The sequence below is a fragment of the Phoca vitulina genome, unplaced genomic scaffold (assembly GCF_004348235.1).
Source record: "Phoca vitulina isolate PV1807 unplaced genomic scaffold, GSC_HSeal_1.0 scaffold111, whole genome shotgun sequence".
Taxonomy (NCBI): domain Eukaryota; kingdom Metazoa; phylum Chordata; class Mammalia; order Carnivora; family Phocidae; genus Phoca; species Phoca vitulina.
Window position 1 is genome coordinate 1,412,322 of NW_022589814.1, and position 142,129 is coordinate 1,554,450.

The 142,129-nt window shown below is 49.9% G+C and overlaps 2 protein-coding genes across 5 annotated transcripts; both read left to right on the forward strand.

Moving 5' to 3' along the window:
* The first annotated feature begins 1,138 nt into the window (after positions 1-1,138).
* IQSEC2 (IQ motif and Sec7 domain ArfGEF 2) lies at positions 1,139-77,525 on the forward strand. Of its 4 annotated transcripts, XM_032398153.1 has the most exons (16): positions 1,139-2,074; positions 25,779-25,808; positions 38,198-38,293; positions 58,344-58,605; positions 59,763-60,164; positions 61,974-62,869; positions 64,295-64,456; positions 64,932-65,054; positions 66,035-66,201; positions 68,644-68,783; positions 69,494-69,619; positions 71,506-71,605; positions 72,175-72,336; positions 73,929-74,102; positions 74,593-74,642; positions 75,228-77,525. In XM_032398153.1, exons 1-16 carry the CDS (start codon positions 1,368-1,370, stop codon positions 76,191-76,193), a joined length of 4,563 nt encoding a protein of 1,520 aa, XP_032254044.1. In that variant the 5' UTR covers positions 1,139-1,367; the 3' UTR covers positions 76,194-77,525. The 4 variants fall into 4 exon arrangements, with proteins under 4 accessions (XP_032254044.1, XP_032254045.1, XP_032254047.1 ...); XM_032398154.1 differs by lacking the exon at positions 38,198-38,293 and having other exon boundaries at positions 1,140-2,074; XM_032398156.1 differs by lacking the exon at positions 74,593-74,642 and having other exon boundaries at positions 1,146-2,074; positions 75,228-75,325.
* Positions 77,526-83,957: 6,432 nt separating this feature from the next.
* KDM5C (lysine demethylase 5C) lies at positions 83,958-114,542 on the forward strand. The gene is given in 27 exon segments (XM_032398150.1): positions 83,958-84,579; positions 88,523-88,600; positions 90,849-90,971; positions 91,280-91,450; positions 91,981-92,115; positions 92,856-92,979; positions 93,090-93,271; positions 94,319-94,477; positions 96,301-96,420; positions 96,552-96,710; positions 97,313-97,494; positions 97,589-97,751; positions 104,038-104,157; positions 104,267-104,461; positions 108,471-108,652; positions 108,741-108,865; positions 108,997-109,144; positions 109,733-109,838; positions 110,504-110,862; positions 111,474-111,612; positions 112,058-112,237; positions 112,385-112,522; positions 112,714-113,313; positions 113,592-113,661; positions 113,798-113,997; positions 114,102-114,311; positions 114,313-114,542. Coding segments are annotated over 27 exon segments (4,674 nt in total). The 5' UTR covers positions 83,958-84,429; the 3' UTR covers positions 114,469-114,542.
* Positions 114,543-142,129: the final 27,587 nt, after the last annotated feature.

Below are 142,129 nucleotides of genomic sequence, written 5' to 3' on the forward strand. Positions count from 1 at the left end.
TGAAGACATGTTTCTGGCTTTAAGGAGCTCAGCCTGGCAGGGGACATAAAACAAAGAACACAAATGAATGTGCTTTAAAGCAGAGTTCCACTTGTCCCACAGTACCCCAGGAGAAGTGTAGAGAAGTGCAATGGGAGGTTGAGAGGAGAGCGAAAGCAAGCGCTTCTGGCCAGGGAAATCGAGGTTGGCTTCGGTAAGGTGACATTTAAGTCTTGAAGGATGGCTACAGTTCCACTGGCTGAAGACGATGGACAGAGTGGAGAAGAACATTTCCAAAGGAGGGCAGAAAGTGAGAGTTGAATGAATGAATGGAGCTTTGATCCTAAGACCGGCTGCCATGGGGAGTCCCAGAACTCATTGGGATGGGATCCTGGGACTGCCTTGGTTGGAGCACCCCGGGACCAGCTAACCTTGGCGATCCTGGGGTTCACTGGGGTAGGGGATTTGGATGCTGCCTTGGATGGAGAGTTTAGGAACTGGCTGGAGTGGGGGGATGACTGTGATGTTGCGTGTGGGGAAAAGGGGGTGATGTTCCGGGGGCTGCCTGGGAAGGGGGAGCTGTGGACTGCCTGGGCTGGAGGGACACGGGGCTGGCTGGAATGGAAGAATGGTCCACGGACTGGCGAGGATGAGAGATCCTGGGACTACCCGGGATGTGGGCGGGAGGGAGGTCGCCTGAGATAGGACGTCCAGGGGTTGGCTGGGATGGGGAATCTGACACTTGGGATTGGCAGACCCAGGGGATGCGGAGTCCGTGGGGGTGCCCGGACCCGGAGGCTGTCGGAGACGGGGGTTCCAGGGATGTCTTAGATGAGGATCTCGGGCTGAGAGGACCCGAGGGACACTGGAACGGACCGGGATGGAGGGCTTCGTTGGGCTGCGTTAGGCGAAGACCCTGGGAGCGGTGGCACGGAGAAATCTCCCGCAGCCTGTGATGCGGCCGGCCCCGGCCTGGCGCGGGTGTCTCGGGGCGGGTCCGCCTTCGGGCGCGGGTGGCGGCGGCAGGTGGGGCGCGCGGGGGCGGGCCGGGCGCGCGGGGTGGGGGCAGGGGCGGGGGGCGGGCCGGCGGCCGGGGCGGTCCCGCGCGGCCGCGCTGCGCAGTGACTCCGCAGCGGGCGGAGCGCCGTGGGCCGCGTCCTCCTGAGCCGTGGCGGTGGCGGCGGCAGCGGTAGCCTCAGCTCCTGCTCCCCGTGCCGCCGGCCCCAGAGCTGTCTCCCGGGCCCCCCCGGGCCCCCGGGCCCTCGAGCCCGGTGCGCGCCCTCGCGTCCCGCCGGCCCCCTCCCCCGGCTGGGCCCGGGGGAGGGTGGCGCCGTGAGCGAGCGGGGACCGGGCTCTCCTGCCCCTTCCCCTGCCCCTGGGCCGCCAGGATGGAGGCGGGGTCGGGGCCCCCGGGCGGTCCGGGATCCGAGAGCCCCAACCGGGCGGTGGAGTACCTGCTGGAGCTGAACAACATCATCGAGAGCCAGCAGCAGCTGCTGGAGACCCAGCGGCGGCGCATTGAGGAGCTGGAGGGCCAGCTGGACCAGCTCACCCAGGAGAACCGCGACCTGAGGGAGGAGAGCCAGCTGCACCGCGGGGAGCTGCACCGGGACCCCCACGGCGCGCGGGATAGCCCCGGCCGCGAGAGCCAGTACCAGAACCTGCGCGAGACCCAGTTCCACCACCGCGAGCTGCGGGAGAGCCAGTTCCACCAGGCGGCTCGGGACGTGGGCTACCCGAACCGGGACGGCGCCTACCAGAACCGGGAGGCAGTGTATCGGGACAAGGAGCGGGACGCCGCCTACCCGCTCCAGGACACTACCGGCTACCCAGCCCGCGAGCGCGACGTGGCCCAGTGCCACCTGCACCACGAGAACCCAGCCCTGGGTCGCGAGCGTGGCGGGCGGGAGACGGGGCCAGCTCACCCGGGCCGCGAGAAGGAAGCCGGCTATTCGGCGGCGGTGGGCGTGGGGCCCCGGCCACCGCGGGAGCGGGGCCAGATGAGCCGTGGCGCATCCAGGAGCTCCAGCCCCGGGGCCGGCGGCGGCCACAGCACCAGTACCAGCACCAGCCCGGCCACAACCCTCCAGAGAAAGTAAGGAACGTGTGTTCGTAAACCACCCCCCGCCCCGACTCCGTTCATCCCAGCTCTTCCCCTCTAGTTCCCTCTCCAACTTGTCCGGCTGATAAAGTAAGAAGCCGGTGCCTGATTCCATGTCCTCCTCTCCCGTCCCAGCCTGTCAGGAGGAGCTGGGTCCTCCTCCAGGAGCCGCCACCCCTTCTCTAGCCACCCCAGCCTGGGTTGGCCAGATGAGTGCAGGTGTCTCTTCTTTCTCAAAACCACGGCCAGTGAGGGCCTACAGCAGTCCTCACCCCTCCACTTCTTCACCCCCTTAGCTGTACCCTTGCCAGCGGATGGCTTTTCATTTATTTATTTATTTTGGATGTGCTGCTTGGGATTTCTATTATCTGATGGTGTCACCTCAGAGCCCCAAGGGAAAGAAAGCCCCCATCCTCCCCCCCGCACTTTGGGTCTCTTCTGCAGGTCCTGAGTGCAGGCCTGATCTTGTCTCTGGCGGCCTCAGCCCCATCCTTTCCCAGAGAGGCAGGTGGGGACCAGAATGGCTGCTGGAGGCTGAGACGTCCCTCTGAGGGGAACTGCAGCACATCCTGGCCAGGGGAGCAAAGATGGGGGAGCAAAGATGGAGGCCAGGCCCTTGGTTAGTTCCTCAAAGACCACCCCCTCTCCACCCTGGAGAAAAACACCCCCCAGTTAAAGAGCTACCAGGGAGGGAAGTCTACAGAGCTTCCCTCTAGTTGGATCAGTGCCAGTTTCTGTGCTGGGGTCTGTGTGTCGGCCTATTTGGGACACCTTGGCAGTATCTCTTGGGTTGGTGGGCCATGGGCTGGGTCCACTTCTTCCCTGCAGACACTACCAGGAGCTGGTCGGGATAAATGTTAGGCTAAGAGAGTCAAGGGCATGCAGGCTCACAGGGCTGCCCTGAAGCCTCCCTGCTTTCCCTTTTGCTGTATTGGAAAGAACACTGAACCGGGAGTTAGCAGACCTGGGTTCCCCTTCCAGCTGTGCTGTAGACTGACTTCGTGACCTTGACTGAGTCCCTTCCTCTCTCAGGCCATCAGGTCCCCCCAAATCTTGTCTGCCTTGAATGCTCTTTAAGGTCCCCCAGCTTAGATTTGAGGGTTCTGTGACTAATCCAGCCACACTACCGAGCAAGTCTGAAGTCCTCTAGCGAATGGACAGCCTTCCCCTTCCTCTCACTGCTCAGCTGGTCCTACCATGTGCCACAACCAGTGGAGTGTCTCTTGGAGGCTGGGCTGGGGGTGGGGAAGCTTTCTGCCTCAGGAAATCTGCCGGGAGACAGCTCTCTGCAACTCCCCCGTGGTGAGGCAGCAGGCTGGGGTGCTGGGTTGAGATGGCTGGGCCCCAGGAGCTGCAGCTGCAGCTCGACGGCTCAGCTGGGCCCCACTGCAGTGCACCCTCAGCTGAGTTTTGGTGTGGACTGCCCCAGAGTAGTCTGGGGCCGAGGGAGATGGGTTCTCCTGTCCAGGCGTGGTTGCTGGGAGCCCATTCCCTGTAGACTGCCTGCGTGGGTCCCACACTGGAGGAAGGGGCCGGACCCACCAAGCGAGGCTGTTTCAGGAGAGGGCCATGGTGGGGGTGGGAGCAGGAGACTGGATGGGCCTGGTGGCCCTTGAGCCTGGCTATGGACGACTTTTCTAGAGTGGTCACGCCTGCGACAGCCTCATTATGTGTGGCTCCAGGGAGCAGAACCAGGAGCAGGGGGAAATTGGGGGGTTAATCAGGGAGAACTTTGCAACCTGGCTGTCGGGTGATGCAGTGGACTGGCTCAAGAGGTAGGGGGTGGGAGCTGGCTGGACGTGTCCGGCAGAGGCCCAGTGGGTGTCGGGAAGAGCTGGAGAAAGCACCGTTCCTGAATCGGGTGTAAAGCCCAGTGAAGTGACCTGGGTCTTCCCCAATTCCAGGATTCCATTACCCTCAGATTCTCCATCCTGCAGACGTGGATCTGAATCTCTTGGCTGGCTGGAAGCCCATTTGCTCTTGAGCTCTGTGCTTCTGCCATCCGCACAGGCCTGTGTCTCGGTCTGTCCCTCTTTTGTGCACCCTCCAGGCTGTTCCTTGGATTTCTTTGCCTCACATTTCCTACTGGATTAATAAGAGGGTTTAGATGGTACTGTGACTCTCTCCTAACCATATATTAAATATTTGCACGTCCATTATTGCCTCTTCGGGGCCTCACAACAGGCCCTGTGCAGTGAGCAGTAGCAACTCCATTTTAGAGATGGGGAAACTGAGGCTCCAAGACGAAAGGGTTTTGCTCAAGGTTACGCTGCTGGCTCCCAGTGGAGCTGGGACTCGAACCCACGTCCACCTGTCTCCGAGGCCTGTCATTTTTCCACCAGGGCTTTCCAACCCACAGGAGTCTCTTGGCTTCGGGACCTGGCCAGGTCACAAGCTGGGAGAGGCCGGGAGAGCCTTAGGTACCTAGAGGACTTGAGCAGGAGGAGCTGACTCTGGGAGGAGTGGGGGCGCCGACGGGGGAGGAAAGAAGGCTGTGTGTCCCTCCTTTCCACTCTCCCTCCCGGCCAGGCATCAAGAGGGGGCCCGTGGATGCAGTAGCCACTCTGCCGCCGCAGCTGCTGAGGAGAGGCCCCTGCCAGGCCCGTCCTGGGTTTGCAAGGAGCGGGTGAGAAGGTTACCGCTGGAAGCCGGGCAGCAGAGGCTGCAGCGCGGGGGGGGGGGGGGGTAGGTAGAGCTGGTACAGGCTACAGGCGGTAGAGGCTCTAGGCGTTTCTGGTCCCCAGGCTCCCTCTGGCGGAGGAAGGGGGGAGAGAGGGGGCTGGGGCCCAGCTGCCGCTTGGTGAGGGTCCCGTGTGCCTGGGCACTTAATTTAGTCCTCCCCGCGACCCTGTGGGGCTGCCACCACGATCCACATTTTCTAGCCGAAGAAACTGAGGGGGCTCAGAGGAGGGAAGCGACACGCCAGAGGTCACACTCGCCCGAAGACGGACTCTCGGTCCTGTGAACTGTCCATCTCCTGCAGCTGATAGCCGCGGTCGTGTCCACCCCCACCCGTGTCATAGCCCCAGGATTCCCACATCCTCCCGCGCTGTCTCCTCTGGACAGGTTCCCGGATGCCAGTCTGCCTTCTGCTGTGCTCTGGGTGTGGCCTTTTTCGTGCAGCAGAGAGCGAGACGAGGCTCAACCTCCTTCTGGCCACTGGTCTTCTGGATGTGAGGGCTTCGCTTGTTTGTTTGCTTGCTTGTTTGTTTGCTAGTCGCTGCTGGTCTCCACCAACGTTCCTTTGGGTCTTTTATCCTTGGCATCGTCACCCGTCTCCAGATGATTGGAGAAGAGCTCTGCGTTCGTTGTTGGTCCTGGCCTGGCCCCCCTCGCAGTTCTGGCGCCTGGAATGATTTACGGGTGTGCTGGGGGCCACAGCTAAGGCGCTCCACACTGAAGAGAGCTGGATTTCCCACGCTCTTTGCATGGGCCCAGCCCCGGCTCTGCTGTAGGCGGTGGTGGGCTGAAGCTGGTGTGGTGGTAACTCTACATCCTCTGCCCCCGCCCGGCCTGCACACAACCACCCCCCCCGCCCACCCTGCAAGCTGGCTCACATTGGGGGACAGCAACCAGAGGGCCTGGCCTGGCGTTCCTGACAGCCAGGGCAATGCGTGGTCTACTGCTTGGCTGCTGGGCTGTGTCAGTGTGTGCTTCCTGCGGGGGCCGAGGACACTGGGAGGGAGTGTGGTGGGGGCGGGGGGAGTGAGCCCGGGGAGGGGGCCCTGGGGAAGTCTGTCTCCTTTGGGGTCTAGGGTGCTTTTCCCGGGGAGGGGGGTTTCTCCTTCTTCCCAGGAGGGTAAGCCATTTATTTTCCCCCCACTGTGTTAGGAGCATTATACTTGTGTGGGAGGAAATGATAATGTCGAGTTGAATGAGAATTAGAGGAATCTTGCTTCTCTGTCTAGATCTGGGGCAAGAATGGGGTTGTTGTCATCCACAAACATTTCTTGGCTGCATGCACAGAGCAGGAGGGGCCACCAGGCTGAGTAAACACCGTGCTCTCTGCGCTTGCAGAGCCCCTTCTTCCTGGCCAGAGATGCAGGGTTCCAGGCTCAGCCCACCATAACAACAGTGCTCAGCACAAAACGAGCAGCAAGGGTGGTGGGGTGTGGAGGTTCTGGGAGGAAGGAAGGATCAGGGCAGGGTAGGCCACTGGCCGAGGACCCGGCTGGAGGGCTTTGAAGAGAGTGGGTGTCTCCTGGTGTCAGATGGGGGCCTAGGCAGGAGGAAGACTGGACCCAGGCTTGCCCTCTGTTACTCTTTCATCTCACAACCCCCCCCCCGCCCCCCTCCTTGCCTACTGGGGCCTCTGAATTTGCTGAGAGCATAGTAAAGGCCTGGAGCATAGAGAAGAGGCCACACACGTGCTGAGTGAGTCTCAGCCTTCTGTGTGCCAGGCACCACCCTCTGTGGCTTTATGTAATAATAGCTAGCACTTTTTTTTTTTTTACTGCATTTACTGCGTGCCAAGCACTATTTGTTCTAAGTGCTTTCCATGTATTAATTCATTCAGTCTTCACGTGAATCCTTTGATGTGGATATTGTTATTAAATCCATTTCACAGATGAGGAAACTGAGGCCCAGAAAGGTTGGTTAACTTACCCAAGGTCACTCACTGAATAAGCAGCAGGACTGAGAAAGAGCTCGAAGGAGCCCAGGTGGCCAGGCTCCAGAGTCCATCTGCAGCATTCTCACCCACCATGCAGTCCGGCCGCTTATCTCACTTGCAGAGTCCCTGCCAGGTGGGGGTTAGTATTATCCTCATTGTTCTGACAGGGAAACGAGGATCAGAGAGGTGCAGTGACCTGCCTGAGGTTACACAACCGCATGGGGCCCAGAAGTGTCTGGCTCAAGTCTGTGCACACCATTGCCTCCCGCAGGCAAGGTGGAAAGACGTTAAAGACACTCCAGGCTCGGCTCCGGCCTCCCCCATCCCCCCGAGCAGAGCTGCTGAGACCACTGCTGGAGTCAGGGTCCGTCTCCTGATGGCCGCCTGGATTTTTGCCACAGTCTTCTCTCACAGATGCCGCCCCTGCTCTTGCTCTGACAAGCCTCTGGTGACACGCAGCCAGGCCAAGCTTTCTGCAGGGCTCCGGGGGTTTCGCTCTGCCTTCGGCCTGTGGGAGAATGTTCCCACTCCTCCACCTGCCACGCGGGGCCCTCTTAGGAGCGGGATCCAACTCGCCGCTCTCCTCTCATCTTCCTCCAGGCCCCTTCCCACAGACCATGCTCCAGCCAGAAGGGCCGGTGTACCCCCCGCGTTAGCCCACTCAGCCTGCTGATGGTCTCGCGGGCTTTACTCATGCTGCCTCCTTCTCCTGGGCTGCAGCTCCATCCACTTCCCAAGGCTGAGCTGCACTGTCCCCTCTCCCATGTTGGTTTGCTGGTTTATCTCCGACCCTTGAAATGAGCACTTCGCCCCTTTTCGATACCTTTCCGGTTCTTTGTTTGCATCTCATGTCCTCCCTACTGGATCGAGGGCCCCTTCAGATTGAGATTTAACTGACATGTATCGAGAGCATGTTGTGCTGGCCCCTGTGGCAGGTGCTCTGGGCATGAGTGCGAGAGCAAGCAGCTTGGAAACACACAGCACAGCACAGCGCATAGTAGCTGCCCAGTAAATGTCGAATAGACAAATGAATGTCAGCTTAAGCCTCGGTGCACTAATGGCCAGAGGGGCCTACGTCTTTCCCCATTCCGGGGCTCCTGCGGCACGAGATGGCTCCACTGCGGGCTCCTCTTGGCTCCTCTGTGGCCTTGTCCTCATGCTCCCAGGAGTGGTTTGGCCTCCGCTCTGGGCGTTTCGCACTCACCCATTTTGCCAGCTGCTAGGATGTCAGGGTAGCAGTCAGATGAACCTTCGGGGACATCGAGGCCAATCTGCTCATCGTTACCTCTCCCTCCCATGCCGTGGCCGTGTCATACCATGGTCTTGACCCTCAGTGCAAGGTGTTCTGCTCTGAAAGGAGCCAAGAGACACGCATGGGACCTGCGTGCAGTCTGCCTAGTCTAGTGGAAAGTGCCTTCTTTTCCATTGAGTCTTTATTGGGCTCAGACCCTGGGCCGGGCGAGGGGTCTTAGCGTCAAAATGAGATGCAGCCCCTTTGGCTCTTTCCCTGCTGCGTTCCCTGGCAGAACGATAAACCCTGGTCATGGGGAAGAATGATGAGTAAATGGCTTGTTTCCACTTTTGATGTAACTCACTTAGGACCAGGTAATTTGCTAGCTACTCCGACTTTCTCCTGGAAGGAGATGCTCTCCAAGCATCCACATTGAAAGCATTTACATGGGGAAGCCTGTTCTCAAGCACTTAAGAGCCAAATCTCTCTAGGGGCCTTAGTAGTCAGGGAAAGTGCAGGGCCGTGGAAGGAGGACTTTTCTGCGACTCTGGGCAAGTCATTTAACTTTGAGAGCCTCGGTTTTCTCAAGTAGCAGATGAGGATAAAACTATGTTTTCTGATAGATAAGATTCATGTTGTGCCTCTCCCCCGCCCCCCAACCCCGCCGCCAAATATATCAGAAAATTGCCTGTCTGCCTAACATACACATCAAGGTTCTGATCAGGATGGAAACCTGAGAGACAAGGATGGAAAATAATCTGTGGGGCTGCCCTGCCCCCTAGAGGTGTAATGTAGCAAACAAAACAATTCCACCAAGATCCTCGCCTCACATCTTCAAAACAAAGGTAACAAGCCAGAGCTCTGCGGGCTCATCAGGATGATTCCTCTAACATTTTGGAAGGAAATTTATCACAATTAGCACCTGATATGTATCATTTCCCTAATATCAGTGCATTTCTTTGTAGCTATGTGATTTTTATGCCCTTTTAAAGGGAGAATATGACCGCATGTCTGGGCCCTGTGATTTCCTACTGGATTCCAGGATGCTGCACTCACCTGAATAAAGCCAATATTCTCCTCTCGGTAGACACTTTAGAATCATTGTCATCATATCCGTGATGAAAACTACCTAAATTGTATTCTCTCCCCCAAATTCCCTTATAAACACTGGGAGGGAGGCAGTTGTCCATCTGATAGGCTGGCCAATTCCTAAATGGTTATAAATCTTCTCATGATCATCGTGCAAATTAAATAAGATGACATAGGTGAAGTGTTTAGCACACAGTGTCTGCTTACTTAGGAATAAGCATTATTTTTATTAATAACTTTGCCAAACTCTGTGCTGCAGAAGAGCCAGAGGGAGAGGCCATGTGGGAGCTCACCGCGTTTCTGAAAGAGAGGTCAGTCCAGTGAGTATTGCGGGCCTCGTACGTGCCACGCCTTGTCCTACTGCAGGCGGGAAGTTCCGTGGTTACTATTATGCAGCTCCCGGCTTCACGGCATTCTCAGTTGGGTAGCGAAGATGAAGGTACTGGGGTTCCCTGTGTGCTGGGCCAGAGGGGAACACAGGGGGCTGTGGGTGCCCAAAGGAGGGACATCTACCTAGACCGTCGGGGAGAGCTTCCTGGAGGAGATGATGCCTGAGCTGAGACTTGGGGGATGAGTAGGAGTGAGTTAGATGAAGAAGGATGGTAGGTGGGTTGGTGGAAATGGAGAGCAAAAGGGAGGCTAAGGCAGAGGGACTGCATGAGTGAATGTGCAGAGACATGGAACCAGCAAGGTGTGTGTGTGGGGGGGGGGGGGAACACTTTTATGAGGTCAGTACAAACTAAAGCACAAACTGCGAGGCGGGAAGAGTCTGGAGGAGGGTCTGAAGAGTCAGCCAGCCCAGATCAGGAGGACACTTGAATAGCAGGATAAGGAGCTTTATTCCGTTGGATATTGGGAGCCAAGATAGGGTTTTAGGTTGAGGAAAGAGGTGCTCATTTTAGAGTACGGGGTGATGTGTCAAGAGCCATGTTTTGGAGAGATCCCACGAGTGGACAGTTTGGAAGACAGATTGGAGGGCATCCAGTGAGGAGGCTAGTGTGACAGTGTAGATGAGAGATGATAAGGCCTGATCTCGGGCAGTGGGGAGTAGAGATAATCTACTGGAGGAGAAAGACGGTGACAACACTTTGGCAAGTGCTGTGGCGAAGGGGTGTGCAGCCGACTGCTGGGCCTCCTTCACAACCAGGCGGATTTCAATAATCCCAGCATAGAAGCCAAGAAACTTGGAGCTAGAAGGACCCTTAAAAATCATCCTGCTCAAGCTGTTCATTTCACAGATGAGAAGGCTGAGGCCCAGAGAGAAAGGACTTGTCCGAGGCCGCTTGATGTGTGAGCAGGAGAGTCACGTCAGTGTTAATGCCAGTGGTCAAAGGACCATTCCTTAAGTGTGCAATTTTATGCCTTGAGATCCTGGGAAGGTTGCAAGGCTCATTGTCTTTGTGTCCTACAGATGAGAAAACCGGGGCTCAAGGAGGTTTGGTGACTTGCTGGGGAGGAAGCCATGAAGAGGAGGCATCACCCAAAGAAAGGGTCTCTTGCTTCCATGGCAGACAGACCCTCCGCTTTGTCTGGCTCAGCCCCTCAGAAACCCGATCTTCTAGATTCACAGTGAGGGAGGGGACACAGATTTTTCCCTTTCTCCACCCAGGCCCACCTTTTTTCCTGCCGCTCTCCTCTGCCTTCGGGGTCCTCATTTAATGTAACAGGCAGCTCAGAAGCAGTTTTCCGCCTGAGAGCCAGGCCTGTCGTCCATCCCTCTTTTTTCTGTCTTCATGGAAGAGGGCGGGCTTGCGTCTGTCATCACTTGTGTGCCCATTGCCTTGGGCAGAGCATCTCCAGCCCGGATGCCTTGGTTTTGAGGCCCCACCGTATGATACACAAAGAATGAGCTTTGGAGACAGACAGACCTAAGTTTGTCTCTGCTTTGTTTTGTTTTGAATGCAGTGGACACACAGTGTTACATTCGTTTTCACGTGTAGGACACGGTGACTCCACAAGTTTATACGCTATGCTGTGCTCACCGCAAGTGTGGCTACCAGCAGACAGACCTGAGTTTGAATCTCCGCTGTGCCCCAACCCACTGGAGGACCTCAGCTATGTCATCAGGATTAACCGAGATCATTTGAATGGCGTTCCCTGATACTTGTAGGTGCTTAATAGTCATTTCCAGGGGAAGACAACCTATGAAATAATCCAAGATTGTGCCAAAGCACATGCTCTTATACCTTAATTTCTTTTTTTTTTTTTTGTATTTTTAAAAAGATTTTATTTATTCATTTGAGAGAGAGAGAGAGAACAAGTTGGTGGGGGGAGGGAGAGGGAGAGGGAGAAGCAGACTCCCCGCTGAGCAGGGAACCCCATGTGGGGCTCGATCCCAGGACCCCAGGATCATGACCGGAGCTGAAGGCAGACGCTTAACCAACTGAGCCACCCAGGTACCCCTCTTATACCTCATTTTTATAATCATGGTGTTACCTGAGATTCTTTAGTTTTTATAGGAGATAACTCATCCAAGAATCTGGATAACACATCATTAAAGTAGGACAAATTAAGTTTAAAAAACAAAACTTTCTTTCTCCTTCATGAAATCTCCCATGGACAGTGAATTGCAAAATTCTGTGCCTGGCAAAGATTTGCATCCCCTGAGAATGGGTGTATTTCCTCCTTCCTAATATGAGGCTATCATGGCTCATTGTATCTCGTTCTTCTTCCGCGGCTACCAGCCAATTTGAAATACAGTTTGAGCATCTTTGTTGATCTCTTTTTCTGAGCTCCTATTTTCTAGTTCATTTTTTTATTCTTTCTTTATCTGTGTTATTGGAGTAAGCCACCTCAAATCCTTTGTGACTCAGGCAGGTATAAATAACTAACGGGTGTAAATAGTCAAATGAATGGAAGGCTGGGGAGGCCGGACGGGTGATGGTGGGGCTGGAAGGGGACCGGAGGGCAGTGCTGGCTGGGGCAGCTGAGAAGGCATCCTCACGGACTACTGAGGTTCCAGAAGGAGTTGAGGTGTTAGTTGGGGGGGCATCAGCCCTTCACTTGCCTGTCTCATTCCTGCTCTAAAAAGAAGCCGGCATTGGAGAACAGGACCTCACATCACGTGGAATCATCACCCTCCCTCTTTTGTCTGTCCCATGCAGGAGACTGAGGTCCAAAGAAAGAGGAGGGACTTGTTTTTAAAAATTAAATTAAAGCGGTACATATACATATTTTAAAAAGGCAAACAATGGGGCGCCAGACTGGCTCAGGCAGTAGAGCATATGATTCCTGATCTCGGGGGTTGTTGGGTTCGAGCCCCACGTTGGGCGGAGAGATTACTTAAAAATAAAATCTTAAAAAAAAAAAAAAGGCAATGAGTACACAAAGACCTGTGTAGTAAAAAGCTGATGTCTCCCTGTCCCCCCCCTTTCTGGCCCCCAGAGGTGACTGCTTTTACCATTTAGGTTTTCTGGTGGCGATTTCATATCTCTAGATAACATGCTTCAATGGTTATTTCTTCATTTATCAACTTTATCTTTTTTAAACATTTTATTTATTTATTAGAGAGAGCGCGTGAGAAAGAGAGGGAGATCACAAGCAGGGGGAGGGTCAGAGGGAGAAGCAGACTCCCTGCTGAGTAGGAAGCCCAGATGCAGTACTCCATCCCAGGACCCCAGGATCATGACCTGAGCCGAAGGCAGACGCTTAACCAGCTGAGCCACCCAGGCACCCTTCATTTATCAACTTTAAACATTATCTACTGACTTCTTTCTACTAGGACAAATGAGGATTTAGCTTATTTACAACACCTGACTCTTTCTCTCCCTCTCAGATTGTGATAGTTACATTACCACTTTGGTTCCTCTGTTAGTTACCTTTGTAACTTTATTAAGTGGTGTTTTAAACTGCGGTTTCCTATTCCATCCATTTTCCACAGTATCTCTTCACCGCTTGGTCTGTTAAGACCTAGTTATTAGGGTCTCATCCTTCCCTCCACCTCTCCTCCACCCTTGCACCTCCCACATTCTGTGCTCCGTACTTTTGCATTCCGCAAGGTTGATTGCATTTGCATCCTATAATCATTAGGTCTTCGGTGCTTTATCAAGACAAATTGGTTTTAAAAGTTGACCACCAATATGCTGTGTTTATGTGCTTATGACTATAATTGCACCTCAGCTTCCATGGTCCACTGTCGCAACCTCTGTACTCCCAGGAAGGTTTCCTAGCGTCAAGAGCAAGTGAGTTTTCCGTTCTTATGCTCTGCGACATGGTTCAAAATCATACCACTGTTTACTTGGTTTTATATTTGGGACCAGGACTTTCTTTCTACCTTGTTTGCTCGCGTGCTCACTTGTGTCGTTACTGTTGTGTGGAGTTCCTTGAAACTGCAGGAGAATCATAGCATATCTTCTGGGGACAATTGGCTTGGCGATTTCTTTTTTTTTTTTTTTTTTTTAAAGATTTTATTTATTTATCTGAGAGAGAGAATGGGAGACAGAGAGCATGAGAGGGGAAGGGTCAGAGGGAGAAGCAGACCCCCCGCTGAGCAGGGAGCCCGATGTGGGACTCGATCCCGGGAGTCCAGAATCATGACCTGAGCTGAAGGCAGTTGCTCAACCAACTGAGCCACCTAGGCGCCCCGGCTTGGCGATTTCTAGAAGAAGGGTTTTTTTTAAAAAAACATCACACTAAAATATATATAATATGCCTACAGAAAAGTGCTCATATCACAAATGAATAGCTTGGTCAATTTTTACAAGCCAAACACACCTATGTAACCAGCTCTGTAACCACCTATGTAACCTATGTAATCAGTTCAAGGTCTGTTTTCCATTCACCCGACCTGGTACTCAGTGAGTCCATTCCATCGGATGCCTTTTATCTTTTCTTACATAATTTCTTTGGTAGTTTCCTCCCCTTCGTTTTCTCTGTTTCCTCTTTCTGGAATGTCCGCTAGTTAGATGTGGAACTACCCGGATTGATCCTCGAGGCTGCCTATCTTTTCTCTCATACTTTCTATTTTATAGTTTCTGAGTGAGTTAGGAGAAAGTCTGATGGAGATGTCTGTATATCCAGGCTGGCTTGTCCACTTGCTGGCTTTATTTTAGGTGAGCCTCCAGGGGGCTGGCTGTTATAATGGGTGCCCCCTAAATTCCCGAATGAAAAGCACTTCATTCTGGGTACACCAGCATGCCCCTGGGTACCCTAATTCATCCCAGATAGTTTAATTCCCTTAGCCAGGAGCTCTCTGATATTTTGCCATACCAGGCAGCTTGGATTCTGGATTTGGGGATTAGAGGAGCAGGGGAGAATTTCATGTACTTACCTTCAGCATATCCCCCCCCCCCTGCCCCCCGTTTTCAGATCCTGATCATTTCTGCCCTTCCTCGTACCTACCATCTCTGAGTCTGGAGTCTCTCTGGGCCTCTGCTGGCCCGACTGGCTCCCACCCTGGCTGCAACCCCCTGAGTGGTGTCCCTGGCTCTCCTTCAACTATGAACACTCTTCTCTTTGTTGTTGTTGTTGTTGTTTTTGTTGTTGTTTTGGCTTCCAGAAATTTGTTGAAGTCTCTCATCCATTGATACTGCTCTCTTCCATCCCCTTCACTGTTATGACTTCATACCTTATTTTATTTTTTACATTCATTTTAGTGGGCTCCTGGGAGCGCAGCCCAGCCTCCTTTGCTTAGGCAGTGGGAGCAGGTAGGCCAGAGATGGGCCCCTAGCGTGCAGGAGGGGGCTTTGAGGCTGAGCTGAGGCTTCTGCAACAGGGAGCTGCTCTAAGCTGCTCCCCCTCCCACCCACTCTCCTCCCCATCATGGCTGAACCTCCATCCCTCTGCCTCTAGCAGAGGGAGGCAGGAAGGGAGGGCTGGAGAGAACCAGTTCCATTTTCCTTTTCTCTCTCTCTCCCCCTTCTTTTTTTTTTTTTTTTTTTTTGGCATAATGCTGAGCTGATCTGGGCTGCAATACCTGTGCCTAACCCCACCTTCCCTTTTTGGTGCTCCCCCTCTGACCTTGAATGATTGTTTCTTCCAGAAGCTCATCCCCCCCACCCCCGAATGCTCACTGGCAGGGGGGCGGGGGGGCGGGCTTGGGCGGCTTGGGCTGCACTGTGTGTAGGGGAGATTGGAGCCAGGTAAGGGAGAGAGGCCAAGCTCACAGGCTGGTATGGGAGATGAAGTGCCACTTGGCTCTGACATGACAGAAGGAAACCACAGCTGTAGCAGTTAAAAGCATTGGTTTTAAAGTCAGACCAACCCAGACTTGAATCTCAGCTCTACTGCTCATTAGCTGTGTAACTCTAGGCAAATCACATCGCTGCCCTGAGCCTGAGTATTCACATCTATACAATGGCAAGAAGAATAACCATCTCGCCCAGCTGTCAAGAACCTAACACAAGCCCCGAACCATCGTAGGTGCTTAATAAATAGTCACTTGATTCTTTTTGGATTACTAGAAGGCAAAATATGCTAAAGACCAAATAAAGCCTGCTTGACAGGAAGGAGCATGAGGTTTGGGGAAGCAGCATTTGACCTTATCAGTCCTAGGGCTGAGCCCCCCAAGTGCTCCCCAGAAATTATAGGACAATACATTGTTGCCTGGTATTCAAGGCTCTTTGTTGTAGTCTCTGCCTGTCTTCTTTTTAAAATAAAAATGTGAAGTGGCACTTGCCTCGTTATTTCCCAAGGAAGAAATTTAAAAAGTGATTGCCAAATATTTCCTCTGAAGTATGCAGCCGTCTTCATCATCATCCTCAGCATCCTTGGCCTCCCAGAACTTGTTCAATGAGTAGTGGTGATCAAGGACCGTGGGAAGAGTAATCACCAGCAAAAGGATAACTGGCCACCGTAATTGCCATGGCCTTCGTTTTGCATCCCTGCCACCATCTCGGCCTTCGACGTCAGGTGGATCCATTGCTGAAAGTGGTTTCATTATCCAACAAGCTTTCTGATTTGTCCAGTGATTCATCTGGTTGTTCTCTCTTATTAACCTTTATGAGATTTTCTTGCATGTCACCATTCTGTCATCCTCCTGACCTCTCTACCTGCCTCTGTGTCGTTTCTAGGTCTGATTCTGGGCTCAGATGGGTCCCCTAGGCAGGAGTCTTCTTCTCCAGCTGAATTATCTTTCAAAAGGTTTTTACAGTCACTTTTCACATTGTCATGATTTAGGTGGCTCTTGAACTTGAAAGGTATCTTTGCCTCTCCCCGAGGGCTTTTCCATTCCCTGGCCATCATCACATGTAAGTCTTTACACCATTTGTGGTCTAGGAAAGCTCTTGTGTGCCCCTTTTGGCCAGGCCATGGCTCCACTCATCTCTCTAGCCACGGTCTTCCCTTTCTGACCAGTACTCAAGTTGGATTGAACTGTCTAGGGTTCCCTAAGCATAGTGGACTTCTTCGTGACCCAATGCCTATATTCTGGCTATTTTATTAGCCAAGAATGCCTTTTTACCCCTAAGTAGCAGATTATCTACTTAACTGTAGAAGAACATCTTCCCTGTTCACCTTGTTCTAGGTACTTGGACACAGTGAACAAAACAGATAAAATCTCTGCCCTGCGGAGCTGATATTCTAGTGTGTGTATGTCAGGGGGCAGGGGCAGAAAAGAAACAAGAAGATACAGAATATGTCCTATAGTTGTCAGGGCTATGGCAAAGAATAAAGCTGGGCTTTGGGGGGGACGGGGGAGTACAGAAGGCCCCGCCAACTCCACCATAACCAATATTTGCACAACGATTATTAAGCAGCCTTTCCTCATTTAAGCATTTTCCAATGTTATTACATATTCTTTACAACCACAATCCTTCCAACAACTCTATTGGATTAATATTATTGTTATCTCCATTATACTGAGGAGCAAACTGAGCCTTACAGATGTAAATCACATAGTTACGAGGGGCAGAGCTGTGATTGAGGCCTAGGCCTGTCTGACCCAAAGCCTGTGCTCATAACCACTAGGCCATTCTGTCCCCAGCAAGCCTCACCACAACCCTCTAAGGTTGGAATTACTATACCTATTTTATAGTTGGGGAAACTGAGGTTCAGAGAAAGGAATGGACTCATTCGTGGTCACACAGCAAATAAGTGGATTTGAACGCAGATCTGTCCACCTCTCAGTGTTAGGCCTTTTTATAAACCCTGAGGCCTAAGGACCTATGGACTTGCCTACCTCTACTTCTGCAGGGCCCAGGCAAGGTACCAGCTGAGGTACCTTGGCCCTACCCCCTTCTCCTCCCACCTGTGGTTCATATAGAACCTTGAGATGTATGTGGACACTCCAGGCCACATCAAAGCCCTGCCTCCCTCCAACTTTCCCTTGGCCACCTGTTGGGCCTAGCAGATGGACCTGGATAAGACCACACAATTCTTGCAAATAAGCTCAAGAGATACAGGCAGGGAATTCTGGGGTTCTGGGTACCTGGAGTGCAGTCTAGAAGACAGAGGACCAAAGATCCTGATGGTCATATTCCCTTGGCCCCACAGACCCTTTACCTCATGGAGAGGGGCATCTGAAGTTTGGGGCCCAGTGTAGGGGCCTCTGTTTCCCAGTATGGCCTATGGTGTTGCGATTTGTAAGAAGCTAGACTCCAAGATCCTCTTCCTTTGGCTTCCTGAGCTAGGTCCTGCTTTTGCAGTGAGAGAGGTTGGTGTTCTGTGGGCCTGAGTCTTCAAGGCCTCTGGATGGTGGAGAACAGAGCCTTCCCAGCAAGCACTGTTGGGCCTGCACACAGACTCTTAGGTACCCCTCACAGTGTTTTCTCCAGAGCATTCTCAGGACATTTACCTTCGTTTCTTAGGAGCCTTTTTAAAAATTAGACCTTTAATGCATTCTTGCATTAGAAAATGTCGAAGAACTCGGAAAAGTAGAGGAGAAAAACATTACCCTTAATTACAGCACACAAAGGCGGCCACTGCGAGCATTTGGTGTATTTCCCTTGTTCTTTTTATTCTTTTCATATAGCTGAAATGATACAGCACATACAAGTTTTTCTTGCTTCCTTTCACTTGAGCGTTTCCCCCATGTAATTGCATATTCTTCACGAGCATTATTTTTAACAGGAACTGATATACCATAATGTACTTAACCATCCTTTGAATGTAGGGCATAGAAGCTGGGCCCGTTTTTCCACGGCTTTAGATCATGCTGCAGTGGGCAAGTGAGCACATATAGCTTTTAGGGAACTTGCGGCTTTTAGGGAACTGGCTTTGGAGAGAAACAATCGTCTTCAGCTTATTTCCCTTTCTGGATGGTCTGATTCATTCTGGTAGTCATTCATTTATTCATTCATTCTATCACTGCATAGTGGCTCTGTACCTCTGTGGGCCAGAACCCGAGATCTTGGGGGGGGCAGGCGTGACTAAGTCACAGCCCCAGACCGCCAGGGGCTCCCAATCTATAGGGAGAGTCGGGCATGGAAATGGACACTTTCAGAACAGTTTGATCGGGGCTGTGATGGAAGCAAGAAAGGGACACTGCGGGAGAACAGAGGAGGGCCTCCTCATCCAGCCTAGAGACATTAAGATAAGCTTTCTGGAGGAGGTCTTGTCTAAATGAGTCACGGAATATGAATAGGAGTTGGCTGCAGTAAGAAGAGGAACTTCCTGTTAAACATAATGAGTTGAATAAACTTATTTATCTCTGCTGCTTCCCCAAATCCAACTGAAATATGAGTAAAGAAATAAAAAAGGTAGAAACACACAGGGTCCGGGATGCTGACCAGAAGTAAATCATTACGCCCAGAGAGCCCCAGAAATGCTTAGGATTCAGAGGTGCTAGGAACCACAGAAGGCTGGGTGAGGTGTGGAATTGAAAACAGGGAGAATATTGAAAGTCTGTGAACAGACCCTCTCGTCCCTGCCCTGGCACCATCTAGTGAGGAACCTCCCCCCACCACCACCAAGCCCCATCTCTGCAGATGGGGGTTGATTCTTTGGAGAAATTGAAGTTAAGAAGCCCTGGGCTTGGGGATACCAGGCGCAATGAAGGGTGGGATGAAACAGGGTTATAAGCAAAGGGATCTCCATCCTAAAACAGTGGGACCCCAACCTCCCACCACTCTCCTACTGCCAGGACACCAAAGTCAGGAGCATACAAGAGAACAAAGTAGTCTTCTCTGAGGAAACTGAAAGGCTCTAGAAAAAGGCCTCCAAATGATGACATGTGGGAATCTTTCAACAAAAGAACAGGCTTCAGCCCAGCAACTGTAGTGAAGCCGACTACTTGGCAAGTTCCGTCTATACACAGAGCTTCCCATCTGCTTGTTAGTGTCATGGGAACCAATTGCCAAGGATCACCAGCCAAGGACCCTTAAGATAGGTATATTTGATTTTATGTACATTAAACCTCAGTACAACTGACATTTAACACACACACACACACACACACACACACACACACACACACCCCACCGGTAAGCCTTAGGTAGCTAGAGATGATCAGATAGTACAAGGGTATTTGAACCTATAAGAGTGACCAAAAAAGCAAGCAAACAAACAGAAAACAAAGGAATTTGGAAGGAACAGAGGTCAGGAGGGAGGAGAAGAAACCTGGGAAATTAAAGATAGTGAGAGTCAAAGATTTCAGCGAGAGGGATTAGAAAATAAAAGGAGACAAAATATCCTAGGAAGCAGAATAACAAGACGAAGAAATAGACAACAGAAGAGAAAAGATGAGAGAATTGGAGGATCAGTTGAGGAACTCCAACATCCAACAACAGGAGTTCCAGAAATAGAGAGTGGAGGAAACAGCAGGAAGGAAGTGATCAAAGCCAAAATACAAGAACATGTCCCAGAACTGAAGGAATGAAAATCACACTGAGTAACCAGCAAAATAGATGATAAAAAGACCCACACCAAGGTATCCCTGTGGAATTCCAGAATACCAGGGATAACGAGAAGATCCTGAAAGGTTCCAGGAAAAAAAAAAAAACAACATTTCATGAACAAAGGGTCAAGAAAGTGAATGGCATTGGATTTCTCAACAGCAACACTGGAAGCTAGGAAACAGTGGAGCAGTGTTCTCAAAATTCTGAGTGAACATAATTTCCAACCTCTAGAAGTCTATACTCAGTTGAATTATCAGTCAAGGCTGAGGGTGTAAGGAAGACATTTTCAGAGAGATGAGGTCTAAAGATTTGGTGTCCCAGGCCTCTTTTCTCAGGGGGAGCGCTGGAGAATGTGCTCCAGCAAAATGTGGACATAAAGTCGGAAAAAAGGCCAAGGGATCTAGAAAACAGGAAATCCAACACAGAAGAGAGGTGGAAGAAATCCCAGAGTGACGGGGCGGGGACAAGATCCTCTGTGCACCCTTATGCAGGTCTAGAGAGCGCCCAGCCTGAATTGCAGTCAGGAAAATGTCTCGAAAGGAAAAAAAAAAAAGAAAAAGAAAATCTGATGGATTATCTGAGGTGTCAAAAACACATTGAGAGGAGAAATGCACTCCTGACAGAGTTTGGGGAGAACTGATCATAGATATGAAGAAAACTAAGCAAGCAAAGTCATCATCACCATCAACACCATCAACACCAGGGAAAAGGAAAAGTTGTATGGGAAGGGAAATGTAGTTACAGCATATGCTATGGCGAGCAGGAGCAGGGGAGGGTAGGGGAGGGAAGGGGAGCGGAGGGGCAGAGGAACCTGATGAGGGACTCGACCCCAGGACCCTGAGATCATGACCTGAGCCAAAGGCAGGCACTTTTAAGGAACTGAGCCACCCAGGTGTCCTGCATGGGTTCTTTAGAAATGAGGAGGCAAATACCTGAACAAGCAGTTTAAAGAGTTGAAGAGGGTTTGTCTCTCAGAGTGGGGGTTGGGTGTAGGAAGGGGGTAGAGTGGGGAATTTGAGCTTTCTGTTATAATTCTCGAAGTCCCTGTAACTTGAAAATCTACATACATGTATTACTTTGGCAAAAAAAAAAATTGTAAAAGGACACACAAGAAAATAAATTTCACAAGAGATTAGCAATATAATATGAACATATACTTTAGAAATCTGAAAGTGAACTCAAAAAAATAATGTTGAAAAGGAGTTTCATTCTGTTGAGATCCTTTTACAATTTGACTTTATTTTTTTAAAGATTTTATTTATTCATCTGACAGAGAGAGACACAGCGGGAGAGGGAACACAAGCAGGGGGAGTGGGAGAGGGAACACAAGCAGGGGGAGTGGGAGAGGGAGAAGCAGGCTTCCCGCGGAGGAGAGAGCCCGATGTGGGGCTCGATCCCAGGACCCTGGGATCATGACCTGAGCCGAAGGCAGACGCTTAACAACTGAGCCACCCAGGTGCCCCTACAATTTGACTTTTAAAACTATTTCACATATCACTTTAATACAATTAAAAGACCTAAAGAGGGGCAGGAGTTTTCCAGGTAGCAAATGCCTGATGTGCTAGAAAAGTCGATGGGAGGGCAGAGTGAGATGGAGAGCTTTGGAGAGTTTGGGCTGGACAGGCAGGAAGTCAGGAGAACCACGTCAGCTGATTTGCCTTTTAGAGATGTTCCTTTAGCAGTGAGAAGGGGGTTCCCCATTGAAGAGACTTGCAGTTAGACAAGGTGATGCCTAGGAGAGAGGGTGCCTGACTGCCCCAGGGCTGGTTCTCAGCTTTTTGAGAGACCTGTGAGATCCCTGGGCCAGGGTACCAACCTCTTTCTCCTCAGGGCACTGCTGGAAGGAGCCCTGTTCACAGTTGTCTTCAAGCCTCCTTTTTTTTTTTTTTAAGATTTTATTTATTTATTTGAGAGAGAGCATGAGCAGGGGGAGGAGCAGACTCTTTGATGAGCAGGGAGCCCGATGCGGGGCTGGATCCCAGGACTCCGGGATCCTGACCTGAGCTGAAGGCAGTCGCTTAACCAATTATGCCACCCAGGCGCCCCTCCTTCAAGCCTCCTTTAAAAAAAAAAAATCTACATCCATGGTAGATTTCTCCTCTCTGTTGGACACCTGAATTTTTAGACATGTTACTCAACTCAAATCCTGACTCAAGGACCTGTCTCTTTCGGGTAACTTTGCATGTGTCATTTCTGATGTATTTTATGTTTATTAGTTTAGCTCTCAGAGGGTGGTCTTGTTTATCTAATTCCAGGTTCTTGGGGTGAGACACCTTATTGTTTCCCCAGATACTGTTTACAGGTGGCTCAGAGGACCAAACTCAGAGGCAGGGAACCAGTCAGGAGGCAAGGGTAGAAACCCCAACATGGCAACTCAAGGGCTTACCTTCTTTTCCATTATTCTGCCCTGTTATCCCCCTAAGTCCCCCAAAGGTTCAGGAACTTTCAATATTTTGCCATTTATTGTCCCATCTGCCAGATTGCTTCTTGTACCTGGAAGCAGCAGGGTCAAAATCTTTGGTCAGGGGCTCCTGGTGGGCTCAGTCAGAAGAGCATGAGACTCTTGATCTCGGGGTCGTGAGTTTGAGCCCCACATTGGGGGTAGAGGTGACTTAAAATCCTAGGTCAGATTACATAGCCAAGTTTTTGGTTCAGAAAATGTGGTCACTGTACTCGCAGGCTTCAATAAGTTACTGTTTATTGAGAACCACTCCTGAGGATAGGAATTGGCCCCGCTAAACCTTTTGAGAACCCTGGGGTCCTAAGTGGCCTTTCATTAGGAGAAGGCTGTGGGAGTAGCAGGAGAGATGGATCTCTTCTCCTGATATGGACTGATAAAGGGAGGCCTGGTACCCTGGGTCTTTGGGTCTCTATGTAGGCAGCTGAACCCAGTTGATACAAAAGAGAAACTGGCATTCTGAAGAAACGAAATATTTTAGGGCCTGAAGATTGCCTGGAACTCAACTCGCATAGCCCCATTGTTTATAGATGAGGAACCAAGGTCCAGACAGCAGTGACTTATCCAAGTCTGTGCTGCCTCCCAAAGAATGGTGGCTCAGCTCCATGGAGTAAGAGGTAGACTGATCATTAGGCAGGGCATTAGCCCCAAAGAGGTAAAGCGCAGCAATAGTGATGATTGTTATCTACACATAATTAATAATATACTAAGTGCATAAGGGGCTGTAAATCTCTGAGGTGGGATGCACCTCTACATTGAGGGTCACATGATGCCATATACTCTCAAACTAGTAAGAATCAGTCCACAGTGAGGAGAACTGGTTAATTCATTCCGCATCATGGCTTGGAGCTCTTTTGCTCCCTTAGCTGCCGTCTTGAGGACCGTAACACATCATATAGAAATGCTTTTGGAGGGGCGCCTGGGTGGCTCAGTCGGTTAAGCGTCTGCCTTCGGCTCAGGTCAGGATCTCAGGGTCCTGGGATGGAGCCCCGAGCCCCGCTCCCCCACCCAAGCCCTGCGTTGGGCTCCCAGCTCAGCAGGGAGTCTGCTTCTCCCTCTCCCTCTTCCCTCGCCCCACCCACTTGTGCTCTCCCTCTCTCAAATAAATATATAAAATCTTAAAAAAAGAGAGAAATGCTTTTGGAGCAGAGGTGCATATGTGATAACCTCTCAGAACAAAGAACCCTAGAGAGGAAGAGTCTGTCTTGACATTAGGGAAGTAGGATAAGGGAACTCACCTTAACCGTGCATATGTGCCCAGCACTGAACCCTGGTACAGTGGAGGGTGGTGGTAAGAGCACAAGATTTGGGCTTCATGCCAAGCTCCCCTACTTGTATGATGCATGGCAAATCATTTCCACCTCTCTGAGTCTCAGTTTCGTCATCTTAAAATTGGATGAGCAGTTCCCACATTGCAGGACCAAAGTAAATAACGTAAGGAAAGAGCCTGACACTGTGCCTGGTGCATAGCAGGGGCTCAGTGATCAGTCACATGATGATGGAGATGATTATATAGGTGGCTGATGCTCTCAAGTAGATTGGGGCAAGGGGGCCAGCCCGTGAGCTCCTGGAAGGTTCGTATTCCCAGGTCTGGGTCTGATTAAGTGTGTGCTGGGGGTTGCGGATGGGGTGGGGGTGTGGCGAGAAGACGAGCCTGCCTGGAGCAGAGGATTAGTGTCAGGGAGAGTGGCTGAGGGGCTTGGCCTCAATTCTGTTGGCAGGTGGGGAGTCGTTGAAGTCAGACCCCTCCCACCTGGCACCTGTGAATAATTGGGCCGAGTCTCAGAAGCAATTTTGCTGCTGCAGAGTGAGATGGAAAGTTTTAATAAATGTGAAAAGGTGCTCTGTGGCCCTGGTCCTCTGTCCCTTTAGGCGGCTGTGAAGGCTAAAGGTTAGTGCCACCGTCCTTGGCTGAACACGCATCATGTGCCACGCGGACACTGTGCTGCGTGGAGCCTCACAGCCACCTGACTCTCCCCCACCCCATTTTCCAAGTGAAAAAGCTGAGGCTGGGCATAGGGGAGTGCCTTCCCCAGGATTATGTGGCTAGTAAGTAGCAGAACTGGGCGCCTGGGTGGCTCAGATGGTTAAGCATCTGCCTTTGGCTCAGGTCATGATCTCCAGGTCTTGGGATCGAGCCCCACGTCCAGCTCCAGGCTTAGTGGGAAGTCCAGGGAGTCTGCTTCTCCTACTCCCTCTGCCTCTCCCCCCTGCTCATGCTCTCTCTCTCTCTCTCTCTATCTCTCTGTCTCAAATGAATAAATGAAATCTTAAAAAAAAAAAAAAAAAGAACTGGGAGGGCTGTACTCACCCAGTTAGAGCTCCAGCACCCTGATGCTTGCCTGCCCCCCTTCACCCGTGAGGGCTCCATTCACTCTTCTAACAAATACTCCCTGCTGAGGTCCACCTCCCCTCCCTGTGCATCCCTCTATCATTTTGCACCCAATGTAGATGATGCTCCTCTCACTGAGGTTGAGTCTTGGTTCCCTCACCTAAGGACAGAGCCCATGACGTGTTATCTCTGTCTTCTCCGCAGGGCAAAGGCAGGCGGGGAGTGGGGAGGGGTGTAAAGGAGGAGGAAGAAGACAAAGGGGATGAGAAAGGCGGCTTCCCACACTTTCCCACTTCTTCCAAGTTCCCTGGTCCTTCTTCCTCCCCTTCCCCACCCCCAAGGCACGGGCTCCACTGTCCCAATCCTCCCCCCCCCAACCCACCATACACACCCGTCTGAAGAGAAGCAACCAGAGGGGTGTGGTTCAGATTTCGCTCATCCCCTCAGTTCCTTCAAAGCTGTCCTCCACTCCATTCTCTTCTCTCGCCCTTCCTTCACCTCTGAGGGGGCCTCACAATGAAGAAGGCAGACCAATGTAGTAGAAAGGAGCCCAGCAGCTGACTCACTTACCCCCTCAGCCTCTTTCTCTTCATCTAGAAAATAAGCAGGTTGAGCCAGGCAATTGGCAAAGCCTTTTCTATGTTGTTAATAATACCTGGCATTTGTCTGCTGGGTTCCGAAGGGCTTAATCATCCCAACAGCCCTGCCAGGATTGGCCTTGGGTTCCAAGTGGGGAGACTGAGGCTCAGGTCCTGAGAAGGGAAGGGGCTTGCTTGGGTCACAGGGCTGGTATGTGGCAGAACCAATTTCCCAGGCTAGGTCTCTCTGTGTTTAAAGCTTCGGCTGTGCCCTGGCCCACAGCTGCAGGCTGCCTCTCAGCCACTTGGGTTTGGGCCTCACTTCTCCCTCCTGAGCCACCAGGCCCCACATGGTTGGTTCCTGGCACCTCTCTGACCTCACCGCCTACCACTCCTCTCCTTGCTCGGTCCACCCCAGCCACACTGTCCCCCTCCCTTTCCCAACAACCCGGCCAGGTCCTTCACCATCTCCCAACCTCCGCGCTGGCTCTTCTCTGCATGAAACACCCTACCCCTCACGTTCGTGACATGTGTTGGGCCGCAAGGCCATTGCATAGGGCACAGGGAGAAGAAGCATGGAGAGCATATGGCTGATTGTTGGGTTTTTTCTTCTGTTTCCCTTTCAGATCTGACGGTGAGAATTCCAGGACAGTCAGGTCAGTACCCCCTTTCTCTAGTAGCAGTTGGGAGACGGGACAGGGACTGGGGTGGGGCCCTCTGGTTTGTTACGTGGGGAATCCACGGGCAGGGGCGGGGGTCAACCCCAGGGGTTTTGTCCCATTGGTATTAGGAGCAGGTATGGAGCCAAGTGGGAGGGCTGGGGTGAGTGTGGCAGGCGTGGGCAGGAGGTTGAAAACTGTTCCTCAGTCTCTCTGACCCTAGCTCCTCTGGGCTGGGCTGAACCTCAAAGGGGCTCATGGTTGCTGCCCTGATGAGAAAGCCAAGCCACAGAGAGGCTCGCTCCGGACCTGGGACCTTCTCCGCCTTCTTTCAGGAGAAGGGGGCATGAGAGAAGCAGGGCTTCCCTGGTCTAGTGTTGGTGCTCCACCCCGAACTGCGCTGGCCCTGAGTAGTGGGATCCGGGTGGACTTTCGATGTGACACATTCTACACATTAGAAACACACATTATGGTGACAAGGGCACATTTTTTATTTATGTGCTTGCTAAAAAGGGCTTACAAGCTTCAGTAAGTTGTCACGGTGTGAGCAATCTGCCACTTGGGGAGGTGGGAGTAAAACTGGGGTAAACACAGGGGCTCTTTGTACCTTTCCCAGGCCTTAGCCCATCAGAGGCCTCGTGAAGACACAAGTATCAAGGACAGGGTCTAAATGGGAATGATGGGGGACTCAGGCTAGGGCCCATTCAGTCTTAGCATCTAGGCCAGGGGCGATGCAGTGGGCCTCTGAGAAGAGAGGGGCCCAGGCAACCGAGGCATGGGATGGGTACACTGTGTCCCAGCCAGGGCTGCCCGGTGCCTAGCTAGCATACACGGTGCCTTTGGGAAGGGTGGAATCCACTGAGCGGATCAGTGGGAGGAATGTGTCCTTCCTACACGGATACTGTGGCCTCTCACCAGGGTTCCCGGCTCAGTGAGCAGAGCACAGGTTGCATGTCAGCCCCCGTTTGTGGCCTCTTGGCTGTGAACCCTTGCGCAGGGCACAACTTACCCAACCGTATGCAGCAGCCCGGGTCCTGCCATTCAGGCAGTGGATGTGGGAAGGGGAGCTGAGGATCCCAGCATATGGCCGGGAGTGTGTAATGGGACACACCGTGTCCTGGCATCCCAGGCAGGGGCCGTGGGATCAGCCTGCTGATGCCTAGGGCCAAGGTAGGGGCTGTGGCCATGCGGGAAAGCAGGGGACTGTGATGGAGGCAGTCAGGCCCAGCGTCCCGGCAAAGAGTATGTGACAAGATGCAATTAGTCCCAGCATGCAGCCAAGGAGTAAGGCATGGGCACAGCCTGTCCTAGCATTTAGGAAGGTACTAGTCTAGCAAAGGACACAGATCCTACTGTCCCACTTCGGGTTTGGAGAAAGGCAACGGGGCATGGCTCTGAGCACAGGCCCACAGGCCTCCCCACTGATAGCCCTGCTACTCGTCAAGGAACCTGATCAAAGGCATCTCCAGCTCCCAGCTCTCCCCAGCAGGGAAGTTCCTGGGACCTAGAGCTTGGGGTATTTACTACTGCTCATAATCGTAAGTCATGATGACATGCCTTGGGCCTTTACAACTTACAGAAGTTGTCAGGGACTTTCTTTTGTTTGATCCTCCCAGTGACCTTGTAGGTGGAACCTGGGCTGGCCTTACCATAGCTGTTTTACAGTTGAAGAAACTGAAGCTTGGGCTGGTTATGGGTTTTGCCCACAGCCACGCAACGAAGAGATAGATGGCTGGGCCAGGATTCAAACCCAGGTCTGCCTGGCACCAAGCCCAGAGCCCTGCCCACACTGCCACTGCGGGGGCTCTTGACAGCCTTGCAGATAATAATAATCCTCCTCATCATCATCCTAATATTAGTAATAATAGCGGCTATCATTTGCTTCTCACATATTAAGAACTCTGAACATGATCTTATTTAATGCTCACAACAGCCCTGTTAGATGGGGATTGGGATCCCTGATTTACAGATGAGGAAAATGAGGTGCCCCAGAGGGTCAGCGCCTTGCCCGACGAAAGAAGAGCAAGAGGTCAGGGTGGCATCACCCTGATGCCACCCTGACTCATACCTTGTGCTGTCTGGTTCCAAAGCCAGCATTTGTTTTACTAAGACATGCTTCCCGACATCTGTCCTGGGCCCACAGTCCAGGAGGCTACGGGGGTCTTGAGGACTCAGCAGTTGAGAAGCAAGGGTCACACCGGGCTGTGGGAGGGTCCTAAAGCATAGCACCTGTGGGGCAAGATCTGCCAAACGTGGTGGGAAGACCCCGGACCTTGGAACCAGGGCTGGGGTGGGGCCGTGTGGGGATGCTCCCAGGACCGCACATAGATTCTTGAGCTTACTTCAGTGAGGGGTCCGGGAGAGCTTCCTGGAGAAGGCAGAATCTGATCCGGGCTGTGGAGGACTGACAGGCTGACTCTGCGTGGTGGCGGCGGTGGGGGGGTTGGGGGGCGGGGTTTGACATCCCTGCAAGTGGGACCAGCGTGCATCAGAAGCAAGGACAGGATCAGAGTGGGCGCAGTGGGTTGGGTTGAAACAGATCTGGGCAGGAAAAGAGCTAATGTTAAAGTTGCGAACACGGACAGGGGCTGGTCAGATACCGTCTGTCATCGGTGGGAGCCAGGGAAGGCTGGAAGAGAGAGACTGGGCTCTGCAGGGTAGCAAGGGCAGTGACTGGATCCGGGCAAAGGGCTCCATTTCTGGCCAGGTCACTTTCTAGTTATGTGACTTTGGACAAATCTGTTCATTCCCTTGGAGCCCCCAGTGTCCTCATCTAGTAAACATTGTGTGTCTGTGTGTGTAAAAGGGAAAGGTCTAGGTGGGGAGAAGACCCGCCAAGGAGAGGGGCTAGGCCTTGGCTATTGTGGCAGCAAAACAGCAAGGAGGGAGCAGGGTCAGTAGATCGAAAACCAGCGGGGCCTGAGGGCTTCTAAGTATGGGGTGCCAGAGGAAGTGTGGAGTCTAATTAGAGCTGAACAGCTGGTGTTGTGCGAGGGCTGTGGGCAGAGGAAGGTGCCCGGACTTCCTGTGGATTTGTGAGAAGTTGTCAAGCCTACAGGCACTTGAAACCGAGGTCCGCAGAGGGCAATGGCTCAAGTTCACAAAGCATGGCTCTCAGCGGAGCCTGCCTCCTAGCTGTGCGCTCTCGGCAAAGTCCCTGAACTTCTCTGATCCTTGGCTTCCTCATTGGTGAAATGGGGACAACAATTCTGACTTCTCTGGGTTAGATGAGAGAAATGAAAGTAAAACAGTGTTCAGCATATAATAGTGCTCAATACAGGGTAGTGCCCTCTGCCCTCCTCTACCCATTGTCTTTCTTTTACTGGTTAGTCAAGCTTGAGGAATGTGGAGATGCCCCCCCAGAGGTAGGAGGGGCCGATACCTCTGCCCCCAGAAGCCAGAAGCCGGGGGATCCTAGGTTTGGAGGCCCTGCCACGGTAGGGAGGGCCAGGCTGAAACTAGGGGGCCTTGGGGACCAGGCTGGGGTTGCCAGGCACGCAAGGATGAGAGCCGAGGAGGTGGCCTGTTGCTAGGGAAGGAGGGAGGAGGTGGGGGGAGCCACTGACACCCGCAGAGCCAGGGATGTCCCCATGGCAACGGCCGCGGGGAGGAGAAGTGGGAGGAGGAGCCCCTGCTGGCTCGGTTCCCAGAGGAGGCCTCCCACTCTGGGCCTCAGTGCCCCCATCTGTCCGGACGAGAGTTTGCATTAGATAATCTCCAAGATTCTTCCTTGCTTTGACCTCCTGGCAATCTGGGGTGGCTGAGACCTCATGGACCTTCCGAGGCTCCCGCGGCCACATGTCTGAGACGCCACCAGTCCCTGGAGGCGAGCCAGCTTGTCTGTCTTCCCTCCCATGCTGCGTCCACCTCCTGTTCGGTGGCGTAACCTGCTTGCCTGCCCTGCCCAGCTCCCTGTTCCCAACACGTCCTGTGCCTGGAACCCTGTCACTTAGTGTCTGCTGAATGCTTTCTGGCTCTGGGGGCCCAACTCCAGTCCTGCTCACTCTGGGAAGCCTTCCCTGGCTGCCCTGGTCCACCCCGCCTGCTTCCTCCCTCCTGGGATGCTCTGGCCCCAAAGGTCTGAGCTCCTCCTTGCTGCCATTTATCTGGCAGCTTCTAAGGGCTGGGCTCCACCCGGGATGCTTGACAGGCTCAAATCTTTACAGTAGCTCTCTGGCGTCACATCACGAGTCCCCTTTTGCCTATGAGGCAGTGCTCCGTGAGCTTATGTGACTTTGTTTGAGGTTCCCCGGGCACTGCGTGGCAGAACCGGGCCTGGAGCCTGGCTCTGTGTCATTGCCGCTCCCCCAGGCCTGAGGTGGGGTGTCAGGAGCAGCAGCACTCAGTGAGTGCTGTTGCTGAAGCTGTCATATGCCGGGCACCCTGCTGGCCACTTTACCTATACTTTCTCATTTAATCTCCATAATAATGCTGGCGGCTGTATATTCTTGTCATTTTACCGGTGAGGAGACTAATGGGAGCTGAAATTATTTACCCTGCAGGAGAACTAGGATAGGCATTCAGACCATCAGAGTTGCCGTCCCCACACTATACTGGAGTCAACCCGACTGTATTCCAGAAGCACATGGACAGGTGTACTAGACCTGTGTTGGGTGGTCTGTCGGGGGTGGGGGTGGCGGGACAAAAGCGGGGTACAGACACCAATGAGCCGGCTCTGGCAAGCCCATATGGGAGCGTGCTGAAGAGGAGAAGCCAGTTGTAAGGACGAGAGTCGGGAGTGGGTAGAGCTGGAACGACAGTGGGATAGAGGAGGATGGGGGGGGGGGATGTTGGGTAATTTTCCCAAAGGAGGTGCCATTCCTGGAAGCTCCTGAGGGACAAGAAGGGGTAAGAGGGTCTTCCCTCCCTTCCTGTTTTGCGTTCCCCTGCCTCCGCCTGGCCCAGCCCCAGGAAGTGGGTGACCCCTGAGCTGGCTGTGTGCCTGGTTGGCACCAAAATAAACTTGCCTTCTCTCTCTTCCCCTCCCCTTGCCTCTGTCCCCTCTGTCCTGGCTTTAATTAGCAGCCCTGGGGATGAGTCATTTGGCAGCTGGGGCGGGAGGCTGCACAGAGCCCAGCCAAGCCTCGCCTCCTGCCCCGAGCCTCGCGGGCCGTGCCACCGTGTTCACGCGTGTCGGCGCGCTCCTGTGTGCCACCCGGTTCCGTGTCCATGCGGGTGTGGAGAGCACAGGGGTGCTGGCATGTGGCCATGTGCGTCTGGGTGTCTGCATCCCGGCATATCCAGCCATCGCTGCCTTTGTTTCCGCGCGCCACTGAATGTCAGCGTGTGTGAGTGCGTGGCTGTAGCGTGTGTCTGGGGTAGCAAGTGTCAGGAAATGAGGGAGCAATGACAAACACTTTATAATTGCATTCCCCCCTCCCTGCATAATGTTCCCTATGCGGTCTGGCTTATGCAAGCCCTGCACTTATATCCCCAATTTTCCCTTATCTTAGTCTGGGTACATTTTGTTGCAGGGAACAGAAACCCACTCAAACTTGCTCCAGAATAAAGAGTGGTGGTGGGGGGGGGACTATTGTGAGACTACCTCTCACAGAATCTGAGAAATGAAGTGTATATATAGCCAGGCCTCACACCAACTGGAAGCAGGACCACGAAGTCAAGGACCAAGATTTCTCTCTCTCGCTCTCTGCACCTCCCAGGCCCATGTCTCGTCTATGTATCTCATGGCTTGCTTGGTCCCTGTCATCTCTTTGTCACTGACTCGTCTCTCTGGACTAGCCTCCTCTGCTTTCCCACGACCTGCTCTGACTGCCAACCCGCAGGCTACGTGACCTTCTAGCCTAAGCGTCCATCCCCTATGACTACAGTGTTTCTGTCCAGCTTGTGGTAACACAAGACAGCAAGGGGCTGTCGGTGGGAGTCCGTTCCCTTAGAAGTGGATGAGGAGAGAGAGGTCAAATACTTTTCATGGTGAGCAGTTTTCTGGGTACGCAAGTGAGGTCAGCGCCTGGGGCGGGGACAGTCTGCTCAGAGCCCATGGTGGTTAAGGTTGCCCATCCATCAAGACTTCTGCTCCTACTCTAATGCAAGTTGACCTTTCCTCACTGTGCTTTCAAGTTCCGTGCTCTTGCCTCAAAACACCCTATTTTATTGAAATAATTCCCCCCTTTAAATGCCAGAACAGCTTTTAAGTGCACAGTGAATATTACCATTGCTACCAGTGTGTGGTGATTTTCATAGCCTCAGAACAACTGGCATAAATGCTACTCATGGTACCAGCTGCTACCAAGTTCTTGGGTGCTTTGGGAATTTTCACATTTTATTAGCGCAGCAACTGAATTTATAGTTATCTGCAGTATATAATTACAAGCACACATTATCAATATTATCAGCTTGACGCTTGAGCTTACTTTTCCATTAATACAAACCCCTGCAGTTTTTACATTAATTACAGAGAGAATTAATGACCTCTTAGACAAGTTTTCACCTATGAGTAAAGAGTTTGGAACCAGCTGTGCCCATTATGACTGCTCTCCAGACGCAGGGGCAATGCCCACGGCTCTGACTTTGGCCTTGGCCTCACATCCTCTGGCTGAGATTTAGAGGCTGCCCACCGCCTCCCCAGGGGCCTCCTGTTTCTGGCCTGGCACACGGAAGGTGCTGTTGTTATTTTTAAATAAGAATGATAGTTTTCTCATGATCGTTAAAGCCATCTTCCACGTGTAAACGGTAAATGTGAGTGGGAGAGATCATCCCAGGTTCAGGGCAGAGTCTCCTTCAATTTCTCCCCTCCCCTCCTTTTTTTTTTTCTTTCTGTTTTTTTACTATTCCAAATATTAATAATTGCTTTGATCCACAAAATGTCTGCTGTGTATTAGGTACTGTTAGGGAGCATTCGGCACACATTCTCTCTAAGCCTCCTGGCCACCCTGCCAAGTAGGGGTGATTGTGTGCACTTCACAGCTGTGGGGAAACTGAAGCCTGTGGAGGTAAAGTGACTTGCCAGAGTCATCCATCCATCCATCCACCCACCCACCTGTCCACCCACCCATCCATCCATTCATCCATCGATCCATTCACTCACTCAAGGATGGTTTGTTGAGTACGTCCAATGTGCCAGGCACTGCGCTAAATTAGATGCAGTTGATACAACGATGAATAATAGAGTCCTGCTCTGAGGAAACTCACTGGCCAGTAGGAAAACAGACGAGAAAACAGACTATAACCGGGGAAGCACAGGGCAGGAGCATCTCATAAGCGTACCCAACCCAGCCTGAGGGTCAGGGAGGCTTCTCTAAGCAGACATCTAAGCTAAGACTTGGAGGGCGAGTAGGAGTTGGCCAGGTGAGGAGTGGGGTGGGGTGAAGTGAAGTGGAGAGTGTCTGGGGCAGAGCAGAAAATGTATGCCACGACTGTGGGAGGCGTGTTTGGCGCCTGCGCTTGTGAAGAACTAAAGCTGTATCTGCAGAGGAAAGGGGCTGTCGTGAGAAATGGTCTGGAACGGGAGCAGAAGGTAATTTGGGAGGCTGTAACGGGGACCCTGGTCAATTAGGCCCAGAGCTGAGGAGCTGCAGGCCCCAGGAGCAGAGTTTCCCTGCCTCCCTGCACACCTGGTCCTGGGACCTGCCTTGGGTCTGCCTGGGCAGCCTCCGGTCAGGATTCCAGTGACCGCAGTGCCCTCTAGTGTCTAGCAGCCCATCTTGCAGCCTCCGCCACAGGGTGGATTGTCTACCCCCAACCACCACTTACTGACCTGTGTGACTGGGTGCCCTGTGCTGGGTGCTGGGGACACAGGGATAAATAAGCCCCAGCCCCTGTCCCCACAGGGCCCCTGGCCCAGAAGGAGCATCAGCATGTGAACAGACGATGCTGAGACAAGCGTGGGGAGGGAAGGAAACAGGGGAGGGGTCAGGGCGAGTTCCCAGAGGGCACACCCTCTAAGCTGACTTGTGAAGAACAAGGGGGAGCTAGCCAGGTGGAGAGGGGGCAGTGGGGGCGGGGTGGGGAATGGCTTTTTGAGCCAAGACAAAGAGAAGGCTTGGACAGCCGTGTGGCTGAGAATGTAAATGCTTCTGTCTGGGTGGAGCACTGATTGAAGATGGGGGGGGCGGCGGGGGAAGGCTGAGACTAGCTGGAGGGTGGGGGGTAGCAGCCAGCTCAGAGAAGGTTCTAGGTTGCCTGCCCCTAGCTTATGGTTGGCGCTAAGTGAACAGAATCATATTAGGAGCTTCCCTGCCCTTTGGGGATCATAAACCCGTCTGCTCTCCCCCCAGACATACTGTTACTCGTTAATATTTTCCATACAACTTCAGGGGCTTCAGAGATACTCCCCCTTCCCCACAGTGGGGGCACCCATGAACCACAGCCTGCCAAACTGCTCTTAGTATCAATATGGAAACTTTATCGTGGCCTCCGAGGCTCTGCATGATTGGACCCCCGCCTACATCTCAAGTCTCGCCTCTCTCCCCTTTGCTTTTTCCACTCAGCTGCATTGGCCTCCTCGCAGTTCCTGGAAATACCGCCTCAGGTCCTTTGTCCAAGTTGTTCCCTCAGCCTGGAACATTCTCCCCTGCTACCTCCACTTTTTGCCCAGCTTCGCTCCATTCATTGGTGAATGTCTGTCTCCTCTCAGATACAGGCTCCATGAGATCAGGCCCAGTGCCTGGTCCACAGGATCTGTTGAATAACTGAGTGAAGGCCCCGTCAGTGCCCTGCGGCTGGGGTCAAGCTCCTCACCCTTAATTCCTCTTCCTTTCGGCCCACTGGGTCATCCCATGAGTCTACCCAACATGCTCAGATATGTCTGAATTCCAAGAGTGGCTCAGAGAGATTTTCCGAGAATTCTCCCCTTCCCTGAGACAAATAGGCTTCCCCGTGGGTCTCCCCTGTCTTCCTGGGAGAGGGGTCAGACTCTTTCAGGCTCAAGCTGACTCTTCATCATATATGCACATTCGTTTCACTGAATTCTCACAAGAACCCATGAGGTAGAAATTGCCACTTGTCTCTTAGAGATAAGGAAACTGAGCCTCAGAGGGGTTATCCAGCTAGAAAGTGGTAGAGCTGGGACTTGGCACTCGCTCTACCAGGCACCCGGGTGTAGGCTCTTTGCCTCACCACAGAGGGGAAGGAGCTTGCCCCGGGTCGCACAACCTCAGCCTTAAGGCCGGGACTAGAATTTCTATCTCTCAGCTCCTACCAGGCCAAGAGGAAGGTCTGGGTCAGGGGTGCGTGGGCACAAGGCACAGCTGGCTGCAGGAGCAAGAAGGGCTGCTGAAGGAGAAAGAAAAAAGCAGGGGTTGAGGCCAGAGCCGAGCCCTGAGGACCAAGGGCTTTAGAGGGTGGGAGGAGGAAGAGGAGGCCACAACCAACCGGCCCACAGATGCCAACTTTGCGGTGGTCTGGAGGGCCTATCTCTCTCAGCGGCTTTGGCTTTCTTGAGAGGAACCAGCTGCCCCGGCAGGGAGGCAGGAAGACAGGAAGGCTGGCCTGTTGCCTGTCAGTTCCTATTCCTTCTAGATCACTGCCCCCCTGGCCCCTCCCAGGGCCGCCTTCTGCTCAGAACAGCCAGGGGCCTGGGCTCTGGGGCCGTGAAATGACAGGAGCGCTCTGAGCTGGAGCTGTGGGACTCTTCAGGAGCACCCCCCCCTCAGTCCTTCACATCGTCCAAATTCTCTCCTTTCTCCAGCCCCACCCATGTGGAGGAGAAAGAAAGAGAGAGAGAGATTACTGTGATAGGTAGATAGGGAGTCAGGGCATCTGGATTCTAGTCTGACTGGCTGTGTGAACATTAGCAAGACTCTGCCCCTCTCTAGGCCTCAGTTTCCCCATCTGTCAAGTCAGGCAGGGCAGTTTCCTTGGGAGAAGAGCCTCTTGATCCAGAACAGCGTTTCTTCTGATTTTTTTTGCTTTTCTCTTCAGAGAACATTTCTCTTAGCCAGTCCAGGAAACAACACAGAAGAGAATGAGAGCTTATTGCGGTGCTCGGGAATATTGGCCAGGGCCTCATCTTGATTTCCCCAAATGGTTGATTTAAATATTACTTGATCTGGAGCATCTGGGCACAACAACAAAACAGAGTCTCTTTGTGCGGAAGATGAGAATGTTTGTTGAAAAGCTGCTGTGGAAAGTTTTCTGTATTCACAAGGCAGCAATATGGCCGAGGGGACAGAATCCCGATCGGGGGAATGGTCAAACCAGGTCTTAATCTTGAGGTTCTGCCGCTTAGTAGCTGTAGAACCTGTGCCCGGTGACTTAACGTCTCTCTCTCCCGCTCAGTTTTCTCCTCAGGAGAATAGGGCTAGTGACACATACTTGAGAGGGTGCTTAGGGAGATTCCAGCAAAGATGCGTGTAGGGAGCCTAGCCTGGGTTTGGCCCGGAGGAGTCACTGTGAGTTCTCAAAACTGCTTCCTCTTACTTGGAGTTCCCAGCCCTCCTGGGGGAGCAGGGGAAGGAGCAGAGTTTCCAGTTGCAGTCTGGCCTACCGCCCGGCTGGCCTGGCCCCGCCTCCTTGGTTCCTCCTTCTAGGGAAGGGCTGGGCAGGAGGGGGTGGTGATACCGTGGAGGCACCGGCTGGCCAGGGGGCCTGCCCTCGGGACAGGTCCAGACCCATGGAGCCCCCCGGGAGGAGTAGCAGGTAGGAACCTAGCGCCCCCTCCCACCCTGCAGCCCGACCCCCTCCTTCCCTGCCCCGGCCTGGACTCGGTCCTTGGGCTGCTGATTCAGCAGCCTCCTGGCTTCCTGGTTCCTGGCTTCCCCTCTTGGACTCTTGGAGGCCTTTGGCTTGGGGAGGGAGTTAGCGAGAGCGGACATCTGGGTGCCCGGCCCTGTGAGGACTCTGGAGCCCTGAGCAGCACAGTCCGTGGCCCATGAGGGGTGTAACTGTGGCTGCCTTGGCATGCTGGCCTGGCTTAGCACTGCAGGTCTCCCCACGGCCGCTAAGATTCTCTGAGGCGAACATTCCAGCAGCCCAAGGGGCTCTACTTCTCAGGTTTAATGAGATAATGAGTCAAGAACTGGGGCTGGTGACGGGCACCTAGATGGCACTTGAGAAACAGTCGTTCTGATGATGACGATTACGTCAGGGTCTCAGATTCTAAGATCTCTATAAGGATCTAAGATTTGGGCATCCTCAAAATCACAAGTGAGATGCTGGGTAGCTGGAATGGCCTGCAGCCACATTTCCTGGTCTTTACTTGGGCTCTGGAATGGCTAGGCCCTGACCCGCAACCTGCCTTCAGGGGCTTGTGGGGGACAGGGGCTGGCTGACCTGGAAGGGCCAGCTCCACTCCCAGCATCCACCCTGCACTGGATAAACCAGGCCCTCAGCCTCACTAACCTCCTGTCCAGCTCCCCCCACCGCCCATTCTCTGGACTTTAATCGTGGGAAGCAGGAGGCACAGGGGCCTTTGGACCCTGCACTAGGGGTGGGGGCAGAGCGCTGCGGGGTGGAGTGTGGGCCCTGCTCTGGGCTGGGGGCACAGCACTGGCCTTGGAAGCCAAGACTCCTGCTGGGAACCACCCTGTCCCCTGGCTCACTGGGCCCCACCCACCCGCTCAGCCCCAGTCCCATCCTGTCACCTAGACCACTGAGACCTTGTCAGCTCTCCTCCGCCCTCGCCTCGCCTCTCCTCTGCTCTGGCGCTCTCTGCCTCTCCCTGTCTTCTCTCTGTGTCTTTTGTCTCGCCCTTTCTCTGTCTTCTTCTTGCTCTGTCTTTCTCCTTTTCTGTCTCACCCTTTCCTTGTCTCTTTCGGTTTCTCTCTGTCCCTTTCCCTCTCCTCCTACAGTGTTTCCTCCACCCACCTGGCCTGGGTTCTTCCCCCTCTTTGGATACAGAGCTCTTCGCTCTCCATCCCTTCCTCCCTTCTTATAAGGGGTCTTCTATAAGGGGGAGCCCCCCCATGCAGCTTTTCCCTTTCTCTTTCATCCCCCCTCCCCTCCCCTCTTCCCTACCCGTGTGGCGTCTGGTGTGAGGAGGGCTCCCTTCCCCCTTCCCTGCTGTGGTGTCCCAGTGTCTCCGTGGCTCAGGTCCCCACGGAGTCACCTGGATCACAGGAGGCCCAGACCGGCTCTTTTGTCTCTGCTGCCCCCTGTTGTCGTTGTGTTCTGTTTGTGGTTCGAGTGCCGTCCTCTCTTTCTTGACTTTGTGGTTTTTTTCTTTTTTTCTTCCTTCCTTCCTTCCTTCCTTCCTTCCTTCCTTCCTTCCTTCCTACCCTCTCTTCCTTCTCTCCCTCCTGCCCTGCCTCCCCACCTCCCAACCCTCCTCTTCCATTCCCAATCCTCTACCACCCATTCCTCCCAGTCTTCCTTCTCCCCTTCCCCACTCGCTCTCTATTCCTTGTCCTTACTCCCCACCCTGCCTCTCCCCTCCCTCCCTGTCTCTCTCTCTGTCTCTCTTTCTCTCTCTGTCTCTTGCTGTCTCTCAGGTCCACAGCGTCTCATACTCTACACCAGTATTGCTGTCCTACTCAGGTCCTTGACTCCATGAAGCTTACCCCCTCAGGCAGGCTGGCAGAGAGCAGGTAAGAGCTAGACCCATCCCTCCCCCCATCCTAAACCCTTCCGGACAAATCTGCCATAGCATTGCCAGACCCCCTCCCCCATCTCCCTCTAGCCCCTGGAATGAATGTGGAATGGATGTCTGAGCATGTGAGGAGAGTGACTGGGAGACCAGGTAGGAGACCAAAGAGGACATTCAGATTCTGTTTGTAGTTTGTCCTTCCTTAAAAATCCTTCCCTAGATACCTGCCCCCAAATGGGAGTGGTTGGTTCTAGAATATGTAATATTTGAGCTGCTTTGAAGGATGAGTAAGAGTTGGCCAGTTGGATAGGATGGGGAAGGGTGTTTAGGCAGAGGGAAAAATTGCCCACAACTTTGAGAACAACATTATTTCCAAGGTAATTGGAAATCACATTTTACATTTTCTAATTATAATGCAATAACATGAACTATTCATAGCAACGGCAAAAAAGGTCAGGCCTACTTGAAAGTTGAAAAAATACTTGGGTGAAAGAGGAAATAAGAATGGAATTTATAGACTATTTAGGGTAAGTATCAATTATAGGCTATTTGGAATAAATGTCAACGGGAATACTATATACCAAAACCTACGGGATGTGACCATGGGGGATTCCCAGAGGAAAATTTATAGTCTTAAATGCTTTTATTAGAGAACAAGACAGTTTAAATTAAATGAACTAATTATTCCACTCAAGAATTTAGAAAAAGAACAACCAAAAGAAAGCAGAATAAAGTAATTATTGTAGATAAAACCAGAAATTAATGAAATAGAAAACAAAGGATTTGATAAACTAAGAGGTGGTTTTTTAAAAGACCAGTAAACTAGACAGACAGTCCTCTGACAGATATGACAGAGAAAAAGGCAAGAAAGACATAAATAAAATAAGGTATGGTGAAGGGGATTTAGCCACAGATTTTGAAGAGATGAAAAAAGTCGTAAAAGATGCTTTGTATAATTTTATACCAATAAATGTGAAACTCTAGATGAAATGGGTGGTTTTCTAGGAAAATATAAATCACCGAAATGACTTAAGGAGTGACAAAAAAGCTGACTAGAATAGAACAATATAGAAGAAGTTAAAAAGATGGTCAAAGTTTTCTCTTCAGAAATGGTACCAGGGCCCAGTTGGTATTATGGAAGTTCTGGTATGATGGAAGTTCTATCAAATCTGGAAAGATCGGATAATAGAAAAAAATGGACAGCTTCCCAGTTCATTCCAGAAAGTTAGTATAACTGGATAGGTTTAGACAAAAAAAATGAAAACTATAGCCTAATCTCATATATTAATACAGTCACAAATATTTTAAATAAAAGAGTATCAAACTGAATCCATCAGTGTATTGAAAGAAGAATGTATCTTGACAAATGAAGGTTTGTCCCAGGAGCACAGGAATTGTTCAACATTAGGAAACCTGTTATTGTAATGGATTACATTAATAGATTAAATAGAACATATAACTATCTCCATAAATGCTGAAAAAATAATCTGATAGAATTACACATCAATTCTTGATTTTAGAACTCTTAGTAAGTGTCCTAGTTATTTCTTGCTGTATTGGGGTAATTTGTTACACAGCAATAGATAACTAGTACAGTAAGCTATCAGTGAAAACATCCTTAAATTGGTAAAGAATTTTTTATCAGAAACCAAAGACAATCATCAAATGTAATAGTGAAATACTAGATAAATTGCCATTAAGTTTGGGAACAAAAGAAGTATGACTGCCATCACTGTCACTAACCAACATTTTTTTTCTAGAAGTTTTAACCAGTGGGGTTAAAAAACAGAAATAAGTTGTATAAATATTAGAAAGAAAGACTCAGAATTAGCATTCTTTGAAGATGATGTAGTTGTCTACTTAGATAATCAAAGAGAATAAAAGGAAAAATTTATTAGAACTAATAAGAAAATTATGTGAGATGGCTAGATACAAGAGAAATATACACCTAAACCATTAGCGTCTCTGAATACCAGCAACAACTAATTAGAAGACAAAACAGAAAAAGATTTCCTTCACAATAATAGCAAAAATGATAAAATTCCTAGGAATTGACAAGAAACATGAAATGCTTCTCTGTAGAAAACTATAAAATTTCATCAAAGGCTGTGGGAAGACTTGAATAGTCAAGCGTCCTATCCTGTTCCTGGATGGGAAGATTGAATATGGTAAAAATGACAATTTTTTCCCCTCAGTTTGGTCAAAAGGTTCAACACATTTCTCATTAAAATTTCAGTGGTATTTTCTTTGGAGGTTGGGCAATTGGATTTTAAAGTTCATTTGGAAGAGTAAATGCCCATGGATTACAAAGAAAATTTTGGAAAAGAAGAACAATGAGGGGGACCTTGTCCTATTAAATACAAAACTTACCATAAAGCTGCAGAAATTACATATATTAACACAGAAATAGAGGATGACATACATGGAACAAAATAGAAATTTTAGAAACAAACCCATATATTCATATGGGAATTTAATTTATGATAAAAAAACACATGTCAAATCAGTAGGGACTCAGTAAGTGGGATAGGACCATCAGCTATCAGTTGGGAAAAAGTGAAGTTAAACCCCTGTCTCATATAAAATCAAATACAAAGGATAGAATTATAAATGTACCAGAAGAAAATACAGAATATTTTTATAATATGAGGGTGGAAGAGCCTTTCTGAGCATGATGGAAGAACCCAGAAGCCATAAAGTAAAGAACAGTAATTTTGGCTACAGTGAAGTTAAGAACTCCTGTGTGGAGAAAGATACTATACACAAAATTAAAACGTAACAGGCTAGGAAAAGGTATTTGCTACATAGATATCAGGCAAAGGTTAATATCTCTGTCTATACATCATCACCTGGAAATCAATAAGAAAAAGATGTATACCACATTTAGAATAGAAAAATAACGTGATCTGGCAATTCAGCAAAGAAATCGACATCCATTAGCTGATGAATGAGAAAGGATACTCGAGCTTGCCAATAGCTAAAGAAATGTAACTAAAACAATAACGAAGTACCAATTTTTTTTTTTAAAGATTTTATTTATTTATTTGACAGAGAGAGACACAGTGAGAGAGGGAACACAAGCAGGGGGAGTGGGAGAGGGAGAAGCAGGCTCCCCGCAGAGCAGGGAGCCCGATGCGGGACTCGATCCCAGGACCCTGGGATCATGACCTGAGCTGAAGGCAGTCGCTTAACCGACTGAGCCACCCAGGCGCCCACGAAGTACCAATTTTAAAGTGCCAAAATTGAGAGGATTGAAAGAGTTGTGAAGAAACAGAACCTCTCGCATTCCTTGACTGGAGTGCAAATTGGTGCGATTTTTTATGGCACCTTTTTGTTAGTTGCCCCCAGAATCTTACATGTGCATATACTTCTAACCTGAGAACCATATCTTAGAGGTAGATTTCTCTAAGGCTTTACTACGAGATGGTCCCCCAACCAGAGGTCTTTTCTAAAACATTCAGTCCCAACCGCAAGCATAAACCATACTGCGCAACTCTTTGTCACATGCCCTTGTAGGATCACATTCTCAGCCAACTCTTAATGAAAAGGTTGCATGATGTATGCTACTCAAAATAAAGACAGGATTATGTGAGTAGGAATAATCTTTTAGCCAGTCTATAAAAATGTTAAAGCAACAGAAATAACTTTTAGCTACATTTTAAACAAAATGTGCATTCCTTTGGCCCAGCAATTCAACTTTTAAGAGCTTATCCTTCAAAACCACTTCCAGACATACACAAAGATATTCACTGCAGCATTGTTTATAATAGCAAAAAATTAAAACAACCTTCATGTCCATCAATAGAGAGCAGCTTTTCCTTCATGATTCACCCCTACTATGGAATACTCTTACAGATCAAAAGAAAAAGGTCTGTCTCTGTATACTGGCATGGAAGGATCTCCAAGACTTATTGTTATATGAAAAAAAGCAAGTTGCAGAACAGGGCTTGTAGTATTATCCCATTGTTGTAAGGAAAAGAAAATCCACATAACAATGATGAAAACATGTTATGCACATCCTGTCATAATTTCAAAATCACTGGCCTTTTTCCTTGGTCCCATTTCCTTGCTTTTACTAACTTATTTCCTTCTTCCTCTGTACCATTTCCCTATGTCCAGTTGTTCAGATCTTGCTTTTCCTTTTAATAACTAGCTCAAATACTACCTTATTCATTCAGCGAGATTTGTCCTGCCTACCCTTGGTTAGGCCTTGTGCTGAACCTTTATGGGATACAGGACTGAATTGTATCTGGTCCTACCATCAGGGAGCTCAAGTCTAGAAGGGAGAGACACATAGACAATGACAGCATAGTGTGGTTTGGTATGGGACAGAAGTAGGTTCAGAGGGTTTCCTGAGGAAGGGCACCTAATCCCATCTGTCCCCTACAGGAGGGGACATGGGTACTGAGTCTTGAAGAGTAATAGCTTTCCTTCATCCCCCAACCCTGCCAGAAGTGGTCTTGCCTACTTTTTGGCTCTTCCAAGCAGGATGACCTAATGGGGGAAAATAGTTGAGTCAGTACCTTTCTTTATTCAAATCTAAGTCTGACCACTTACCAACTCTATGACTGTGGCAGGCCATTTAACCTCTGAGCCTCTGTTTCCTCATCTGTGTAGTGAGGATAATGCCTACTTACCTCTCAGGGCTGATTTAGGATTGGAGATGGTACATGTAAAATTCCTGGGTGACTGTCAACTCTTGAAGGGAAGGGACCACCCGTGTCTTCTGTTCCTCGTAGCCAAGTGTGTAGCATTGGATTGGATTGGATCTGGGGATGGTTCTGGAGCAAAGAATGGGCCTGACCATAGTGGGGCTTTGAGATGAGAAGGCTAAGAGTAGTGCATGGGATGGAGGGGATTGCACTATAAGAAGAGAGAGCCACATCTCTGGTCTTGCCATGAAGGTGACACAGGAGGGAAAAAAATGGGCAGGTGGCCTGGGAAATGGAGCCCAGACAGGGCATTCTAGCCCTGGCTGTTGGCCCTGTTCCTCTATTGCTCCCATCTTCCAGTCTCACAGTCCAGGGCAGGGAAGTATGGTGGACCAGTATTTGCACTGGTGCCAACACATCTCCATTTCATTCCCAGTTCTTTCACTCACTAGCTGGGTGACCATAAACAACTCCCCTCACATCTCTGAGCCTAGTTCCTTATCTGTTGAAAGAAACACAATACCACCAACATCATGGGGTTGATAGATGAGATCAGTTGCTGAGTGCCTGGCACATAATGGGTACTCAAAAAAAGCATAGCTCTTCTTAGTGTTCATTTCAGTAGACACTTACGGAGTTCTGCTGTAGCCAGGGCCTATGCTAGGTAATGGTTCTTGCCTTCCACAAGTCCCCAGTTAGTTGGGGAGACCAAGGATGGCTATGATAGAGGGGCTCATGGTGGGGGGTGGGTGCTGTGGAAGCCCAAAGGAAGGGATCTGGCCTGGTCCAGGACCACTGCAGGTCAACTCAGCCTAAGAGCTGAGTCTTAGAGGATGAGTAAGAGGTAGTCAGGGACAGAGGGTGAAGTGTGGAAGAACATTTCAGGCAGAAGGAGTGGCATATGCAGAAGAACCTAGATGTTATTGGGTAGGGCCAGAGGTTCTGAACCTGGGTGGCATGGGCTTCAGGTGGTCCATGAGTCTCCTGAATTGAGTGCAAAATGTTTTGTGTGTGCACCTATGGGCTTTTTTGTTGTTGTTGTTGGGGAGATGTTCCATGGCTTTCGTTATATGCATAAAGGGTTTGTGTTACTCCAAAAAGATCAAGAACCAATGTTGCTAGTGACAAAGTGTCATGGGAATGGATTCTAAATAGGAGAGAAATTTGGTAAAATTTGTGTTTTAGAAACATCACATTAGCAGTCGGTATGAGAAATGGATTGTATGCATGGGGGCCAGCTGGAGGGCCTAAACTGGGGTATTGGCACAGAAGGGAACGGATTTGAGCAGAACTACCCTGTTGCACTACTCCACTGGGCACTGGTCATATAGAAACGTTTTAATTTCAAATTATGGAATCAAAAGCCTTTGAGAGTTATTAATGAGAGACCCAATAGAAGATGAAGGAAAGGGAGGAGACAAGGATATGTTGGCATTAGCAGAGGGCCACAGGGACATGAATCCAGGGTAATAGTGCAAGAGGAAAAGGGAACCTCTATTAATGCTTACCCAGCACTCAATGTCCTTGGTGGTTACTAACTTCCATCCTACTCGGTTGTTGGAGATCCCAGAGCGACACTGGAGACACTTATCACTCTATGGACTTTGGAGAGGATTTATGTCTGGTTTGTGAGTCAGGTTGTTTCCTGAAGAAAGTGGTGTTTGAGTCAATCATTCAAGGTCCATAAAGATTTGGAGAGCTAGAGATGGGGGAGGATGCTCTGAGAGAGCACACCAAGGCCCAGGGGTGAGGGATGGTGAAACTGAACGAGGGAGGGGGCGGAGCTTAGGCCTGCTTCCTTCTTCACGGTAGGCAGCTGGGGAGCCTTGAGCAGTTCTTGAGGAGGCAAAATGACACTAGTCGAAGAGGCTTTTTAGAGGAAGGGAAACTAGGGAGGAGGCTGCTGTGGTAATCCAAGAGAGAGATAAGCTGGGGTAGTGGCTGTGGGGAGAGAGCAGAGGAGATGCATTTGAGAGGTGACTGGGAGGAGGAGAGAACTGGAGTAGTAGGCTGAATAAATAGTGGGGGTGGGAGGGAGTGGAGATGGCAGAGGTTGGAATTCACAGTGAGTTTCAGTGTTCAGGTCTGGCAGTGGAGTCATTCATTCAACAAATATTTATTGAGCGCCAGACGCTGTGCTGGGCATTGGGAATACAGCACTGAACAGAACAGATGCTGGTCCTGATGGATCTTACGGTGGGTGGATGGATAATAAATAAATAAGCAACCAAATGTATAGAATGTGTCTGGTGCCACGCCTCTCTGGGGGATGATGTTCCAGACAGAAGAACGTGGAGCACAAAGGCCCCGAGGCAAGAGTGTGCGGGTCATGTTCGAGGGACAGCAGGGAGACCAGTGTGATTGGAGAAAGAGCCAACAAGGAGTGAGAGGAGTAGAAGATGAGGAGGTGGAATCGGCAGAATTTGGTGACTGACTTGTTAAGGGAGCAGGAAGAGTCTAGCTTGACTCCCAGGTGTGTTTTGGGCTTGGGTGACTGGGTGGATGGTGGTGCTTTTCACTAAGGTGCAACATGCAGAGGACAGGTTTGCAGTGGTAAGATGCTGAGTTTGAGGTCTCCGTGAGCTCTGAAGGCCCTAAAGGCCATCCTGGTGGAGCTTCCTGCAAGCATTAGGCTTGATGGGTCTGAGACCCAGGAGAGAGATCCATGAGACAGAGATGGGGATGGGGGAGGGGTCCTAAGCCATCCCTGAGGTTAAGCAATGGAGTGAGACTGCTGGCAAAGGGTGTGGAATGAAAGAGAAGAGGACCAGAGCAGAACTGGGGAAGAGGGACCAACACAGAAGAGATGGGGAGAGGAAGAAGAGATGGGGGTGGTCAGAGAAGTAGGAGGAAAACCAGCAGGGAGTGGGCTCACGGAAGCAGAGGAAGGAAAGAGCTGTCCGCGTGCACAGGAGGGGCTTGTTAAGAGTGGCAAATGTTACAGCTGGGGGAAGGAAGATGAGGGTGGGAGAGAGTCTATTGGCTTTAACCACTAGGAGGTCCTCGGCGACCTGGCTAAGAACAGTTTCGGTGGCAGGGTGGGCGCATGAGGCAGATTGCAGTGGGTTGGAGAGCTCGTGGGAGGTACTGAAGTGGAGATGGCCAGTGGAGATGAATTTCTCAAGAAGCTTAGCTGTGAAGAGGAGAGAGGGACAGTGATTGCTAGAGGGAGATGTGGGGGCAGATAGAGGGTTTTTATTCCCAGATGGGAGAGACTTGAGCTTCTATAAATGTTGGTAAGAAGGAGGCAACAGAAAGAGAGAGAGAGAGAGAGGTTGAAACACAGGAGGGAGAGGGGATGATTGTTGTGGAGGAGGTAGCAGGGGTGGGCACCAGAGCCCGAGTGGAGGGGCTGGCCTTAAATAATATGGGGGCCCTCTCTTTCTCACAGAGAGGCAGAGCAGGGGTAGTGGGGGCGAAGACAAGGGCGTTGAGGGGGTTGGTGAAAGAAATGCTTCAGTGGAGTTCGGAGCAACCGCCAAGGCCAGGAATGGGGGAGCTAGGAGGAAGCAAGGGATACTTCTGCTTGAGAGTCAGGGAGGACTTCCTGCAGGAAGCAGCATTTAAGCTGGGCCATAATGTTCAGATGGGATTTCAGTAGCGGAAGATGTGTGCAGAAGGAAGAAACAGAGTCAGCGAAGGCACAGAGGTGTGAAAAGGCCAGCCATCCTGATGGAATAATGAACGAGCTGGTTTGATGAAGGCTGAGCATGAAGTGAGCCACTGATACTGACAGTAATAATAACAGTTACTCTGTATGAAGCACCAAACCTACCCTGTGGCAGGTGCTCGATATACTTGAAACCATTTAATCCCACCACTCCCTGTGGAATGGGCATTTGCTCACTTTGTAGATGAGGAACATAAGTCCTAGAGAAGTAAAGAAGTGGACCCGAGGTCACCCAGCTGGTAGGAGGTGGGGCTGATAGTCATACCCAGGTCTGTCATACTCTAAAGCCCATGCTTTCTCCACCGGACGAGGAAGGCCAAGTGAGGCCATATGGTGGGGGAGGCTTGAATGCCAAGTTGAAGAGTCTGACCTTTTATCCAGGAAGCATCGGGGAGCCAAGGTGGGTGTCTAAGCAGAGACAAGCAAGAGATTCATGCTTGCTGACTTTATTAGGAAGGCTAATGGGTCCAAAAGGGTAGAGAGAAGAAATCGGGAGGTGACCACAGGGCCGGGGTGAGGGGTGGCAGAGGCCTGACCTGGATGCGAGGGGAGGGGGGGGGTGTGGCCTGGAAGATCACTTGTCCTCCGTGACAGCCTTGAGAGGTGTGGCGTTTTCTCCTTTTCTAGATAAGGAATGGGAGACTCAGAAAGGGTGAGCTGCTCGCCCCGGGCTTGAGCTCTGCTTCACGTGGTTCTGCTGACTCAGTGACTCTGTGGAACAATGTGTCAGAGGGAGCTTTGAGTATGAAGAGTGGGGTGTGCATGTGTGCGTGTGTGCGTGTGTGTGTTATGTGCACGTGTGTGGGCTCGTCTGCCTGTCCGATGGACAGCAGTGCCTTCCCTTGCCTGTCCCTGTCCTCTTTCCTTCTCATCTCTTCCCAATCCTCCAGTCGCCTGGCTTCCATACCTCCTGCCTCTCTTGAGCCAAGGGGTCTGGGAGCAGGGCGATACTGTTTCATCAGCTATCTCCAGAGGAGCAGCCTTTCCATTCCCAAGGCAGCTGGACCCCCTGAGCCCTACTGTCCATCCATCCACGCCGCGAAACCGTAGCCCGGCTCCAGGGCCTGCTGCACGCAGACTGGCTCCCGGTAGCCGTCCACAGTACCCCGGGGACAGGAGCTTGCTCCCTCACCATCTCTTCCCTGCCACCGTGGCGCTTCCGTGCGGGTGCCAGTGGCCGCCTTGGGAAACAGATTCAGTTCCCGAGCAGTTAACAAGAACCGCCACCATGTTCCTGTTGCTCTTCTCTGCCAGGCACTTGACGTATGTTCCAGTCCTTGCAACAGTCCCGTGGGGTTGGCATCACGAGCCCCATTTTTACAGATGAGGACCCTGAGGCTTCAAGAGGGGCAATAACATGCCTGGGCACATAGCCTGGAAGCACTTGCAGAGCTGGTGTTGGAACCCAGGTCTGTTTGCTTCCAAAGTTGTGGGCTTTCCACACCCCATTTCCGAGCATCACCAATTTCCCCGACCCTGAGCATTCAGGAGATACAAATCTTTGTCCTTCAAGGGCAGGATAGATTTCTAGAGATAGTGCCAAGTTCACCTAAAGGACCCAGTGGGATGAGCCTGAGACTTGGAGCTCTGAGAACTCCGGGCTGAACTCCCGACTCTACCACCCACCCAGCTATGTGACCTTGGGCAGGTTATCTCAGCCTCTCTGAGCTTCAATTCCCTCATCTCTAAAATGTTGCCGTGTTGTTGCAGGGGTTAAATGAGTGATGTCTGCAAAGAGCCAGCACCGAGCACGCTGCTACTATTTCTTTTCAAATGAAGGTTGGGCCGCCTGTCAGGTCCGGAATGGAATTGGTATTCTCTGGGCATGACCTTAAGCCAGCCCAGCTTGGGTGTGGGGGAGGGCTGTTGCAGGTCCTTGGAGACTGAGTTGGGCGTGGCCCTAGATAATCTGTGACAGTGGACTCCCCATCCAGACCCCCATCCTAGCCCCGCCACCCTGGTTCCAAAGCCGTTCATGTATCTCCCCTGCTCTGCAAACTAATGCCTCTGCCTCTCTCTGTCACCCGCCCGCCTGTGGCCTCTACCCTGCCCTTCCTGGCCCCAGGGAAGAGGAGGAGGAGGAGGAGACTGAGGAAGAGGAAGAGGAAGACGCTCATCAGTTCTGCTGTCCGGCCTCCGAGTGCAGTAGTCCCTCCTCTCGGTAACTGAGAGGACAAGGGTCATTTTCTATGCAGAAGCAAAAGCCTTAACCAGCCCCCCCGGCCCGCGATCCCCCATGGGACCCTGTCCCTGCTTCAGGATGGGCAAGCATCGTGCCCCTTCCTCCCCCACCTCCTTGGAATTCCCACACCCTCCCCCCCCCACTGCTGTCTCCCCTGGACTCCAGCCCCCCAATTATAAAGGCTGGAGCCCTAGGTCTGACTAAAATGTGGGAGCAGCAGAGCTTGGAGCTTGGAACCTGGACCCTCCCGCACCCGCACCCCACTTCCCAGGCACCCTGGAGCCTGCCACTCCTGGAGAGGTCTCCAAATGACATCCCAAGGACCTACCTCTGTCCTCTGTGAGCACAAACAGAGATGCAGGGTGCCTAGGGCTCAGAGGACCAGACGGGGGCGGGACCCGGCCTGCCTAGTTTCCCGTTGCTCGTTCCCTCGCTGTGGCCATTGCTGCCATCCCCTCTGCTGCTTGAAGGCCTCGTCCCATGCCCTCTGCCACTCCCACAGCGCTCTGTAAGTGTGGTCAGGAGGAAAAGGCCTTTCAGAGTGCGTGTGTCGCTGTGTACAAAGGAATTGCCATCAATAAAAGCTGATCTCTTCTCTCTGTCTGATGTATGTTCCACCCTTCCCCCCACTTCCCTCTCCGCATCCCCACCAGGGCTTTCCCTTCTTTCCTATCCAGGGCTGGGGACAGGGCCTGGGAGAGAGAGTAGGGTTCGATTCTTGGTATTGCCAGCACCCAAGAGGCAGGCACTCACTCACTCAATGAATGAGTGCTGTGGCGCTCTCACCACGGGCAAGCCTGCTGCCTTCTCCAGCCCGTCAGCACGCCGCTTGGCCCCTGTGCTACCTAGTTTCTGCCCCCCCTCACCCCTGCCGTGTGTGAAAGGAGGAGGGGGGTTGGATCACAGGATCTCCAAGGGCTCTTCCAGCTCCAACATTCTATCGATCTCAAATGCGACAGTTTTAAGGAAGTATGATTACATGCGTTTAAAATATAATTCAATGACACATTCCATGCAATTCTGTGGTTTCTATTTCCACAACACTGCAATTTGGGGAAGTCTCCAATCCTGTGGATTTCATGATTCTATTATTTTAAAAAGTTTCTGATGGTATGATTTTAATATTCTGTGATGGTAAGAGTCCTTGATTCTGTACTTTCAAGGTTCCGATTCTACAACTTCAGGGGTCTCTGAATCTAAGGGGAAGCCATTTCCTCCAGATGCAATGACCTAAATATTTCCTGCACCTTCCTGGAGCGAGTTCTAAGAATTCCTGGAGGCTGTTGGCAGGAGGGTGGAAGGTATCCTTTTCGGGCTGTAGGACCCACACCTTCCATAATGTGTCTTCGGTGGGAGCAAAGTCAGGAGACCCCCCCCAAGCGGGCTCATACCCCGGCTCTCCCTTTCTAAGCCTTTGGCATTGAACAAATCTGAGTTTACCTTCTGGTTCTCTCACTTACTGCCTGTGTAATCCTGAGCAAGTATTTTCTTCTCCTTGAGCTTCATTTTCCTCCCGAGCGCAGTGAGAATGTATCTACCTCTGTGGGTTATCGTGAAGATTAACAAGGAAACACAAGGAGCCCAGCATAGGGTCTGGTGCACAGTTGGGCAAGTATGCAGTGACGGGTGGCTCCTGCTTTGATTAGAGCCCATGAGAGAGTCCCCCCCCCCCCCCCGCCGTCCTTTCTTTCAGCCCTCCCTTCAGCATCCCCATCACATTGGTCCTGTCCTTTCCCCAGAGGCTCACCTTATTCCCTCACTCTCTGTTTCACTCAGCCTCTCAACTCATGTACTCACTTACTCATTCAAATTCTAATTTATTTCTCATCTCCCTCTGGACTTTCCTCTGTCGCTCCCCCTCTCTCTTCCTCTTCTCCCTCCTTTACTGTTCCAGAAGGCATTGCTTGAGCACCTAACTGTGGGCAAGGCTTTATTTTATTATTTTATTTTTTAAAGATTTTATTTATTTATTTGTCAGAGAGAGGGAGAGCTGCAGGCAGAGGGAGAAGCAGGCTCCCCCCTGAGCAGGGAGCCCAATACGGGACCCGATCCCAGGACCCTGGGATCATGACCTGAGCTGAAGGCAGACGCTTAACCGACTGAGCCACCCAGGCGTCCCCTGACGAGGCTTTAAGCTAAATTCTGTGAGGGCTCCAAAAGAAGACAGTGGCTGTGTTCTCCCTAAGTTCTCCATCACCCAGGGGAGAGGAGAATTCCTTTGGAAAAATAGGCAGGGCCTGAGGGGCGGAAATAATGGAGTAGATACAGCTTCACTGGTGAGCAGCATCTGTTCCTGGCCCAAAGAGGAGGGGGTATGTCAGGGTGGGCTAGGGAGGATGGTGGTGTCAAGGAGGGCTTGCTGGAGGAGGAGGGGCAAGAAGTGGAAGGCTGGGAAGGGTTTGAGAGGCATCACAGGAGACAGGCACAGCCTGGACAAAACTCTGGCAGGGAGCCCCAGGGTTGTGCTGGGGAATGGTGTGTAGATCGCTCTGTCCAACTGGCTCTCCAGGGAGTGGGAGGCTGGATGACCTGTGGCTAGAGAGACCATTCAACCCTTTATCTGACTGGAGATACGAGGAGGTAGGGTGGGGGTGGGAGTTCAACTAAATGGAGGCAGAGGGCAAGCCAAGGTCAGGTGATCACCGTGGGAGCCAATGAGGTATGGACTTCTGTGTAGGCAACTGAATTGGCCGAGGGCCTGTGCTGGGGGACGGGGGAAGGTTTCTGTCAGCTGTGAGGGAAGTGTGTGTGCCTGTGCATACGTGCGCGTGTCCTTACGTGTGGCGGGCAGGTGGAGCAGTACTGAGAGGCCAGGCATTGTTATGTATCTAAGGGGATGTGATTGTGTGCGGCAGGGTGTGAGGAATTCTGAGTGTGTGTGTGAGTTTGACTGTGTGAGGGGCTGGCCTTCTGTGCCTGGCAGGCTCTCTGTGTCGGCCGGGTAGAGATAATCACGAGACCGGGTGTGGGTGGCTTTTGAGCATGTGGGGCTGTGGCTTTTAGGGTGACGGTTGTCAGGCAGGATGGTCACACACACTCAGACACACACGACTGCCACCTGTCTTAGGGGACCAAGGTGGCTGCTGAGCACGTGCCGTGTGCTGGGCCCTGGCCCGGGCATGCGGGGTCCACAGAGGTGTGACGCATACCTGGCCACTGCCGTTGGGAGACAGGAGCAGGGAAGGGGGGGGACACTTCAAGGAGGTATCACAAGTTAGCTGCCGATAAGGACCACCCGTGATGTGAGGGTGCACAAGACGCAGAGGAGGGAGTAGCTGACCCTGTCAGGTTCTGTGGGGGAGTGGGAAGTGAGTCAGAATTGACTTTCCCGAAGGGCTCACCTGCTCAGAGTGCTGCAAGTTGCAGATGAGGTCTGGGGCCAAGGGGGAGAGGGAGGCCGTCCTGGGCAGAAGAAACAAAGGAAGAGTATGAGCACGGGCACTGGGCTCGCTAGCCTGGCAAGGGCAAGTTGCCTGCTTTTGCCCAGCTGTTGTCTGGGAACTTCAAGGCGCAGGGCTTGGGGGGAGCTGGACAGATTCAAGGCGCCGCTCACACTAAAAGCAGGTCTGGAAGGTAGGGTATTTGGGTTCTCATTCTTCGCGACCCTGGGCACGTCACTTTGACTTTGTGGGCCTCAGTTTGGATCTTGGGGATTGGACAGTTCATAAAGCCCATCCCCGTTCTGTGGCTCTTCTCCCCGTGGCCAGTCAAACCCATGACTCACTGTTCTCGAAGTCAGGCACTTCTTCCATCTAACCTCAGTCTTTCCTGCTTCCTCCTGGGTTGCTTCTTCTCACACTCCACAGATATTTACCCAGCATCTGGCCCTCTGCATGTCACTGTGGGAAGGCACAGGGAGCTGGAGAATGCAGACCAGACCTGGGAGGGGCAGTTCAGTGTCGGGGGCGGGCGGCGGGGGGGGGCTGGCGGGTAAGAACAGAAGTGTTGATTTGGCTCCTGGCTCCACCACTGCTGAGCTTTGAGATTTTGGGCAAGTTACTTCATCCCTCTGCACTTCAGTCTCTTCATCTGCTATCTCCTTCAGGGAGAACAACCCGGACCTTGCAGAGTGGCTAGGCCTAGCCAAAAGCAGGTACTCATTAAAGGACAGCAATTCTTTTTAGGGCTACAAAGAAGTAGAGCTGGGATTCAAGCCCAAGTCTGCGTGCCCCCAAGCCCACGTTTGTCTGCTGTCTCCCCAGTCAGCCCCTATGATGGCTGCCTCCCCTGCCAGCCCCTGTGCCAAGCCGGGCTGGCCTCAGGTTTGGAATCTCCACGGCACTGGGATTGGGCAGCAGAAACAGCTTGCAGAAGAACCATCAGAGGAGACGGAGGTGATTGGGGTCCCTCCGCCCCTCTGCCCCACCCACCCCTTTGTCCGGTCTCCTGACCGGGTCTTCCTCCAGGGCCCGAAGCCCCTGCTCTCATCTAGGTGTGCTGACCTCCTCCTCTGGTTTTTTTGTCTCCCACTTCCGGTCCCCCGCCCCTTCCAGCCTAAGTTGTCATGGGGATAGTCCTCAGCATCCCTAGCTTCCTCTTGCCCTCATCTTATGGTATCCATAGCGACAGCCCCCATTCATTTCCATGGCAACTGCATCCTGATCCTGTCCCCTGCTGGCTGCCTGGCTCCGGGCAGTGCCAATAAAGGGAAGGAGGGAAAGAGACCTCCCATTAGGAGCAGCATCTGGGGAGAGTCAATGCCCCATGCCTCAGGCAGGCCACCCTAAATCCCTACAGAATGTCAGGCCCTGCTTCTCCCCATCTTAGTGCCTTGGCTCACACAAGGTCACTCACTCACTTCTACCAGATCCTCCTAGGCAAGGCCCTGGTCAACGCTTTCTCCCCCAGGGAAGCCTCTAAGGCAGCAGGGGAACTAGTCCAGGCTCTGGGCTTTGGATTCCTGTTCTGCAACATGCTAACTCTGAGACCTTTGGCAGTTACTTTCCCCCTCAGAGCCTTTTTCCTCACCTGCAAAATAGGAATCCTAATTCTTCCTTCACGTTTGTCATGCAGATTAAATAATGTGTGGAAAATGCCTGACACAGGGAAGGTGCACTGTAAGTGTGAGTTTATTTTTATTCTGCTCAGCCACCCCCAAGCCGAAGGAATCTCTCTCCTGAGCTCCCCCAGCGCTTCCTCTGTTCCCCAGCCTTGAGAACTTTCAGCTTTGTACTGTGGTTATTTGTGTAATGTGGTTTATTTCCCCCGCTGCAGAGGATGCGCTTCAGTTTCCCGCACAGAATGGCCCAGAAGACAGTGCACATAGGCACATGTGTGTGTCTGTGTGTATCTGTATTCCTGTGTTCTTTGCTCCTGGTGGGGAGGAGTCCGGGGTGGGGGTGGGGTGTCTCCCAGGCCCTTTCTGAAGTCCAGGAATCCAAAGAGGGAATTGCGTTTCCCTCTAGCCCTGCACAGATGAAAAACAAGTGCAGGGAGGTAAAGGGACATGCCCAGGCTCACACGGCTGGTAAATGGCACTCAAGACTTGAAGCCAGGCTTCCCAGCTTTTTCCTGCCCGTATTATGAGTGTGTGTGTGTGTGTGTGTGTGTGTGCATGCGCACATGTGTGCATATGAGAGAGAGAGAGAGAGGAGAGATTTTCCCTGCAATCAGCATGCCCCTCAGTGTTTTGGGGGCCCTGAGTAAACGGATTTCACATGCCCAGGTCTGGTCTCTTCAACAGTATGTATGATATCAGGAAAAATACCCTCAAACACTGTCCTTTTTGCCAGGCCCTCTTGGGGGAGGCTGTGCTGACAGCCTGACCCCCCTGCCACTCTTCCCTTGGCAACCAAAGTTGGGGGCCAGCTCCGAAGGGAAGAATTGCCAAGGAGTGGAGAACCAGGGGCAGCATGGAGCCAGAAGTGGCGAGAGGCAGCGAGATGTCATGAAAAAACAGCCTGGGCCCTGTGTTTGCATCCTGACTTTCTCACTTAATAGGCTGTGTGACCTTAAGCAAGTTTATATCACCTCTCTGAGCCTCCATGTCCTCATCTATAACACGGGCCTAATGGCGTCTTCCTCGATAAGTTTCAAGGATTCAATCAGCTCATTAATGCTGTTGCCCTAGGGATAGAGGTGACCATAGAGCCCTATGGCAGCAGAGGAAGGACCTGTAAGCCAACCCGTGTGGAGGGGGCAGGTAGGCATGGAAGGGCACACGTGAGCTAAATGTTGAAGGGTGAGCAGGAGGTAGCCAGGTTGAAGTCATGGGGCAGAAGGTATATGAATGAGGCAGGGGTCAGGTCAGGAGAGCCATCCACCGCTCTGCTGAGGTAGTTGGAGGTTATCCCCTGGGTGATGATTCCTATAAAGCCTAAGGTAGATCACGTCCCTCTTCTGCTCATCTCAATCAGAGCAAAAGCCGAAGTCTTTATCGCGGGCTCAATGTCCTTCACGATTTGGTCCCCGTTCCCCCTCTGATCTTATCTCCTCTCACTCTCCCCTCATTCACCCCGCTCCAGCAATACTCGCCTCCTTGCTGTTTCTCAAACATGCCGGGCATTGCTCTACCTCAGCGTCTTTGCACTGGCTCTACCTTCTGTCTGGACTCCTTTGGCCTCAGGTGACCCCAGAACTCACTCCCTCACTTCCGTCTGGGCTCAGCTTATATGCCATTTCTTCAAAAAGACCTTCCCTGACCGCCATGTTGAAAACAGCACCTTGGATCACTCTGCCGTATTTTCCTTCCTAGCACTTATCTCTACCTGAAATGATAGTGTATATTCACAGTCTGCCTCTCCCACTAGAATGTCACCTCCCCTAGGGAACACATCTTGTGTGTCTTGTTCACTATTATATACCCAGCACCCAGCACTGTGCCTGGCACATGGAAAATGCTCAACTGTTGCTCGTTGAGTGAGTTCTGAGGAGCTGTGGGAGGGTTCTAGTGGGAGAGTAAAATGGTCAGATCTGTACTTTGGAGGGCTCTCTCTGGCCGCAGGCTGGAGAATGGATAGGAAGAGGACACTGGCGGCGGAGGTCAAGGCTCAGGTGGGAGGATTTATTAGCACAGCCACCAGAGCTCATTCATTGACTCCTTCACTCCAGAAGCTTTTATCGAGCTACTCTGTTCCAGGCCTTGTGCTCGGTGCTGGCAACAGATTACCAAATTCTCTTCCTGTGCTGGGATTCTGGGAGTTATGAACACAAATAGCTGTCACGCTTTGCCAAAGCTAACCTGCACCATAAAAAGAAGGACAGACATGTGCTGTGTGTGGGAGCTCTGAACAGGATCAGCAATAATTTCTGGCTGGAGGCGGGCTTCAGGAGGGCTTCTTAGTGGTGGCATATGACCTGAATCTTGATAGAAGTAGGGTGTGGGGGGATTTCTCAGATTGCAGATGGCAGAGATGATAGGGACTGCATTCCAGGTGGAAGGTACTGTATGAGCAGTTTGGGAGGTGGGAAGCAGAGGAATATTTGGGAGAAACAGGATCTGGGCCAGGCTGGAGGGAAGGGTAGATGGGGTGGGGGGCTGGCAGCTCACCCTGCAGACTGGCTGAATGTTTAAGAGCGTGAGCTCTGGAGTCAGACTGCCTGGATTTGAATCCTGGCTCTAGCATTAGTAGCTGTGAGAGCATTGATAAGTTACTTACCCTCTCTGGGCCTCAGTTTCTGGATGTATAAAATGAAGATAAATCACAATACCTATCTCATAGGGTTGTTTTGAAGAGTAAACAGGTTACTAAACGTGAAGTGGTAAGAACAGTGCCTGACGTGCTAAGTGCCCTATAAGCATTAGCCATTGTATCTTTGAGAAGCCTCAAGTGCCAGAATGAGAAACTTGGGCTATCTCTTGTGGGCAGCGGGAGCTATGGATGGTTCATGAACAGAGGAGACAATTGGATCAAACTGGGGTTTGAGCTGTGTGCTGAGAGGGAGAGGTTTGAAAGATTGATGGGCGGGATCCTTCAGTCCTGAGGAGCATCTTAGATGCCTGGGTTGGTTGGGGAGGGGCTAGACTAGGTCTGACCCCCAAAGTGGGACTTCACAAGCCCCTGAGACCCAGGAGGAGAGAGGATTTGGGGTAGAGGGCAGTTCCCCAGTCTGTTTCTGCCTTGCTCCTGGCAATGTTGGGAGGGTGGAGGATGAATGGTGGGCGGGGGGACGCCCCTCTAGGGTGGAGCTGAGCTCTACCCCTGCAGCCCAGGACCTGGCCTGATGGGTGGGTGCAGCCTCCCCCCTGCACCCAGCCCCCAGACCAAAGTGCTCTCCCACAAGGCTGGCAGGTCTTAAGCTTAAGTTCCTACACAGGTAGGGAGTTCCCCTACATCCAGCCCAGCTTGCCCTGCCCTGCGCCCTGGCCTCTGCTAAGTAGGGGTTGGGGAGTGGCCCCTTAAGCCTTTCCAGCCAAGAGCCCCCTCAACCATGTGCCTGCCCAAGCCAGACCATTCTCTGGGCTCCACCACACCCATTCCCCCCACAACCCCCATGCCTCACCCACCTGTCCCTTCCCTCCTGGCCCCCCCTCCTCCATTCTCCTCACCTCTGTGGCTCCTCACCTTGCCTGCTAGGCTCAGGGCGCCTGGGCGCTGTCGCCACCTGGGTTCCCTGGCAGCCTGGTTGCCATGGCACCATGGGAGCAGGTCTGGCGGAACAACAGCTCTGGGTAACCAGGGCAGGCAAGGCCCAGTGCCCCGCTCCTGCCAGTCTTCAACCTCAAGACTTTTGCCCCCCCCTCAGCTGAGCAGAGGAGGCCATGAGGAGAAAAAAGAAATTGCCCCGCAGGGCAGCTCTTTACCTGTGAGGATGTTGAATTGGAGGCGCCTCTCGCTGTCTTGGAGCCTGAGCCCTTGCAGCCAGGGAACCTGGGAACTGGCTAGGCCAGTGTCCAGGCAGCTGAGGGCAGGGGTGGGGCTATAGGGGGCAGGGCTTGGGAGGGGAGGGGTGAGTCTGGAGGCTCAGGATGCAGGAGTGGGCCCCAGGCCTGGGGTCAGGGCTGATCTGGGGTGGTGCTGGGGGATCAGGCTGGGAGGGAAACTGCAGCACACAGTGTTGGGGACAGAGCCATGACGGGCTGGAGCTGAGAGGGGAAGGGGACTGGGGGGGTGGGGGCTGTGAGGGAACTGGTCCATGAAGGGAAGGAGGGTTTGGGGATGGAGTTGTTAGGGGCCAGGACTATTAGAAAAAGGGACTTGAGTGGACAAGACTAGAAGGAAACTGGTCTGGGGATAAGGCTGTGAGGGGACGTAGCCATGAAGGGACCAGGTGTGCGGGGTGAGTAGGAACGGGGACAAGCCTGTGAGAAGACCCAGCCTTGAGGTAAATGAGTCTAAGCAGCTGGAGCTGTGAGCAGTGGGGCGGAAGGGCACTGAGGGTAGGGCTGTGAAGACAAGGGGGCCTGAAGGGAAGGGACTGCAAAGGGCAGCTTGGAGGGGAAGGTAGAACTCCCCTCTGGCCTTTAAAAGTTGGGGTTCCTATGGCTGTGAGGAAGCTGGGGAGGATGGTGTTGTGGGAAGGGGATCTGGTCCACCCACGTTCAGTCTGGCTGAGCAGGCCCATCTCCCGGTCCCACATCCTGGCTCATCTTATCTCATCCCCACAGTGTGGAGGGTGATGCCCCAGGCAGTGACCTGAGCACAGCGGTTGATAGTCCTGGGAGCCAACCCCCCTACCGGCTGAGCCAGCTGCCCCCCACCAGCAGCCACATGGGGGGCCCCCCAGCTGGGGTGGGCCTTCCCTGGGCTCAGCGAGCTCGCCTCCAGCCAGCCAGTGTCGCCCTGAGGAAGCAGGAGGAGGAGGAGATAAAGCGCTCCAAGGCCCTATCGGACAGCTATGAACTCTCCACGGACCTGCAGGACAAGAAGGTGCAGAGGAGATGGCTCTGGCTGGGAATGGGAGCTGGGAGCGGGAATGGGGGTGCGAGAGAACCAAGGGAGGGATCGGGATGTGGCATTTGAGGGTGGTATCCAGGGAGGGATAAGGAGCCTAGAATGGGAGACTAGCTCTAAGATCCTTCACCCTACTGGGGATTCACCCACTCATTCACCACCCATCCTCTGAGTCTCCTGTTCACTCAACAAACATCGACTGAGCTCCAAGCCTGCACTGGAGACATAAAGATGAATGAGACCCGGACCCAGTCCTCCAAAAATCTGTCAAGTAGGAGAAACACACACATACCTTGACACTTTCAGAAGAGTGTGCTACAGTATATCACATATATCACACAAGATATCATTTAGCTTAAAAAAAAAAAAGGTGGGGGGGCACAAAATACCATGTATAGAAAAAAAAAAAAAACCAAAAACCAAACCTGGAAGGACATATACCAAAATGTTAATGGTGGTTATTCCTAGGTATCGGGACTTCAGGCAAACCAATCTTCCTTCCTCTCTTTTTTTTTTTTTTTTTTAAAGATTTTATTTATTTATTTGAGAGAGAGAGAATGAGAGAGAGAGCACATGAGAGGGGGGAGGGTCAGAGGGAGGAGCAGACTCCCCGCCAAGCAGGGAGCCCGATGCGGGACTCGATCCCGGGACTCCAGGATCATGACCTGAGCCGAAGGCAGTCGCTTAACCAACTGAGCCACCCAGGCGCCCTTCCTTCCTCTCTTTGTTCCTTCCTTCTTTCTTTCCCTCTCTCCCCACTCCCCCTCCCTTCCTCCCTCTCCATCTTCTTTCTCTCTCTTCCTCTTTCCTTTCCTCCTTCCGGCTCTCAATTTATTTCTTACTTTCTCTCCATTTTTGGCTTCTCTGGGTTTTTTTTCGAACTTTTTTTTTTTTGAATAATGTACCTCTACTTCTTGTAAATAAGAAAGAAAACCACAACCCAGCCCCATGTGACAAGCACTATCGAAGATTACAGTGAGGACACCACACAGAGCCCAGCCTGGCATGTCCAGGCAGCTCTAGGCAGTTTGCTGTGACTGGGGGGGGTGGGCGGTGGTGTGGTTGAGGCCCAGGGAGATGAATGAGGCTGGCGTGAGTTTCTGACCTTGCTCCCCTCGACCCTCCCCTGCTAGGTGGAAATGCTGGAGAGGAAGTATGGGGGCTCCTTCCTGAGCCGCAGGGCTGCCAGGACCATCCAGACGGCCTTTCGCCAGTACCGCATGAACAAGAACTTTGAGCGGCTCCGCAGCTCAGCCTCAGAGAGCCGTATGTCCCGCCGCATCATCCTTTCCAACATGAGGATGCAGTTCTCCTTCGAAGAGTACGAGAAGGCACAGAACCCCGCGTACTTCGAGGGCAAGCCTGCCTCGCTGGACGAGGGCGCCATGGCTGGTGCTCGGAGCCACCGGCTCGAACGAGGGCTCCCCTACGGAGGCTCCTGTGGAGGGGGCATCGATGGTGGCGGAAGCTCCGTCACCACATCCGGAGAGTTTTCTAATGACATCACAGAGCTCGAGGACTCCTTCTCCAAACAGGTCAGCATCCCTGCAAAGGGCCTTTCCTCCCCAACCCCATCCCCATGCGCTGGCTACTCCTCCCGCTCTTTACCTATATTCCATACCAAAAGGAGTTGCCTGGCAAGCATTTGAGGAGGGGCTGTGAGATCGATGAGAAAGATTTGGCCAGAGGAAAGGATCAGATCGTTAAAACGAGCAAGTTAAAAATCTAGGTGTGCAGAACACATAAGAAAATTTACGTTCCCACTCTTTGGAACTTGATCCACTGTCAAGTTCAGGCCTAACTCACAGGTGATGAGCTCCTACTGTGTGCCAGGGGCTGGGTGTGCCTCATAACAGTCTGCAAGACCGGGGTGGGGGGGGTGATGGTGGTGGTGGTGTTTTCCCAGTTTTACAGAGAAGGAGACTGAGGCCCCAAGTCCCTGAGAGGCGAAGTGACTGCTCCAAACTGGAGTGGAACTCAGCTCTGTCTGGTTCCAAACTCTGTGCCCTTTCCCTTATACCACACTCCTAGGGACCAGGCTCTGTGCTGGGTACCGTGACGGAGACAGATGAGAGCCGTCCAGGGTCCTTGTTCTTAAGGACCTACGAGGCCAGTAGGAAATGGCAGACGTGTGTGCGTGGCTGTCTCCTGAAATAGTGTGCTCCGAGCCATGAGGAAGGATCAAGGGGAGAATGGGGGAGAGGGGATCACAGTCTGGTGCAGAAATTGAGGAACCAGGCCTGGGGCCAGCTATCAGTGCTGTCCACATCCGATGGAGAAGTACATTAGTTACATGTATTAGTTACATTGCTGTGTAACAAATGACCCCAAAATTCAGTAGCTTAAAACTGAATTTAAAGACTGAGCTTAAGCAAGAAACATGTATTACTTCATACAGTTTCTGAGGGCCAGGAACCTGGGAGTGGCTTGGCTGGTGGTTCTGGCTCAGGGTCTCTCATGAGGCTGCAATCAGGCTGTAGGGTGGGACCACAGTCTCTGAAGACTTGACTGGGGCTGATGGGTCTGCTTCCAAACTCACTCACTTGACTACTGGCACGAGGATTCAGGTCCTCACCCTGTGGGCATCTCCATAGCACTGCTCATGGTGTGGCTTCCCCCAGAGCAAGGGGTCTGAGAGAGAGAAAGAGAGAGAGAGCAAGAGCGCGAGAGCAGAGTGAACAGGAGTGCTCATAACCTAATCTCGGAAGTGACATCCCATCCCTTCTGCCATATACTGTTGGTTCCACAGACCACGCCTGGGACAGTGTGGTACATAAGGGTGTAGATACCAAGAGGTAGGGATCATTAGAGACCAGTTTGGAGGCTGGATACCACAGAGAAGCCGAGTTACCAGCCATGGTTTGGATTCTCACATAATAAATATTATGCATTTTCTAAGACAGAACCAGACGGAGGGCTCTGGGAGCCCGGAGGAAGCCGAGATTTGGGTTTACCCTGGGGGATGGCAGAGGCAAGAAATACGGATTGAATCAAGGAGGAGGTGGCATTTGGCTTGGGTCTATAGGGACATGAAGGAGGTATTGAGATATCTGAGAAGCGAACTTGGCACCATTACCCAGCTCCTCTGAGCTCACAATGGCTCCCTGGGAGTTGTTTTATATACTGCAGAGAACCTGTGGAGGCGGGGGAGGGGACCCACTTCTTCTTGGCTGACCCATTAGGAAGATTCCCCCTTTTCCCCTCCCTCCCATCCTCCCTTTCTCCCTCCCTCCTCCCCTCCCTTTCCCCCTTCCTCATTACCCGCCTTGCACCATCCCACCCTCCTTCCCTTCATCTTTCCTTCCTTTCTCTCCCTTTCCCCCTTCCCCTTTCCGCCCACACAGGTAAAGTCTCTGGCTGAATCCATTGATGAGGCCCTGAACTGCCACCCATCAGGGCCCATGTCTGAGGAGCCAGGGTCAGCCCAACTGGAGAAGCGGGAGTCAAAGGAACAGCAGGAGGACAGCTCGGCCACATCCTTCAGTGATCTTCCCCTCTACTTGGATGACCCAGTTCCCCCACCATCCCCTGAGCGACTGCCCAGCACAGAGCCCCCACCCCAGGGCCGGCCCGAGTTCTGGGCACCAGCCCCTCTCCCGCCAGTTCCTCCACCAGTGCCACCAGGGACCCGGGAAGATGGTGCCCGTGAGGAAGGCACTCGCAGGGGTCCTGGGTGCTTGGAGTGCCGGGATTTCCGGCTGCGGGCTGCCCACCTTCCCCTGCTTACCATTGAGCCTCCTAGTGACAGCTCCGTGGACCTGAGCGACCGCTCAGATCGCGGCTCTGTCCACCGCCAGCTGGTGTATGAGGCTGATGGCTGCAGCCCCCATGGGACCCTGAAGCACAAGGGGCCACCGGGCAGGGCCCCGATCCCACACCGCCACTACCCAGCCCCGGAGGGCCCAGCCCCAGCCCCGCCAGGGCCCCTGCCCCCAGCCCCCAACAGTGGCACTGGGCCCAGTGGTGTGGCTGGGGGTCGGAGGTTGGGGAAGTGCGAGGCAGCAGGCGAGAACTCTGATGGTGGAGATAATGAGAGCCTCGAGAGCTCCAGCAATTCCAATGAGACCATCAACTGCAGCTCTGGCTCCTCCTCGAGGGACAGCCTGAGGGAGCCTCCAGCCACAGGCCTGTGCAAGCAGACTTACCAGCGGGAGACGCGGCACAGCTGGGACTCACCAGCCTTTAACAACGACGTGGTGCAGAGGCGGCATTACAGAATTGGCCTCAACCTGTTCAACAAGTACGTGCTCCCTACCCTGCCTCCTCAGCCCTCCCTCCCCTGCTAGGGGCGCTTGGACCGCGCGGGCTGAACTCCAAGCAGAGGCCCTGCTTCCACCGTCTTGTTTTGTGGACGGGCTTTCTCCCTGGCCTTTTGGGGAAGAGGATGGGCAGCAGGGTGGCCGAAGAGAAAGCCCTCCCCACCACACACACACACACACACACGCACGCACGTACGCACACACACACCCCTACCTCTGTCAGAGGCAGCTCTAGGCCTAATACTGCCTCTGACTGGCTGTGGGACTTTGGGCAAGAAGATTCCTTCTCCCCAGTTCGCTGTCTATAGGGATGGGTTCTGAACCTTGGTTCCCCCACATCCACTTTATGGTGGGGAGGCGATGTGAGGTATCAAGAGCCCTGCCCCGAAACACAGGAGCCCTGGACCCCTAAACCGACTTCGGCCAAACTCTGTGTGCAGCTCTGGGCAAGGTGTGTTCCTTCCTTGGGCTTCCATCTATTGATTAGCAGGGTGTGTATATTTGAGGTGCTGGGGGCCCAAGGTGGGGTGCTGCAGTAGTCCGTGACCATGACCGAGCTCTTTCTAGATGCCTGGTCTTGTGCCAGGTGCTTAGGAGCTGGGTGGAAGTGTGCCATTTGGTCAGAAAAGAATGAGAAAGCGAGTGGCCTATGTCTTCATAGTCTAGTAGACGCTGCCACCTGTATTTACTTCTCGAAATAGCTCAGGAAGGTGGCAAGTAGTGTCCCCATTTTATAGAGAAGGAACTGAGGCTTGGAGAAGTAAAAGGAGTTGTCCTGAGTCATACAACTGGTAAGTAATGGACTTGAGACTCCGGTGGCACCAAAGTCTCTTCCAAATTCCAGCCTCGTGGGGGGCCTCAGGCTCTGGGGTTCTGAATATGGGACAGTTCAGACCCGGATTTGGCCTCGTGGAAAGCAGGGCATATCTTGTTGGTTGAACCACCCACAGAGGCTGGGTAATACCTTGTCTGGGCTCAATGTGGGATGCAGACAAAGTAACCTCTTCGCTTTCCTGTTGAGAGGGTCTGTGACCCGGAAAGAAGGGCGTAGCCTGGAGCTCAGGCCTTTCTCCCAGGAGTCCTCTGTGCCTGCTGGGAGTGTGGAAGGCCCTGGCATAGAGCAGCCTCTCATTAGATCTTAATTTTCTTTCCATCGTAGTGTGGCTCCCGGGCAGGAAGGAGTTGGGTTGAGGATACCTTGGAATTTGGAAGCTCTGTGAGAATGGCTTCCTCTCCTTGGGCCTCAGTGTTCCCATCTGGGCCGTGAAGGGATTGGACCAAATTATATATTCAACTTCCTTGGTTCTCCGAGGCTACGGTTGGGCCCCAAATTAGTTCAAGCAGTGGGACAGACGGCCGAGTTCTTCTGAGGACAGTCATCTCATCTACCTCCCCTCTTTCTGCAGGAAGCCAGAGAAGGGCATCCAGTATCTGATTGAGCGGGGCTTCCTGTCAGACACACCGGTGGGAGTGGCTCACTTTATCCTGGAACGGAAAGGCCTGAGCCGGCAGATGATAGGGGAATTCCTAGGGAACCGGCAGAAGCAGTTCAACAGAGACGTGTTGGAGTGAGGACCCCAGGATGGGGAAGACTGGGCCAGGGATTCCTGGAAAACGAGGGCAGGAGGGAGGAAGTGGGCAGCTGGTCCTTTTCGCTCCGATAAACCTTACAAAACAGGATGAAGAGATCTTCCTGCTCCCATACCCCTGTATACTTCAAAAAGGTCTGATCTCTCTTAGCCCTATCCCTAAAGGTCTTCTGGGTGGCCCTGCTTGTCCTCTGACCCGCTTTGGGCCTCAGTTTTCCGAACTCTGAAAAGAGTGGGTCAATGGAAAGGACCCTTAGTAACATGTGTCTGGCCTTGATTTTTCTGGGGTGGATTCCATTTCAAACATTCCATCCTCGTAAGGATGCGAGGGCCATGGGTCCAGATTTTGGCAGTCTGGCCCTGGGGGCGTTTGTCCACTCGGGCAGGTCAGGGTAGGGCAGAGGTTTTTCTACAGAGGACTTGAGAGTGCCATACCTACTTCTTTGCTCCGCAGCTGTGTGGTGGATGAGATGGACTTCTCCTCCATGGATTTGGATGACGCACTCCGGAAGTTCCAATCCCACATCCGGGTTCAAGGCGAGGCCCAGAAAGTAGAGCGACTCATCGAAGCCTTTAGGTGTGCCTGTCTCCCACTCCCGAAGCTGCTTCCCTCCTTCCAGGGGGCCCTTCCCTCACCTCTCTGAGCCCCATACTTTCCTGACCAGAAAATGGCAATCGTAAGTCCTGTCTTGCCAGGCAGTTGTGCAGTTGTGCAATTGTGAGGAACAGAGGTAGGGAGCCTAAAGCGTCCAGCTCGGCACCTGGGACGTGGGCGTCCAACAGGTGACAAGAGCAGCTACAGCTAGTGCTTGTCAACTACTCACCAGGTATCAGGTGCTGAGCTAGGCACTGTATACGATTATTTCGCCGAATACTCCCAACAACCCTACGAGGTAGGGGCTTTCATTATTATTCCCATGTTGCACGTAAGAAATCGGAAATTTAGAGAGGTTAAGTAACTTGCTCGGGGTCATACAGCAAGTAAGACGTGGAGCCAGGATTTGAACTCAGTTGTGTTTGCCTCCGTGACCCAACGCCCTTAGTTCTTCTCCTCTACTGTTCATGCTTTGGGGATCAGGCAGACCTGGATAGAAATCCTGGCTCCACCACGCTGGGGTAGGTAGCAGAGAAACAGAAGAATTGCCGAGAACCTGTTGCCCATAATGGCAGAAGGATTTGCCTTATAGTCAGAAAGATCTGGATTTTCATCTTGTCTTCGCCATTTGCCAGCTCTATTACCTCGGGCAGGTTACCTCTTCTCTTTGGGCCTCATTACTTCCTCTGTAAAATGGGGCTGCTAATCGCTACCTTGCAGGATTGTGATAGGATTACATGACACGACGTACCTAAGTGCCCTAGCAGAGCTCCATAAAAGGTAGTGGTTGTGATTTTTACATGCTAGTCTTGGGGAAACTGAAGGAAGAGGACATGCCTGAAAGGCTTGGGAATATCTCTTGGGGGAGAGGGTTGGGGGCACCAGACTGGGTTGTGGGGGGAGGGATGGTGGGTAGGTGAAGATCACTGGTGCCTGACCTTGGCCCTGATCCTGCCCTGCAGCCAGCGGTACTGTGTGTGTAACCCAGCCCTCGTGCGCCAGTTCCGGAACCCAGACACCATCTTCATCCTTGCTTTTGCTATCATCCTCCTCAATACCGACATGTACAGTCCCAGCGTCAAGGCTGAACGCAAGATGAAACTAGATGACTTCATCAAGAACCTGAGAGGTGACCCGAGACCTCCCTATTGGCTTGTCCCGTCCTTCACCTGGGAAGGGAGAGTGGGCAGGGTGGGGGTGGGCTGGGGAAGGAGGGGGGAGACCACACAGGCTCCCTGGAAATGAGCCTGTGATGTTCTCTCATTTTCTGCCAAAGCTGCCACATTCCCCTATTAATTCACTCAAATATCGTTTGTCTGCTCATTCCTGCACCGAATACTGACCTAGTGGGTTCTGGGGTTATTACAGCAGTGAATGTGAGAGAGAAAAGCCCTGGTTCTTACAGAGCTTATACTAATCCACTCATTGACGCATCACTTTCTCTTTCCCACTCCTCTTTACTTATGCCCATAAAGGCTCATTTAATTATTCTCTGTACCCTTTCCTCCATCCATGCATTCACTTAGTCCCTTGACCAGCCAGCCAGCCAGCCAGCTGAGGCTGAGTGCCTCCCGTGTGCCCAGCCCTGTGATGGGCACTAAGGACACCATGGCCCCTGCCCCAAGAGAGCTCGGGGACAGTCTGTTTGTGGGACAGACTGACTTAGAGGACCAGATACCCAACACAAGAGAAAAAGTGAATCGTGATGTCAGACGGGCCAAAAGTGCAGTCAGAGCTCAGAGGAGGGAGATCCCACCTCCAACACACTTCCTGAAGGAAGTAGCATTTTCATTTTAAGGTGGGCCTTGAAGGCATGGATAATGTGACAGAACAGTAATAGAGGAGGCTTACCTAGCAGTAAGAATACAAAGGCACAGAGGTAGGAAAAGGTGTTGGGAGAACAGTCAGGATGGGAAGGTCAGTGAGAATCAATATGTGAGGGCCTTGAACACCGGGTGAAAGGTGTCACCTTGACGTTTTTTTCTTGGTTTATCGTATTGATGTCAAGCCCCGGCATCTCACCAAAGAGCAGCCTACGAAAAATGGCACAGGCGTTAGGATTATTTAAACAGAAATGAACGAGGGAAATGGAATTGAGGAAAAACAAACAGATGAGACAAATTGGCTGACCGGCAGGCTGTGCGTGGTTGCTGGGCTCAAGCTCTTTGGCAGCTGAGGTAAAAAGGCGGTGTGAGGAAGGATGTTCTCTTAGCACCTGTCCAAGGAGGAGGCGTGGCATTCCCAAAGGAGAAAACATTTTCTCTAGCAGGAGGGTTAGAGGGAAGAGTGAGTGGGTTTCACTCAGCAGACAGTCAGGAGTGGAGAAGGATGGTAGACTTGGGAGGAGGGAGTTAGATCAGAGGCCATCTGGAGCTGTCTCCCAGAATCCTGCTATTAGTCATTCATTCATTCATTCATTCATTTCACCCATCCTCTCTCCCTCCCTCCTCCTCTCTCTATGTATGTGTGTGTGTGCACACATTCGTATATGTGCGTGCGCATATGTGCGCACATATATATGTACATACATATGTGCTTACATGTGTATATGTGTGCGTACATATATGTGTATATATGTATTGTGTGTGTGTGTTTGGAGAGGCGGTACCTCTCCAAATATATATACATATATACACATATACATATATACAAATATACATACGCATACATGTATGTATGTACATGTATATGTATATATGTATTATATATGCATGTTTCTTGCCCCTCCAATTATTAAATAAATAAGCAAACAAACAAACGAAATGAATACTTGCTCATACCCAGAAATTATGGAAATAGAGCAAACGAGAAAAAATTGTTTAATCATCCTGAATTCTGCCCCCTGTTGGCAACCGTGGTTGATATTTTGCTGTTTTCTAGTCTTTTTTTCCCTATGCGTATGTAACTTTTTATACAGTTAAGATCATGCCAGGAATGTAATTTATTACCCTGCTCTTCCCACTTACCTTGCTACAGGAATTTTCTCATGCTTTTTGTAAACATCAAGTTTTGAATAGCTGTGAATTATTTTAAGTGGATACACTCAGCTTTAGTTAATTATGCCTCTATTGTGAGAACTTAGGTTGTTTCGAAGTTTTCCTGTAAGTAGCACTCGTACCTGTATCTTTGCACATATTTCTGAGTAATTCCTTAGAGCAGATTCCTAGAAAAAGAATCACGGAATATTTAGGCTTTTGCCAAGTTACCTTCCGAAACAGTTATGTTAATATACGTGCCCACTTCCCTGCCCCCTTATGAACACTGGATATATCATTTAACATTATTTTTGCTAGTTAGAAAGGCAAAGCTATCTGATTATTTTCATCACAGTGTGCTCTGAGTTGCCTAGAAAAAAATCCCCACACTGGGAAAGAAAGCAACTTGCTATCCAGTTGCTTGGCAAAGGACGCCTTTTCTGGCCCAGTCCTCCTGACCAAGGGACTGAGGGTGCCCGCTCCCTCCAGTCCTAGCCATTGTTTGCACTCCTGCCTCAGTGTGGGGCATTGTGGAGAACCCCTGCCACCCACTCCCCACATCATGCAATATATCCCTGTGTCGCTCCCCTCCCCAGGGGTTGACAATGGTGAGGACATCCCCCGAGACCTCCTGGTGGGCATCTACCAGCGTATCCAGGGGCGTGAACTGCGAACCAATGATGACCATGTGTCCCAGGTGCAGGCCGTGGAGCGCATGATTGTGGGCAAGAAACCGGTGAGTGCCTTGGGAGGCTGCAGAGGGGACAGGGTTTGGGTCGGCTTCTGCCACTGAGTGGTAGGTAAGTCAGTACCCCTCTCTGAGCCCCAGACTCCCCCCTCTGATGGAGTGGGTGATAATGCAGTCCTCAGGGGTGGTGGTGCAGAGTGAGACCCTCCTGGGGGAATGAATCTAGCACACATCCTTCCCACCTGTGGTTTTGCCTCTCCATCCCAGGTGAGGAGCCAAGCTAATAGTTAGCTGATAACCAAAACCAAGAACACCCTCTGGTCTTGTAGTCAACAAACATTCACAGATGCCTTTCCACAGAGCCCAGCATTTCACTAGGGAGTAGGGACACAGATACGAATCAGACAGAGTCTCCATCCTTGGGGGCATTCACAGACTGGGAGTGGGGGTGTCAGCCCAATACGTCTGCCTTATCGTCAGTCTAAGGGAGCAGCAAGGAGGGAGAGGTCATTTTCAGTCACTAGAACTGGGGTTTGGAGGAAGAGTGGAATATGGAACTGGGCAAGAAAGGTACACCAGACAGAGAGAGCTCTACGGACAAAGGCAAGCTGAGGCCTCCGTTGCTCAGACTCCTCGTGTCAGAGTGACAGTGATACAGATCAGAGGTAGACTTCCTCTTGAGGTTGAACGATAAGATGCCAGAGGCCCGAAGCTGGCGTGCTAGCCTTGCTGACACCTATTTCCCCATGCCTGCCTAGGTCTTGTCTCTTCCCCACCGTCGACTGGTTTGCTGCTGTCAACTCTACGAGGTGCCAGATCCAAACCGCCCCCAGCGGCTAGGGTTGCATCAGCGGGAAGTCTTCCTCTTCAACGATCTCCTTGTGGTATGAGCACTGGGGGGGGGGGGGAGGAACGAAGGGGAGGTGGTGAGCTTGGACCCTGGGTCCAGGGTGAACCATGTTAACGTTGGCGGGTGGGGGCGTGGTGGGTGAGGTGCTTTGCCATGGTATCTGCGCAGTCTCAGATAAGGCTCAGGCCCCCTCTGCCCCTCTTTTCCCTCTCGGATCCATTTGGAGGTGGTGACAGTGGCACAGGGGCAGAAAATGTGAGGACCAGGGGAGTTGACAGACATACAACGTGGGAAGCAGTAGGAAAAGTCCCTGTCCATCTCCGTAGCCCAGAGTGTTGGCTGGAAGGAGATGAACCTGTGACCCTGGGGTCACTCTGAAACCTTCGGGTGGTCAGGATGCTGGAAGTGAGTCTTAAAACCAAGCTCGTCACCAGTGTAGACGTGCATCTTTTAGAGCTGGGACTCTTAAGGACCCTGCTGGTGGGAAGAGAATTTCAGGGTCTCCCGTCCAACCTCTTTCCCCGGGGCAAGAACCAGTTTCCTGCATGGCCCCCTGCTTGCATCACTGCGGAGACAGTTTCCTGGTTAGACAGCTCTGACTGATAGAAACTGTCTCCCAATGGGTTTCCTCTAACCATCTTCCCTGGGCCCTTGCAATCACAGAGAACAAGTGTTCTCCTGCTCTGAGACAGCTCCTCAGGGATTTGAGGACAGTGACCTGTCTCCCCACCACCACCCCACCCCCGTGGTCTTCTCTTCTTTAGAACAGGGTCTCTCAATCTCAACACTATTGACATTTGGGGCAGGATAACTCTTCTTTGTTGGGGGGGGCTATCCTGTGCATTGGAGGACAGCATCCCTGGTCTCGACCTCCTAGATACTAGAAGCACTCCTTCAACCAAAACTGTTTCCAGACGTTGCTAGATGTCCCCCGGGGTTCAAAGTCACCCCTAGTTGAGAATTGCCGCTTTAGATGAAGCCCCTCCGATGCCTTCTCTAAGCCTCAATTTCCTCCTCTGTGAAGTGGGGCTAATCCCTATCTCATGGGGTTGTCATGAGGATGGAGTTAAGAAGTCAGATGTGGAATAGCCTAACCCAGAGGAGTGCCTGGCCCACACAGGTGCTGAGTAAATGTCTCACCACCTGTCACGCACTGACGCCTGTGTGTGTCCAGCCCCATGCTAGGCACTGGGTTCACAGAGATGAGTGAGACTCAGTCCTTGCTCTCGGGAGCTCACAGTCTGAAGGACTAAAAAAAAAAAAAAAAAAAAGCTCTGCATAACCGTGTGCTGTAACTGTCCTGAAATGAAATACTTTACTTTTGAACACCACTTGGAGACTGAGGTGTTCACAGCCTATGGTGGTCGAATCCAGAGCGCCCAAGTCCTTGATAAAGACCTTGGGCTATTGAGAGGAAGACTCGTTAACTCTAGACATGGGTTCATTGGCATTTGCCATTGTTTGCTGGGTTCTTTGGGGGGGGGCGGGGGGGGCAAGAAACACGAAAACCAGACTCCTCTTGGCGCTCCCGGTCCAGCAGGGGGAGTGCTCACCTAAAGCCTCATGGTGAAAGGCACCGAAGCAACACTCTGGAAGCTCCGAGAAGGGAGCGGGGTGGGGGAGTCCGTGTGAGGTGTTAGATAGAACGGGCTTTCTGGAGAGAACAGCATTCAGTTACTTCCTGTAAAAATCGTAAATGCCTGTTGTGCGTCGTCATTACATGAGGAACTTGCGTTTTCTCCCGTCTCTCCTGTTCTGCTCCTCAAGCTTCAGTTCTTCCCAACTCGTGGGTATGTGTGTTTGTGTGTTTATGTCTGCTAGTGGCGGTGGGAGGGGAGGGTGGCTATGAGAAATAGGTGTCATGTGGAAATTCCCCACCCCAAACCCTGCCTCTTGTCTTTTTCCCGCCCCCTGCCAAAGGTCACCAAAATTTTCCAGAAGAAGAAGATCTTGGTGACGTACAGCTTCCGTCAGTCCTTTCCTCTCGTGGAAATGCACATGCAGCTCTTCCAGAATTCATGTGAGTCCCTTCTTGGATCCCAGCATCCCAAAAGTCTATGCCATGGCCCCTGTGCTCCTCCTTCATCCATACCAACCGCCAGCTTTTGGGAGCCCTTTACAATGGGACTAAGATCTCCAAAGCACCTACGTGGTCCCGGGACGCAGGGCAGGCTGGGGTGAAGTATAATTGGGGTCCATGCCCTGGGGAGCTCGTGGTCTGGCTGAGAACCACGGTGTGTATGTTTTCTGGTGGGCCGAAGAGATGGTGGTCACGCTGCGCTTTGAAGGACTGAGCCAGAGGAGCTTTGTTGGGTGGCAGCAGAAGCAATGTGAGTAGAGGCAGAGGTGTGAAGGAAGGGGTTTGAGAGAGCAGCTCGAGTCCAGCTTGCCTTCGTATCTGGAGTATAGGGAGTAACGGGGCCATGACTACCAGGAGCTTGGGGGCTTCGGGGGGACAAAGGGGAGCCGCTAAAGATGCTCGAGCAGAGAGGAGGCTGGATCAGAGTTGGACAGTAGAAAAACCAATGCACGTGTGAGCCACTTGGCTTCAGTCCTGACAGAGGTGCCTGACCTCCCCCTTCCGCACAGATTACCAGTTTGGGATCAAGCTGCTGTCCGCAGTACCTGGCGGGGAACGCAAAGTCCTCATCATCTTCAATGCGCCCAGCCTCCAGGACCGGCTGCGCTTCACGTCCGACTTGCGCGAGTCCATTGCCGAGGTGCAGGAAATGGAGAAATACCGCGTGGAGTGTGAGTAGCCCAGCGGCGCCTCTTTCCCCTTTTCCTGACACAGCAGCCTGCAGACACCAAGAATCCTGTCCTCTGAGGATCTCAGAGTTGAGGGTTAGCTTGTCCAGCCTTCCTACCCTCATTCTAGGAACCTTTCAGTGACAAGGGGCTCATTACCTCTGAATGGCTGATTATTACTCCAGGCCCTAATTATGAACCAACTCTTCCTTCTATTGAAAGGCAGCAGGGAGAAGAATCAGGGTTCTGGAGGTAGGACTCCAGTTTCAGATCCCAGGTTTGCTACTCATTATTTAGGTAAACCGGGGCAAGTTGCCTGACTCCCAGAGCCCCAATTTCTTCATACATGACATTGGGAAGATGAAATCTCCTTCACAGAGTTGTGGCGTTTCGATGAGGTAAGGTAGACAAGCTGTCCTCTTCCCACATTCCAGTTCCTGAGCTGAGTCCCCATCGCCCATCTTTCTGGCCCCCAGAGGGCCACATCAAGTCATTTTCAGCATATATAATGGGAAATAGTGATCACATCTCATTCCACTCGATGCCCTCCAAGTTTTCTCTTCTCCAGGCTAAGCAGTCACAGTTAAGTAACATGGTGTTGAGGAGAAAGAGGCAGGCAGACACAGAGAGAGAAACTGAGGCAGTGGACAGCTGCTTGGTGAGCTCTTCAACATCCCAGGGTCGACGCTACTCCTCAGCAAGGCAGGGTCACACATTTCAGTTCACCAGATCCCTGAGACCCAGGAGAGGGGCGAGCATACCAAGATGAGGGGGAAGGCGATAGAAGTCTCCATGACCTCCTCGGAGAGGTGGGGGTGTAAAGAGGCTGGAGAATGCAGGCTTTGGACTCAGGCAGACCTGCTTCCAGAATATGGGCTCCCCCATTTCCAGCTGTATGACCCTGGGCAAGCTCTGTGACTTCTCAGGTTCTCAGTTTCTTCCTCTGAAAAATGTGGATGATAATACTTACCTCTGAACTGTTGTGAGATGGAGCGAGATCAAGTACGCACAGCTCCCAGCATACAGCTGGCACATAATAGAGGCTTCGATTCCTGTTGGTTTCCTGCTCCTGTCCTTCCAGGAGCCCTCTGCTGTGGAGCAAGATATCTGAGAACTGAGCGGACTTTGGAAGGATTGCCCTTTGCTGTAATCCACAAGGGCCTTCCTGCCCCTGCTGTGACCAGCAGCTGTGAAGCTCTGTTTTGAAGGGCAGGGGTGGGTTGGGAAGAGCAGACTGAGAGTGGGCAGGGGAGCCGGGAGCAAGAGGGAGCAAGAAGAACGAGAGGAAGGGGGGAGGAGTTGGAGGAGCGGGAAGAGCAAGCACCAGAGGAGGAACAGAGGGAAAACCCAACCAGGGGAGATGGCACAAAACGGGGCTGGGCGCTGTGGGGCGCTGTGGGGCGGGGGGGGCGGGGGGGACTTCTGAGATGGAGCTGAGGTTTGGGGGGAGCGTGCTGCCTGTCCAGGAGGCAAAGCAGGAGGCCTGGAGAGAGAGCGGCAAGGATGGGGAGGGCTCATGGAGGGCTGGGGTCAGTCAGGTGGCCTTTCACTCCTGTCCCTGACCTTCTGTCCCTGTCTCCCCCGCTACTACCCAGCGGAGCTAGAGAAGCAGAAAGGTATGATGCGGCCTAACGCCTCACAGCCCGGAGGGGCCAAGGACTCAGTGAATGGCACACTGGCCCGCAGCAGCCTGGAGGACACGTATGGGGCAGGCGATGGGCTCAAACGGGGCGCGCTCAGCAGTTCCCTGCGAGACCTCTCTGACGCAGGCAAGTCTTCGGGGCCCCCGCCCTGGCTGGGGAGATGTGGGACCGGGTGTCCTCTCTGCCTCCTGTCACTGGCCGCCAGCCTTCCCTGCACCCACCACACCTGCACGCACCCTGCCTTTATCCAGAGCCCTGGGCGCGGCGCCACAGGGGGCCCGGGAGCCAGGTCAGATCAGGTGGAGCCCAGAGTCTGGGCCAGGGAGTGTGAAGTGGGGCCACAGTCTTAGCCCCTCTCTCTCGCTGCTCCACCTCTCCTCCTCTCTTTCCTCTTCTATCTCTCCAGCACCACCTCTCCTCCTTCTCCATCTTTTCCTCCTCTCACGCCTCCTCCTCCACCTCTCCTCCTCCCCACCTTCCCCTCTTCAACGGGGGGAAAGGGGATAGGGGTGTCTGTCCCCGGGAGGGGCCCAGGCCTGGTGCCCAGCTCTGGAGCCCAGCAGGGTGGGGAGGGGGGTTGCTGCTCTGACGCTGGGCTCCTTGCTTGTGGGTGCAGGGAAGCGGGGGCGGCGTAACAGCGTGGGATCGCTGGACAGCACCATCGAAGTAAGTGCCAGCTCCTGCCCCACTCGCCCTCTGCATGAGCCCTGCCCTGCCACGGGGCCCCAGAGGAGGCGGGGACCTGTGGCTTCCCCTCTTCCCTGATGGGGACCTCGAGGCTGCCTCTCCCAGCCACCCACTCTCTCCATCTGTCCTCAACTCTGTCTGTCCTCACTCTGCCTGTCTCTCAGTCTGTCTTCCACTCTCCCTAGCCCCCTCTCAACCCCAGGGCCGACTCTGAGTAGAGATGCCCTTGGAGTTGGACCGTGAGAAGCTCTCCCCTCCAAGTCCTGCTCTTTGAGCTGGAGCAAGTCACTCTGTGTCTCGGGGCCTGCAAAAGGGGGATGAGGAGGAGGTCCTACTGATTGTTTCTCTCCCAGCGGAGGCTCAGATGAGATAGTGGATGCGCCAGCAGAGCCCTGCAAGCTGGGGGGCTCCATGTACAAAGCACAGGACTGTTACTGGTTTTCATTACGCCCTGGGCATTCCTGTCTCCCCAGCTCCAGCCCTCAGGGACCGGGTGGAGTTTAGGGTTGGGGGTTTAGGAAATCTAGACTGGCCTGACTTTCCCCCCCCCTTCCCCGCTTCCAGGGGTCTGTTATTAGCAGTCCACGCCCTCACCAGAGGATGCCACCTCCACCCCCACCCCCGCCGCCAGAGGAGTACAAGAGCCAGAGGCCCGTCTCCAACTCCTCATCCTTCCTGGGCTCCCTGTTTGGAAGCAAGCGGGGCAAGGGGCCCTTCCAGATGCCACCACCGCCAACGGGCCAGGCCTCTGCCTCCTCCTCATCTGCTTCTTCCACCCACCACCACCACCACCACCACCACCACGGTCACAGCCACGGTGGCCTGGGGGTGCTGCCTGACGGGCAGTCCAAGCTCCAGGCCCTGCATGCCCAATATTGCCAAGGACCAGGCCCTGCCCCGCCGCCCTACCTCCCACCCCAGCAGCCCCCTCTTCCCCCACCTCCTCAGCAGCCCCCACCGTTGCCCCAGCTGGCCTCCATCCCACCACCGCCCGCCTCGGCCCCACCCGTGGGGCCACATCGCCACTTCCATGCCCACGGCCCAGTCCCAGGCCCCCAGCACTATACCTTGGGCCGGCCAGGCAGGGCCCCCAGACGGGGGGCTGGAGGACACCCTCAGTTTGCTCCACATGGCCGCCACCCCCTGCACCAGCCCACATCCCCATTGCCCCTGTACAGTCCTGCCCCCCAGCACCCTCCAGCCCACAAACAGGGCCCCAAGCACTTCATCTTCAGCCACCACCCACAGATGATGCCAGCAGCGGGGGCCACTGGGGGCCCTGGATCCCGGCCACCAGGGGGCTCCTACTCCCACCCTCACCACCCCCAGTCACCCTTGTCACCGCACTCCCCCATCCCACCCCATCCTTCCTACCCACCCCTGCCCCCACCCTCACCCCACACCCCACACTCGCCCCTGCCGCCCACCTCCCCCCATGGCCCACTGCACGCCTCTGGGCCCCCTGGCACGGCCAACCCACCCAGTGCGAACCCCAAGGCCAAGCCAAGCCGGATCAGCACCGTGGTCTGATGAATGGAGGGAGCAAGCTGGGGCCCAGGGAGGTCTGGGGAATCCACAAGAGATTCCCCGGTTTTTCCAAAATATATATACACATAGAGATGTCCTCCTCCCCACTTCCTCCCTGCCTCGGAACCCCTCCTCTAACCCCCAACAGGCGCCGTGGGGTTTCCTTCCAGATTCAAGGATCCTTGCCACTTGAAGCCTGGACACAGGGCTCTCAAGCTCTGGGGAGTGGTGAGGACCTTTTGGAGATCCTTGTCCTTTTTTTAATTTTTTTTCCTCTCTCCATCCCCCACCCCCACCCCCGCTCCCCAGAGGTGGCCTCAGACCTCTGGGCCAGTGTGGGCTCCCTGTCAGCTCTGGCTGGTAGAGAAGGGCAGGCAGGTGTCAGGAGCAGTGAGGGTGAAGGCTTCCCCAGAGCACCTCTAGCCACACGGGGCTAGAAGGGAGTTCTGTAGAGTTGTGGCCAAACCTCAGCTGGCTCGGCCCTCTCTCAGACCTCAGGGCCTGGCTAAATCCCTCCATGTGTCTCTCCACCTGCCAGAGGAACAGGGCTGTCGGTGCCCTCGGTGGGTGGGCCCCCACTAAGGCTGGCCCCCCAAAGGGGCAGTGCTTCCCCTCCAGAACCAGCCTCTGTCCTCTCTCCAGTGGGCCCCAGCCCAGACCTCTTCAGCTTCAGGACCTTGCCTCTCACAGCAACGTTCTTACCCTGATCAAAGTCCAGACAAGTTTGGGGGGGGGGCTCAGGTCTGGGATGAGAAGGGCACTGCCCTCCCTCACCCATATTGCATGCCCCCCCCATTCCCTTACACCTACCCCACCTACAACTGAAGACAATGCACTTTACAGATCTTCTTGCCCACATACACCTCGCTGGGGCAAGGGCACCCAGCATTAGCCCTGGGGAGAGAGGCTCCCAGAGGGCCACCATAAGCCCATGATGTCCTTCCTGAGGCAGATTGAAGCCATCAGAGCGGGGGCTGGGAGCCAGGATGCCTGAGTCCTTCTGTCCGTCAAAATCTCTGCTGCCTTTCCAGCCCCTTTACAGCCCTGTTTATTTATTATAAATATATTTTTTACAAGCCCCAGCTCCTCTTCTCGCCCCACATACCCAGCTCCTTTCTCAGCTCCTGCCTCCCTCTCCCCGCCTCCACCGTGGGCTGCAGTACAGACAGACAGACCCTGGCTGTATGAAGGTCCAGGGACCCAGGGGCTTGGGGGCGGGGGAGGGCAGCAGCCGGAGGGGCTGTACGGAGAGGAGCTGGGGTTCAGGCATTGTCTTTTTTCCTCCTTGTATATAAGAATGTATATTTGATGCCTCATAAAAGACCTTGTGCTCACCTCCCGCCTCTGCCTCCTACTTACGCCCCCTCCCCCCCCGGGGTGGAGCCCATGGAGAGAGAGGCCTTTAGCCCCGGGAGGTGAGGACTAAGGGTAGCAGTCAGGCACCTGGGTGGGTGAGATGCCTTGCTTGGGTGCGAGGTGGGGGAGGAGGGAGGTTTCCCCTTCTCAGCTCATTAACTCACTAACTGCCCGCCGGACCGCAGCAAGGGTGTGGGCTTTGGAGTTGAGCCAGTTCAAATCCTGGGACTTTCCCTCCTGAGGCACGCACACTTGGGAAAAGCACCCTCTCAGTCTCGGTTTTCTTAATTTAAAACTGGAGGTGATGAGCCGTTGCCACAGGGAGTCGCGATGATGACAGGCAGTGACGAATGTCAAGCAGACAGCATGGAGCAGGTGCTCTTGGGAAGTTTAGTTCCCTGCTCTTCCTTTCACAGGTTGGAGACTTCCTTCTGCTCTTGTGCCACCTATGCTCACCCTTCCTGTGGCTGGCCCGGCTATGCCCTGGGGCCCTCCCCACCCAGCGCGCCCCCCGCTCCGGGGTGAGCCGTGTTTCTGCCCTTGGGTGGGGGTGGGTAGGTGACCTGGGCCAGGAAGCCAGGGGCTAGATCCATTATAAGAGCTCTTACGTGTATATACTTAGGTTGTCAGGTAACAGATGGCTGGATTCTCTTCAGCTTACACAGGAGGGGACAAGTCCAGAGAAGGGAAGGGTCTTTTCCAAGGCCACACAGCAAGTCGGGACAGGGGTTCCTGACTTCGAGGCCAGGCCACTCTCCAGTCCCCCAAACTGCCCCCCCCCGGAAATGAACATGTTTCCAGCCTCGCCGATTATGTCCTGGCAGAGTACAGGAGGAATGGGGCAGAGCGTTGGCTCTTGGTTAGGGTCAGCAGGGTCCCCAGAAGCAGCAGCCGGTAAACATTTTTGGTGCCTTCTTAGAGTCTGGAATAGCCTCTTAGAGGGAATGGTTTGAGGGCCCCTCGCTAGCAGCTTGGACCTATGTCTCAGTTTTCATCTTTGTATGCACATTTGAGTGGAAGAAGGAGCTGGGGCCATCTAACCATTTGATGCCTCCTCGAGGACCCAACCTGAGCTTTCGAAGAGCTTAGATCCACTGGGGCCAGAATGAAATCCAATAAGCATTCTGCTTGTTTGTTTCTTCCCTGGTGAGCCAGGCTGGGCTCTCCCTTCTCCCACCTTCAACTTGATGCTGGTTTTGTCTTCCCAAAGCTTAGCTGTTAGCACTCGAATCCTGGCTCAGTCGCAGACTTGACCGTGTTGCCTTTGGCAAATCACCTAGCCCCTCAGAGCCTGGTCTTTCACCTGTATAATAGGGGCAATAATCTTGCAGGGAAATTGTTAACAGAGGCATGTGAAATGCCTGCCTCCTGCCAGACACACAGTAAAGCTGTTCTCTGCCACCTACAGAAACGAACGCAAACTCCTTGTCTTGACACTGGAGGTCCTCCACCACGCGGCCCCAGCCGAACTCCTCATCCTCATTCCTCGCCCACACCTCGACCACCCACTCACTGTTCCCTGGGAAGGCCTGTGCGTAATTTTCCGGCTCCGTATTTTACCTGTGCCTGCCCCCACCCCCGCCAAAAGTGCTCCCCCCCCAGCCTCCCTGAGGAAGTTTTCCTCACTCTGCTGAGATGGGCTTAAAAGGCCCATCCCTCACAAAATGTGCCCTTGATCACATCCTCTGAGATCCTTCATGTCGCTATCTTTCTTCCCCACCAGGCCCTAAGTGGCTCAAGAATGACAACGGTCTGAATCATCGCTGTTCAGAGCGTTGCACAGCACAGATAACACGGAAATTCTGTTGATTTGAATGAATGTATAGTTCTTTCTAAGCTGACTCTTAGAGTAAGGTATCTTTGCATTGGTTGGTTTACTGATTGGTGCAACCTGCGTATCGAGCTTCTGGGCCCCCTGGGACCTCTTCGTGCCTCCTTCAGCTCTTTCCTATGTTCTCCCTGCCCCTCCTCATTGCAGCACCAGCACTGGGCTGTCCCTGCCCCCGCCCCCCCCAACTCCCCGGAGCCTCACCATCCAGACTGTGGAGGAGGGGTAATTTGACTCCTCACCTCCCCATTTCTTTGAGGGCCTGAAGACAAGAAGCCCAGTGGCTGTCTGGCCATCAGAGGCTCTACTGCCAGTCTCTTTGGGGATGTGGATGGGAAGGGGCAACACATAACAAAGGACAAAGGTCCTAGATTCTCACAGAGTTCTTTGTCCTAGACCAGTGCTGTCCAATAAGTCTTTCTGGGATGATGGAAATGTCCTATATTTGTGCTGTCCAGTACAGTAACCCCTAGCACATGTGCCTATTGGGCACTTGAAATGTGGCCAGTGCAACCGAGGAACTGATTTTTTTTTTTAATTTAAATAGAAATAGCCACGTGTGGGTGGTGGCTACCATATTAGACAGAGCAGGACAAGACAAATTCAGGAGGGAACAGCCTGGCAGGGATAATGTCCATGCCATATGATACTAAGTGCAGGCCCAGAAGGGAGCAGAGCACCCTTGCCCAGAAGGGGTGCAGAGAAGGGGAAAACCCTACTTGGGGGTGGGGGTGGGTGGGCAAGGAAGGAACTGCCCCTTTAGCTGAGTCTTGGAAGGTGAGTAGGAATCACCCTGGTAAAGAAGGGCATTCGTCAGAGGGAGCAGGGTATACAAAGGCGTGGAGGTGTGTGAGTGTGTGATCTGTTAGTGGCACAGTGAGAAGGAATGGGAGACGGATGCCCAGGTGGTAGGCACGGCATATTCCGGAGCCCGGAGGCTGGCAGGCAGTGTGCCCTCTTTCCTCTGTTGCCAACAGGTTTTTTTCACCCGAGCCTCATGAGGACCTAAAGGAAGACCCGGTGGCACATTGAGCTACACAGTGTTCCCCACTGTAAAGTTACTGTTTTTCCCCTTTGTAGTAAATGAGCAACTCGTAGAGAGCGACGTTGAGATTATGTAAATATCGTTCTCAAACTTTCACCCACCTGTATTCACTGATGATTCTCCAGTTTCCAAATGGTGATTTTCAAATGCCATCATTCTTTTGACATGGATTAGTTGGCTTTCCACTGTAAGGAAGAGCTTGCCCCTCTTCTACAAGTATTTGTTTATATCCTCATGGACTCTTGATTGTCTATTGTATTCGATGGGTTATAACACATTAGTATCATTCTTTATTACGATGTTTAAAATGCCCCAGGTTTGGCCAGCAGGAGGCCCTCTGGGAGCTGGCTCTTATGTCCTTTTGGCAGGTCTCCATCTATTTTTTTTTTTTTTTGAGCACTTCCTTGTATTCTGGCACCACAAGATGCTCCAGGCCCATCATGTACTTTCCCTGCCCCAGTCTTGGAATCAGCCACTTTTTCCAAGGAGCCCTGGTTCTTTTTAGTAGAGAATGGCATTTAGGAAGCAAGATTTGGGCCAAGATTTCAGTGTTATAGCTATGTTTTAAGAATTTATTTCTTTGCTTGGAAAAAGTCTGAACATCTGTTGATGATCTTCTTACTCCATCCTTCCTTTAAGGAAAAGCTTTCCTTTTTCCCTCATTTTATTTATGTATATCAGTGTGGAGTCATGGATTTTTATTTCACTCTTCAATGAGTTATAATCCACTATCATAATTCATTTGGAATTATTATTTTGAATATATCATTTTATTGTTATGTGTATGGATATATCCATGAATTCACACAGATACCTTGATACCTTGAGGAGGCTCTTTTAATAATCCAGGCTAGAGATAGTAAGTGGCTCTCAGGGGAATAGAAGAATAGAAAATGGTAGAGGGAGGAGGGAATGGATTCCAGAGGTATTCAGGAGTTAGAACTCACAGCTCATACCTGCTTCAGAACTAGAAGGGACCCTATTTTACAAATCAAAAAAGTAAGGTACAGAGTCACTCTCATCCTGTCCATTCAGAAAACACGGATGGGGTGAGGGTGGTGGAGAGCGCAGCCTAGGCTTCCAATCACTGCTTTGCACTGGCTGCATGCCAGATTCTCTCTCCCAGGTGGGTGGGTGAGGCCGACCTAGCCCCCAGCCCAGGGTGAGCTCCCTGGTGCTTACCAGTTCTTTACTCTGCAGTGCCCGGATGCAGGTTGATCTCCAGCATGACCCAAGGGTTGGGAAAGGAACCCGTTTCCTGAGCACCTCACTGGGGCTGGGGGGTGGGGGGGGGAGCACCATCTGAGACTTTTACAGGCAGAATTGTGCAGCAGTCAGACAGACCTGGGTTTGAATTCCAGCTCTGCCACTTACTAGCCATATGCTGTGGTAAGTTCACACTTCCCTGAGCTTCAGTCCCCTTAACGTGTAAAACAGGGATAACAATACCTATTTCATAGCCCTTGGCCCTTGATGAATGGCAGTTATCATTGTCTCTAATCTTCATAACTACCCTGTGAGGAAGGGATTACAGAGCCTCATTGGATAAATGAGAAAATCAAGGCTAAGGAAGAAGAGGTACTCGGCAGATCTCTGTTGGTGAATGTCAGCTTCAGGAAAGCAGGGACCATATCTGTCTTGGTCACCATCATATCCCCAGGGCTCAGAAGAGTGCCTGGTGCATAAGAGGAGTTTAATAAATATTTGTGAATGAATGAATTAGATCCGACTGGCTTCAAAGACTCTGTGCAATCTCCATTTGCCCTTCCAAGATGGTGGGGGTGGTGTCTGGGCTAAGGACCTCAGAGAAGGCTATGGGGTGTGTGGGCTGAGCTGAGCCCCCAAACCTGGTCTCCTGACTCCTTATTCATTTCTTTGCCCTTCACTGAGCTGCATTTGATGGAAAGGCTGACCTGCCTTCAGCCTAGGATTTGGCATATCTCCCACCTTCTGCATTCTCCTCGCCCTTCTGCCTGGTCCTATTCCTGGTGAGAGCAAATGATAGGAAGAGCATTTGACCAGGAGGTAGCAACTTTCTGGGCAATAGTAGGCAAGTTGTTTAATCTTTCTAGAATTTAGTTCCTCATCTACAGAATGGGTAAGTTAACCTACATCTTTCCCGGGACAAAGGTTAAGGGAAATTGCAAAGATTAATAATAATTAAAATAATTAGGCCTATCTGACACTAGGATGTGAGCTCCTACTGGTGTGCACTGCTCTATCAGGATGTCTTCAGCTCAGTCCTGAAGTAGGCAGAATGATGTACCTAACTGGGACATGGTACAGTTAACTGTTCCTGTTTCAAACATATTCAAGCTTGTAACAGATGCTTAATATACACAGGAAGTATTTGCAAAGAGCATGTATTATTTTCAGTCAATATATGCTAAGGATGCTCAAAAATATACGTTCGTTTTTTCTTTTGTTTACTCAACATTTACTGCTTACCATGACAAGTGCTAGGGATGTATAAAGCCACATGGTCCCTGCCCTTAAGGAATTCAGTCTGATGGGGGAACACAAAATAAGCATTTAATCAGCATGTATACATGTACTTTAATATGTGCACAGGTGTTCAAACTGTATGCAATAGGCCCACAACCAAGAAATAACATAATCCTCAAACGCAGCAGATGCCTGATGTGTGGGCAAAGTACTGGTCTGATACTCAAAGTAGTTGCCATAAACCTATTCAGAAACTGCTCAATGAACATGCACACAATAGGAGTAGATGTACACATAGTAGGCACTCAAATGCATGTGACAGGGGCTATACACAATAAATACAACCCATGTACACAGATGTTTGATAAGTACGCTGTGGGTTCACAAATGCTGTTTCATACAGTAGGCGCTAGTATGCGATAGGTAAATATGCTGTTGTTAAACATCCAACAATGAAAATATATATACACTCAGGCCTAGTTTATGGGAGTCCATTCTGCAAATGTGCACACAATAAAAGTGCATACAGAAACAGTTCAAAGAGTTCAGTAAAATGCTGACTGACAATGACTCTTTGCGGGGTATGAATGGAAGCCCCATCTCCGAGAGGCCTCTGCACATAACCGTGGATGAAAAATATATTTCCTTCCTCTCCTTGGGACCCAGAATTCTAAAAATCCATAATCCCCAGGGGGTGAGCAGCAGCTTGCTCTCCTTGTTTCAAAGCCCCAGAGGTATCCGCGCCTAGAGCTGGGAGCTCCCTAAGTCTTTCCCAACATGCTTGCCAGCATAAGGGGTCCCTAGCAATCAGGCACCCAAAGCCGCTTTCGGCGGCCCACACCGGAAAGACCCTGAAGAAGAAAATGTTGGGGCGGGGCCCGCGCCAGAGCTGAGGTCATAGAGGGGGAGCCAGTGTGGGCCCACCACCCACCAACGCCAGCTCCTCTTCCGGTCTCTCTTCGTAACGCGCATGCGCACCACTGGCCTTTAAACGTGCGCCGCCGGTCCATCCGGAAAGAGGATCCGGCAGTTTAATTACAATTTTGCTCCTCCGCCGCCGAGGTGGACTATTTGCTCTCAGTCTGGGAGGTACTTTTGAGTTCCCGCTTCCAATTAGGGAACCTACACATGAGATTCAGCTCGGTTCCCACGGGATGAAAGTTTCCTAGGGCTTGGCCTCACGCACGGTATACGAGGCTCGGAGGGACACACCGCGGAGGGATTCGGTTTGTTGTGGTGAGGGGAGGGGGGAGACGCTGACAAACCAAGATGGCGGCGGCGGCGGTGAAGGCCGCGGCGGCTGGGAGGTAACTGTATTGGTGAAGGCTGAGGTAGTTGGGAGGCAGCGGCAGAGTTTGGAAGGAACGGAGCAGGACGAAGAGGCGGTAGCAGTAGCGCCAGCCTGAGCCTCTCAGAGCGCGGCAGCTACACGCCCCCCAAGGCCCTCGGCGGGCGGCGGCCACCCCGCTTAGGGCCTAGTCCCCGAGCAGTGCCTCGGCTTCATACAGCGGCGTCCGCCATGAGTCCTTAAGGGTGGTCCGAGCCCTCCAGTCCTAGGGCCCACCATGGAGCCGGGGTCCGACGACTTCCTGCCGCCGCCGGAGTGCCCGGTGTTCGAGCCTAGCTGGGCTGAGTTCCGAGACCCTCTAGGCTACATCGCGAAAATCCGACCCATCGCCGAGAAGTCGGGCATTTGCAAGATCCGCCCACCCGCGGTAAGGCCCGGGGTCTGTGGTCGCCGCCCACGATGCCGGGGATGAAGAACTAGGGTAGCTGGCTGAGAACTCTGGGGCGGAGGGGGCATCTCGAAGTGCGGGGAAATGGGGTGGCTGGGACCGCTGTGGATGTGGCGCGGGGTCGGAGAAAGGGTGGTGGGGCCCGGGGGGGTCCTCTCGTGGTGTGAGGCCCCCAAGGGACCTGGGGGTCAGAGACCCACCCTCGCTTCCACTCCGCCTTTCAGATTCATTCCTGGTAAGGTTCAAAACAGGGATGCCTGGTGGGCCGGGGAGAGTTCAGAGAGGTACCTGCATATCTCTCAGTTACCCCGGACCACCCAGGTCAAGGCTGCACTGAATAAGGCCATTTTTCCGTTTATTGTCATCGCTTCCCTTAAGGCAGGCAGTGTGGTGTAGTGGAAAGACCACAGCTGTAAATGGAGACAGACCTTAGTTCAAAATTCCACAGTGCAGCTTACCAGCTGTGTGACCTTGGACAAGTAACTTAATCTCTCTGAGCCTGTGAAATGAGTCCCGTGAATGGTTATTTCGAGAATTGGATTAAACTAGGTAGAGTCTGTGTGTAGTAGGCGCCAGATAATTATTGTGACTGCGAAGGTGTTTGATGTGGTCATTGGTTTGCTTCTATGTGGGTTGACTCATATTTACTCACACCCTGCCAGACCAATCCATCTATGATAATGTCCTGGCAGATCAATCAGGAAATCAGTCTCACGGGGAATGTTCTATCTGACTCCCCTGAGATAGGTTTAGGGAATTGTCCCCTTTTCCTAGTTGAAGGCAATATCCTTCCCTGCACATCACCCCCTAGACTTGACTTCTATGGATAGGCTTGGACCAGTCAGCTTGGCAGTGGGGTATGAGTCCTCCTCAGATTTGTACTATGTTCTGTCCCAGGATGTAGCAGGTCCCAGAGGATAGGGGATTCTTGGACTCCTAAAAACAGAATGGAGCTATGGAAGTCTGTCTCCTGTAGAACACTTGATTCCCAGAGGTCAACGACAAAGGGCATATCTTTGTTCCTAGGCCTGGCTTCAGGCCGCAGGAAGTCCCCCCAGGGCTAGGATAGGCTGCCACCTTGCTGGCATGGAGGAGAAATGATATGTGTTGTTTCGTCTCCACTTGGGATTCCAAAGGCAGGAATTGAGTTTGGAACAGGGTGTTTTTGAGTGGGTGTCTCCTGTCTGAAAAGGGCTGGGAAGCCTCACTGCCACCTGAGGAGGGCACCACAGGCCTCCTTATCCAGCTTGGTGTTTTCTGGTATTCATCCACAGATCTAGGCTAGTTTCAAATGAATCTTCTGGGAGGTGTTGGGTAAGCTAATTTTTTCCTAGTTGGAGCCTGGCCACAGATCTCTGAGGTATCCTTATTCATAGTGAAGGAGTGGTATTAGGTAGTGAGAAGTCAGGAAGGCTAGCAGAAAGGAGAGGCTGGAGTCCGGGGCAGCCTTAAGGAGGCACTCCCTGTAGTGATCCAGGAGACCTGTGGGAAAGAAGTGTATCTGACATAGGGGGTGCCTGAGGCCTGCATTTCCATGTTTGTGCCTTGGACTTACGGGCAGGCTGGCCTTGTGCAGGTGGGAAAAGTGACATGTCCCCTGCGCGCGCGTGCGTGCGTGCGTCTCTGTGTGTGCGTCTGTGTGTGTGTGTGTGTGTGTGTGTGTGTGTGTCTGTGTGAGAGAGAGAGAGAGAGAGGGAGAGAGGGAGAGAGGGAGAGAGGCAGACCTGCAGGGGGCCATCTTTTGTTGTGCTTCTCGTCTCTACCTCAATAGTGTGCTTCCCTCCGATCCAGGAGACCTGGTCTCCCTGGTTTTGTTCAGTTTTTTTCCTCCTGTAGGGCCGCTCCTACGCCACCTTTAGGCAGCCAGGCCTTGTAGCTGGAATTTGAAGCACTCGTCCAAGTGGTGCTTGGGCCCAGAGTGGGAACCTGTGTATGGGTGGGTGCTTGGAAATTGGAGGTTTGCCTGAGGAAGGGTGATTTGGGTTTTGAGTTGCTAGACGGTTGACTACTACTAGTCTTGGGGAAGATGGGTGGGAGGAAAAGTGTTGGTACCCTGGAGTAGACCCAGGGGATCTTGGAAGGGCCTTGCTTCCTGAATCAGGTAGCCAACTTTTTTATCACCATCCTGATCATGCTGGTGTATTTGGCACACAAGTGTATGAGACCGAAGGCAGGATGAGGGAGCTCGTAGGTCCCAGGGAGAGCCGGGCCGGGAGGTTTGCTGGACCTTCCCTAGCTATCTTGCATCTACAGCTCCTGCTCTAGGATTCGATTTTGCTGTTTCCTGTCAGGTTGCTTGATGGTGTACTTATCTAGAACTTGATTCAGCAGGAAAGAAGGGTGCCTGGAGTTTTGGGTTTGAGTACCTTTCTACCTGCACTAAGGGGAGTGCCCTACTGATAGGTGGCAAGAGGGCACGGGGAGCTGGTCTGGGCTTGAGCCATACCATTTTAGTCTTTTCTCTCTCTCCCTCTGTCTGTCTCTCTCCTTTTTTTTTTAATTTTCCCATGCTTCACTGAGCCTCAGGTGTTTGCTGAAAACCTGCTTCAGCTGGGGGCTTGGGGGTAGTATGTGTGCATGCAAGTATGAGTCCTCTGGCCTCTTTCCTAAAAGTGTGTGCGGAAGAGGCCAGCAGCTTTTCCTTCTCTTTTACTACTGCCCGCTTCCATACGTATGCGTGCGTGTGTGTGTGTGTGAACACTGGTATCCTGGTGTAGTGCAAAGAGCCTAGGACTGGAGGTCAGAAGACATGGGTTCTAGTTTTGGGTCTGCCACTAAATCAGCATGTAATTTTGGAGAAATCGCATTTCTTCTCTGGGCCTCACTTTCCCCATTCATAAAATGAGGGCATTGGTCTAGGTTACTCTAGGTTCTTCTTATCACTCCAGCAGGAGCCGGGGCTCTGGGGAGGAGAGGACTGCATGGGAGGTTTTGGGGGGGGGAGGGCATCAGTGAGGGGCTCTCCGCAGCCACCCTTTGGGTAGGACACAACAAGCTCCAACTTGGCAGGGCAGAGTCACCCCCCACTTTCATTATCTTTCCCTGACTTACTTCCTCCTCCCCAAATCCTCCCATTCTTTGCCACCACAGTTGGGTATTCCATCACTAACTCCCCCCCACCCCAGCCCGGCTCTTCCTGTACTGGGCAGGTGTTTGAGAGAGGACCCACAGGAAGCCTTCCAGACTGGGCAAGTGATGCAGATTCTTGCTTTTCCCCCGCAGTGTTTGTCTCAGGCCCTTTAAACTGAGAGAACAGACTTTAAAGGCCCAAACCTTTAAATCCTGCCAGAATTGGAGCTGAGCTACCCTGCATGTGTGGGGTCAGCTTAAGATATCAAGTTTTAAGGACGACTCCTTTGGATAACATTTTCATTTGAAAACCAGTTTAATTTTCCATATCAGTCTTATGAGGAAGCCCGGGCAAGTGTTCATATTCCCACCTTACAGATGAGAAAAACAGGCTCAGAAAGGTAAAATCCCATAGCTCGTAAGTAGCAGAGCTAGAACATGAACCAAAGTCTTCTGACTCCAGATCCTTTGTGCTTACCAGTACTTCCAGCCTGTGTCCTACAGCACATGCCTGGGGAACAAGGAGTTAATGTGGATGTAGGGAGAGTTTGGGGTCAACTGTTTTGGGCCCCATCGCTCTATTTCTTGAAATCCTGGCACTGTACTGTTGGAAGGGACTTGGGAGAAATTTCCCAGGACATGTGCTTTGGGCATTGAGTGTGGACTTGAGGGGCAGCTAGGGCCCTGTTGTGAATTGGGGGGGTGGGTAGTGGGTTGGGTGTTTGTCAGGTTAGAGGGTCTGGGGTGGCCAGAGGTCTGGAAAGGCACAAATGGGATGCTGAGCTGCTTGTGGTGCCCTCTGGTCTTACACTGTGCTGGAATAACCCAACTCCCTTTCCCCTCTGTACCCCAGGACTGGCAGCCACCCTTTGCTGTAGAAGTGGACAACTTCAGGTTTACTCCCCGAATCCAGAGGCTGAATGAACTAGAGGTGAGAAAACTAGCAGCTGGTGGTGGGGTTGGGTGAATGGATACCTGAGCTCTGATCCCACTTCCCTCATTCCTTCTCGGGCTAAGGTACTTTCCCCGACTCGACCTTTATTCTGTCTTCTGTGAAGTTGCATAGAGGTCATGGAGGAAGCTTTAGAGCTCGGAATATAACCAAGAGCAGGAGCATTTAGCGTCTCCAGTCTGATAGCTCAAAGACTGGGCATGTCCGTTTCCCTAAAGCTTTGCTACTTCTGAAGCTCTCCTGCCAGCTAACCTACCATACCTGAGTCAACAAAGGGAAACGGGTTGGCTGAGGCCTTTTCTTGGCCAGCTGAATGTGGCCTCATTATCCAATTCATCCACAGCCCTGTGCTTCCTACCTTCCTTCTGTGGGGCTTGGTAAGGTGGGATGCGAGGTAGATGGTCAGGAACAACACAAGAACCGGTCCGTATGGGGGCTAGAATGGTTATAAATTTGAACCGGGGTCAGGCAGGTAGGCTTTTCCCTCTCCGTTTTGTTCTGTACAGGAAGTCCAGGCCCTTTGCATGGATAGGTGAGGTTCTCCACTAAGGGCTTGAGAATGCCCTGGGGTCATGAGAGCGGGTGCTTTGAAGCCAGTTCCAGGGAAGATCCTGGAGTTTCCCACAGAAGATGTGGTTTAGAAGTTTGCTGCCACCTTTCTACCTCACTGTTACATATCCAGGAACCTTACTGGATGACCTGGGGAAGGGACATATTAGGCCCGACTGGAAACCCATGATCTAAAGGCTTACTTGTTTCTAGACCACAGTTCCTCAACCTTGATACTATTGACATTTTGGTCCAGATAATTTTTTGTCGTGGAAGGGCTGTCCTGTGCATTTTAGGATGTGTATCAGCATCCCGGGCTTCTTTCCACCTGTGTTAGATGCCAGTAATACCTTCTCCCAGTAATGGCAACGAAAAATGTCTGCAGGCATTGCTAAATGTCTCCTGGGTTGGGGCGGGGGGGGGGGGATGCAAAATTGTTCTTCTCACTGAGAACCACTGTTCTAGAGTGAGTCTATGTGCTGTCCTGGTCAGAGCAAAAGTCTTCTCATGGAGGGGGGTATAAGTTTCTTAAAGAAGTGGATCTGACCAGGTCTGTGGGGGTACAGCTAGCGCAAGATGTCATCTAGCATGGGACAAGAACAGGTTTTCTAGAGATACTGTGCTGGCTGATGATGGGGAAGAGCAGGGATGAGATTGGAAAGCTAAGGAGTTAAGGTGGAGGGAGTAGAGTTCTTGGTCTCTTCCAGGTTCTCACAGCTAAAGAGCCATAGGTTGTTTCTTTCTACAAATAGACCTTAGTTTTCCCAATCTATGAAAGAGAACTGTTTCTGTTCCTCTAATGGGATCCGAGCAAGGTGGTGAATGGTAATGACTTCTCTAGTTCTCCCTAGAATCAGGCCCTCTGACCCATGCAAGGTGGTTCTAGACTTGGGACCTTGGGGAGCCTTTCTTGGGTCACTGCAATTTCAGGGAAGCACGGTACATGCCTTGTTCCCAGAATCCTTGGACCCGATGTGGACCTGGGTTGGCCAGGTGCTAGTGCTGCTTTGGTACACTATCTCTTAGTTCTTCAGCATGCACTCTCAGCCTTCAGCCACCATGGGACAAGTTTTGTGGTGCATAAAGAAGAGCTAAATGTGCTCTGTTGGAGCCTTCAATCTCTGAAACATGCCTAGAGCTTAGATGCAGTTTTGGAGGTTCCAGAGGGACCTTCACTGTCTTTCTTGTAAGTCCACCCTTCTGGAGTAAGTGGACTGGGCAGTTATTTTATTTCCCTTTTATAATCAGAAGATGGAGGTCCAGAGAGTAGAACCAATTTGTTCAAGGCTATACAGCAAATCAGTAGCAGGGAATAGCTAAAACTTAAGTTATTTGATATTCGGATCTCTTGGTACCTGCTCTGTGACTTAAGGAAGCAGAGGCTCTCTGATACTCACACAGCCCTGTCAGGGAGATTGAGAGGGTGTGCATGTAAAACTGTGGCTCTTGTGACTCGACCTTCTCTGTGTTGGGACCTTGGGCTTATCCTATTGCCTAGAAGGTGGCAGAGATGAGAGAGAGGTGGGCTAAGCACTGCCTAGAGTTTGGGACCCATTTCACTGGGAAAAGCCCTGGATGGTGGGCTGCTCTGTACCCTTTCTCCCCTCGTAAGATTAGGCCAGAAGACAGGGTTCAGGTGGAGGGGGAGGCCGGCCTCTTTGAGCCATTTCTTTTCCAGGCCCAGACAAGAGTGAAGCTGAACTACTTGGACCAGATTGCCAAATTCTGGGAAATCCAGGGTTCCTCCTTAAAGATTCCCAATGTAGAACGGCGGATCTTAGACCTCTACAGCCTCAGTAAAGTAAGAAAGGCTTTTCTCAAACCCCTCCCCACCCCTTAATATCCTTCATACTCTGGGGGCTCCCTTGGTTTGGGATATTAGATCTCTATGCTGCAGTGGAAGGGGCACAGCCTCGTAACACATGAGCTGTCATCGGAACTTCTTGGCATCTCTTACTGCAGTTTGAACCTGAGTGGTGGTGGTAGGAGGAGGGGATAGCCCCCAGTGAGGTGAGGGGCTGGAGTTGTCCTCATCACCCTTTCTGCAGGCCAACTCCCTTATGTACATACACACAGCACATCCACATCCCTTCCTGCTTGTCCCTGCAGATCGTGGTGGAGGAAGGTGGCTATGAAGCCATCTGCAAAGACCGTCGGTGGGCCCGGGTGGCCCAGCGCCTCAACTACCCACCAGGCAAAAACATTGGCTCCCTGCTACGCTCCCACTATGAACGCATCGTTTATCCCTATGAGATGTACCAGTCTGGAGCCAACCTGGTGGTAAGGATGCCAGGCTGGGGTGGAAGAAGCCTTTCCCCCCCACCAGATGCAGATTTCTCATACTTGCTCTTAATGGAACTGGTTCAGTGGGCTGGAGACCTGGGAGCTAGACTCTGCCCTTTTCTAGTGGTGCCTATTCTTTTCCCATGCTGCCCAGGGTCAGAGGTCCTGGAGTTGCCCACAGGGCCAACCTACTATCCACTATGTGACAAGATTGTAACTGATAAAGGAATTCCAAGGAGGGAGAGACATTTGGGGCTTGAGAGGTCTGGGAAGAGATGGCATCTGATTGAGTTAGAGAGATGCTTGTGGAGAGGTGGTTTGAAGGTGGAATGACACAAGCAAAGGCAAGAGAAGAATTCTCAAAGTGTGTGCTGGTGTCATTGGTAACGACCAGTTGAGCAGGGCCTATTGTTGTGGGTCAGGTGGGTGCAGCCACAGTTTTGTTTGCCACTGGGTAAGGATAGAGGGAAGGCATCGTTGGGGGCTGCAGCCCCATACCCTGACCCTTACTCCTCACTTGTCCCCAGCAGTGCAACACACGTCCATTTGATAATGAGGAAAAGGACAAGGAATACAAACCCCACAGTATCCCCCTTCGACAGTCTGTGCAGCCTTCCAAGTTCAATAGCTATGGCCGGCGGGCCAAGAGGCTGCAGCCTGATGTGAGTACTTCTAAGAGCTTCGGGGGTGGGAGTCCACAAAGTTCTGACCAGAGTTCTGTTCCCTGTTGCACTCTCCCTTCACTCTGTTCTCTGAGATCTGAGCAGTAGTGTGCCCCCTCTGGCTACACTCTTGCTCTTTCCTTTACTCTCAGCTGAGCTTCTGAGCTGGGTCTTGATCTGCTCCTACAATAGCTTTTCTGTGTCTGCCCTTTTTTGCCTGTCTTGTTCTTTCCGGACTCACTCTGCTCCTAGGGGTAGACCTCTTCTTTTCCCTTATACCTATATCCTAGCTTCAGGCAGAAGCTTATGTGCCAGGCATTGTTCTAGGCACTGGGGATACAACAGAGAACAAGACAGACATTGTCCCTGGGCTCACCAAAACATGTCATTTAGTAGACCGTATTAGTCACTGCCGTTTATTGGTAGTGCCACACACTGTTAGATTTCTTTCTATATGTTATCCCCAAACCCTTTTGTAAACCTCCTTGTAAGGTAGGAGTTAATATTCTCATTTTACAGTTGGGAAAACTGAAATTCCACCTTAATTTCTTTCCAAGAGAGGGATAATGGGGGAGCTCACTTAACCCTAGTCTCCAAAAAGCAGCTCTGAATTCTTGCCCAGGCCTGCCTGTGCCTCCTGGCATGAGCTCAAGTGATATATAGTCCAAGCTATTGTTCTTTTAGGATGGGGCAGTTTGCCTCAGATAGCAGACTTGATTCATTTCCTTTTTCCCTCCCAGCCGGAACCCACGGAGGAAGACATTGAAAAGAATCCGGAGCTGAAGAAGCTACAGATCTATGGGGCAGGCCCCAAGATGATGGGCCTGGGCCTCATGGCCAAGGATAAGACCCTGCGGAAGAAAGGTAAGGCCTGACAGGCTGGGGCAGTGTGAAGGATGGCCTCACCTGGGGAGAGGAGGCGGGGCCCTGACTGTTCTAGACCTGTACTTTAGAGCCCCTCTTCCCTCTCCCAGATAAGGAAGGGCCTGAGTGTCCCCCCACCGTAGTGGTGAAGGAGGAGTCAGGCGGGGATGTGAAGGTGGAGTCAACCTCACCTAAGACCTTCCTGGAGAGCAAGGAGGAGCTGAGTCACAGCCCAGAGCCCTGCACCAAGATGACCATGAGACTGCGGAGGAACCACAGCAATGCCCAGTTTGTAAGGACCCAGCCCTGACTTCTTAATGCTCTGCTTTTCATCCCTTCAGCGAGCATTTCCCCAGCATGGCTCTGGACCAGGTTGCATTAAGCAGAAAAGTGGGCCTGATGGGCCCTGCCCTCAGGTAGCTCACTTAATTGGGGAAACAAGGCCAACTCACATGGAACAAAGGACAAGAAAGGGTGAACAAGTGCTGTCAACAGGAAGTGCTGGAAGGGTCCAGAGAAGGAGGCTCCCTCCATTGCTTCAGGATAAAGGCTAAGCTCCTCATTACCATGCATGATCCAGTCCCTGCTGACCTCTAGCCTCATTCCCCAGCACTGCCCACCTCACTCCTCTGCTATAGCCACACTGAACTACTTGTAGGTATGTTCGTTTTTTCCCCTGAGACGCGCCATGCTCTTTCTTTCCCCCGTCCCTTTGCACCTGCTATCTCTCCCACCTGGAAGAGTTTTCCCCTGGGCTCTGCCCCATTGCCAAACTTCAGTTTGCCTTCAGCTTTCAGTCAGTTTCAGATGTCATTGTTGGGTGTCACCTTTTCAATGAAGTTCTTCCTCAAGGCTCTCCCTCCTTATCTCCAGCCGATTTGAGTGCTCCCTTCTCTAGGGTCCCCTAGTACCCTCTGTGAACTGGTATCGGCGGTTTCCACATTACCTTTTAATTTTTATGAATATGTGTCTCTGGAGTACTGTGTGCCTTTAGAAGGCAGATGCCATGTCTTACCCATTGCTGTACTTCAGAGTCCGGCATAGTGTTGAACACCTACGTGCTCAGTGTTTATCGAATTAAAAATGGGAGATTTCACGACTCATGATAAAGACTCTGCTCTCACAGCTCTACCAGTTTATTTGGGGAGATGGTACGTGCATGCAGTTAAACTCCAGAACTAGCACGACTAGCCTGTGACAGGGCCGTGAATGAACGATCTAGCCAACAAGCACGGTGGGTTTCTAATGGAGAGCTCTGTGAACTAGGGTGCTGTCTGGAGGACAGTTTGAAGGCTAGAAGAGCTTCGATTGATGAACTGTTGCCTCCTTTTCCTGGCAGATCGAGTCCTATGTATGCCGGATGTGTTCCCGAGGGGATGAGGATGACAAGCTTCTGCTGTGTGATGGCTGTGATGACAACTACCACATCTTCTGCCTGCTGCCGCCTCTGCCTGAGATTCCCAAGGGTGTCTGGCGGTGCCCAAAGTGTGTCATGGCGGTAAGGCCTTCCCAGCCCCAGTTCATGTCTGCCGCAGAGGGCATTCTTGCCTTCCTTCATCAGGCCTTACTGACGGCAGCTTCCCAGCTCAGCCACGGTTTAATGTTTTGGGTCCCTGGGGTGGGGCTAGGCTGGGCCGAGTTTGGGGAGAAAGAAGAGGAGACGTAGCCTTTGCGTATGTCCTCTGGGAGCCCCCAGACCACCTGGGGAGGTGAGAGTCCTGATTGGACAGATTGTATGCCGACGTATAGTCAGATGCTAAATTATGCGTTAGAAACTGAGGCGTAGAAGTTCAGAGGAGAGGGAAATGACTAAGGGTAGTAATCAGGGAAGGTGTCAGGAATGAGATTTGGAGGACAGGAATATGAAGAAAAAAATTGTTCTTTTGATTTCCAAGTTTTTTATTCTTTGTTTTTTTTAGAAAGCTTGGAAAATAGACAAATTACCTATCATCTCACCACCTAGAGACAACCATTGTTAATAGTCTGGTATATTTTCTTCTCATCTTTTTGTTGTTGCATATATATAACTATCTTTAACAAGTTTGGGGTCTTATATATTTTCATTTGCTATTTTATAATCATTTTTGTATATCATTACATTTATTCATGGGTAGTGATTTGTGTTTGTTTTTTTTGTTGTTGGGGGGGCCATCATATGGGTATAATACTTAGTTTTCCTTTTGTTTTGATAATTTGATTAAGTTTGCAGTGATACAGGCTTTAACTAGAAGAGGTGGGCAGGGCTAGTAAACTTGGGGATGGAGGCATGCCAGGACAAGGGTATTTGGCGGGGGGTACTTAGGAGGGCAAGAGGGGCAGTCAGGAGAGCATCTGAAGCAGCAGTGAGGGCTGAGAGGCCCGGTAAGTCGGCCAGGTCTGTTTCATGAGCTTGCTTCCTTCCTTCATCCGAATTCTGGGCGCTCATCTATATTTGTCTCTGGGTTTCTGGAGAGCAGATGTTGATGGTCTCTCGTCTTATGTCAGGGACTCATCTGTGGTCCTAGAGACCAGCTGTGCGTGTGCGCACACACACACACACGCACACGCACACACACACACACACACACACAGCTGAGGAAAGAGACCAGGGCAGTGCATAATGGCCTTGGAAGTGGTGGAGATTTCCTTCAGGGAGGAGTTTGGACACCAATAGTATGATAGACAGTGAAGGCTGTCAGCCCTACTTGGCTCTCTTTAAGTGGTTGTGGGCCAGTGGACCAGATTGACATTGATTTTTTCAGACATGAGTGAGTCTGTCTAACTCTGGGGTACATATAGCTCTCTTCTAAAATCGTGAACCTAGGTACAAAGCGAGGTAGTCTCACGTCCTATCTTCTGAGACCTTCTAAAGAACAGGAATGTTGTAGGGTTTGACGATGTAGAAGCTGGTGCCTTTGACTTCCATCCTCTGAGCTACTAGAATATTCAGTGCCATTTTCCCAGGCTTGTAGTTCCAGTCTGGGCATAAGAAAGCTTCCTTAGGCATTCTGTTTAAACTCCCTATTTTAGCTCGAGGAAAAAGCGGTAGCAGAAGAGCATAGGATAGTGTATTTAAGTCAGAGGTCGTGGTTTCAATAGTTAAGTCCTAAAGGAAGAGAAGAGCAAAAGCATGGCAGCAGTGCGTGTGGGGGATGAAAAGACTAAGCTGAAGCGCTGGGAGAAAAAGGTGGAGCTGTAAAGTGAGGCCTGCCTCCAGGGCCTTGAGTGCAGACCTAGGGCTGCTCTTCCTCCCTGCTCCTCCCCCATATTCCAGCTTCGCTTTTGAGGATACTCCACCTCTGTGCCCTCTGTCTTGGTGACATGTTCTCCTTTGGGTTTCAGGAGTGTAAGCGCCCCCCTGAAGCCTTTGGCTTTGAGCAGGCTACCCGGGAGTACACTCTGCAGAGCTTTGGCGAGATGGCTGACTCCTTTAAAGCCGATTACTTCAACATGCCCGTGCACGTAGGTGATGGAGGGCTGGGGTAGCATCAGGGCTAGCGTCATAGGTGTTGGTGCCTGATGGGCTTAGCTCTTTTGAGTCATTGGGGCCAGGATATGATGGGCCACGGTCATCTGCTACCCCTGTTCCCCAGATGGTGCCTACAGAACTTGTGGAGAAGGAGTTCTGGCGGCTGGTGAACAGCATTGAGGAAGATGTGACTGTTGAGTATGGGGCTGACATCCATTCCAAAGAATTTGGCAGCGGTTTCCCTGTCAGTGACAGTAAGCGGCACCTAACCCCCGAGGAGGAGGTGAGTGGATGATTCATGGTTATATGTCAGCTGTGTGTGCTTTGGCAAGTCATTTAGTATCTCTTTTGGGTGGGGGTAATTATGCCCGCTTCCCACGGCTGCTGTGCGATTTAGATAAGATGGTATATGTAAAGAACACAGCCCGGTATCTGGCATGGCATCTCTAAGCACGAGATTGGCTATTTCTTTGTAGGATGGGGATCGTATCTACCTTACAAATTTGTTGTAAGAATTAAATGAGAAGGTGTATGAAATACTTGGAAGGGTGCCTGGCTCATTCATAAGAAGTGTTCAGGGACTGGTATATGTGGGAAAAAATGAGGGCCCAGGCCTACCTCCAGAGAAGGGAGCATTTTGGTCCAGAGCGGGGGCTTTTAGCTTGCAGGTATTTTGGTGAGTGAGTATATCTGTAAAACTCCCTAAATTGAAGGGAATTGAAATTTTGTGTGTGTGCATTTGGCAGGTAGGAGGTGGAGAACATCTATAATATTTCTCAGATGTGTCAAAAGGTCTGTGACCTCAAAATTAAGGTTCCCTGGGCTAAAGAGCTCAGCTCCTTAGCATAAGCCTCATCCCCTTTCCACCAATACCCAACCTGACAGGAGTACGCCACCAGCGGCTGGAACCTGAATGTGATGCCAGTCCTGGAGCAGTCCGTGCTGTGCCACATCAATGCGGATATTTCCGGCATGAAGGTGCCCTGGCTCTATGTGGGCATGGTCTTCTCAGCCTTTTGCTGGCATATTGAGGATCACTGGAGTTACTCCATTAACTACCTCCATTGGTGAGTGGGGGTCCTGGGAAGCCAGGGAGGCAGGGTAGGCTCCCTCGGGACCACGTGTGTGACCACTCTGTGTGTCCCCTTTCCACGTGGCCAGGGGTGAGCCGAAGACCTGGTATGGGGTACCCTCCCTTGCGGCAGAACATTTGGAAGAGGTGATGAAGAAGCTGACACCTGAGCTCTTTGATAGCCAGCCTGACCTCCTGCACCAACTTGTCACCCTAATGAATCCCAACACCCTCATGTCCCATGGTGTGCCGGTGAGTGCTCAGGAAACAGGACCAAGGGGTAGAAATGATGTAGCGTGTCCTTCGTGGTGGTGGTGGTCGTGGTCGTGGTGGCTGTGGTGGTGGTCATCATCTGGAATCTACCCCTGCCTCTTTCTCATTCTTCTTCTATCTTAATTTGACAGCTCTAATAGAGACCTCACATCATAGTAGTTAGATAAGCAATGTGATGGTGAGCCCTCTGGGCCATGTGTTTGAGGGCAACACCTCAGGATGGCTTCTTTTCATGTCTGTATTCTAGCCAGTGGAAGAGCGAAGTGGGAGGACAGGGCAAGACAAGTCTCCTTATTCCTAAAGACGCACATCATTTCCATTCATCTCCTGTTATTCACAACTTAGTCACATTGCCACATCTAGCTGCAAGGAAGACTGGAAAATGTGATTCTTACTCTGGATGGTCATGTCCCAGTTACAAATTCATATTGTTGTGAAAGAGGGTGAGAATGAATATTGGGGGGTTACTAGCCGTCTCTGACATGTTCTATATAGTAGCCCTTCTGGGAGCAATGGGTGTTTTTTTAAATTATGTAATAGGTCGTAAGTTCTACGGTAGTAATTTTTTTTGCAACATGTAAGTGTATCAAGTCAACATGTTGTACACTTTAAACTTAAACGATTTTATGTCATATCTCAAGCTGGGGGGTGGTACATAACCTCTTCTTAAAGAAGTGCTAATGTCTATCAACATTTAAAATAAAAAAAGTTAAACCCAGAGTCCTAGACTGAACCTGTCCTCCTCCTCTGTGGATTCCTCTCCCACTCCATAAAATGTTTTGCTGCTTATACAGTCTGGCTTGCCTATAAGGGAATTTCTAGCATTAGCATCAGCCAGTTTTCTGGTGTGGATCTTAAGATGGCCTGATCAGCACTTCTGTACGAACAGTAATTAGTACATCCTCCACCTGTGTTTTAAGTCTTATTCTTGCTACTCCTCCTTCCCACTTCCTTCAACCTCCCCCCGGTGCTCCCCACCACCACGACCTTGGCTGCCCTGCCACTTAGTCTAATGCATAGGACATGGTAGGCAGTCACTGCATATTGAATTAATGTCTCCTTGAGATCCCCACTCATCTGTACAGTAGGGCTTTGGACTAGGCCAGTGGTTCTCACTCACATTTCTTCTTGCCTTCAGCTTGTTTTGATACACTACGTACCCTGTAATATTTTTTATTGTATACTTTAGTGATACTTAGTGATACTTACCTAAGCATTGAGGGATCTAGGGAATTAGAGGAAGTGTATCCCACAACAATTCAGGCAGCCTTTCTCCACTCAAGGTGGTGGGGCGGGTGGGGTATCCTTTTCTCTCACTGCCTCACTCCTTTTAAGAACTATTGGACTCGAGAGGTAGAGGTGATCGAGGGCCCTTCCACTTCTGCTCTTCCTAAGTAGGCGTTGGGTCTGACTTTTCCTCACACTCCTTTCTTCCTCACCCACAGCACAGCATTGGTCCTTGCCTACAGTGTCAAGAAAAATTTACTTGTAAGAGTGGAAGAGGATCCTTAAGGATTTAGATAGATAAGATATATAGCTGTTTAACTCTTACCTCTTTTTAAGAAAACTTTAATACAGATTTTTAAACATGTGCTCTTTGCTTCCAGCTCCACAGCATTTGTCCTGCTCATGGCTCACCAGCTTCTCTGGCCAGCTGCTGCTTCCCGCCCCCCCGCCCCACCCTCACCCCCCGGCCCTGCCCCTCCTGTAGGTGGTTCCCAGCATCTCCAGGCTTTCTGGACTTGGCAGTATCCCCTCAATCCAAGGCATCTGATTTTCATATTCTCATGCTGGCAGGCTGCAGTTGTGCCAGCTGAAGCTCCCCAAGGAGCTATCTTTAGCCTACCCCCTCCCCCCTTCCCCTTTGGTGGAAGGCGGCCATTTCTTTTTATAGCTATATAGTGTAAGTATTATCTTCATTATAAAAGAAACCTGCCCCCTTTCCAGAAAATGGAAATTTAGAGTGGTCATCTCTATTTCCTCCACACTTTGTTATGTTTCTGTTATTTTTCTACATAAATTTTGACATAAGAATAATCAGTGTATGGATTTTATAATCTCTTTTTAAGTTTAAATGGTCTAGAACGGCACTGTCCAGTTTGGTAGCCACTAGCTACATGTGGCTGCTGAGCACCTGAAACATGGCTAATCTCATCTGAAATGTTCTGAAAGTGTAAAACACATGTTGGATGTCAAGCCTTAGTATGAAAATACCTCACTAATAATACTTTTGTATGCCACATACACATTGAAATGGTGATACTGTGGATATATTAAATAAAATACATTGAAGTTAGTTTCACCTGTTTCTTTTTACTTTTTTAATGTGGCTACTAGAGAATTTAAAAGTATATATGTGGCTGGCATTATATTTCTGTTGGACAGTGCTGGTCTAGAATGATTTTTGCTTCCTTACTATGAATTGCTTGTAACCATCTTTTAAAACAAACAAACAAAAAAACCCCACAACTTTATTGCAGTATAATTTACATACCATAAAATTCACCCATTTTAAGTACACACAGTTCAGTGAATTTACAGAGTTGTGCTACCATTACCACAATCCAGTTTTAGAACATTTGTCACCCCAAAAAGATCCTTCGTGCCCTTTTGTAGTCAGTCTCCATTCCAACCCCGAGTTCCAGGCAACCAGTCATCTGCCTTCTGTCTCTAGAGATTTCCCTTTTCTAGACAGTTCACATACATGGAATAATATGTGGTCTTTTGCATCTGGCTTCTTTCAGTTCGCATAATGTTTTCGAGGTTCATCCATGTTGTAGCATGTGTTAGAACTTCATTCCTAAATTTATGGTGGAATACTACATTTTATGGAGCTACCACATTTTGTTTATCCATTCACCACTCGATGAACATTTGGGTCATTTTTAATGACTGCAGAATGTGAGGAGAGCCTTTTTAGATAACTACATAGGAAATGGTAAAGGGACATGGCCAAAGTGAGGGTGCAGGTTGAGATGAAGAGTCAGGAGCCTTAAGTTCTGTTTCTGGTCTTGCTACTTGACGCTTCTCTGGAACTCAGTTTTCACATCTATAAAATTAAGGCTGGGTCTAGATCATTCAGCAAGTACTGGCTAGAACTCCCTCTGTGTACAGGCCTTTGGCCAACACCTTGAAGACAAATAAACCGGTCCCTGCCTTTGGGTATGTGCAGTTGAGTGGAGAATAGAGGTGAGTAAATGTTAGAGGTGCTTCAAAAGGACAGCAGACTGGGTCACTGAGGGGGGTGGTCAGGAAAGCATTTGTAGAAGTGGTGATCCTTGAAGGAAGATAAGAGTTTGCCTGTTGGAGCCGTGGCTTCATCATTGGACATGATGTTTCAAGTAAGGGGTTCTCGGCCATGGCTTTGCCAGTCAGATTTGCGTTTTTTGGAAGATCATTCTAGTGCTTGGTAATGGGGGCCAGTGCAGTAATCCAGGCAAGAAATACTGATGTTGCCCCTAAGTAGGGATAGATTTGAGAAGAAGAAAATGTATTGGAGGTGGGAGCTGATGTATGACCTGAATAAATGTGGAGATGTATTCATGAATGGGCAGATTCAATATTGTGAAGATGTTAATTCTCTCCATAGTAATCTAGAATCCTTACAGAAGAATTGTTGGGTTGAAGGATATAAACATTTTAGGTTCTTGATCTATATTAGCAATTTGGTTTTCCAGAGAGTAGAAGTTACTGGTCCTATTATCAGCACTGCACCTATTTCACTCTGTTCATCAGCATTGAATGTTCATCCTAAAAACCTTTGTGAGACTTCTCCTATAGATGGCAAATTAAACATAACACATGGCTGCTTCCATTCCTCACTGAAACCACTCAAATGGCACAAAGGGTTTTTTTTTTTTTTTTTAAGGTTTTTTAAAAATTACTAAAATGGAGAAAACAAGAGAGGATACAATGATAAAATTCTTGAAACCAGAAAATGGATGAGAAAACTGAATCTTAGGCCAGTATTGAGACATCTGAGAACCAACCAATCTGATTGATACCTCAGAATTCCCCCAGAGGTTCTGTAGTCAGTGACACCAGGCATTCTGGGAAGAAAGATGAGTGAGGTGAAAATAGGGATTGGTTCATGTCTATATAGGAAGCTGTGAGGTCCCCTTCCACACTGGGCAGTTGGAAATGTGACCCTCCCTCACTAAAGCAAAAGACTTTTTACTTCTGAAGAGGTAAAAATAAAAGATCTCTGGACTGAGGTCTTCTAGATACAGTTGAGGGTAGAGGTATAGTGAAAATAGTAGGATTCATCATTGTGTACATAGTGGATGCTGAGGTTCCCAGCTGTCTTCTTCCACTTGGCTCTTAGAACACTGGCAGACAGATCTTTTTCCTTCAGGCAAAAAAATGGGAGAGTTTTCTCTGGAGAATCTGAGTGGCCCAAAAAGAAAGACCTAGAGTTTCCCAAACTGAATGGCACTTCCAGATCACCCTGCAGTGAAGCTCACAGTTGACAGACTTCACCTATATACTCAGAACTTCCATTCAGCTTTTCCATTTCTTACTCTTAAAGTTGACAGTCACAGATTAACAGACAGCTGAGGAAACTCTAGAAAATAGAACCAACCAAACAAAACAACTTGGATAAACAGGTTAGGCAGGCAGAGAAGTAAACTTCAAAAAGGGAAAGAAACCTCATGAAGATCTTCAGAGATGAGCATATAGCACAAACTGAAATAAGAACAGGATACTATTTGAAAACATCCTGAAAACAAAAAAGAGCTTTTGGAAATTAAAACTGTGATAGTAAAAGGGGAAGAAAAAAGTTTAGAAGATAAATAGTTAAGGAACTCTCAGAAAATAGAATAAAAAATAAAGATGGGAAATGGTAAAGTTGAAAGAAGAGATTTTGTTCAGGAGGTTCAATATTCAAATAATGAGTTCTGAAAAGAGAGAATAGATGAAAACAAAGAATCAAATCATTAATGAAATCATTCAAGAAAATTTCCCTGAACCAAAAGGCTGAGTTTTCAGAATCAAAGGGCCTACCCAGTACATGAATGAAAATAGATGCACACCAAGGTATATCTGGTGAATTTTTATATCAAACACTGGGATCAGAAAAATCCTACAAGCTTACTGAGAGAAAACAGGTTTAATTCAAAGCATTAGAAACCAGAGTGGCTTAAGACTTTTCAAAAGCAACACTAGAATCTAGAAGATTAGAGCCATGCCTTCAAAATGGTTTTCAATTTAGAATTCTGTATGGTCAAATTATGAAGTACAAGAGTAGAATAGAGACATTTTTCAAAAAAAAAAGTTCTTCACACCACTTCCTGGGAAGCTATTGGAGGATGTGCTCAAGTATAGCCAAAGAGTAAACACCAAGAAAGAGGAAGACCTGGGATCTAGGGAACAGGAGAGATCATCATGGGAGAGGGACGGTCCAGGGAGGACGACAGCTGGCTCGAGTTGGAACAGATCATAGGGCTCTGCTACAGAAAGGTGAAAACTGATAGGCAAGAGGAGGGTTGGACACTTGTCTTAAAGGTTGGGATTGAATTACTAAGACATGTGCAGAAAACTAAGCAAACTGAGAAATAATAGGCTATCTTTAAAGTCTAGAGGCATGTTATTTAAGGTTGTTAAGGTAAATGCCAAAATAATCAGAAGAGGTGAAAGTGATTGGCTCTGAGAAGTGGAGAATGGCAGGGCCTGCTAACTTGAAAACAAATCTTATAGACCATTTGGCTCTTGGAACTGCCTATGTGACTGATAAAAGTAATTATTAATGAAAAAACCATTGCCAGCTTAATGAAAAGTGGTATTTTAAATTTTTATAAAAATTAGTAGGAAAGTTGAGACATTGTGGTATGTACATTGCCTACTTTTGACTCAAATCTTCCTGTTGCTGCTAACATAAATCTCAACTTTGAGAGCCGAGGCCAATGGTCCTTCCTTTTAGAATTGGAGGATCTGAGAGTCTATTGTCACGCTGTTCCTTCAGGCTCTCCTTTGTCTCCTTAAGGATCCTGCCTTTTTTTTTTTTTTTTTAAGATTTTATTTATTTGACAGAGACACAGCGAGAGAGGGAACACAAGCGGGGGGAATGGGAGAGGGAGAAGCAGGCTTCCCACGGAGCAGGGAGCCCGATGCGGGGCTCGATCCCAGGACCCCGGGATCATGACCTGAGCCGAAGGCAGACACTTAACGACTGAGCCACCCAGGCGCCCTGGATCCTGCTCTTAAATCAAGTTTCTCCCGACCCTGGAAAACCTGTCTCAGTGACCTTGGCCTTTTTCTTCCTCAGGTTGTCCGCACAAACCAGTGTGCAGGAGAATTCGTCATTACCTTCCCTCGTGCTTACCACAGTGGCTTCAACCAAGGCTACAACTTTGCAGAGGCTGTCAACTTTTGCACTGCTGACTGGGTGAGTCTGGAGTGTGGTGGGCTGGCAGGGAGAAGCAGGAGGGTTGTGGGGAAGCTGAGGCACCACGGCCTTCAGACTTGGCCACGCTCAGCCTTGAATCTGTCCACAGTTGCCGGCTGGGCGCCAGTGCATTGAGCACTACCGCCGGCTCCGAAGATACTGTGTCTTCTCCCATGAGGAGCTCATCTGTAAGATGGCTGCCTGCCCAGAGAAGCTGGACCTGAACCTGGCAGCAGCTGTGCATAAGGAGATGTTCATCATGGTGCAGGAGGAACGGCGTCTGCGAAAGGCCCTGCTTGAGAAGGTAGGGTGGAGGGGAGAGGGCCCTGAATTAGGCACGCTATCCTGGCAGAAGTGGGGGAAGGAAGAAGTAGATGTAGCTTCTATTCTTGGAGTATAGTAAAAAGAACTAGATCCATCTGGATTGGAAATCACATTCCTGTGCGCATGGGTGGCTCAATCAGTTAAGCGTCTGCCTTCGGCTCAGGTCATGATCTCAGGGTCCTGGGATCGAGTTCCGCATCGGGCTCCCTGCTCAGCAGAGAGTGTGCTTGTCTCTCTCCCTCTGCCCCTCCCTCCTGCTTGTGCTCTTTCTAGCTCGCGCTATCTCTCTCTCTCTCTCAAATAGATAAATAAAATCTTAAAAAAAAGAAGGAAATCACATTCCATTCTCTGCTGTGCCATTTATCAACAACTGTGAGCAAGTTAATTTACTTCACTGTCAGTATCCGTCTCTGAAAAATGGGGATTATGATGTTTATCTTTTGGGATAGTTGAATAGATTAAAGATTATGTTTATTAAGTAACTGACCCGTAGCAAGTGTTGGTGTCACTGCTATTCGTCATTATTTAAATAACCCAACAGGACAGGCTGGCATGTGAAACCACAACTGCTGATTTAGCTGGGTTACCTTTTCAGGTTATTTAACCTCTGATAGTCTCACTTCCCCACTCTGTAAAATGGGAATAAATACCGAACTTGCAAGGGAATTATAATTGCTTGAGGAAGGTGATTTATGTCAAAGCATCTGTTAATTGGACTTGCATTGTAATAGCTGCTGTTATTGGTAATAGTAATACATGAAGAAAATGATTGAAATATGGAACATTTCTTAGGAAATGCCATTTTATTACATTCAGATGATTCAGTAGCTCAAACTAGAGTGCTACTACCAAATACAAGGTGGTCCTCCTTTATTTTATTTTTTTTTAAAGCAGTCCTCTAATAGATCTCTCATAAGCAAGTGGTCAGTTGTGTTTGTAGGTGAGTGGGACTGCTGCTCATGTAGTTCAACTGCCTTCTTAAAGCTCCACACTTGCCCAGTTAGGAAGTGACTTATAGTGAGAGTCCTCTATAGTATTACAAAGGAATGCTGGTCCTGAGTGACCCCTTGCTGCCCATTTAGGGTAGTACTTTCTTATGTTAAAGCTCATTTATAACTTGCCCGTGAGCATGGACTATAAGGAGAATTTCAGCTGTGGTAATGTTGGAAGTTTGTGGTGTTAGTTGGTAAGCCCCTGGGCTGTCCCAGGCATCATTTTCTCTCTCTTGAGTGCTATTATTAAATGATGAACCTGGGGTTGTTCCAGACTATAAGAAGGAGTCAAAGCAAGGTGGGAGACTAGGTATTCTCATCCAGACATTGAGAATTCTTTATACTTGGCTCTTACCTTAGAGAAGGGTTCTGGACCCCCCAGTCTTAAAAATCTGTAGAAGATTGTGTGTATGCGTGTGTTTGAGTACTTTTATGGGGAGAGGGCTCCTAGCTCGCATCCAGTTCTCAGCGGAATCTATGATCCTAAAATACCTAGGGACTGCATCTGAACTTAGAGCATTCTCTGGCTTTAGAGTCAAAATATACTGTCGCCAGATCCTTACTTTGGGCAGGTTACAGACCCTCTCTCTGAGACTTAGTTTCCTCCTTAGTAAAATGGGATAGGCCTGTGAAATAGGTATCCTTAATCTGAAAATTAGAGCTAATAATAGTAAGTATTTGTTGGGTCCCCCAAACTTCTAACTGGTGTGTGCCCTTGACCAACATCTCCCCATTTCCCCCACTCCCCAGCCCTTGCAAACCATCATTCTACTCTTGTTTCTATGAGTTTGGCTTTTTTCGATTCCATGTATAAGTGACATTCTATAGTATTTTGTCTTTCTGTGTCTGACTTACTTGACTTAGTATAATGCCCTCAAGGTCCATCCATGTTGTTATAATTGGCAGTATTTCCTTCTTTCTTGTGGCTGGATAATAGTCTTGTATGTAAATACCATGGCTTCTTGATCTGTTCATCCACTGATGGACACTTAGGTTGTTTCTCTATCTTGGCTATTGTGAATAATGCTGCAGTGATCATGGGAGTGCAGATATCTCTTTGAGATTCTGATTTCATTTCCTTTGGATATATATCCAGAAGTGAGATTGCTAGATCATAGGGTAGTTCTGTTTTGAATTTTTTGAGGAACCTCCATACTGTTTTCCAGGTAGCTGAATCAATTTACATTCCCACCAACAGTGCACGAGGGTTCCCTTTGCTTCACATCCCTTGCTAACACTTACTATCTCTTGTCTTTTTGGTAATAGCCATTCTGACAGGTGTAAGGTGATATTTTGATTTGCATTTCCCTGATGATGATGATCGTCACGTTGAGCATCTTTTCGTGTACCTCTTGGCCATTTATATCTCTTTGGAAAATGTCTGTTCGGGTTCTCTGCCTATTTTTGATCAGATTGTTAGTGGGGTTTTTTTTTGCTATTGATGTTGGATGAGTTCCTTGTATGTTTTGGATGTTAGCCCTTTATCAAATAGATGGTGTACCGATACTTTCTCCCATTCCGTAGGTTTCCTTTCATTTTGTTGATGATTTCTTTTGTTGCACAGATGCTTTCTTTGTAGCTGAATGTAGTCCCACTTATTTATTTTTGCTTTTGTTGCTTGTGCTTTAGGTGTCCTATCCAAGAAGTCATTGCCAACCAATGTCAAGGAACTTTATCACTATGTTTTCTTCTGGGAGCTTTGCGGTTTTAGGTGTCATGTTTAAGTCTTTAATCAATTTCAAGTTAATTTTCGTGAGTGTATAAGGACCCAGGTTTGTTCTTCTGCTCATGGTTACTCAGTTTTCTCAGTGCCACTAATTGAAGAGACTATCCTTTACCTGTTGAGTATTTTTGGCTCTCTTACCAAATGTTAGTTGACTGTATATGCAAGGGTTTATTTCTGGGCTTAATTCTGTTCCACTGCTCTGTGTGTCTGTTTTTATGCAAGTACCATACTGTTTTAATTACTGTAGCTTTGTAGTATAGTTTGAAATCAGGAAGTATGATGCCTCCAGCTTTGTTCTTCCTTGTCAAGATTGTTTTGGCTGTTAGGGGTCTTTTGTGGTTCCACTTATTCTAAATGTTTTGATACTTTTTTAAGTCCTTAGTTGCTGTACCTTTTTAATCTTCATGACAACACAATGAAGATGGTGCCATTATCTCCCATTTTATAAGATGGGGAAACAAACCCAGAGAGGTGTAAATTATTTCCGTACCACACAACTAGTTAAATAAGTGGCAGAGCGGGATTTGTAATGTACAGCAGACTCCTATCTGATGCAGAGGTTAGATGTTACAGTCAATATAGAACAGAAACTGTTAGTCAGAATTTCCCTTTAAAAATCCCTAAAATTGGCCATAATGCATAGCGTCATACTGTCTTTCAGTTACTTCAGCATAACTGGCTTTTCTCCATTTTTGGAACAGAATGCTTTTTCTTCATCTGAGTAACAGATGAAGTCATTGGCATAGATTTGGAAGCCATGTTGTTGAAAAAAAAAAAATTGTATCTTTAAACACTGGACACAAGCACAGAGTTTTGTTTCTGTGAGTTCTATATGTGCTTTGCAGTGTGTCCTGCCTGCCAGGCTGCCGGCACGGCGCCTGGAACACGGTGGGCGCTGAGTGACTCGAAGCCAGCCTCGTTCCCCTTGTTCTCAGCCTTTCCCTTGGCCACTCCCACACAGTGCCACCTCTCTGGCGCCTTGGCCCACCGCTTTCCTCACTTCCTCTCACCCTAAAGGCCCTTTCTGGTGATCTGATTCTCACCTGATTTTTTTTTTCCTCTCAGCCCACACTGATCTTGCCCTGGTTCATCCTATTTCCCCAGTGTGGAGAGCTTGAACTTCACAGAGGCAGTATGTTCTGTGGGGTTTGCTCTCTAGAACTCTCAGCACAGATTGGAGTCTAACGTGGGGCTCAGTTGTGGCAGAGATAGGGGCCTATCTGCAGCCCTGTTCTGGTTCTATATAACGCGCGTGGGTTGAATGCCCCCAGGGCATCACGGAAGCTGAGCGAGAAGCTTTTGAGCTGCTCCCAGATGATGAGCGCCAGTGCATCAAGTGCAAGACCACGTGCTTCCTATCAGCCCTGGCCTGCTATGACTGCCCAGACGGCCTTGTCTGCCTTTCCCACATCAATGACCTCTGCAAGTGCTCCAGTAGCCGGCAGTACCTGCGGTAAGCAGGGGGCCTACTGAAGGAAGCAGGCTGAGGAGGGGGCTGCAGAGCTGGGCCAGATGTGTGCTTCCCTGCCATCTTCCTCCAGGTATCGATACACCTTGGATGAGCTCCCTGCCATGCTGCATAAACTGAAGGTTCGGGCCGAGTCCTTTGACACCTGGGCCAACAAAGTTCGAGTGGCCCTGGAGGTGGAGGATGGGCGGAAGCGCAGTGAGTGATGGGGGGACGGAGGGACTCCACAGGCAAGTTCTCTTCCCTTTTCTTCTGGACCCCACCCCCACCCCCTTCCTCTGCTTTTACTCAGTACTGCCTACTCCTTGCCACTTTCATTCTCTCTCCAGGCCTTGAAGAGCTGAGGGCGCTAGAGTCTGAGGCCCGTGAGCGGAGGTTCCCAAACAGTGAGCTGCTGCAGCGACTGAAGAACTGCCTGAGCGAGGCGGAGGCTTGCGTGTCCCGGGCTCTGGGACTCGTCAGCGGCCAGGAAGCTGGGTATGGCAGTGGGAGGTGGCGGCTCAGATTCTGCCTGCTGAGGAGCTGGCACCTAGGAGGAGTGGACTCTGAGTGCCACTGGGCAGATGACAAGCACTGCCGTGCGGGGTGGCCTAAGAGGTGTTGGGAGGGCAAGGAGATCAGGCAACTAGAATGGAGAAGAGTGCTAAGAAAGTTAGAAATGGTCCTTTTTATCAGTACCTGGAGATTTCTGGCAGGCTTAGGGATTTTGTGGGCAAGGAGGAGTTGTGGAAGGTTTAGGGACAAGAAAAGAAGCATCAGCCTGATCAGAGAATTCACGGTAGAGGATGAGTTGAAAAGTCCGGCTTCTGTTACCATCATTTAATTTCTAAACTCCCCCCCCCCCCCCCCCAGCCATATATCCTATATTCCCCCCTTCTCATTTGCTCTCATCATATGAATGTGCTGATATATTAAACCCCCCTCCTCTAATCTGGACAGTTGGGGGCACTGTGGAGTAGGAGAGATCAAGGTGGGCAGGTGTGAGGAAAGGCGTTGGATCTGAGCACAGAGATGGAGGGAGGGGACTGGGTTTGGACCTGAAACCCCACATGTGAAACTCCATAGCCCCCACAGGGTGGCTGGTCTACAGATGACCCTGGCTGAGCTCCGGGCCTTTCTGGACCAGATGAACAACCTGCCTTGTGCCATGCACCAGATTGGGGATGTCAAGGTGAGGAGGAGTGCACTCGGAGTGCTGATGAGGGTTCAGGGGGATTGGGAGACCTGAGCAGCAGGCCACTCTTGGCTTCCTTAAAAAGCGTCAAATGTTTGGGCAAGATAGGATGCGCCTGTTAGAGTAACAGGAGCTGGGAGGCAAAGGGGCGGGTGGCAGGGGTGTAAGTATAGGATGCAGAGTCGAGAAGGTGTCCTGGTGGAGGTGGATGAGGAGAAAGGAACAAGAATGTTTGTGGGCCTGGAAAGCTGAGTCAAGTTCAGGAAGGGAGAGGAGAGGTGGGACGAAGAGGGCAGTGGACACCAGTGGAAGCATAGGGGTTTGTGAGGAGGCCAAGCATAGCAGAGTGTTTTTAGGGCAGAGGGTCTCCTGGTGCTGTACATCAGAATCCTCTGGGGACTAAAACAGAGCATAGACTCCTGACCAAACCCTCTTAAGACTCTCTAAGGGTGGGGCCCAGGAATCTGTGTTTTAACAAATTCCCCAGGGTATTTTAGCGGGCAGGGAACCTTAGGGCATGGCAGAGGAGGAGAGCTCAGCCCACGTTAGGCTCTCTTCCCAAATACTGGCAGGTAAGAAGGTAGGTGGGGCAAAAGTATTTGGTGGTGGGACCTCCAAGTGGGTCCAGCTGAGGAGTTTGTTCTTCTTCTGTATCCTGGTAGGGTATTCTGGAACAGGTGGAGGCCTACCAGGCTGAGGCCCGTGAGGCCCTGGCCTCACTGCCCTCCAGTCCAGGGCTACTGCAGTCCCTGTTGGAGAGGGGGCAGCAGCTGGGGGTGGAGGTGCCTGAGGCCCAGCAGCTCCAGCGGCAGGTGGAACAGGCACGATGGCTGGATGAGGTGAAGCGCACGCTGGCCCCCTCAGCCCGAAGGGGCACCCTGGCTGTCATGCGGGGACTGTTGGTCGCGGGTGCTAGCGTAGCCCCTAGCCCTGCTGTCGATAAGGCCCGGGCTGAGCTGCAGGAGCTGCTCACCATTGCCGAACGCTGGGAGGAGAAAGCCCACCTCTGCCTGGAGGCCAGGTAGGTCCAGCCGCCCCCCAACCCCCCCTCCCCCGCCCCGACCTTCAAGGTTTAGTGGGAAAGCTGATGGGGTGATTCCCATGGGTGGCCTTGGGTACCAGACTCCAGTGCTGGTGTATTGACTTTCTTCCTTTTTCTTGTTCCCTAGCTTATCTTTCTTTCTTTTTTTTTTTTTTTTTTTAAACTACATGTATACATAGAGACAGAGCTAGGCTTACGGGGAAGCAGAGATGGACAGATACAGACATGGATAGAGGACTAGCCCCACCGGCTGACGTGGGCACACTCACTAACGGGCGGACAGGTGCCGGGCAAAGCCCCACAGGGCCCCCTGACAGACTGCGTCACCAGGGGAGCACTGCCGCTTGTTCCGGCCGTGCGAGCAGGCTGACAGGCAGACAAGCTGAGGCGCAGAGGCCACGGCAGAAGTTGGGTGGGGGCGTGCGGTCTGGAGCGAGCAGGACCGGCAGCCCCCTGTAGGCGGAGTGCTAGCAAGTAGGCCCAAGTGGCCGCTCCAGGGGCCCCTGCCGATGTATCTGGTGGGCAGGCCAGGCTGCCGGTCAGGCAGATCACTCTAGACTGAGGCCTCTTTTTTCCCCCCCTACCTTTAGGCAGAAGCATCCACCAGCCACGCTCGAGGCCATAATCCACGAGGCAGAAAACATCCCTGTTCACCTGCCCAACATCCAGGCTCTCAAGGAGGCTCTTGCTAAGGCCCGGGCCTGGATCGCTGACGTGGACGAGATTCAGGTGAGGACCCTGTCGCCCCCTGAACCTCCACCCTAGATCTTCAGTCCAGCCAGGAGAGCTGGCATACATTGGGTTGGGCTGGGTTGGCTAGAGAAGCAGTCCAGCCCAGTGAGAGGAGGCAGAATGTGCTTGGCAGCGAGCCATGGGAGGCCAGCCTGAGGGTGGAGAGGTTGCGGAAAGGGTCAGGAGGGTAGGGGCAGGGAGGGTGGAAGAGGCAGGCCACAACAAAATGATGAGTCCGATGGTCACGGGCACTGACCGGATTACCTGCAGGCTGAGCCGGCGGCTGTGGGGGTTGTAGGGGGCACTTCCCTTAGCATGATCCCTGTTTGGTTCTGCCCAAAGACTGCAAGTCTGGTGCCTCTTCCCAGCTCAGGGCCGGGCACAGAGTAATCTCGGTAGATGCTGGCAAGTTGACTTGAGCTCTCTCTCGCCTCTGCCCCAGAATGGCGACCACTACCCCTGCTTGGATGACTTAGAGGGCCTGGTGGCTGTGGGCCGGGACCTACCTGTGGGGTTGGAGGAGCTGAGACAGCTAGAGCTGCAGGTGCTGACAGCGCACTCCTGGAGGGAGAAGGCCTCCAAGACCTTCCTCAAGAAGAACTCTTGCTACACACTGCTGGAGGTGAGGCCCGGGCCCTGACACCCCAGCCTCTCCTGCCTCCGGCCCGGCTGTTGTGAGGCGGCTCACAGGAGACTGGGGGGGTTGGGGAGCCCTGGCAGTGGGAGGGAGGGGAGGCCTACTCATCCGCGCCCTGTCTGCCTGCCTTAGGTGCTCTGCCCGTGTGCAGATGCCGGCTCGGACAGCACTAAGCGCAGCCGGTGGATGGAGAAGGAGCTGGGGTTGTACAAATCTGACACGGAGCTGCTGGGACTGTCCGCACAGGACCTCAGGGACCCAGGCTCTGTGGTAAGGAGTGAGGACCCACAGTGAGAGGAGAGCCTGGCGGTGATAAGTGTCTGAGCGGGGCCACCCTGGGCGGACCGCTTGCTCCCTGGGCCTCGCTTCTCCTGGTTTGGGAGTAGGGTGTTAATGGGGCCAGAGGAGGGAGGGGATGGATGGGCCGCTGACCTCCTCTCCCGCTGTCCTGGGCATGCCAGATCGTGGCCTTCAAGGAGGGGGAACAGAAGGAGAAGGAGGGTATCCTGCAGCTGCGTCGCACCAACTCCGCCAAGCCCAGTCCACTGGCGTCGTCGGCCACGGCTTCCTCTGGACCCTCTGTCTGTGTGTGTGGGCAGGTGCCGGCTGGGGTGGGAGCGCTGCAGTGTGACCTGTGTCAGGACTGGTTCCATGGGCGATGTGTGTCGGTACCCCGCCTCCTCAGCTCCCCGAGGCCTAGTCCCACCGCGCCCCCACTGCTGGCCTGGTGGGAGTGGGACACCAAATTCTTGTGTCCGCTGTGCATGCGCTCACGGCGCCCGCGCCTGGAGACCATCCTGGCACTGCTGGTGGCCCTGCAGAGACTGCCCGTGCGGCTGCCTGAGGGCGAGGCCCTGCAGTGTCTCACAGAGAGGGCCATCAGCTGGCAAGGCCGCGCCAGGCAGGCTTTGGCCTCTGAGGACGTGACTGCTCTGTTGGGACGGCTGGCTGAGCTTCGCCAGCGGCTGCAGGCTGAGCCCAAGCCTGAGGAACCCCCTACCTACCCTTCAGCCCCTGCCTCTGACCCTCTCAGAGAAGGCAGTGGCAAGGATATGCCCAAGGTGAGCTGCCCGCTCCAGCTCTGGCCCTCACATTCCTGTCTCCTAGCCCCCGCCCCCGTTTAGGCTCCAGCCCCGTCCCCGCTCTCTGACTTCTGACCTCTCTCTCAGCCCGGCCTCCCTGCCCCATTCTGCATTCTGTCCAGATCCCCCGACTGCTCCCTGCCGCAGCCTTTGTCTGCTCTCCTCCTCCAGGAGGCAGAACGTGCCGAGTCGGGGGTCGGTGGGGAATAGGGCCTGGTTCTTCAGTCACCACCATCCGTTCTTGCTCTCTTTGGCAGGTCCTGGGCTTGCTGGAGAACGGAGACAGTGTGACCAGCCCTGAGAAGGTAGCCCCGGGGGAGGGCTCAGGTAAGAGAGGTAGGTCTAGGTGTGGGTAGGCTGCTGATTGGATATCCCCAGTGCCCCGGGTGCTCCTCGGCTCGGGGGGGGTGGGGGGTACACCCTGGAGCAGCCTCTAACCCACTCTGTCCCCGCAACCCACCAGACCTGGAGCTGCTGTCCTCGCTGTTGCCACAGTTGACTGGCCCCGCGTTAGAGCTGCCTGAGGCTACCCGGGCCCCTCTGGAGGAGCTCATGTTAGAAGGGGACCTGCTTGAGGTGACCCTGGATGAGAACCACAGCATCTGGCAGCTACTGCGGGCTGGGCAGCCTCCAGACATGGAGCGGATCCGCACACTTCTAGAGGTGAGGACAGGGATCATGGACAGGGCCAGGAGGTCAGGCCAAGGAGGCAGGGATCCCAGGCCTGACCACTGGCCCACACCTCTTTCTGCCTGTCTGATACACAGCTGGAGAAGGCAGAGCGCCATGGGAGCCGGGCACGGGGCCGGGCATTGGAGAGGCGGCGACGGCGGAAGGTGGATCGGGGTGGGGAGGGCGATGACCCAGCCCGAGAGGAGCTAGAGCCAAAGAGGGTACGGAGCTCAGGGCCAGAGGCCGAGGAGGCCCAGGAGGAGGAGGAGCTGGAGGAGGAGACTGGGGGTGAGGGCCCCCCCCCAACCCCTGCCCACCACTGGCAGCCCCAGCACCCAGGAGAACCAGAATGGCTTGGAGCCGGCGCTAGGGGCCACTTCAGGCCCCTCGGCCCCTTTCTCTACTCTGACTCCTCGGCTGCATGTGCCCTGCCCGCAGCAGCCGCCTCAGCAACAGTTGTGACAGTGGCTGAGCCTAGCACAGACCCCCCACAGAGAACCCCCCTTGGCCTCAAGGATCCTCTTTCTGACCATCAAGCCTGCTTCTTGGGAGGTGGGCAAAAAGGGGGGATGGCCACCCCCCCCCCCCCCCCTGAGCCCACTCCTGAGTCCCTTGACTTTTATATTCTGACTCCAAGGTATTGTTCAGACCTCAGCTCCTGGGGGCCGGCCCCTGGAGTCCCCCTCCCTGGTAGCCTCTAACCAGCATTCCCAGACACCTGAGGCAGATAGACAGATGGATGGGCAGGTGGGCAGGGGGGTGGCTGGGGCTGGGCCAGCACCATTCCAGAGACAAGGCCAGTGCGTATGCAAACTGGGGGAAAACTCCTCTCCCTTCTCTCCCCAGTTCTGGCCCTGGCCAGGCCATGCTACACTAACCTCACCTCCCTCTCACTCTTTCTCCTCCCTCCCCTTTCCTGCCTCTCCCTCCCACCCCCCCACCCCCCCTACTTTCTCCCCCCCTTCCCTCTCCTTTCTCCCCCCCCTTCCCCTGACTGTTCCACCCAGGAGGAGGAAACTTCACATAGCTGTGCTCACAGTTTTTTATTTTAAATGAATTTGGTTGGGGAGCTGAGCAGGCTCCCTATGATCTGAAGAAAGCTTTTGGTGCTTGTCCTCACAACCACCTTGACCTTCTCTCCCTGTCCTGCCCTGTCTCCTTTCCTCCTCCTGGGTTCATGTTGTAATAAAAGAAGATCGTTGGTGTGTAATTAATTTGTTCAAAAAAAAAAAAAAAAGGCAAAACAAGAAACTTGGTTCCAACTGAAGCCTATTTTAATTTTATTTTATTATTTTCCTCTTGTTAGAAATAAAACCCTTAGCAACATTTTTTGGAAATATGTTTCTGAAGTGCATTTCTCTTTGAAGGGGGAGAACAGTGCCTCCATCACCTGTCAGCGGAGGGCTGAAGTCTGGGAGCTCTGGGTTCTGAAAACAAGTTCTACCGGGTTCTCCTTACCTGTGGGCAAGACATCCTGAGTCTCCCCCCACCCCATCCCCAAACCAGTTTTCCCCATCTCCCAACAGATGGGCCTGACACCTCTCACCTAAACTTCTGCCCCAGCCCCCTCCCACTTTATGCCCTCCAGTCCGTCCTCCTCAAAGCCCCCCAGAGGCATTTTTGGTTTTGGCTTTATTGAGATATAATTTATACATCGTAAAGTTTACCTGTTTTAAATGTAAAATTCAGTGATTTAGAGCGATGTTTCTAAAGTACAGAACTGATCATGTCACTCTTGCTGCTTAAAACCATCCATGATGCTTTATTGCCCTTAAGAACAAGGTTATATTTATAATCTCATTCTTTCTGGAATGCTTTCCTGTCCCACCCATATGCCATGTTCAGGGATGCTTCCCTGACTTTTCTCTACCCTAAAGGGTTTCTTTGGCCCCTGTGAATGGAGAGTAAAGCTCAGATGTGTGGTCATTTGCAGCCCAAGTTCACTTTTACAGCTTTATTGTGATATAATTTATATACATGATACAGTTTACCCACTTAAAGTATACAATTCAGTGGCTTTTAGTATATTCTAGTTGTGCAACCGTCACTGCAAAAGATTTTAGAATGTTTTTTCATCATTCCAAAATGAAACCACACTCCTTAGGCATCACACCCCCGTCCCATCCCCCCACCCCCCACCCCATCCCACCCCACTCCCCCCACCCCGTCCCCCTGGCCCTTCAACCCTAGGCTACCACTAATCTATATGGATTTGCCTATTTTGGACATTTTATATAAATGGAATCATACAATTTGTGATCCTTTGTGACTGTGTTCTTTCACTTAGCATAATGGTTTCAATCAAGCTGAGTTCGCTTTTAAATGTAAATATGAATGGTGCCTTTATATTGGACAGTTTTCTCCCCCCCCCCCCCCCCGCCTTTCTGGGCCCCGGAGTTTTGTTTTTTGTTTTTTTTAAGATTTCATTTATTTAGAGAGTGAGCGTGTGTGTGAGCAGGGGGAGGGGCAGAGGGAGAGAGAGTCTCAAGCAGACTCCCCACTGAGTGCAGAGCCCCAACCTGGGGCTCAGTCTCACGACCCTGAGATCATGACCTGAGCTGAAACCAAGAGTCGGACGCTCAACTGACTGAGCCACCCGGGCGCCTCCAGAGTCATGAAAATGAGGGTGTTGGACTAGATCGGGGACTATCACTACTCTGCCCTTTCTCATCGTGCGTGCTCATTCAGTGGGTTCATTTTGCTCCATTTCTCCCCCTTCCCAAGATTTCCAGTTGATAGGAACCTAGTGATGAGTGAGAAGGCCCACCCTCTTCTGGTAGCTTTGATTGGTGGGAGGGACTGGCTCAGGCCTGCCTCCAGTCTTCTGGTCAGGAGGCACTGGGCTGTACAAGTGAAGGGGAGGCAGAAGCCAGTGGACACCCTTGTCCTGCACCCAGTTCAACCCCAGGCCCCGGTCTAGGGGAAAAGGCTGGCCTTTTGTCTGCCTGCCTGTTTGGAATTGGTCATGAAAGGAGGGTTGGAGGAGACACCTCAGAAGAGACGGGCTTGCGAGCTACGACAAAGACAGGAGGGGGCTCAGGCTCAGCACTTCACTGCCATTCCCACCTGAGGCAGTCTGCCCCCAGAAGCGGCCGAACAGGACAGGAAGAAGGGTACCTGTGACCTCCAGCAGCTCCCAGGCCGGCAAACTGCTGGGCCCAGGCTGGGGTCTTCCAGGTTACGGCCCAGCCCTCAGCGGTTTGCAGAGCACCTTTTCCATCTCGGCACTGCCCTGCCCCGTGCCTCACAGCGGACATGCATCCCGGGGCTTCTGCCAGAGAGGCCCCCGCTCCCAGCCTGTAAGCCCCAGGTTAAACATGGCCTCTTCCAGAGAGCTCGCTCTGGTGGCACAGAGGTCGCCCTTTCCCAGGCACTCACCTAGGAAGGAGTGACTGGCCGTGGCGGGGAGGGGACGAGTGAGGGGGCAGACGAGTGGGGGATGGGGAGAAAGGATCCCGAAAGAAGAGGGTATCCTCACGTCGAAGTTGTTTTCTAGGAGACACCTCCTTGCGCTGCTGCTGCATCCTCCCAGAGATTATCGCGTCGCTCAGGATGGCTCCTGAGTCTGCAGGTGGCCAGGAGGGGAAGAGGCCATACTTCTACTGAGGACTTAGCCCAACTCCTTCTCTAGGGCCCAACTGACTCCTTTCCTCCTCCTAGTGCTTCCACTGTCCCTTGCGTGGCATCTGAAACACTCTAGGATGAATGGGTCTGCTTCTCCCACCATTCCGGGAGCTCCCGGAGGGAGGGCAAGGCCCAGGCCCAAGTCCTCTGTCCCCGCTTCTCCCCAGGCTCCTGCACAGTCAGGGCTCCGAAGGAGGGGGACAGGAGCAGCGTTTGGAGCCCCACTGCATATGAACTCTATTCCCTTCGCACTACATAAATCTCGTTGGTAAAGGTGTTACCCTATGAGAGTGGGGTCTGGACCCCAGGTCCGTGGTCACTGGGGGCCTGAAGGAGCAGACACCGACCGTGCTGCTCAGAAGTCCTGAAATTGTGGGGATGGGAGAAGAGGGATTTCGAGGCAGATTCAGCCTCCGCCCCTGGGGCACTCTTTGCAAAGGGAAGGGAACAGTCCCTTAGGAACCCCCTCCTGGGTGCCAGCTCCATGTGACATTTCACAAAGTTCCCGTCGGACACGCAGGAAGCAGACCCCTCAAAGAATAGGCCTGGCCTGGGCATGTCAGCCCGGCAGAGCTGGGATTCCCACCAATTCTGAGCCTACAGCTCTCTGCTGCAGGACACAAGGGGCCCAAAGTAAACAGCCTGCACCCAGGAAATATTTCATGGGGGTGGGGGCTCCTTATTGGTCTCTGCCACTGGCAGGTGGGGACTCAGCAATGCTACAGCCAGATCAGCCTTGGTAGGTAGCAGTCCGTGTTGCTGAACTTGTGCGTAACCTTCATGCCTGCCTGTGTTCATTATTGTTGAGTAACAGATTACTCCAAAAACTTGGTGGCTTAAAACCATGACATTTATCTCACAATTCCCGTAGGTCAGGAATCTGGGCACGACTTAGCTGGCTCTCAATTTCGGGGTCTTGCAGGCTGCAGTCAAGGTGTCAGGCGGGCCTGCAGTCATCTCAAGGCTCGACCGGGGAAGGATCCGCTTCCAAGCTCACTCACATGGGTGTGGGCAGGATTCAATTCCTTGAGGGTGGTTGGACTAGGGCCTCAGTTCCTCACTGCCTGTTGGTTGCCCTGAGGTCCTTGTCATATGGGCCTTTCTCATAACATGGCCACTTGCTTCATCACACCAGTCAAGTGAGATGAGACCGAGAGAGAGAATTGCATGAGTGCAAGATGGAAGTCAGTCTTGACCCAATCTCTGAAGTGACATCCCACCACTTTTGCAATATTCTCCTCAGTAGGAGTAAGTCACTAGGTTCAGGCCACACTCGAGGGAAGGGGATGACACAAGGGTGTGAATACCAGGAGGTGAAGATCATTGGTGCCATCTTGGCAACTGACTACTATAGCTCATTCTCTGGCCCCCAATGATTTACATCCCTTCCACTCGCAGAATACATTCACCCAATTCCCGCTCCATTTTGGCATCACCTCAAAGTCCAGAATCTCATCTAAATTAGGACCAGATGTGAACATGGCCCCTTGGGTGTATTCCTGAAGTATGACTCCTTAAGTACTATTTTTCTCCACCTGTAGATCTGTGAAACTTACGACACAAGTTATCTGTCCCCAACATAGGCACAGGATAACTACCACAGACATTCCAGTTCAAAAAGGGGGAAAATGGGAGACACAAAGGAGTCATTGGTCTGTAGCAAGTCTGAAATCCAGCTGGGCAAATGGAAGTTCCTTGATTAGGTCATACACACCTACAAGGGACATTGGAAACTGTAGTCTGAATTTGTCCTGAAAAGGAAGAGGAAACAGGTTTAACGACCACCTAGCTAGTCTCTGCCACACCTCCTGATGTATTTCTCAAAGCCCTTGTGAAAGGAATGTCCACGTGGCCAGAGAGTGGGTTTAAATGGGTTACACATGATGAGTTAACTCCAACATTCTTGTTGCCCTAAACATCTGGAGAGCAGCTATGTTCACCACTACGCTATCAACACCACTGGCATTTAGAGATTCCTCCCTCTACATTGTGTATCTGGCATCTTAACCTCATTTAACACAGGCTACCGTTGAGTACAGCTTTCAGTCAGTCAATAGAACAAATCTTAGAAATGCTCCTAGCTGCTTCAGCTAACACAGTACATCCAGGATTGCTGATAAGTGGGCACCCATATTGAAATGTTTGACCTTACCAACCAAAAAACCCCCCAAAAGTAAAAGTCCAGGGCCAGAGGGCTTCACAGGCAGATTTTACCAAACATTTAAAGAAGAGTTAATACCTATTCTTCTCAAACTGTTCCAAAAAATAGAAGAGGAAAGAAAACTTCCAAATTCATTCTCTGAGGCCAGTATCACCCTGTTACCAAAACCAGATAAAGACACCACAAAAAAGAGAACCACAGGACAATGTCTCTCATGAGTATAGCTGCAAAACTCCTCAACAAAATGGTAGCAAACCGAATCCAAAAATACATTTAAAAAAATCATACACCGCGATCAAATGGGATTTATTCCCAGGAGGCAAGGATTGTTCAATATTCACAAATCAATCAACATGATACAACCACATTAATAAAAGAAAGGATAAGAATCATAGGATCATTTCAATAGATGCAGAAAAAGCATTTGACAAAGTACAACAGCCACTCATGAAGAAAACCCTCGGCAAAGGAGGTCTAGAGGGAACATATCTCAACATAATAAAGGCTTTATATGAAAAATCCACAGCCAACATCATACTCAATGATGAAAAGCTAAGAGCTCTTCCCCTAAGGTCAGGAACAAGACAGGGATGTCCACTCTCACCACCTTTATTCAACATAGTACTGGAAGTCCTAACCACAGCCATTAGACAACATAAAAAGATAAAAGGCATCCAAATTCCTAAGGAAAAAGTAAAACTTTCACTATTTGCAGATGACATGATACTATATAGAGAAAACCCTAAAAGACTCCACCAAAAAACTACTAGAACTGATAAATGAATTCACTAAAGTCGTGGGATGAAAAATCAATGTGCAGAAATCTGTTGCATTTATATACACTAATAATGAAGCAGTGGAAAGTGAAATTAAGAAAATCCCACTTATAATTGAACCAAAATAATAAAATATCTAGGAATAAACTTAACCAAAGAGGTGAAAGACCTATACTCTGAAAACTATAAAACACTGATGAAAGAAATTCAAGACAATGCAAAGAAATGGAAAGACATCCCATGCTCATGAGTTGGAAGAACAAATATTGTTAAAATGTCTACACTACCCAAAGCAATCTACAGATTTAATGTGATCCCTATCAAAATACCTACAGCATTTTTCACAGAACTAGAACAATCTTAAAATTTGTATGGAACCACAAAAGACCTCAAATAGGCAAAGCAATCTTGAAAAAGAAAAAGAAAAACCAAAAATGGAGGTATCAACAATTCCAGAGTTCAAGTTATATTACAAAGCAGTAGTAATTAAAACAGTATGATACTGGCATAAAAATAGACACATAAATCAATGGAATAGGATAGGAAACCCAGAAATAAACCCACAATTATATGGTCAATTAATCTGCAACAAAGGAGGAATGAATATACAATGGGAAAAAGTCTCTTCAACAAATGGTGTTGGGAAAACTAGACGGTTAGATATAAAAGAATGAAATCACTTTCTTAAACCATACACAAAAATAAACTCAAAATGGATTAAATAACATAATAAAACTTAAAAAATGCAAAAAAATGGATTAAAGACCTAAATGTGGGAAAGGAAACCATAAAATCCTAGAAGAGAGCACAGGGAGTAATTTCTGTAACATCAGTCGGAGCAACATTTTTTTAGATATGTCTTCTAGGGCAAGGGAAATAATAGCAAAAATAAACTATTGAGACCATATAAAACTAAAATGCTTCTGCACAGCAAAGGAAACAATTGACAAAACTGAAAGGCAACCTACAGAATGGGAGAAGATATTTGCAAATGACATATTGGATAAAGGGTTAGTATCCAAAATATATAAAGAACTTTCACAATTCAACACCAACCCCCCCCAAATATTCCAATTAAAAAATGGGCAGAAGACACGAACAGACATTTCTCCAAAGAAGACATACAGATGGCTAACAGACACATGAAAAGATGCTCATCATCACTTATCATCAGGAAAATGCAAATCAAAACCACAATGAGATACTACCTCACACCTATTAAAAGGGCTAAAATCAAAAACACAAGAAACAAGTGTTGGCAAGGATGTCAAGAAAAAGGAACCCTCTTGCACTGTCAGTGGGGATGCAAACTGATGCAGCCACTGTGGAAAACAGTATGGAGGTTCCTCAGAAAGTTAAAAGTAGAACTACCCTATGATCCTGTGATCACACTACTGGATATTTACCCCCAAAATACAAAAACGCTAATACAAAGGGATACATGCACCCCTATGTTTATTGCAGCATTATTTACAATAGCCAAATTATGGAAGCAGCCCAAGTGGTGTCCACCAATAGATGAATGGATGAAGAAGAAGTGAGAAACACACACACACACACACACACACACACACACACACAGGAATATTATTCAGCCATAAAAAAGAATGAAATCTTGCCATTTGCAATAACGTGGATGGAGCCAGGGAGTATAACGCTAAGTGAAATAAGTCAGAGAAAAACAAATGCCATATGGTTTCACTCGTATGTGGAATTTAAGAAACAAAACAAGCAAAGGGAAAAAAATGGAGAGAGAGAGAGAAGCAAACCAAGAAACAGACTCTTAACTATAGAGAACAAACTTATGGTTACCAGAGGGAGGTGAGTAGGGGAATGGAGAAAAAGAGAAGTTTGACCCTACCAAAACCGTATAAAGACATCACAAGAAATGAAAATTATAGACCAATTTCCCTTATGAAGATGGACGCAAAACTGCTCCACAAAATATTAGCAAGCACAACCCAACAGTGTATTAAAAATATTATACACTATTACCAGTGGGATTTATCCCAGGAAAGCAAGAGTGGGTCAACATCAGAAAATTGATTAAGGTTATACATTACATAATAGAACAAAGGGGAAAACGTACATGATCACTTCAATTGATGCAGAAAAGGCCAATAAATTCAGCAAAGTCGCAGGGTACAAGATCAACACATAAAAATCAGTTGTGCTTTTATACATTAGCAATGAACAATCCAAAAATGAAATTAAGAAAGCAGTTCCATATACAATAGCATCTAAAAGAAATACCTAAAAATAAATGTAACCAAGGAAGCCAAAGACTTGTATATTGAGGGGCGCCTGGGTGGCTCAGTTGGTTAAGCGATGGCCTTCAGCTCAGGTCATGATCCCAGGCTCCTGGGATCGAGTCCCACATCAGGCTCCCTGCTCAGCGGAGAGCCTGCTTCTCCCTCTCTCTCTGCCTGCTGCTCTGCCTACTTGTGCTCTCTCTCTCTGTGTCAAATAAATAAATAAATAAATAAAATCTTAAAAAAAAAAAAAAGACTTGTATATTGAAAATTAGAAAACATTGCTGGAAGAACTTAAAGGAGACATTCTATGTTCATGGATTGGAAGACTGTATATTATTAAGATGTCAAGTAGTGTGCAGATTCAACACGATCTCTATCAAAATTCCAACAGCCTTTTTTGCAGAAACATGGAAATGCCAATCTTAAAATTCATATGGAATTCAAGGGGTCCTGAAGAGCCAAAACAATCTTGAAAAAGAAGAGCAAAGTCAAATGGCCGAGTAGTTCTCTTTTTTTAAATTGAAATGTAATTAACATACAGTGTTATATTAGCTTCAGGCATACAATACAATGATTCAGCAATTCTTTTTTATTTATTTATTATTTTTTAAATAAATTTTTAAAATTTTATTTATTTGAGAGAGAGAGAGAGCATGAGCAGGGCAGGGCAGAGGAAGAGGGAGAAGCAGACTTCCTGTTCAGCAGGGAGCCCAACGTGGGGCTTGATTCCAGGACCCTGGGATCATGACCTGAGCCAAAGGCAGACGCTTAACCGACTGAGCCACCAGGCACCCCTGATTCAGCAATTCTATACATTACTCAGTGCAAGAGTGTCAAATCCATTCAATGGGGCAAAGATAGTGTCTTCACTAGATGGTGCTGGTTCAGCTAGATTTCTACATGCAAAAGAATGAAGTTGGACCCATACCTTATATTTTTTTGTAGCTAATATTACCATTTTTCTGTGCTTGAGAGTAGGGGTAAGAGAAGATCCCACAGAGAAGGTGGTGATGAGCTATTTGGAAAGATGAGCAGAAGTTTGCCAGATTATGAGGAGAGAGAAGAGAATCAACCTGAGGGCTGAGCAGTAGCTAAGGCCTGGAGACCGGACAGCAGGGTTCAGCTTGTCTTGCTGGGAATGACTAGAACACCAGAAGTAGGGTGGGAGGGACATGAGGTGGGAAACTTCAGGGCAATACTTTATAAGGCTATGGTCATTGAGGCAGGTGGAGAGAGCCCTGACTTGAGAGCCCCGCAGATGGTGACCTCCAGAAAGATGGCAGCTTCAAGGCAGTGTTGGATGACACACAGCCCTTGAGGTGAAGAGACTTCCCTCCACTCCATGTTCCAGCTCCATTCCCCTCCCCTTGGGCACCTGCCAGAAGGTCCCTCCTTTCTTTCCTGGGAAGGAAGGTAAATGGAAATGGGGAAGGAGACCTGGGCCCAGCAAAGTCACCTAGAGAACCTGTGATGAGATCTGAATTTTGTGGGATGCTGGGGCAGGGGATGGAGAAAGGGAAGTGGTTCCAATAAGGAGAGCAGAGGAAGGCAGCCATGATAAAGGCAGGAGTCTGTGTGTGAGAGAAAGATGGTAGGGAGACACCAAGAGCCTGCCTTTGAGCAGAAAAGCCTAATCTGAAAGAGTTTGGGAGCTGAGGCTTATGAGGGAGGTGCTGGACCCTGGAGGCACCCCCCAGGGCCGAGACCATCATTTTCCAAAAGCCACTTCGGGTCTTAATTACCCCTCTCCCTCCCTTGGCTGCACCCACTGCCTCCTTCCTAGTGGTTTCCTGACACTCAGGCCCCAGGCTTTTCTGAAGTTCTTCCATCATTCCCACACACCCCTCCCTCCTTGAGGAGAGGGTGTCCCATGTTTTATCCTCATGATCTGCTCTAGGTAGGTAGACCAAGGACTTGAGAGGAGTGAAACATCCTGTATGCCCTGTTCTACTGATAGATTCTCCAGTACTTCCTTCCCTTGAAAGGACTCCACACAGCATCTTTTCAGGGGATTTTAGACAGTGGGGTGTCTCTGGGGTTTTCTGACAAAGGGTTAGCTCTGGGGAAGGAAAGAGAGCTTCTGGACACATACAGGGCTGAGTGGAGGTGTGTAGAGGGCATAGGAGTTGCATTCTCAGAGTCAGTAGAGAGGTATGAATAATGACTTTACCATGGTCTTGATCCAAAGGGAGACTTTGAAAAGAAGGTGGTTCTGAGGACCAGAGTCAGGGAAGCTAGTTCAAACAGGTCAAGAAATCAGAGGTTGGAAGGCATCTGCGAGTCCTTCACAGTATAGAATTATAGAAGCCCTGGTTGGGGTCCAGGCTTCCCACAGTACTGGGACCCCCAGTGTAGCCCTCACAGAAGGGAAACCTTCGGAGATACCTTCAGGTGCAAACAGGCCTACAAAGGCTACGACAAGGAAAGCAGGCCATAAGGCTAACAGGCACATGAAGAAATGCTCAAACTAAGTAGCCATCAGATAAATACAAATGTCAAAAAATCGATATTATTTTACGCCTTTTAGACTGGTGAAAAGAATTTTAAAGCAGAATAAGGCCAAGTGTTGGTGTGTGTGTGTGTGTGTGTGTGTGTGTGTGTGTGTGTGTGTGTGTCTATAGGAATCCTCATGAACTGCTGATGGGAGTGAAGATGGAGCAGCCCTTTTGGAGAGCTTAGTCAAATTAAGATGGAGCTTAGTCAAATTAAGAAGATACTCTATGACCCAGCAATTCCACTCCTTGACATACATTCAAAAGAAATTCTCCCAAAGGTGCAGAAGGAGACATGTTGGAGGATGCGGATCACAGCAAAACTTGTAGAATGGCAAAGAATTAAAAGCAATCTGGGTGTCCATCCCTGGCGAGTAGACAGGAAAAATAAGGCATTTGAACACCATGTAGTGCTATGAGGTAGTTGAGGTTGATAGTAAATCTACACACAGCCTCATGAATAAATCTTCCAATATATTGTTTCCATTTTTCATCATAGCCAAAAAAATGGAAACAACCCTAATGTCCATACCCGATGAATGGATAAATAAAATGGGGTTTATCCATACAATGGAATATTATTTGGCAATAAAAATGAGTGAAGTACTGACCCGTGCTCTATGAAGGGATGAGCCTTGAAGACATTTTGTTAACTGAGAGAAGCCAGACACAAAAGATACATATTGCACGATCGCATCTCTATGAAATGTCCAGAAGAGGCAAATCGATAGAAACATAACAGAGATTAGTGGTTGCCTAGGGAGGCACTGGGGGAGGTTGGAGGGAAATGGGGAATGACTACTAATGGGTACAGGTTTTCTTTTTGAGGTGATGAAAATATTTTATACTTACATTGTGGTGATGATCAAACAACTCTGTCAATATGCTAAAAGACACTGAATCGTACACTTTAATGGGTGAATTGTATGATATGTGAATTACACTTCAGTAAGGTGCTATATATATTATGTACATTTTAGAGGTAATTATATCTCATTAAAGCTGCTATATATAAACATATTGCTGATACATAAAATATCTATATCATCTATCATCTATTTATCTATCTAAACATATTACTTGCCCCTTAGGAGAAATGGTTGATTCCAGGGCTGGGACCAGAGAACTAAGAAGGGCTTAAAAAATGAAAGAAACATCAGAAGCACAAAGAAGCCAACTTGAAGGATCTCCTAATGTCCAAATCTGGGACAATTTGAGCAACAAAATAAATCATGGATGAATGAATTATAATCCATAAAATAAAATAAAACTTCATGAGTCCATATAGAAATAAACACATGGGGGCGCCTGGGTGGCTCAGTTGGTTGAGCATCTGACTCTTGATTTCGGCTCAGATCATGCTCTCAGGGTTGTGAGATCCAGCTCTGTGTCAGGCTCTGTCCACGCTGGGGGCGGAGCCTGCTTACGATTCTCTCCCTCTCCTCCTTCCCCTTCCCCTTTCCCTCTCTAAAAAAAGAAACAAACAAATGACCAAATAAATGAGTGAATGAATAAATAAAGAGGGTAGAAGGCAGCATCTTCACCACAGTAGAAGTCTAATAAAGTCTTAATAAATGTAGAAGGAATGAGTGAAATAGGAAATCACTATTTGGTAAATGCCACAGTAACAATTGTATTAGGCATGAATCATGAAAAACAGGATATTTACATAAATACTTTGAATATCTCCTCACAAGTTAGTTACTAGTTACTACTTTACAGTGGCGAACACCACCTTAATCAAGTGATAAATGTTAACATCACCCCAAATAAGACATATGGATATATATACCTCCTGTTCTGATGGACTAAGAAGGGTGCATCACTTCTGTGGTATTCTTTTTCTTCCCCCAAGTTCTTATTTAAATTCCAGTTACTTAACATACAGTGTAATATTAGTTTCAGGTGTAGAATTTAGTGATTCAACACTTACATACAACAGCCGGTGCTCATCACAAGTGCCCTCCTTAATCCCCATCACCTATTTGACCCATCCCCCTCCCACCTCCCCTCTGGGAACCATCAGTTTGTTCTCTATAGTTAACAGTCTGTTTCTTGGTTTTCTTCTCCTTTTTCCCTGCTATGTTCATTTGTTTTGTTTCTTAAATTCTGCAGATGAGTAAAATCATATGGTATTTGTCTTTCTCTGACATTTTGCTTAGCATAATACTCTCTAGCTCCATCCATGTTGTTGCAAATGGCAAGATTTCATTCTTTTTGATGGCCAAGTAATACACACACACACACACACACACACACACCACACCACATCTTCTTTATCCATTCATCAGTCGATGGACATTTGGGCTCTTTCCATAATGTGGCTATTGTTGACATCAGGGTGCATAAACATCAGGGTGCATGTATCCCTTCAAATTAGTATTTTTGTATCCTTTGAGCTAAATACCTAGTAGTGCAATTGCTGGATCTAGGGTAGCTCTATTTTTAACTTTTTGAGGAAGCTCCATACTGCTTTCCAGAGTGGCTGCACCAGTTTGCATTCCTACCAACAGTGTTCTCAAAAAAAAAAAAAAAAAAGCATAACCTATATGTAATCATGAGAGAACATCAGAAAAACCTAATTAAGGGATAGCTACAAAATAACTGACCAATACTCTTCAAAATTGTCCAGGTCATGAAAGACAAGGAAAGACTGAGGAACTGTCACAGACAGGAGGAGACTAAGGAGACGTGATAAGTAATTGTAATGGAGGAATCCTAGAACAGAAAAAAGACAATTGGGGAAAAACTGGTAAACTCTGACTAAAGTTCAAAGTAAAATTTGAATAGATTAATTTAATAGTATTGTATCAATATTCATTTCCTGGTTTCAATAATTTTACTGTGATCGTGTAAAATGGTTACATTTGTGGAAGCTGGGTGAAAGATAGATGAGAATTCTTTGTACTTGTTTTATAATTTTTTTAGAGAGAGGGAGTAGAGGCAGAGGGCAAGGAAGAGAGAGAATCTTAAGCAGGCTCCATGCTCAGTGCGGAGCCCAACGTGGGGCTCAATCTTAGAATCATGAGATCATGCATGACCTAAGCTGAAAAGACCCTTAGCTGACTGAGCCACCCAGGCGCCCCTAGTTTTGTAACTTTTTATTTTGGAAATTATTACAAAAGAAAAAGCTAAAAAATTAAAAGGTACATATCATTATGTAAACAAGTAGGAAACAGAAGGAAATATGCAACTTAAGACCCTTAGATACTGTTAACTTAAAACAGCCAGTTATTTTACCAGCAAGATGGGTTTATTCAGGAAGAGCAGAACTGCAATTTGGGACATGAAAGTTACAGCAAAACCATAGGCAAGTCCAACAAACAAAGGAGAGGAGTTATTTTATGGCAAAGAAGGAGGAAGTTGGAAGGGGTTGTTTTTGTTTGTATGTTTGCTCTTGTTTTTTTTTAATTCTAGTGGAAGGGGTGGTTTTGAATGGAAGTCCATTGGAGAAAAGCAGGAGTTCAAGGTGCTGTTTCGCGTTGGCTGAGCTGTAGGGGTAGTCAGTTTCTTGCAGGAGATGCAATGTACATCTTTTCCTGTTGGGGCCTGTGATTGATGTTTCTTTTCTGTTGACAATTCTTCAGTTGGGGTCCATAATTGACAGTTCTTCCTATGTATGATGTTGAGTAGAATGGCTCCCCCTTCTGGCTTCCCAATTCCACTTTAGTGAGGTTTCCCTTTATTAATTTTCACAATACATTACAAATACATGCAAACACAACAGTCTACTTTACCAGGACACATACAAACAAAAGGTTGTACAATAAAATATTAGCTTGATTCCCTGAGAATGGCGAATGGGAAAAGGGGGAATCAGTCATTCAGTTTATGAAGAGATGAAACTTAACTTAGACACTAGAAGGTTTTCTAGAGGGTGTGGGATTAGATCTGGACCTCGCAGGATGTAGGGACTTGGGAGAGTTAAGGGGTGGTCCGAAGTCATGATAGTGGCAACATGTGGGAAATGGAGCTAGATGGGGCTTGGAGGTGAGGCCAAGAGTCTGCGCTGGTCTGAGAGGACGGACCAGGTGCAAAGAAAGGGCTTGGGAGTTGAGGCTGGCCAGAGGGGCTCAAGCTCTGGAGATGGCTTCAGGGCCAGTCTCCTCTCTGGCCCTGTCATCTCCTCAACTACTGCCACGAGGTGCTGCTGGGATTGAACCCTTTCCTGCCCTTTACCTGGCATTCAGGCCTCATTCTCTTCTAAGGACCTCCCTTCTAGCACCTTCCTGCACCACCACACCCCCCCCCCCAACCGGCCGGATAATGGGATCCATTGTGTTGTCCTTTGATCAGGTCCAGACAGGGGGATAGACAAAAGGCCAGACCTTTCCCCTAGACCAGGGATTAGGGTCAGGCTGGTCTGGGGGCTGGTGTCTCCATTACTCCTTGCTTCCCTTGACTATAGACCTCAGTGTCCCCAGCTCGGCCTGTCCTGCTGTGTGGCTTATGTGGTCATCTGTTCAACCTGTAGCTTGGCCTGGGACAGCCCCAGTATAGGCTCTTCCCACAACCAAGCATTGCAGAGGGAAAGCTGAGGCCCAAAGGGAGCATAAAGGGACCCAGAAAGGGCAGGCACAGAAAGTGGTACTCAGAGGAGGAGCCCCCCGGCCCCCCCCAGGGGCTGCTGAACTGACTGACTGCAAATCTTGCCTCCATCGATTATTGGCTATGTAATTTTTTTTGCAAATGACTTAATCTCTTAGGGTCTCAGTTCCCACAGGTTATATTGAAGGGGAATAGTAGAATAATAGTATCTATCACAGAGGGTTATTGTGAGAAGTAAATGAGATTAGGTATTTAGTGTTTGGCATAAATTAAGTCCCCAATAAATGTTAGCTGCCATTATTATTATTATTTGATGTTCTTTCTCAGTCCTGGTCCTTGGGCTCTCATAGCTGGAGTGAGACATCATCCTGGCTGTGGCTATGGCTCTACTTTAGAGGAGGTAGGGGGCACTGAGAAAGGGATGGGAAGTGGGCTTGATGAAAACATGTACTACTTTGTATTTATTTTATATAGTTATGACAAGGGGCGCCTGGATGGCGCACTTGGTTAAGCATCTGACTCTTGGTATTGGCTCAGGTCGTGATCTCAGGGTTGCTCAGTTAGGAGTCTACTAAAGTTTCTCTTTCCCTCTCCCTCTGCCCCTCCCTGCTGCATGTTCTCTCTCTCTGTCTCTCTCTGTCTCTCTCTGTCTCTGTCTCTCTCTCAAATAAATAAATGACTACAGCTTTGTAATGTAGCTTGAAGTCCGAAATTGTGATGCCACCAGCTTTGGTTTTCTTTTTCAACATTCCTCTGGCCTTTCGGGGTCTTTTCTGGTTCCATACAAATTTTAGGATTGTTTGTTCCAGCTTTGTGAAAAATGTTGGTGGTATTTTGATAGGGATTGCATTGAATGTATAGATTGCTCTGGCATAGACATTTTAACAATGTTTATTCTTCCAATCCATGAACATGGAATGTTTTTCCATCTCTTTGTGTCTTCCTCAATTTCTTTCGTAAGTGTTCTTTAGTTTTCAGAGTACAGATCCTTTCCCTGTTTGGTTAGGTTTATTCCTAGGTATCTTATGGGTTTTGGTGCAATTGTAAATGGGATCGATTCCTTAATTTCTCTTTCTTCTGTCTCATCAAGACAGTATGGTACTGGCACAAAAACAGACACATAGATCAATGGAACAGAATAGAGCAAACTCTATGGTCAACTAATCTTCGACAAAGCAGGAAAGAATATCCAATGGAAAAAAGACAGTCTCTTCAACAAATGGTGTTGGGAAAATTGGACAACCACATGCAGAAGAATGAAACTCGACCATTTCCTTACACCACGCATAAAAATAAATTCAAAATGGATGAAAGACCTAAATGTGAGACAGGAATCCATTAAAATCCTAGAGGAGAACACAGGCAGCAACCTCTTCGACATTGGCCACAGTAACTTCTTGCTAGACACGTCTCCAAAGGCAAGGGAAACAAAAGCAAAAATGAACTATTGGGACTTCATCAAGATAAAAAGCTTTTGCATAGCAAAAGGAAACAGTCGACAAAACCAAAAGACAACCTACGGAATGGGAGAAGATATTTGCAAATGTCTTACCAGATACAGGGCTAGTATCCAAAATCTCTAAAGAACTTATGAAACTCAACACCCAAAAAACAAATAATCCAGTCAAGAAATGGGTAGAAAACATGAACAGACATTTCTCCAAAGAAGACATCCAAATGGCCAACAGACACATGAAAAGGTGCTCAACATCGCTCGGCATCAGGGAAATCCAAATCAAAACCTCAATGAGATACCACCTCACAGCAGTCAGAATGGCTAAAATTAACAAGTCAGGAAAGGACAGATGTTGGTGAGGATGTGGAGAAAGGGGAACCCTCCTACACTGTTGGTGGGAATGCAAGCTGGTGCAGCCACTCTGGGAAACAGTATGGAGGTGCCTCAAAAAGTTGCAAATAGAGCTACCCTATGACCCAGCAATTGCACTACTAGGTATTTACCCAAAGGACAGAAACGTTGTGATCCGAAGGGGCACCCGCACCCCAATGTTCATAGCAGCAATGTCCACAATAGCCAAACTATGGAAAGAGCCCGGATGTCCATCGACAGATGAATGGATAAAGAAGAATTGGGGTGTGTGTGTGTGTGTGTGTGTGTGTGTATAAAATGGAATATTACTCAGCCACCAGAAGGGATGAAATCTTACCATTAACATCGACGTGGATGAAACTGGAGGGTATTATGCTAAGAGAAATAAGTCAATCAGAGAAAGACAATTATCATATGGTTTCACTCACATGTAGAATTTAAGAAACAAAACAGGATCATAGGTGAAGGAAGAGAAAAATAACATAAGATGAAATCAGAGAGGGAGACAAACAATAAGAGACTCTTGACTATAGGAAACAAACTGAGGGTTGCTGGAGGGGAGGTGGGTGGGGGGATGGGGTAACTGGGTGATGGGCATTAAGGAGGGCACGTGATATAATGAGAACTGAGTGTTATATGCAACGGATGAAAAACTGAACTCTACCTCTGAAACTAACTATATACTATGTGTTAACTAATTGAATTTAAATAAAGTAAGTTTAAAAAAAGGGAAAAAATAAACCTTTATATATATATATATATATATATATATATATATATATATATACATATATATAAAGTTATGACAAAAAAGAAAATACACACTATTAGAGAAGATAGTAAATCTTTAACTTATACAAATTTCTAAGTATTTTCACATTTTTAATGACGTAATCTAGCCTCTTCTGTGAATACGCATCTCACATAAGGTTTTATGCTGGAATATGTACACAATTCCATATCATGACTTTTTACTAATGACCTCTTCAAAATCTTGATTGTTGCTATTAATGAGAAATGCTTTTTTTTTTTTTCTCAAGTAGGTGCAGGTACTTGGAAATGAAAAAGAAGACTTTTTCTCTATTAGCCAGAATTTCTATTTCATTCTTGAAATCATTTAAATCCAGTTGAACATTTTAATAGTTTTTAAATAATGGTTCTTTTCTTCAACTTATTCACAGATGTTACTCTACTTCTTTAAATTTTTTTCTTTATGATTTGAATTATAATAGCAACACTACCAGGGAATGATTTTTTTAACCTCACTTTTCCAAAGTTGAATTTTGCTTTGAACCCTCTAATCTTTGTCAGTGCACATTAATGTATTTTCACATGGTCCTTCCAAATTTCTATAAAGTATATTCAGGGACCCAAAAAAGTCAGCTAATCTTTTTTTCCACAAATCTACCAGGTGAGAATGGTTCGTGGAAAAAAACTCAATTTCGATTTTTTGCTTACAAACTTTGGAAAACAGTCTTCCTTTGGATCAGCTCACACATTTATGAAACAGCAAAAAGGGATGTTCTGATCCTTTGTCTTAAAACAAAGATGAAAACAGGTGGGATGTAAGTGCCTTGTATTTTAATTAGACTCATCATACCAATAATACCATTTCCCATGGAAATCAGATCAAAAGGCAAACTCTTACAACAGATGAGGGTTTGTATAAAACAATAAATCAAGCAATGTCTTACTAGAATCTCAGGACTTTCAGAACAAACTCTAGATGCAAAGCCTTTATATCTTCTTATCACTGTGGTCTCACTACACAAATTTGTTTCAAAATATTCATAAAAAATGCAATGCATGATCCTGGATTGGGTCCTTTTTCTATAGATTATAGGACATTATTAGGAAAATTGGTGAAATTTGAATGAAATATGAGGATTAGGTGGTAGTGATATATTAGCATTGATGGTTGTATTATGATTATGTAAGAGAATGTCCTTATTTATAGAAAAGCCCACTAAAATATTCAGAAGTGATGGGTCTGTAACTTCGTCTGCAATTTGCTCTCAAGTGGTTCAGGAAAAGAAGTTCTCTATACTGTACTTGCAACTTCTCTTTAACTTTGTGACTGTCCCAAAATAAAAGATAATTCATGAAATATTTGCTTGGATATTTTTAACTTGGAATCATCTGCTTGGCATTATTGCTTCTCTCAATAATTCTCCATAAAAATCAGACATTTAGGCTGAGGAATTAGGCTCTTGTTGGGCACCCAAATCCAAACGTGAGATGATCCTCACGACTAAGACATCATTCATGGACACGGAGTTGGTCTTGAAAATATGATGACACTGTAGCTTTATTCCAAAAGTTGTCCGTTATGATATTGTGATGGTTAATTTTGTGTGTCAACCTTGCTGGACCATGGGTTGCCCAGAGATTTGGTCAAACATTATTCTTGGGGTCATTTTGCTGAGATTAACATTTAAACCTGTAGACTGAGGAAAGCAGATTGATCTGAATGTGTGTGGGCCTCAGCCAGTCAGTTGAAGGCCTGAATAGAACAAAAAGGCTGACTTTCCCCAGAGTAAAGGAGAATTCTTTCTGCCTGGCTGCCTTTGAACTGAGATACCAGCTTTTTCCTGTCTTCAGACTCAAATGAAACAATGACTCTTCCTGGCTCTGTTGGCCTTTGGACTAGAACTACACCATCAACTCTCCTGGGTCTCCCACTTGCCAACTCATCCTGCAGGTCTTTGGGCTTGTCAGCCTTTATAATTGTATAAACCAATTCCTTATAATAAACCTCGTTATCTCTATATTTGCATCCTATTGGTTCTCTTTCCCTGGAGAACCCTGACGAATACAGATTTTGATACTGAAAATGGTTCTAGAGGAACAGAATTTTAAGGATGTGTTTTCTGAATTGGTTCTGGGGTTTCTGGAATTGGATCTCTAATCTGATTATATTTAAAGACACTAATGACTCTATTCCAGGAGTAAAGAGAGAATTGATAGTCCATGGCATGAACTTAAGGAGATACACAAAATATCACCATGTATTACTCCTAATTAACCACTTATAAGAAGCAAGGATCTGGGTGACCGTGTGTTTACTTTTGAACATTTTTTTTTTTTTGGTCAAATTAACAAATATAATGAGATTGGCTGGCTGCTCCTAATGTTTCTGGACAAAGCTGGGGGGAGGTGCAGAGGATGAGCTCAAGGATTTGAATTCCCAGTGCAAGAGCCATATAAACGACCTGAAAGCTTCTATGTGTGCCCTGGAGACCCTTATCTTCTGCAGCCACAGGGCCGAGATGGCTGAAAATCAAACACAGAACCTCATTCTACAACTGGTCGAATTATAACACAAGTTGAACTCGCAGCTCACAGGGTGTCTACTGTTAAAGTGAAAGCATTGAGGGGGGAAGTAGTATTATCCTAAAAGTTAGAATGGTGAGGCCAGGCCTCCTTGAGGAACACTGAGGAACACACGAATTTATACTGCTAATCTTTCTCTTAGGTTTCTCCCAAAGGGACCTTTCCCCAGGATAACTGCATCAGGTAAAAGGAAATGACCAGATCTTTGAGGGAACTCCTGGACACTAGCTCTGAACTGACACTGACTCCAGGAGATCCAAAACGTGATACTTACCGGGCAGGGGAGATACCATGATCACCAAAACCTCACTGTGGCCCTCCAGGCTGAGTAGGGGCTTCTGGAAGTCAGGTGATCAATGGGGTTTTAGCTCAGTTCCATATCACAATGCGCCTGGTGGGTCCCCAAATCCATCTCGTGGTTAGTTCTTTAGTCTGGAATTCATAATTGGAATCTATATACTCAGCCGCTAAATACATAATTGGAATACACATACTCATATTGTTTCCCTGACCTGTGGAGTGAGGGCTATTATGGTGGGAAAGGCCACATGGAAGCCACTAGAACTGCACCTACCGAGGAATATAGTAAATAGTAAATCTAAAGCCGTACTGCATCCCTCGAGGGACGGCAGAGATCAAGGCCACCATCAAGGACTGGAAAGATGCAAGGGTGCTGATTCCCACCACATCCCCATTCAATTCTCCTATTTGGCTTATACAGAAGACAGATGGATCTTGGAGAATGACCGTGGTTATAGTAAGCTTAACCAGATGGTGACTCCAAATGCAGCTGTGGCACTAGATGCAGACTCATTGCTTGAGCAAATTAACACATCCCCTGGCTTCCCCTGGTACCTGGTGTGCAACTGGTGATCTGCAAAATTCTTCCCCCCACCATACCTGATAATAAGGACCACCCAAAGTGGTTTGCTTTCAGCTCACAAGGCCAGCAACACATCTTCACTCTCCAACATTAGGGGTATATCAACTCTCCAGCCCTATGTCATAATTTAGTTCACATGTATCTTTATTACCTTTCCCTTCCATGAGATATCACACTGGTCCATTATATTGATGATGTTTTGCTGACTGGATCTAGTGAGCAAGAAGTAGCAACCCCTCTAGACTTATTGGTAAGACATATGGTGTCAGAAAGTGGGAAATAAATCCGACAAAAATTCAGGGACTTTCTACCTCAGTGAAATTTTGGGGGATCCGGTGGTATGGGGGTGTGTTGAGATATTCCTTCCAAGGTGAAGGGTGAAGGATAAGTTGTCGCATCCGGCCCCTCCTAGGACTAAAAATGCGGCACAATGCTTTGTGGGCCTCTTTGGATTTTGGAGGCAACATATTCTTTATTTGGGTGTGTTCCTCTGGCTCACTTGCCTAGCGCCCTTAAAAGCTGTTAGTTTGGAGTGGGGCTCAGAACAAGAGAAGGTTCTACAATGGAGCCAGGCTTCTGAGCAATCTGTTCTGTCCCCTGGGCCATATGATCCAGCAGGTCCAGTGGTGTTTGAAGTGTCAGAGGCAGACAGGGATGCTGTTTGGAGCTTTCGGCAGGCTCCTCTAGATGAACAGCAGTGCGGGCCGTTAGGATTTTGGAACAAAGTCCCACCATCCTCTGTGGACAACTACTCTCCTTTGGAGAAACAGCTCTTGGCCTGCTACTGGGCCTCAGCAGAGACTGAAAGCTTAACCACGGGCCACCAAGTCACCGTGTGACGTGAACTGCCCATCACGAACTGGGTGTTATCTGACCCACTACCCCATAAAGTTGGTGGTGCACAGCATGGTTCCCTCATCACATGGAAATGGTATTTACATATACATGATGGGGCCTGGGCAGGCCCTGACAGCACAAGTAAGTTACATTGAGAAGTAGCCCAAATGTCCACGGTCCCCGTTCCTGCTACACTGCCTTCTCTGTCCCAGCCTGCACCTAGGACATCAGGGGGAGTTCCCTCTGATCAGGTAGCAGAGGGAGAGAAGACTCGGGCCTGGTTTACAGATGGTTCTGCACAATAGGTTAGGGCAGTGCACCTCGTCATTCACTTTGACTGGAAGGAGAAATGCCCAGATGTGTGCCTAAGTATCAATTCATGGGCTGCGGTCAATCGTTTGGCTGGATGGTCAAGAGACTTTGAAGAAACATGAAAATTGGTGACAAGGATATTTTGGGAAGACATATGTGAATAGACCTCTCCAAATAGGCGAAACATGTGAAGATATTCATGTTTCATGTGAATGCTCACCAAAGGGTGACCTCAGCAGAGGAGAATTTTAATAATCAAGTGGATAAGATGACCCATTCTGCAGATATCAGTCTCCTTCACCAAGCGCCCCTGTCACCCAATGGGCTCATGAACAAAATGGCCATAGTGGCAAGGATGGAGGTTGTGCACAGGCTCTGGGGCATGGACTTCTATTCATCAAGGCCAGCCTGGCTCTGGCCACTGCTGAGTGCCCAACCTGCAAGCAGCAGAGACCAACACTGAGTCCCTGATATGGCACCATTCCCCAGCATGATTAGCCAGCAACCTGGCGGCAGGCTGATTACGTTGGCCCCCTTCCATTATGAAAGGGGCAAGATTTTGTTGTTACTGGAAAAGACACTTATTCTGGATACAGGGTTGCCTTCCCTGTACTTAACGCTTCTGCCAAAACCACCATCTGTGGACTTATAGAATGCCTTATCCACTATCACCGTATTCTACGCCAGCATTGGTTCTGATCAAAGAACTCACGAAAAGTGCAGCAATGGGCCCATGCTCGTGGAATTTACTGTTGGTACCATGCTCCCTGCCATCCGAAAGCAGCTGGCTTCATGGAATAATGGAATGGCCTTTGGAAGGCTCAGTTACAGGGCCAGTTAGGTGGCACTAGCTTGCAGGGCTGGAGCAAGGTTCTCCAGAAGGCTGTCTGTGCTCTGAATCAGCATCAGCCTGTGGTGCTATTTCTCTCATAGCCAAAATTCATGGGTCCAGGAATCAAGGGCTGGAAATAGAGTGGCACCCCTCACTATCACACCTAGTGACCCACTAGCAAAATGTTTGCTTCCTGTTCCCGCGACCTTATTCTCTGCTGAGCTAGAGGCCTTAGTTCCAAAGGCAGGAATGCTTCCGCCAGGAGACACAACAATGAGTCCATTGGACCGGAAGTTGAGTCTGCCACCCAGACACTTTGGGCTGCCCATGCCCCTGAATCAACGGGCAAAGAAGGGAGGTACTGCGCTGGCTGTGTGACTGATCCTGACTACCCAGGGGAAATTGGACTGCTACCCCACACTGGTAGTAAGGAATCATCTGTCGGTATACGGATGATCACTTAGGGCATCTCTTAGTGTTACTGTGCCCTGTGACTAAGGTCAGTGGAAAACTGCAACTTGATCCAGGCAGGACTATTAATGGCCCAGACCCTTCAGGAATGAAGGTTTGAGTTACCCCACCAGTAAAGAACCACAACCAGCTGAGGTGCTTGCTAAAGGCAAAGGAAATATAGAGTGGGTAGTGGAAGAAGGGGATTATAAATATAACTATGACCACGTTACTATTTACAGAAAGGAGGACTATAATTGTCATGACTATTTTCTCCTTATTTTGATATGAATATGTGTGTGTGTGTACCGCTATCTGTCTGTCTATCTATCTATCATCTATCTATGTCTTTGTTTTTGCCCTCTTTTATCCCCTTACCATGTAACATAAGATGTATTGGTCTTATATCAAGGTATTTCAGTATGGTTAATTTTACATCACAACTTAAATAAGTTACGGAATATCAAAGAGAAAAGTTAATATCTCTCAAAGATTTTATCTTCCCTTCTGGGGAAGTGGTTAGTGCATTTTTGGTTGTATGCAAGATAACTGTATCATGTTAGGTGGAAGTTTGACTTCATTATTGTCTTCATTTGGTGATCAAGTCTGGTTTCGGGAGCTGTGTATGAGTGTCAAGTTGATGGGGGTTAACTTGTGATGGTTAATTCAATGTGTCAACTTTACTGGGCCACAGATTATCAGTTATTTGGCTAAACATTATTCTGAGTGTTTCTGGTAGGGTGCTTTAGGATGGTATGGACATTTAAATTAGTAGTCTGAGTAAAGCTGGTTGCTCTCCCTAACGTGGGAGGGACTCATCCAAATCCATGAAGGCCTGAATAGAACAAAAAGGCAGACCTTCCCCAGGGTAAGGGAGGATTCTTTCTGCCTTTGAACTGGGACATCACCTTGTTCCTGCCTTCTGAATCATTTCCGGATTCAAAATGAAATAGCAGCTCTTTGTGGGTCTTGAGCCTGCCAGCCTTTGGGCTAGAAATACCCCACCAGTTCTCCTGGGTCTTCTTGCTGACTCACTCCACAGATCTAGGGGCTTGTCAGCCTCCCTGAGTTGCCTGAGCCAGTTCCTTATAATAAATCTATCCGTCCCTTTTTTCTCCCTTTCTCTCTCTCCTTCCCTCTCCATATACATGGATATAGGTTCTGTTTCTCTGGGGAACTCTAATACAGATTCGGAAATAAATATTTGTATAAATTATGTCTATTTACATGTTAGGTTCTCAAAAATGGTTTTTAATATCAGGATGCATTTAGAATGCTTTAAAATGAGTTTCATTGCAAATTTTAAAAATCCACATGTGGTAAATGAAATATTAATTGTTGGTTAATTTCCTAATCGAAAACTCTAAAAATTCTAAATATTCAAAATAAAGGTTACTCATACTCATGTGTGAACATATTTTGAGTAACAGATTTTTTTTCTGAAGCTACAAGGGCTTGTAACCAGCCCACTCTAATGAATTGACCTAATTAAATAATTCCACTATTAGGTTTTCATATTTTTTCTAAAAGGAAATAATAATTCAGAATGAAATTCCATCAAAAATCAGCATGCAGCTAACATCAAAATCCAATAATACAGAAAGATGGGGGAGAAAGAGAAATTGGGGAGAGAGAGTTACAGAGAGAAAGTAGAGAGAGAAAGAAAGAAGGATGAAGGAAGGCAGGCAGGCAGGCAAGAAGGGAGGGAGAGAAGGAGCAATGGAGGGAGGGAGGGAGGGAGGAAGGAAGCAGAAAGAAAATGGGGGAAATAACAACTGAGAAAATAAACAAAATCAACTGTGTTCCTTTTAGCAGCACCTAACAGTAGATGCCCATGGCTCTGATAACAAAGATGTAACTTACGTACCTTCTGGGTTACTAGGAAAAAACTGTAAAAAGAACAGAGGGAATCTAATACACTTTTAAATATCGTACATATGCACACAAGACAGGAGCAAAGTGAAAATCAGACCAAGTGCAACAATTCCCAGAGGTCAGAGGAGCGCTACATTGTGTGAGCTGCATAGAGCTGCTGTCTCTCTCTGATGGCAGGAGCCGCACATTAAAGTCTTCCGTATCAGTGTAAGAACCCCTGGGTCTAGAGTTCACAGAGGGAACCACTGAATACTGTCCTGTTCAAATCTAGTTTCAAACTATTTTCTTTATTTATTGTTTTAAAGATTTTATTTATTTATTTGAGAGAGAGAGTGAGCGAGAGAGAGAGAGCATGAGAGAGCTTGTGAGCAGGGCAGGCAGAGGGAGAAGCAGGCTCCCTGCCGAGCAAGGAGCCCGATGCGGGGCTCGATCCCATGGGATCATGACCTGAGCCGAAGGCAGACGCTTAACCGACTGAGCCACCCAGGCGCCTCAGTTTCCAACTATTTTAAAACGAGTAAAAAAAAAAAGTTGTAAATGTTTGTTAGAGATATTTTAAAAAACATTTAGCATTATTTTAAAAATTACAGCTATCCATAACTCCCACCCCCTGGAACCGATTTGCAGCACTGGAGGGTACCTGGGCACGTGGGTTGGAAAACTTCACTTTAATGAGTGAGGGCTTGTATTTTTGCCCTTGGAGGCTTAGTGTTTTGCCTTTTCTTTTTGGGTTTAATGCTGTGATGAACACCCTCACATATGTCCCCTTATGTCTCTGTGCATTTCCCTGGGACTGATTATCCCCACGGGCAGAACTGCTGGGTCATATAGGACATGCATATTTCACTTGACAAGGTACTGCCAGGCAGCCCTTCAGCATGGCTGCCCCAGTCCACACTCCCCCAGCCACACGGGTGGGTGTGTAGGTCCTCATATCCCCACCATCACTTGTCATCATCCTGCTTTCTAATTTTGTCAGTCTCACAGATACCAAGTCATATCTCACTGTTATTTTAACTTTCCAGATTTTCAGTGATCTTGAATACCTCATCATATGCTGTTGGCTTTTCAAATTTCTTCATCTTCAAATTGCTTATTCTATACTTTGATCAATTTTATATTGGTGGTGGTGTTCTTGTTGATTCATGGGAGGTCTTTGTATATTCTGGATATTAAATCCCTTGTTGGTTTCTTTTTTTTTCAAAGATTTTTATTAATTCATTTGAGAGAGAGAGAGAGCACAAGCAGGGAAGCGGCAGGCAGAAGGAGAGGGAGAAGCAGACTCCCTGCTGAGCAAGGAGCCCGATGCAGGGCTCGATCCTAGGACCTTGAGATCATGACCTGAGCCGAAGGCAGATGCTCAACAGACTGAGCCACCCAGGCGTCCCCCCTTGTTGGTTTCAACATTGCAAATATCCTCTTCCAATCTGTAGATGTTCTCTTGCCTTTGTCCGTAATGTCTCTCATCAAGCATGAATCCTTAACTTTGATGCAATCAAATTAATCGACTCTTTACTATATAGGTTATAGTCTTAAAGTTCCATCTCAGAAGTTATTCCAAGGCTTTAGGTCACAAAGATATCCTCCTACAATTTCTTATATTAACATTAGAGTCTTAACTTTCACATTTAGGTCTTCTATCCAGAGTGCAGTTTTGTATGTGGCAGGAGGTAGGTATATGGTTTTATTTTTCTCCATGTCATGAGCCAGAGTTTTCAACACCATCAACTAAACAACTGTCCTTTCTCCATTGATTTGTCATCCACTAGGTTCCTTTATACACACAGGTCTGTATCTGTGTTGTTCTATTGGTCTACTTTTCTGTTTTTGTGCCAATGCTACACAGCTTATATTACTAAATTCAAAGAAACAAGAAAGACATCATTATGATAAGGCAGAAATAAATGAAATAGAGAA

What these genes read in the sequence shown, in the direction of transcription:
- IQSEC2 (XM_032398153.1), top strand. Translation starts at nt 1,368, where the DNA reads ATGGAGGCGGGGTCGGGGCCCCCGGGCGGTCCGGGATCCGAGAGCCCC. An exon ending in GGCCTCAACCTGTTCAACAA is followed by an intron (nt 62,870 to 64,294) that starts GTACGTGCTCCC and finishes CTCTTTCTGCAG; the next exon opens with GAAGCCAGAGAAGGGCATCC. An exon ending in GCAGCTCTTCCAGAATTCAT is followed by an intron (nt 71,606 to 72,174) that starts GTGAGTCCCTTC and finishes CCTTCCGCACAG; the next exon opens with ATTACCAGTTTGGGATCAAG.